General features: G+C 42.3%; 3 protein-coding genes across 18 annotated transcripts; 1 reads left to right on the top strand and 2 right to left on the bottom strand.

The window, feature by feature from the left end:
- Positions 1–8,642: 8,642 nt before the first annotated feature.
- Positions 8,643–73,494, bottom strand: IQGAP1 (IQ motif containing GTPase activating protein 1). 6 transcript variants are annotated; one of them, XM_062642654.1, is made up of 38 exons: positions 73,467–73,494; positions 68,418–68,517; positions 52,815–52,971; positions 52,366–52,443; positions 49,798–49,874; positions 47,052–47,119; positions 45,997–46,110; positions 45,412–45,590; positions 44,647–44,737; positions 44,018–44,181; positions 43,593–43,677; positions 42,289–42,452; positions 41,765–41,925; positions 41,142–41,266; positions 37,709–37,872; positions 32,812–32,902; positions 30,353–30,520; positions 29,851–29,993; positions 29,260–29,430; positions 28,255–28,338; positions 28,084–28,155; positions 27,920–27,989; positions 27,302–27,510; positions 26,129–26,284; positions 25,806–25,969; positions 24,402–24,626; positions 22,961–23,101; positions 22,779–22,863; positions 20,263–20,495; positions 19,383–19,515; positions 18,932–19,034; positions 17,343–17,478; positions 15,483–15,570; positions 14,849–15,061; positions 13,631–13,797; positions 12,697–12,819; positions 11,641–11,749; positions 8,643–9,717 (listed from the first exon to the last, which is right to left on the bottom strand). In XM_062642654.1, the coding sequence occupies exons 2-38, from the start codon at positions 68,480–68,482 to the stop codon at positions 9,604–9,606; spliced, it is 4,890 nt and encodes a 1,629-aa protein (XP_062498638.1). In that variant the 5' UTR covers positions 68,483–68,517; positions 73,467–73,494; the 3' UTR covers positions 8,643–9,603. The 6 variants fall into 6 exon arrangements, with proteins under 6 accessions (XP_062498638.1, XP_062498634.1, XP_062498633.1 ...); XM_062642650.1 differs by lacking the exon at positions 73,467–73,494 and adding an exon at positions 73,328–73,450; XM_062642649.1 differs by lacking the exon at positions 73,467–73,494 and adding an exon at positions 70,063–70,231.
- A 2,020-nt stretch (positions 73,495–75,514) lies between these two features.
- On the top strand, positions 75,515–88,742 carry TUBGCP4 (tubulin gamma complex component 4). Of its 2 annotated transcripts, XM_062642647.1 has the most exons (18): positions 75,515–75,608; positions 75,678–75,803; positions 76,371–76,493; positions 77,062–77,115; positions 77,566–77,622; positions 78,187–78,266; positions 78,957–79,158; positions 79,924–80,089; positions 81,362–81,486; positions 82,147–82,197; positions 82,404–82,509; positions 82,807–82,914; positions 83,151–83,289; positions 83,754–83,931; positions 85,639–85,773; positions 86,934–87,050; positions 87,475–87,614; positions 87,933–88,742. In XM_062642647.1, exons 1-18 carry the CDS (start codon positions 75,531–75,533, stop codon positions 87,943–87,945), a joined length of 1,998 nt encoding a protein of 665 aa, XP_062498631.1. In that variant the 5' UTR covers positions 75,515–75,530; the 3' UTR covers positions 87,946–88,742. The 2 variants fall into 2 exon arrangements, with proteins under 2 accessions (XP_062498631.1, XP_062498630.1); XM_062642646.1 differs by lacking the exons at positions 75,515–75,608; positions 75,678–75,803; positions 76,371–76,493; positions 77,062–77,115 and adding an exon at positions 77,124–77,451.
- A 1,517-nt stretch (positions 88,743–90,259) lies between these two features.
- TP53BP1 (tumor protein p53 binding protein 1) lies at positions 90,260–119,447 on the bottom strand. Of its 10 annotated transcripts, none has more exons than XM_062642642.1 (27): positions 119,177–119,442; positions 119,018–119,087; positions 118,861–118,948; positions 118,547–118,614; positions 117,794–117,940; positions 117,272–117,353; positions 116,282–116,454; positions 114,932–115,052; positions 113,961–114,052; positions 112,694–112,896; positions 110,358–111,600; positions 104,100–104,219; positions 103,253–103,480; positions 102,669–102,726; positions 101,415–101,507; positions 99,827–100,328; positions 98,677–98,829; positions 97,118–97,410; positions 96,610–96,786; positions 95,951–96,372; positions 95,628–95,819; positions 94,938–95,141; positions 94,165–94,377; positions 93,417–93,511; positions 92,213–92,412; positions 91,248–91,393; positions 90,260–90,624 (listed from the first exon to the last, which is right to left on the bottom strand). In XM_062642642.1, exons 1-27 carry the CDS (start codon positions 119,339–119,341, stop codon positions 90,413–90,415), a joined length of 5,760 nt encoding a protein of 1,919 aa, XP_062498626.1. In that variant the 5' UTR covers positions 119,342–119,442; the 3' UTR covers positions 90,260–90,412. The 10 variants fall into 10 exon arrangements, 8 of the variants coding, with proteins under 8 accessions (XP_062498626.1, XP_062498627.1, XP_062498629.1 ...); XM_062642643.1 differs by having other exon boundaries at positions 116,282–116,427; XM_062642645.1 differs by having other exon boundaries at positions 90,260–90,600; positions 116,282–116,427; positions 119,177–119,441.
- Between the last annotated feature and the right edge of the window lie 6,958 nt (positions 119,448–126,405).

Below are 126,405 nucleotides of genomic sequence, written 5' to 3'. Positions count from 1 at the left end.
GCACAGTCCCCCCCCCCGCACGCACACCTCCCCACTCGCACTCCACACAAACACCAACCCCGACTCACCCCACCCACGTGAACACCCCCACATACAAACATGCTCACACATGTCCCGCACACGCACGCCTCCCACAGACACCCCCATTCATCACCATGCACATACACACGCACACACACAACCTGCACAAACACCCCCCCACTCACACACACCCCCCCAGCGCATGCTTGCCACTCACACACACACTCCACATGCAAACGCACCACACACCCAAACATCCCCACGCCCCATACACTTGTACACACACCCCACAAGCACACACCCCCACTCAAATAAACACAAAAGTGCCAGACACACCCCCCTACACACATGCCCCCTACACACACCCACACCCCTGCCACACACACCTCACCCACGCACCTTTCCCTCACATCCCTCCACGCACAAACACGCACACACACCCCCCTACAACCACCCCCAAATGCACAACCCCGACTAACATGCACCCACCCACAGAGATGCCCCCACACACTGCCCCACTCTTGCAACACCCACAAACACCCCGCCAACACCCCCCCGAAACAGATGTCTTCCCACTCACACAGCCCTCAGACACACAACCCCTACAAACACGCCCCCCCACCCCACATACAAACATACACACACACTCCCCACACGCACGCCCCCTGAACACACAGCCTCCACTGACACATGCTCCACAGACATGCACTCACGCATGCACCCGCACACAAACACACCCCCCCACACCACACACACTTCCATGCACACAAACGCACACATCTCCCACGCACACCCTGTAAAGAGACACACCCCCTACTCACACCCCTACACCCCTGCCACGCACACCCCCCAGGCAGAAACATGCACACTCCAGTCAGACCACCCCCCAGACACAGTTCCACAAACTCCCCAGAGATATCCCCCACACGCACACCCCTCCACACAAACACCACCCCCCACTCACACACCCCCCCTTCACCACAATACACATGCCCCCCACTCACACAACCCCCACAAACACCCCCCCCACATCTCTCCACACACGCACACCCCCCATACACAAATGCCACAGACCCCCCACACGCAGACACCCCATACACACACACAAACGCACCCCCATTCACACACAAACACGCACACACCCTGCCCACACACACACCCCAATCACACACACAATCCCCCAAAACAGCCCCCTAACTCACACACCCCAAGAAACACCCCCACACACCATACGCACACAAACTCCGCACACCCACACCCCTGCCACACATCTCACCCACGCACACCATTCTCTCACACCCCTCCACACACAAACGCACACACACCCCCTACAAACAACCCCCAAATGCACAAACCCCACTCTCACAACACCCACAAACACCCCCCAACTCACGACCCCACCCCCTACACAAACACACCGCCAAGAAACACCCCGCACACACACCCCCCGAAACAGAGGCGCCCCCCCACTCACACAGCCCTCAGACACACAACCCCTAGAAACACCCCCCCACCCCACATACACGCAAACATGCACACACACACCACCCCCCAAACACGCACACCCCCTTAACACACAGCCCCCACTCACACGTGCCCCATACACATATGCACACACGCACCCCCCCACTTCCGTGCATACAAGTGCACGCACCTCCCACCCACGCACACCCCAGACAGAAACATGCACAACCCACTCAGACACCCCCCTTGCACAGCCCCCCACACAACCCCCCTAGAGACATCCCCCACTCACACAAATGGACACATTCCCCCCCCACCTCAACACACAACCACACCCCCCTCCCCACACACACCCCCTTCACAAAGATGCCCCCAGTCACACACACACCCCCAAACACACACTAACATAGGCACATCCCCCCCACACGAACGCCACCTGCCACTCACCACAAACACCCCCCCCCGCACAGCTGCACATACACACAAACATGCTCACACACCCCCCACACGCACCTCCACTCACAATCCCCACAAACACCCCCCGCACTCACACACCTCGTCACTCACACCCCTACACGCACACCACCCCCAGCACATGCAAACACATCCCCAGACCATACATGCACACCGCCCACTCACGCAAATACACGCACACACTGCCCCACACACATCCCTCCGCACACAAACACTCCCCCAAACATAGTCCCGTCCCCCCCCACACCATACACACAAACTCCACATGCAGACCCCTGCCACACACACACCACCCATGCACACTCCCACATACACATCCTCACATGCCATACACGTGCACACCCACTCACATACACACAAATATGCATACAGACCCCACACACAAACACACTCCCTACTCACACACAAACATGCACACAGCCCCCTACACACAGAACCTGCATACACACCCCCCCATCACACACACAATCCGCACAAACAACCCCCCACTCACACACAGCACACAAACTGCAGACGCACACAGCCCTGTCACATACACCTCACCCATGCGCACACACACCCCCTATAAACAACTCCTACCCGCCCACCCCCCCACTCACTAACACCCCGCACCCACACAGCCCGTCTTACACACTCCTCCCACCTGCCCCACACACACACCCCCACCCCTGAAACACACAGACGCCCCCACACGCATTCTCCATACACAAAACCACGCACACAACCCCCACTCACACATGCCCCATGCATGCGCACACGCACTTCCACACACCCCCCACATGCATCCCGACACACTCTTCCAGCCCCCCCAACACCCCCCCACCCCTAGACACACCCCATAGACACAAACATGCACAGCCCACTCCCCCCCTCCGCTCAAACCCCCCGACACAGCCTCACACACAACCCCCACTCACACCCCTCCATGCATGCACACCCCCAGACACTCCCCCCAGACACAACCCCCGGGGGCATCCCCCGAACACACACACGGCCCCCACACACGCATTCACACAAACACACACCCCACTCTGACATGCCCCCCCAAACACACCCCCCCATAGACAGAAACATGAACACACCACTCAGACACAATCTCCTGCACAACACCCCCAGACACAGCCCCCCACACACAGCCCTCCACACACAAACACGCACACCACCCCCCAGACACACACCCCCACCCCTCACCCCCCTACACACATCCCCCAGTCTGACACACACCTCATACTCACCCCCAAGCAGACGCACCCCCTACAAATGAACACACCCCCCATAGACACAAACATGCACACCACCCAGACACAACCTCCTGCACAACCCCCCCACAGACACAGCCCCAAGCACAGACCCCTCCACACCACACATGCAAAGAAACCCCCACACACATCCCCCGTCAGACACACCACCTGACACACACCCCACACACACCCCCCCATACACACAAACGCCCTCTACATACACCCCCCCCGTCACACACACCTCCCCACTCATACATCCCCCCCACTCAGTCACCCCCCCCACAAACACATGCGTGCACGTCCCATACAAACACACACCCACACAAACATCCCCCCCACACACTTGCACCCCGACACACGCATACCCTGCTCACACACACCCCAAACACACCCCACTCACACGCCCCTCACTCACACACACAAACATGCACACACACACACTCACAGAACCCCCTATACACACACATGCACACCCCCACTCAAACACACACACCGACACCCCCCCTCCCATTCACCCTACTCTCTCCCTACCCACACCCCGTGGACACGTCACCAGCACAGCCCCCACCCGCTTTTTATGCAATTCATTAATTTTGCTGAAAGAATAAATTTTCTCAGTGAAAAAAACATTTCCTGCTCCTGTGTGTGTGGACGTTGGGAAAAAACGAAAACTTTTAAAGTCGGAAAACGCTTTTTAGGTGAGGGGCATCATCATTTTGCTGCATTCATTACTGAGGGTCAGTGACTACTGAGTGTTTTGTTCTCTTCAGTGATTATTTTAACTGGATTGTTTATGCAATCAGTGATTTGGGGGGAGGAGTTTGGGCTGCGTGGGCAGGGCCGGGCAGAGGGGGCTGGGGGAGGGGCTTGGGCTGGGGGCGTGACCAAGAAACAAAAGAATGTAGGTGAAAACAAAAGATTTTGGCTAATTAGCATAATCAGTAGCTCATTCATTGGCTTAATTAGGTGAACTGATAATGAGCTTTACTAATCGAGCTATTCATTTAATTTGTTTGCTTAATCAATTAAATAACAGAATTATTTTGAGCTAATAAGATTTTTCTCAAGAAAAAAAAAAAATTTCCTGGTCCTGCGGGCACACCAGCAAAAAATGGGAAAAAAAAAGAAATTAAAACTATTTTTTTACAATTACAATTATTTTGCTTAATATATTAATTAGGTTCATTGCCATTGTACTATTTTGTTTCCTTAGTTGATTATTTTAAATAGATTTTTATTCTAATTAACCTTTTGGGGGGAGGGGGGTGAGCAGAAAAACAAACAAAAAAAGCTAATTAGCATAATGAATAGGTCATTTAATGGATAGATGAGGTGAATTAATGAGCTTAATCAATTTATCAGTTTGCTTAACTGAGTAACAGAATTTTTGAGCTAATTAGTTTTTTTTAGGAAAAAAAATTATCCTGGTCTTGCAGACATGCCAGGAAATACCTAAAAAGTATTTTTTTTTTAATAAAAAAATTTTAGGCAATTAGCATTATTTTGCTTAATTAATTAGGGTCATTGACTGCTCATCTGAAGTCATTATTTTGTTTACTTAGATCATTATTTTAAATATTTTTTTAATCTTTTTTTTCTGGAGGAGGCTTTTATTAATCCCTCACTTCCCACAGCTCCCCCACAGCACAGACAACACCCCCAGGTCTTTATTAACCCCACACCTCCCACAGCCCCCCCCCAGCACAGACAACACCCCCAGGCGTTTATTAACCCCACACCTCCCACAGCCCCCCCCAGCACAGACAACACTCCCAGGCCTTTATTAACCCCACACCTTTCACAGCTCCCCCACAGCACAGACAACACCCCGAGGCCTTTATTAACCCCACACCTCCCACAGCACAGACAACACCTCCAGGACTTGCATTCTCCCCACCCTGGCCCCATATCCAGCCCAGACCAGTCATGTCACTAAAAACAGAATAAAAAGGCACGCAACCTGAATACAACTTGCATAAAAGTCAGCAAAAAGTGACTAAAAACTAAATACAAAGTGAATTAAACTGAAGAAATTCAAAGAAAAGTGAGTAAAAGTGATTACACCTTATGAAAAGGGGGAAAAAAAAAACAAAAGAGAATAAAAAACTTTATGGATCGTGACTTGTGGGTCTATAGGACATCACGGGGAAGTGGAGGGTGCCCATGGGGTGCTACAGGCAGCCATGGGGCAGTGGGGGGGGTCACTCTGGGGTCTCTTTGTGTCGCTGGGGGTTGTTTCAGGCATCCCTGGGTCAGAAGACCATATGGGTCTCTGGGAAGGGTCCATGGATTGCTGTTGGGTGTCTATTGGTTGCCATACATGCCCATGGGATGCCTATAGGGTGTATGGGGCTCTATGCAGTGTCCATGGGTTTCTCTGTGTCGCTATGGGGCATCCAAAAAAAAAAAACACCCAAAACCCAACACCGAGTTACTAAAAAGGACTACAAAGTAAATAAATCTGGAGAACAAAAATGAACACACAGCAAATAAAGCTGACTAAAACTGCGTAAAGTCAGTAAAAAGCAAAGTGAATAAAGTGATTATAAAAAGTAAATACAAAGGAAGAGAAGTGAATAAGCCTGAATGAATGTCAAATAAAAGTGAATGAAATTTCGTAAAAATGAATGAAAGCACATGAAAACCCTGGGGTACATATGGGGGGCACGTGGGGAGCGGGGGCCCTGTGGGGTGCCATGGGGGTTGATGATGATGTCATCCCAGTCCTGGTGACATCACGACACCGTACGTCACAACGGCAGTCATGGGGCCGTATACGGGTGGCTATGGGCTCTGTAAGGGTTGCTCTGGGTGTCTACAGGTCACTATGTGGTGCCTGGGGCTCACTGTAGGTCACTGTGACATGTCCACGGTGTGCTAAGAGTTGCTGTGGCGTGTCTATGGGTCGCTCTGGGACGATGTCTGCAGGGAGTCTCTGAGGTCGCTATAGGGGATCTACTGGGGTCTACGGGATGTCCACGGGTTGCTCTAGGTTAACTGGAAAAAAAAGTTACTGAAAGTGACTAAATCAGAAGAAAACTGAATCAAAACTGAAAGAAAACTGAAGAAAAAAACTCAATAAAATGTCAATAAAGCAATTAAAAAGTAAAAAAAAAAAAAGAACAAAAGTGAATAAACCTGAATAAACCTGAATGAAATGCAAATCAAATGGAATAAAAATGAAAGCGCATCAAAGAGTCAACTGGTGTTGGGGTACTTATGGGCTGTGGGGGCCCTAGGGGGTACTTCGGGGTCCCTACGTGGCTCACTGTGTTGGGTGGGCCGCCTGTCCCCTGGGGAGTATGGGCTGCTGGGCATGGAGGGCCAGGAATACTGGGAATGTTGCTGGGATCAGCACCGGGAGCCGCTGCCTCAGGTGCTGCTGCAGCCCCTGGACCTCACTGGCACTGTGGGGCGGCTGCTGCTGGGCTGCACCTCAGGGTGCTACCAGCCATCACCCACTGAGAGATTTCCTGTGCTTCCGGGATGGATCCGGGATGATGGCAATGACGACAGGAACGCTGGAGGTTCGCTGCTGAGCGCCACACACCTTGGGGCTGCCGCTGCAGCGCAGAGAGCTGGTGCCCGCCTTCGATGCACAGAGGTTTCGGCAGGCTGAAGGTTAATCTATCTTCATCCTGATCCACGGGCTCTTCCTCATCATCCTCCTCATCATCTCCATCCCCACAGAGGTGCAGTAGCACCGGGTGATGCCGGCGCTGAGGCAGGAGCTGGGGCTCCACGATGGAGCCCACAACAGCAGCCTGGTCCTGCAAGTACAAGTGTCAAACATCACCACCTGGTGTCCACCACCCGATATTCCGTATTAGAGGGACGGAGTCTGGGACGTGGCGACGGAGAACATGTCCTCACCCACCGTGTGCTGCACCACCCCATCCGCCATCTTGTCCCCCTATGCGCCGTCTGCTTTTCCCCACCGTCGCCATTTTGTTTCACCCACCACCACCATTCCCCTCCCTTCTTCTATCCCGTATCCCACTACCCACCCCTTTCTCATCATCTATCCCATTTAACTGCCATTATCCCCCCCCCCCCTTCACACCATCTCTCCCCCCTAACAGCCATTCTCCCCCCTTCTCCATCATCTCTCCCATTTAAACCACTTCTCCCTCATCACCCCCATCTTCCCGCCCACCAAAGCCGGAACAAACCTTCGCCCAGCAACTCCTGGACGTTCCCCCCGCCGACCTAAACCCCGCTAATCTTCATAACCGCGCATATACAGAAAATAAAGCCGCGATTCAGCCCTCGCTGCCTTCTTCTCCTCCTTCCTTCGCGGCTCCCGCCATCGCTCCCTCACACGAAAGGACACCGCTGATTGGCCGCCGGTCTCTAGGCGGGAAAGCGGCCCCTCAGCAGCGGGCTGTAGCTAACGGAGAGGCGGACAGGAATTGGCCGACGCTGACCCTCCTTTGATCTTCGAGCTTGGCCACAAATCCATGACCTTTTAGCCTTGACCATTAAGTGTTGACCATTAAGTGTTGCCCTTTGACCCACTGCCTTTGACCCTTGCCCATTGAGTCTTGATCTTTGACCACCTAGACATTGCCCTGGTGGCCTTTTTGCACCAGACCTTTGGACCCTGAACTCAATCTTTGATCTGGCCCTTGACCATTAAACGTTTATCTTTGCCCTCATGAACCCTGACCTGCGGTTTTTCTTTTACTCCTGGCCTTTTGACCCCTGATCTTTGACCTATGGGGGTGGCTTGGGTAGGGGCACGGTCAGGGCTCTGGGTGGGGTTAGCAAAGGGCCGGGGGTGTATCCAGGCTGGGGTCAGGCACCCAGGACGGCAGGGCCATCTCCTTGGCAAGGAATGGGGCCGTGAACAGGGTGGGACTGGGGGCGTGGCCAGGGTGGGATGCGGTCTGCATTGGGGGTGGGTCCAGGTGAGGTGTGGGCGGAGCCTCACTGGAGCTGAGGCAGGCGTCACTGCAGGGGGCGGGGACTCAGCAGAGTGCCTTAGATGGGGCTGGGGGGTTTCGACCCCTGCAGGTTGAAGAAAGTATTTGCTTCTGAGAGAACTACAGAAAAGTTATCCTGAAGCATGTCATCATTTCAAATACTGCAAGTATCTTTAATGAGGAAAAAAAAAAGCTAAGCTGAAATAGCACAGAGTACAGCAGAGATAAAGCGGTTCAATTAAACTCAGTAATCTGAAGAACCAACACTAGCGACCTGCGAGTAACTTCAAATTTGCAATTAAGAGATACGTCCCTTCTATTTTTAAAAAAACACCTCTTAATAAATTGGTGGAGAGCTGGAGCAGCCGCTGAAGTTTTTCTTGGAGAAACCACCAAAGCAAGTGTCCATTTTTACTAGATGCAGCTGAACAGGCAGCACCACCCCCATGGTGGGGAAGGAAACCCAACAAAAACCCCTAACAAAACCAAAGGAGTAAAAAATATGGGAACTTGAGCATAGCTAGAAATGTTTAACTTTATAAAAGCTAACCTATTTTAAATAGTCTTCTTCCTTAGACAAGCCTGCAGGTAGAGCCTAACATACTGCATCAGATACAGATACACAGAACATTGCTCTAAACTGGAAAGAAGTTATTTTTACATTTCAAATACTTCACAAGCAACATTAAATGTTAACATGTCTCAAAAAAAATTAAAATTTTCAGATTTCCTTCCCCAAAAGGCTTCTTTTCATCTGTAAGTACTAGTAAATACATCCCACGGTCCCTCTATTTAAGGGGCCATATGTAAATTTGAGTGTGATAAAACAGAAACAAATCAAGAAAAAAAGACATGCTAAAGTTATTCTATGTGGCTATAGTAAATAGTCACAAATAGTTCAGTGACCATTTATGACCATTAATGATATCCCAGACCACAGTGGTTCCATCTGGTGAACTGGCCACCACCACCACTGCAAGCTACAAAACCAATGGGTAAAATGGGCCTTGACCGTTTCTTAATCTGGTCATCACTGTTGAGAATAATGTCCAAATACAATCCACAACCCTTTTTTGCTTTCAGGAAGAGGCAAACCAACAGCTGTACAGTTCTGGCTTTCTCTTCACACAGGCAACAAAAATTCAAGCCTCACAAAGCACATTATTAGGCAAATAAAGCATCCATATGCCCTAAGTATACTCTTATATTAGTTTAATCCCCAGCACCACATAAAAATACATTCTAAATTAACTACTCTTCAGGGGACCTTTAAAGATTATAAATAAACAAGAAACCAACTCTTTGCAGACTCAATGAGAGTTGTTAATTTGCAAGAGGTTCTCAGTCCTCCTTCGTGATACATCTGATATATTTGAGCATGGCATCTGCATATACTGATACATAGCTACATCACACTATAACTGTGCATGCAGATTTCTATTCATCTCCCCTTTCACAGACTTGCTGGCAGAGGACAGTTACTTCCCATAGAATTTCTTATTCAGAAGAAAGATCAGAAGGTTGACATTCACTTTTGCTCTGTCAAACAACTTCATGACTGCAACGCCTTCGTACTGCAGCTGCAAAAGATCCTGCCAAAGAGAATACCTTTGTGAGCAAGGAATCCTCAAGAGCTTATAGAGAATACCATACTCTCTGGTAACAGTAGCTTTTTGAGGAACATGTATCACAAAGTATATGGCGTAAGATCAAAAAACAAGAGATTTGTTAAAGATCCACTCATACTGCATGAAAAATAAAGTAGTTCTAAGACATCCAAGATCTAAATTTTTAATCTGTTTTATATTAAAGAAAGAAACAAACAAGAAAAAAAAAAGGGCAGAAATAGAAGACCATTCTTAAAAAGGCCAATTTCAGATCTAGCCATCTCCATGCTTTCATTTCCACAATACCCATAAAGTCGTAACATTTAGAAAGGTTCTCCTATATGTCTAACTATATTATCTACCCATGAAACATTGCAACACTCCAGTGTCGCTTTCTAAAAAGCTTAGTTGTGTCTGGTCTCAGCAAGGTGGTTTGGAGCACTGCAACCTGGGGCAGAGAAAATCACACCATCTGTTAGCACTACGTACACAATGCCAATTCAGTCTCTTGGGTGTTTCGGTAGGGAGTATTTTTAGTTACTTTGTTCTTGTCAGCAATGCACTTGACAGAGCAATAGGACTCCCTGCACTGATTTATCTCAGCAATGAATTTCTTTCAGCAAGTCCCCTACTGAACAATGTACACTGAAGGCGGCGTTCAGGTTGTGCAGAGAAACTTTATATGCAATCCAAAATCCAAATCTATCTCCTGCAATTGTCCAGCCTGGGTGACACCAGAGTAAACAATCATAAAGCCATTTCTGCTGCTTTCTGTAAAAATTCTGGTAAGGGCAATACAAGTTTTTTGATGCCACCATTAATGCTGTACTTGGATGACCAATGGCAGTTTCCTCGTTGCTGGCCTCTCAATCATAAAATCAACTGGGTTGAAAAAACATTTAAGTTCAAGTCCAACCATCACCCCAGCACTGTCAAGGCCATCACTAAATCATGTCACTGAGGGCCTCATCTACATGTTGGGTTTTTTTAACATTTCCAGGAATAGTGATTCCACCAGTGCCCTGGGCAGCCTGTTCCAATGTCTTAGCACCCCCCCACTGAAGAAATTGTTCCTAATATCCAGTGTAAGTCTGGCTTCTTTTTCTGAAAAACAGCACTAAAAAGGCATAGTGGTATAGCAACACCTGTGCCCAAAGAGCAAGTGACCATGGGTACCCCATGAACCAAGAAATTCATGACCAGGTAGGGACCAGAATGAACTAGGGGAGTCCAGAGAGCACACAAATGGCATGTGTGAGACAACTGTCCCTCACAGCAGCCAGTTAGGTCACACAGACTTAACAACAATTCAAGGTGCTCCTACACACAACCTGTTACAAGACCTCTGCGGCATCCACAATTAACAAACCCAACAATGCCTAAGCTGGAAAGGGGATATGCAAGGCAAAAGTAGATTAAGAAAACAGAGACACCAGGCGTAACAGTGCTGGCATGGGAGAGGATCAGGGAACCATCTGGGAGAAGGTCAGTCAGTGCCTGTTTTGGTAGCCTGGCCTAAGTAAAGGCTGAGGACTCCCAAGAACTGCACAGCTGAAGAAACTGTTCAGTGTAGTGTGGCAGGAAGAATACCAACACATGATGTGGCTGAAGCCACCGCACCCAGGCCCAGCTGATCTCTCTGCTGTAGCAGAAACTTGTTGAAAATGCATGTGTTAGTTTTGTGTGCAAATGTAACTAGGAGCACAGACTGACATGAGGCTTTCATTAGTAAAGAAACAAGAGTAGTCTGAATCCCACACATCTGTGTTGCATCTGTTTGTTTCACCTGCAACAGATCAGTTGGTTTTGAGAGCATTTTTCAGACTGTTCAGGCAGAAAACGTGATTTTTATTTTGATGAAGAGCCTGGCAAGTGAAGCTTACATGCCACTAATAGGACAGTTCTTACCTGATAATGTAACATAAAGGTTTCCATCTGTACCCCCATGAATTTTGCCTTTATCTCGAAATCTCCTACTTCTTCTGTTGGACTGATTTCAAATATCACATTTTTAAACCTATGAGATTTGAGAAATCAAAACCCACAGTTCATTACTGAACATGTATTTCCTAATGAAATAGGGAGAGAATATACAAGATGAAATGTGAAAATAGATTTCTAAGAATTATATTCTTATGTTCTATACTCCCATTGGGAATGAGAGTCTAAAAGCTGACCAGACTCAATATAACAACGAACAGAAGCCTTCCAGATTCTGTGTCCAGTGGATCACACCTTCACGCACGCACAGTTGGAAATTTAGCCCATGCGGTCTAAACAGCCTACTTCAGTACTGCACATCCATGCCTTATTTAGTGCACGTACAAAAATATGATCCTACGATGAAAAAAATTCTAGTAAACAGGCAACTTTCTTATATTCCACAGAAGATACACTTAGTTCTCAAGGTCAGCAAGCTACAGCTGGACAAACTAAAGCTACCATCAAGTTGATTTTTCAGCAGTGAGTGCTATTAACTATAGTAGCAATTCAACCAAGGAGGTGCCCTTTCATGACTGGGGGGGTGGCAGGAAAGCGGCAGGTAGGAAGATGTCACATTTAAATCCCATACTTCTCAACCAAAGCCCCACTTTGCTTCCACCACCAAAGGGGAAAAAACAAAACAAAACAAAACCAAACCAAACAAACAAGGGGGGGGGGGTGTGAGGAGAACTGGGAAGCGATAAAGCGATCACTGAGCAAAGCGTCTTTGGCCTGAGGGGTGCCAGCCTAGACTGCAGAAAACAATTAAAACAATTTCTTCAGCTTTAATAACTAAGTCTACAACAATGCTAAATTCCAGGAACAAAACCACAAGACAACCTGTCACAATTTCAAACATATCTCAGAGCTTCTGTTCTCAATGGCCAGCACCTAAACCAGTTCAAAGAGACAAGAATTCGATGTACTCATTTTCCTCTGAGAGGCTTACTCAGCTTTAAAGCGTTTTAAAAAGATACTCACTGGTTACTTTGCAGGTCCTCAATCTCCAAAAGCACTCCCTTCTCATGAAGTCGAGCTGCTGTGTATTTTAGAGAAATCTTTTTACTGTTTTTGCCTTTCATTTCCCGAGGCTTCTTAGAAACTCTGGAAAAACCAAACCAGACAAAAAAAAAAAAAAAAAAAATCAAAACCAAAAGAAACCAAAAACCCCAAGACTATCAGTCAAATGAGTGAAGAGATTTTAGACAGCAAACATTTAATCTATTTGGATGAGAGGATAGAACCAGTATAGCTGATCAATGGTGACTAACACAGCTGATAAAAACACCAACACCTTTCCTCGCCCCCCAAATATAACCACATGGTACTTCACAAAAAGCAGTACCACCTATCATTAGGTAAAAGGGGATTTGGTGACAACTGAAATGCAGAAGTCTGAGATTACTCTACAGCTTTCCTGCCTTAGTTTCCACTGGCAGCTGCTCTTCCCAGATCCCCCTGGGGAGGAGGATGCTTCTTCGCTTCTGCACCTGTACTTCCCCCTCACCTCCTCCCCCCACCTTTTTGGGACAAAAAGAACAATTAGCAACCAATGATTTCCTTGTAGGTAACTGTCATTTTTATTCTCTTCCTACATGACGACAGGACAGACTGACTGAGCAGCACATGCATTATCTGAACCATCTGCTTCATTCCCTCTGGACACTCTACACTCCCCTCTCCCAGAGGGATCAAAATGCTTGCAAGTATGTCTTTCTGACCCCATTCAGGCACTGCCCTCCACCCGTATTTGTCCAGCACTGCCGAGACCCTTTCCCTATAACTATCACTGCAGCAAAGAGCTTGGCAAAGATCCTTTGAGCAGATGGCATTATAATTCTTCCTAGCAACAACCTACATGTGTTTCCTGCAGAAAGCACTTCTATAACCACAGCATGGTTTCCGAGACACTTACTTGCCCTTGCTGGCCAGGTTATCCAAGCAGGTTTTGATGTAGCTTTTGTAATAATCCACTTGTTCCCCATAAAAAGTAGCTTTGGAGTTCAAGGCACTGTATGTCTGCTGCAGTTTCACCAGCTCTGCCTTTCTTCTCTGACGGTATCTACGCTGATTTCGGATATCCTACACCACAGAGAAAGACAAGCAGAGACTTAACAGTCATTTGAACTCTCCAGTTGCTCAAGCCCACAACCAAGACTATCTGAAACACACCGCCTGATTTTGCTTAGTCTTGCTTCATGCTACAAGATGGAGCTCTCAGTTGCATTTGCCCCAGTTGAACTGTCACCACTTCTCTGCGTTGACTATTTTTGGAACTAACCAAGTATACAAGCAGTTTATTTGAACTTTTTGTTGCTTTCTCAAACTCCAATGCTGTCCTAGTTACAATGACTAGAGTGGGCACCAACAGTACGTGATTTAAAGGAAGGAAGCAATTTTTGCCACCTCTGGGTAGGAAAAGTATCTTATAAATCACAGAAGTGCACAGACTTTCTTATCTTTCTTTCTTAGTCAGGCACCTGTAGATGTACATTACCTTAACACAGGAACAAATATATCATGTGCTGAAGTCAGTATGTATCCAAAATCCGAAAATAGTGAGTTAATGACAGTACAATTAATTGTAATTGGATCTGTAGAGGTGATGTTTATTCACTTCACACATACAACATTTCCCAAATAGCTTTTTGGTAAACATGCGATATAAAATACACTGTTATTTTTATTTAAATACCTAAAAGATAAAAGAGGGATCTGATAGAAAATCACAAAAGTGATCTAATACTGTTGTATGCTGCTATGGTGACAGTTACAGCATCTTTTTAGGCAAAACTTCCTTGTGTGAGGAAGTATGCAGAGACCCTGTTTAAATTACTTGAACGGAACAACAAAAAAGAAAAGTCACACCAGGACTTCCTCTCCAAGCTAGGAAGCTTTTTCTTAAGGTGCCTGAGATTCTGGCAACACAATCAGTTTAGAAAACTCAAACATCCTATAAATATAAAGGACTTCCAAATGCCAAGAAGTGGGAACACTGTGGCAAAAGGTAGAGGCTTCACGCCTCTAAATTACTACTACAGAACTTCTCCTGAAAACTCAATGCCAGTTTCACAACACTGCAAACTGTGGGAAAACTTCACTGTGACCACTAGGAAACCACAAATGGGAATACCTTTGCAATGTCATTGATTAGTTCCTGGTATTTATTTTTAGCATTCACGGTCCCCAGTTCTGTCAATTTCTTCAGGCCTGTCTTAATTTTATCTTTCTTTCCTTGAAGATTTAAGTTGCCATCTTCCTTCACAGACAGAGTTTTTTTCATCTTATCAGGAGTTTTAGCATCACGAATGGCCCGTTTCTGCATCGCCCTCTGATGCTCCGCTTCCTAGAAAAAGAGAGCAAAGAAACTACAAGTTCATAAGCAGATCAATTTTAACGTGACAAAGAACTAGAAACAGATTTTTCTGACCTCCAGCACAATATATAATAGGAATTTTGCTTGGTCATTTCCATAATGACTTCATTGAATCCATGTTCGAAGAGCACATTCCATGTACAGGAAGAGCAGAAGCCTACCTGCCATTTAAAACAGCTGTCTAGATAAAGTTTCTAGAAACTACCAGAGAGGTAAGGTTCAGACATACAATTTATGTCCATTGTATTCCCTCATTATTGCTACACTTCGCTTCAACATCAGTGGAGTCAGCTTCACTGTAATACATAAATGCAGATTCCTAACACCCACATGTATCTGGACAGATGACTATCTCCTAATCTAAAGAGAATGCAGGTAAACAACTTCATACTTGCTCTGAGGTAGCTGGAGTTCCCAAGATTTCAGTCAGCGTCTCCCCTGGTTGGAAGCGGATTACATCAACGATTAAACGTTTTGTGCTGCAAAGAAATCAAGGAGAATAGGAGAAAAAGCTTTAAACTAAAAGACTAAATACTGTTCTGTTCTTCAAATAATACCAACATTACCAGTTTACCTAAAGTCAGATTATCACTGGATGCACACTTAGGTGTCATAGGCTAGACCAAACCAGATCCCCGAGAAGCACTTTACTTTGACAGTTTCTGAGAAACAGGTCCCCTAAAAGGTTCATCTACATAATACACAGGATTTGCTCCCCAGTGCCCTGTCAAACAACAAGTATGTCACCCCATATATTCCAAGGCAGCCCCAGTACTGCCATGTGGACCACAGAAGCAGCAATTCCAAGGTGAAAGGTAAAGCAGGTCCATCCATCAAATCCATGCCTTTCCTGTTTAGAGACAGGGATGCCATGCGAGACAGTGTCAAATGCCTTGCACAAGCCCAAGTAGATGACACAATCAACTCTTCCCTTATCCATCATTACAATGCTGTGGCCCCACTGTAGAAGGCCGCCAAATTCATCAGGCACAATTTGCCCTTCGTGAAGCCATGCTGGCTGTTGCAAATCACCTTCTTATTGTCCATGTGCCTTAGCATAGTTTCCAGGGGGATCTGCTCCATGATCTTGCCAGGCACTGAGGTGAGACTGACTGGCCTGTAGTTCCCTGGGTCTTCCTTGTTTCTCTCAAAAAGAGCAGGTTATATTTCCCCTTTTCCAGTCAGCAGGAACTTCAGACAGCCACAGCTTCTCAAATATGGTGGATAATGGCTTGGCAACTTCATCCTCCACCTCCCTCAGGATCTGCAGACACACCTCGTCAGGTCCCAGGGACCTGAGCACCTTCAGGTTGCTCAGATGGTCTCACACCTGATCCTCTTCTACTGCAGGCAGTTCCTCACTCTCCCAGTCCCTGCCATGCCTTCTGTGACTAGGCAGCGGCCGGCACTTTTGCTGGTGAAGACCAATGCAAAAGAAGTCACCAAGTGCATTGGCCTTCTCCATGTCCCAAGTAAGCAGGTCTCCTGTGTCCTTATGGAATTGTGTGCTCACAATTCCCTCATCTTTCTTTTATCCCCAGCGTATCTACAGAAGTTTTCCTGTTGCCCTTAATGTCCCTGCTTAGACTGAGTTCTGTCAGGGCTAATAGGTATTAGTCTAATAACACATCTATTTTCAAAAACATTATTTTCATCTATTAAGAGGTTTGAAGGACAGCAAGTGCAGAGCGAAGGAGACCACATCATAAACCAAGAGCAGCAACAGCATAAAGAAATTAATGCTGCAGGAGCTAGCAAACTTAGCAGCAGAGTGTTATTCACATATATGAGACATTTACTTACCCTTAACTTTCCCATATATTGCATGTATTCTATTGAAAACATTGCACAGGACATTATATAAGCAACACAAAGACTAAATCATCTAAGTTTTACATTAATAGACCTGAGAGTTAAAACTCCATTGTGAGGATCAATATGGATTATTTAAGATGGTATTTACAAATTATTCACAAGCAGGCAAATCCAACTGCTGCTGTCACTCTCTCGCATCTAGGAAATTTCCCCCTTCAGAACCATCCAAAACAGACTTTTGAAGAATGACAAATTTAACAGTGATGAAGAACTAACAGGAACAAATTTGACAGCTGCAGCACTGAAAGCTCAGTGTACTTGGAGGAAAAGTCCCACATTTGTTTAAATTACACTTGCTTATTTTCACATGCAAATTAACTGTGAAAATTCAGGTTCCTCGTTCTCTTGAGAGACCAGACAGTTACTCCTTACTTACTTCAACAGAATAGTCCTCGCATCCATCTCTGCATTCTCATCACCAGGAACATCAAATTTATTGGTGAGCGTAAGAGAAACCTCAGTCTTTGCTAGCATTTCCCTGCTGGGGTCATTAACGTTGCCAGACCCTTCTCCTGCCAAGCAGAAAGAGTTTATAGATTAAATCGTATTTTTTACATCATTGACTACAAGAGATTTGTAATTTTTCCCATCATAACAGATCACAGGAAAACTACAATTTCCTACTTTCAAAAGGATGCTTTAAAAGCCAACACCAAATTTGAAAATCATCATCTTGAGTATGTTGCAAACTTTTTCTTCACAAACCTGAAAGAATACAGTGGCCAGAAAGGCACAACAAAATCACTAGCTTGTATGCCTTAAAGACATCCATGCATTCCACACTGTATTTCAGCATTTCACTCTGTACTGAAAAAAGTAGCTGACCTGTCAAAAATACTTTATAAATAAAAACATGACCATGCCTCTATGACCATGTCCTCATTAGAATGAATTTTCCAAGCTAAGAGTGAAGCCCTTGTTGGCAACTAAGCTTGTCACCTTCTATTAAACAAAGTAAGCTATCTAGTCAAAAGGAAATTTTCTTCCCCTAATTGTTCTGAACTTTCATCAGAACAGTTGTTAGGATGCTTCCCCTCCTGCCTCTTTTTTAAAGGGCTGCAGGAAGATTAAACTCTGATGTATTAACCACATCAACACAATACACACAGAAGAAACGAAATGGGGAACGAGGGCAAGTACTAGTTAAACTCAAGGTCCAGTAGATTCAATCAGATAACACTTCTCATGTTCTGTTCTTTCCAAGTACTTTGAAGAAAGCATGCTAGCAATCACTCCCTTAAAAGCTTTCAATCTTTCTCAGACAATTTCAAGATATGTATTTTGCTGCCAAAGCATCCTCTCAAAAAACTCTTACCACCACCCTCCCCCACCCCAGATTCTGCAGTTTATAAATAGCTGCTACATAGAAACCAAGAAATGATAAAGGCTTGTGCAATTTTCCAGTGTTTGCTGGCTCAGTGAACAATGGCTCAGGTGTTTAGAAAACTTCCAGAGATTAGTGAAGTCAGTTCCTTCCTCCCCCAGCTACACGAGGATAAAGTTCTTACTGTATAGAAAAACAAACTTTGAAGGAGGGGGGAAAAAAGGTATTTGTCCATATACCAACAATCCCTATAGGGACACACACCATTTAATACACTTATTACCACTCCAAAAGATCTCCACAACAGAGGACAGACCTTTTCAAACAAGCTGGGACACACACACAAGCAGAAAAGGCTCCAGCATACCGGAATGAAGAAAACATGTCAAAATATCCATCCATCTTCAAGAAAATTCTGGAGCGGGGTGAGGTGAGGGGCATGGGGAGAAGAGAAAGAATCCCCACCTTTTTCAGGGTAACAAATTCCACAGTCAGAGGGCATACACTACAACAAATCTAATGCTGCTTTTCAGAGCACATCCTCCCAATGACCTGTGATGATCCCTTACATAGTTTCTTTACTGCACTTCAAATCATTTAAGGTAAGATTACATATGCTGAAGTACAATAAACTAGACCACCTATTAAGGACTCAATTGTAGGAACCTCTCCGAGATCGTCCAGCAGCTCATGAATTGGATCATTGTGCTCAGGAGCAATCGCATCTTGATGGTCTAAGAGCAACTAAATGAACATAAAAGAACACTTACATTGTTAACTGTACATCCTTTTCTACACAGTAAAATAACATTACTTTGAGCTGGTATCTTTTAGAAAAGATCTTATTTCACTGAACTTCAAAGCAGCAATATCAACATTCAAAGCTATGCCAATATCACATACTCAAATGCTTTAAAATGAAACTTAGAGAAGCCACAAGCAAATTACTTAATTCTATAAACCAACAAGCTTTTGCACACTATGCTCGAAAGATAACTTTTTGCCTTGTATTTGGTAACTTAGCATTTCAGCCAGAAGCAGCATTTTCAGAGCAACTGTGACCACTTATATAAGGACCAACTGTATACTTACAGTGTGCGTATTGATGATTTCACCAATAGAAATATAAATAACTGGTTTAGTGAGAGTCACCAAGTCAGAATATTCATCAATATTAAATTTATCCTGCAATTCAGGAACCTCACAGGCAGACTGAAAAAAACGCCTTCAGAAAAGAGGAGGAGAAAAGAAGAATCAGTATGAGCCTGAGTGTCATGTGATGCATCAACAACATTAACTCCCTCTGAAAATCCCAAGTGTAGTCTCTCTTTACGGCACATTACCACATACTATAGTTTGTCAGCTCTAGTCTAACACATCAGAAATAACATAGTAAATTAAATTACTGATACTGGCTGGCTCATTGACACCGGCTCATTTTCAGCATTCACAGAACTGGTCTATGGCTCTGGTGAGCTTGTTCACACATCTTCCTGCCCCCAGTGCAGTAACACCCCTTGCTCCCAGCAATCTCTACTTTTCTTCCAAAACATGAGGCATACGATGACAATTCTTGAACAAAAGCTTACTTCAGCTATATGAACATCTAAATGCCCAACTGCTTCATTCCTCAGCAACACTGGGTTTTCATGAGAAGCCAGGATTCATATGGGACAGAATAGTCTATGTCCAGTCTAGCTGCCCACATTTAAGTATTACAATAAGCACGTGCAAAACCAACCTTTATTCTGGAAACTCCCAAGTCAAAATACTTGACTTCTCAATCTCACTAACATACAACGTATCATTCATAAATCCCAGGCACATTTTATCTGCCTTTGTCACTGATGTTTATGCCACTTTGGAGTAAAATCTCTTAGATTTATAATACTTAAAATGTATAATAATCCCTTTTTACTTGCAATTTTTCCCTCTGCCAAACTTCTCAACTTAATTAGCTAAGGTCTTCTACCTGAATTTTTGATATGACTGCAACAGGTATTCATTAATAATGCTGAGGTGTGCATTATCTCCCATGAACATCTTATTGGACGCAGCATGCTGCAACATCTTTGCAATGGAACCGAGGTTTCTGCGTTGATCGGTAGTCAGCTGACCTCCAGCTGAAAGATCAATGATGTCAAATGCATCTGGTGCGACGATGGCTGGATTCATGTAGCGGTAATAGAGCAAGTTGCCAACAATCTGGGAAAAGTTGAGTAGAGAAGAAACACTTTAAGAAACAACGGTATAGGACCCAACTGAATTTTATTTAAACTACTCTGATAAATTGTTTTCTTGGAAGCCAGAGACCTCTTCCAGGGTAAAGGTTCTGCTGTGTTGCTGTGTATAAGCACACACTGTCCCAAAGAATCTAGTGTCAAAATAAATCAATCTAAAAAAAAAAACAACAAAACAACAAAACCAAAGCATTAAGACTCAAAAGGATGGTCAAACAGTCAACACCAAGAGGGAAGACTGAGCACTACTAGTCGAAGGACAACACAGCAGCAGATACTCCTGTGTATAAATCCTATGCATAAAGATTTAAAACTTCAACTTATTAAAAAAAAAAATGTACGGACACAAGACACTACAAACCTACCAATGGACTGCTCATATGAGCATGAAACTATCAGGGGAATTAAACATAACTGAGTTATTCCAACAGAGAGCTGAACAACCATAGGATAGAAGAACGAGAACAATAGTTGGTTCAAGAACAAGAGCTGATTCTTAGAGAAGCCTGCAGAATTGGCTGCCAACTCTGACAAAGCAAAAACAGTGAGGAAGCATGGCACACCAAGGAGCTGAACTAGGGAAACTACTTTCCATTCCTTCTCCAAAGTCCTTTTCTCTTTCAAAATAATTCTTTGATAAGCCAGGAACATTTTCAGGCACAGACTCCCAGTTAGTAACTCAGAAACCATATAACCCAGAGGTAAGAAAATCAGAAGTACAGAAGACAAACAGAATCTGATGCTTCAAAATCCAATTTACGTAGCCAAATGTGAGCAGCAATAAACTTCAAGGAACCAAAAATAAAGATGTCACATTATCCATATGCTCACAAATATACTTCTGACCTGTACTTGATATTTTGCCAACAGTAATTCCAGCAATGAAAAGGAATTAACCCAACATGCTGATGTAAAGACAGCTCTCACATCACATGCTCTAGTATTTTCTGGTGGTTCACAGAAATTTGCAGAGGACCTGGTCACTGAATCTCTGCTTTGCCTGCTTGCCACGCAACTTAAACGCACAGAAGAGATCAGGGTCTGAACAAATAGCTGAAAAACAGAGCGAAAAAATCTAGCCATTTCTGAGCAGCCCCAGAAGTTATTAACTGCTTTCATTGAGGTCATGTTTTGTTTCATGCAAGCCCCTGCTCTACTCTCACAGATTATGTCATGGCACAACAGTCAAAGCTGTTTACTGCCAGTAATAAGAAAACACATTGTGCAAAAAACCATTCAAAACTTTCAAAGGTTCAGGGGAGAACAGTAAATGGGTACCTTTGGGTACGGGCAGCTTTGATTGCAAGAAAAAAAAAGGAAAGAAAAAAAGATCAAAATCTAAAGTAGTCACTGCATACAACTGCAGCTTTGACTTTCAGGTGGACAGTTACACACTGTTTCCACAAAGATTAGCAAAAAAACGCAGCTTTCCACCTAAATTTACAGATGGAAGAAATTAATTCACCTGCATAGAAAGAATCGGTGTCTCAGAATGGGAAAGCACAGAACTAGAAGAGAGAAGAAAACAGCATTCAGATTGGTAATTATTTTGCAATGAAGCTGAGGCAGAGAAGTTTAAAGAGACAGTGCCAAGTACTCTGAAATCCAAAATTTTATTAACAAACAAAGCATTCATTAATATAAAGGCCTTCACAATTACCAAAAGCCATAAACCCAAAGAAATTTCAATGAAAACCCCAAAGTTATACTCATCTGAGAGTGCCTACTATTAGAATCGTAGAATAGTTAGAGATCCTTTAGGTCTGCAAACCTAATGGAATGCAAAATACAAAACTAACTAGACATCATGGGAAATACCTCTCTACATGTTGCTGTCAAAATATCCTAGAGTATTACAGCCAAGGGAATTTGGAATATCAAGATTTCGCATACAGCCTTTTTAGCTTGACACTGTCTCTTTAAGAAATGAACAGCTGGCTGTGACCATATCAGCAAAACCAAGGTTTACTTTCTAGGAGCAAGAGTACCCCAAGTCTAGAAACCTGAACAACCAAATGCCCAAGATATTAAAAGCAAAGAAACAACAACAGGATACCTCCTCCTAACAATGCATTATGTCTCAGATGACATGTATGAAGCGAAAAATCAAAAGCCCAAAGTGAAACATTTTCTAGCTGCAGATAAACTTCATATAAGTTTACATGCGCGCCTCTCCAAACATACAGCTAATATGCTCACCACAGCCAATCTGGCTGACAATTGCTCACAAAGGTGTTCAGAGCCTCACCTTCAGAAGCTCATCCTCGCCAGCATCAGGAAACTTCTCATGCAGGGAGTCTTTTAGTACCTTGGCAATGAAACGCATTCCATAACTTTGAGAGAAAAGGGCAAAGAAAAGGTCAAATACGACTGCTAAAAGCATGAACCCACCAACAACTTCTCAGAGATAATACTGTGGTAGAGACTCACGGGATTTTGTCCACTGAAATAACAATGGCAGACAGGAACTTGTCTGTCACTGTCCTCATGTTTCTGATTGAGACATCCAGGCGCTTCCTCACCTCTTCATGATTTAGAGCTTGTTCAGGTGTAACATCATATGGCAGTTTGCTATTTGAAAAAGTTAAACATGTGAAGGCAAGCATTCCTCAGTCTAGCATACTTCAAGAATTTCTAGCTCAAGAATTCAAGAATTCTTCAAGAATTCCTAGCTCAACGTGGAAACAAGCTTATATTCACTTGGCTGCCAAGAGCTGTGCATTGCCTCCAGTCAACCTTTTAGTTCACTGGAAGAGCTGAAGGCTTCTTGCTTTTACTTCTACTCTCCCTTGCAAAGGTCACTGAGAGAAGAGGCCCAGCTAACTCGTAACTGTACTTTTTACAGCATGCACACATGCACAAGAGCCAAAGTTGTGCATCAGGCTGCAGCTGTACTTCAGGCTGCAAATAAACTAGTGAAAAAGCAAGCTACATATTTGAACAACAAGATAATAAAGGTTTGGATACAAGCTAGAAGCTAGAACAGTATCCATGAAAACCACTTTAAAATGCTATCGGCAGGAAGTAGTGCCTAATGAGTAGTTACGTATTCTTCATCAGCCAAAATTACTGCATAGTGTCCCAGTGAAGATAGACAAATTAAGCAGATAACTCATAAAAGCATGTCTTAAATCTCATATAAAGGCCTGAACACATATATTTGCCTGCGTTTTTAACATACTCAGAATTCTGAACGAGGTGTAGAGCAAGACACGACTGCAAATTGCCTTGAATAGGGAAACTCATTTTGGCTGGTTGCTTGGTCTGGTTTTGTTTGGGGCTTTTTTTAAGTATGCTTAAAATGACCACCACAACAGAATATAATAGAAAGCTCAAGTTCTTGAAAATCATACGTGCTGGAAGAAACCAGAATGATACAAAACCATCTGGCACAATCCAGTTGTCAGCAGTGGCTGATACTAACTTGAAAGACATTAGAATTAAAAGAACTGCACTGTCGTGCTTCTCCTCCAGCAGAATAAGTTTTGTTGGCTTGCAAACAGTATCTAAGTTTGCAGAGGATATATGTGACACGAACAGAGACTGACAGTTCCCAAATACCTTTTCTTACCATGATTTCTTTTAGGTTAGACGGCATCTGATACATAACAATATCAAGTCAACACAAATAAACACCAGAGAGCATCTTTCCATTCCCTAATGAGCTGCTCTTTCAATACCCTCAGTACCATCTCCAGAACATGATCTTTAGAACTCTAGGATGAAAGCCATTTTGAGAAGATGGAAAAGCCAGTATCAGTTGGGACAGATACAAGCAGTGAAGCCAAGGATGATTTGAAATTATTAACCAAGTAGTGCAAAACAGCCAAGCATTATTTAGAAAAAAACACAGTGGGAACAGTTCTTATACCTGGCCTCGCCAGTTTGAGACTCCATTTGGTTAACCCAAGACTTGTAAATATCCACTGGATCAGTTTTGATATTGAGTGATTTGTCATCGATGATTTCCTTCACAACCGGTGCCAGGATCTGCCTCAGGGCATTCTGACCACGGGCACCACGGTTAAAGCTTACCACCATTTTAATAACAGTAGGATTCCCAGTCACAATTTCATGTATTTGGTCTACTTTTGATCTGAAGAAGAAAAAGTCTGTATGAAGTATGAGTTACACATAATTCTGTCACCTTTAGATACATTCTTAGGCATATATCAAACTGTTAAAGAGCATCACCCTCACAAAACAGATGACGGATCTGTACTAAAAATCTCAATACAGCAATGAATTACAACACTGTATAAGAACAATACTGGAACACTTCCCAAGACAGATAAGGCAAGAAACTTATAACCTCTGTTTGGGAATTCCAGTGTCATCTTCCAGTAGTCATCGCAATGACAGCTGCTGCAAATGGAACTGTACATTCTAATTGAATGCCCTGCTCAAAAATACAAAGGAAACACAGCATGTTTTATATAGAGAAGAGAAAAAAATCCAGTAGGTTTCTTCCAGTACTTAAAAAAAAAAAAAAAAGCAATCAACAACAAAAACCACTCCCAGTATACCACTGCGTGGAATACAGCAGCAATGAACAAAGTGCTTACATTTTCCTGGACCAGTATTCCAAGCATGAAGGGAAAAAAGTATTTTAGGAAAAAAAAAAAATATCATTTAGAAGTTATCTGTTTCAGGGCATATACCATCTTCAGGCTTAAAAAGCATTCCAAAGAATGCTTAAAGACTAGTTCCTCAAAAAATTTATTGCACATTCTTCTTCACAGCAAGTTGTGCAGCTCTGAATCATAAGGAGCACTGAACTTCTAAGGCCCAACCTATCAAATGAAACATGCCCAAGGATAGCCAGAGTACTAACAGTGACAGTAGACTGAACAATGCCATACAATAAAGTTTTTCAGTTTCAGCCTCCTCATCAGCTTTCAGAAATCCAGAAAGCTTAGTGTTAACTTTCTCCCTGTCTTGTAAAGGCTAAGTGTGCAGTTTGCTGGAGGTATGCATAAAAAGACATTGGGGAATTTAGATTAGACTGAATTTTAGGATGATTTTCCATCAAAGTAGCTGCTGTATTGAGCAGTGAAACCTTAACTGCAGTAAAAAGCCCTCATCCTCAATGGACATACTAGATTCTTCTTTTACAGACTATGTTAAGAACAGATATGAAATGGGAACAGGACAATGAAGGGACAAGTTAGCATTATCTGCATATCAGCATGACAGATAATGCGAAAACTGCCTCAATTTGAGAAATTGCCAAAACTGATCCAACAGCAAGAATGTGCTGTATGCTACCACGTACTTGATCTCTTCCTGCAATGCTGTTTGGAAAAGCCGCAACAACAGGTATTCCTCTCTTTGATTGGATGCATAGTTATACAGTGTGAAGATGACAGAATCCATGAACTTTGTGGATTTATTTTGAGGCATCTGAAAAATCAGCTTGGCCAAGTAGGTTGGGTTAGTCTACAACAACAAGAAAAATTGCTTAATGTGCATGTCCACACAGGCCAGTATCACCGAGAACTACAGTGGCTCAAAACTATAGTATGTAAGCAAAGACTGTGCCAAGACATACAAGCCACTATGACAAGAGGTTACCAAGCAGCATTAGAAGCTGCTTACCTGAAGTAAGTAGAACAGATGCTGATAAGCTTCCAGCTTTTCTCGCTTCTCTTTGCTTAAAGCTTTCAAACCTCCCCTTTGTTTATTCAGCATCATCATGTCAGAGAGCTGCTCCTTGTTCTTCTTGGTAAGTTTTTTACTATGAGAAACAACATCCTGGAAAGAAAGAACAGGGACAGATTCCACCCCTAAGTATTTTTTAAACAGACAACACTGGAAAATAGTTGTATCTGAGAACACACTTGTCTTGGATGTGGAGAGGCAGGGCCAAGCAATGGGTGAGGCTATTAAAGTGAAGCATTATTTACTATAGCAGCAATTACTCCAATGACTCTAGGTACATGCTTTGCTTTGTCCCTAACTTCTTGGACTCACCTGAAACCCTTGAAGGGTTGTTACTGCTGCCAAGAGTGACTATCAGAGCTGGCAGCATTCTGAAGATGCTTGAAAATGTTTTCCCTTTTAAACTTGGCTTAAAACCTAAAAATCCCATTTCATACTCAGCTAGCTTGCTACCTCTACATACTCCAACAGCAATAGCACTTTTCACCTATGGCACCAGCCCAAAAGCTGCCTCCTTCCAAGATTAATTTCACTATACAAGTTGAGATTTTATACTGAGAGGAGCCTAGTGCAATGCCACCCAGGATGAAAAATAAAAGCCAACCAGAACTTCAGCTTGAAGAAAAGGCAATGCTTCATCAGCAATAGTTTGGGTTTTTTTTTGTGAAATTCATCACATCAGCCAAGTAATAGAGGAGGCTTCCTTTAAACAATAAACACCAAGCAGCATGATCACATCCCCTGCCTTCAAAATCACCCCCCACTGCAGCCTTGCACCATGTCCCCTAAAGAACTACAAAGAAGCAATGAAACAGTTCTCAAAAGCATGCAGACACAATCTGTTGCATTCATTAGGTCAAGACAGTCTGGTGTGCGTTTGCCTTTTTTAGCTTCAGGTCTTGTTTCTTCTCCTCCTACAGTCTTCCTCCTAGGGATACATACTAAATTAGCAGAATGGAGTGAACATACTGGGACTAAAATCTTCAAGTCTGGGGCAATGTTTTCCACTGGGCCTGAGCAACTACATTCAAGGCTAAGAGCTCTCCATGCTGTATTCATCACTGGGCTCAGTTCAATCTGTAGACAGCCTCCCATCAGCACATATCCTACCTGCAGTGTAATTTTGTTTTTCACTAGCAGCCCAATTTTGATGTCCATGAGGTTGAGGTCATTTTCCTGTTGCTGATTGGATCGGATCAAGGTTACCACTTCCTCACGCAGTTTCATTAGCTCAAGCTCCTCCTGAAAATCTTGGTCACTCTGATCAAGCAAGTGGACAAATTTCCGAACCACAGCCATAGGTGGGTTTTCGGCATTAACTAAAAATAGACAAGAAAACATCAGGAGACAGGAAACAGGAGTAAATACATGTTTAAACAGCACATCAAGGAGCAAACAAGCACCACCATATCTAAATAGATTCTGACATTCTGAATTTTTGAATAAAACACAAGAGAAGCACACGGTAAAGAATGAAGTCAGTTATCAGGCTATTGTCCACACAGCCAAAGTTAACTCCAAAACTATGGTTCTGTTTGTCAGCAGCAAAAGCAGCAGCTGGAATCAGGTTTTCCATCACCATCCAGAACCACCTACACTCCACACTGCCCTATCAACCTCATCCCAATCACTCTTTGAAGCTGTCTTGAAAGTATAGATCACACTAGCAACATCCCTTGCATATAGGGATTTGAGGCTCGTAAGTTTTATCCTCTAGGCAATACTCACTGAGGGTTTTGTAGTCTTCTCGTGCTTTGTTTGCTCGGATAAAGGCTTGAATTTTTATAACATCATTTATCTAGGATTAAAAAGAAAAGAAAAAGCACTCGACTTCATTCTGGAAATCGTACAAGTGTTAAATGAATTTGGTACCTGACAAGAGAGCCTCTTACGTGGTTTCTGAAATACTGCAGACGATCTCTGTAACGTCTTCTGGCTTGATACATCCTGGTCATTGACTGAATCTGTAGAAGGGTAACCAAGATACTCAGATAAAACCCTCTCCTACAAAAGTTCACTTCCCAAAAGTTTTACCAAAAAGGTCAACAGGGAGTTTTCACTACCTTCACTACTTGGTCCGTTTGTGATTGCAAGTAATCCAAACGGATCTGATATGCCCTCCTCTGCTTGTAGCCACGCCACTGGGACTGAAAACAGAACATCAGTGCACTGACTTTACTTTTGTCATTAAAGAGAAGTAATTACAAATCTGAGTTTCTTTTTGCTCCTCAGCTTCTGACTGTTGTACATGGGGCTCATGAGTTTGATGCTGCTGCTGGTGAAAAGAGCGATATATCATTATAAGCCTTGGGAACAGACTCACTGCTACCAATACTTGCAAAAGAAGTTAGGCAAGGGGTTGGACTACACTTAATGAGCCAGGAGTGGTTTTGCGGGTTTGGTTGTGGTTTGGTTTTCCCCCCAATGTATATGCAGAGCAAATGCTACTTAGGCAGAAACAAACACATATACTACTCAAACGATAAAGGGGTAATAGAGTGCAAAGCATGGATTCCACTTGCACGCATTTCATTTACAACACCAGAGAAAGATTTTTTAATTGTTCTCCTGTAAATGCATCCAACCTTGTGCTGAATTTTCCCACCATTTCTTTTAGGTACTCAATCCTCCAAATCCCTGGACAAATTTGAAGAGAAGAATAATCTTACTCAGGAATACAGAAAACCATGTTATTTCTCTTCAATTCATGAGGAATCACAGCAGTAATTTATCACACAGTATTATCACACAAAGACATACAACACACTTCATATTGCCTTATTCCCAAAACACAGAATCTGATAATAAAATGGTAAGTAAATCTTCCTCAAGTATGTTGTTTTTCTCTCTAATTCTGCCTCAGAAGACTGATTAAGTATTACATCGAAAAGTAAATAATATACAAAAACTCCTTGGTAAAAGGAAATGCCTTTAGACAATTTGCAAATTGAGGCAAAGACAAACCGTGTGCTTTAACTGTTTGAATTGATCACAAACTGTCAGTAAGTTTGTGTGTAGAAAACAACTGCAGAGAACAAGCTTCTAACATAACCAAAGGATATCACTACCTGAATGCAAGTGATAGCTGGGACCTGCTTCTTCAAAAAATTCATTCTTGAGTTGAATTCCTGGCGAACAAGGTATCCTCGGCAGCAAGCCTGAAGTTTTGTTATCAGGTTCTCATTGGCCAGCCACAACTGCTCTCGGTTATATGCTGCAGTGACTCCAGATATGGTGCTCTGGATTAATTTATAGAATCATAAAATAGTTAGGGCTGGAAAGGACCTTAAGATCATCTAGTTCCAACTCCCCTGCCATGGGCAGGGACATCTCACACTAAAGCACATCACCCAATGGAGATACAAGAAACAAGATGTTGCATCAGCTTTCTGTCTTATGCTTAAGAGAAACTTCAAGGCTGCCTTTCAATAAGCAGCACCACCATGGTCTTGTACCCTTTTACCAGCAGGAGAAATTTTTCTGAAATGGGACAAGGAGTTTTAACGCACATAATCTGATAATGCTCAGTGAAATAAATGAATCACTAAGTTTGTTAACATGACTATGGTGTTGAAACATTCTCTCTTAGAAGTGCATTAAGGATGGGAATGGTAGGGACATCAACTTTTCAGAAAACGAGCATGTATTATCTACCCTACCTGTATCTCCTCCCGTGAGAGCTGTGTGTCATTTTGCACAAATTCTGCTGGTTCATCCCATCCTCCCTCTTTGGTCCGCAGGTTATGATAATAATGATAGCCTCCTCTCACCCAGTGTTTCACCCATTCACTGCCGTTGCCCCCTAAGAGCAGAAACTGCAGTTTAAGTCTCAAAACCTGACACGTCTTATCTTTCCTGCATACAAACATTATAACTAGGAAATCCACATATAGAGATGCTCCTTCCTCCATGCAAGAGAAGGAAGGTTTCAGAGTCCCTAATGACCTCCCTCATATGAGAGCTACTGAAACAAAATTCTACTAGTGGAGAATGTTCTACTCTTCACCTTTTTTTGCCTTTTAACCTTAGTACACAAAGCATCTACAATTGCCACCTGTAACACAAGACTTCTTCCCAGAGGCGTTTTTTTTTTTACCCCTGGTTCTGATTCCACATGCAATAATCTTGAAATTATTTCACTAACAGCTACTTGTGGTTTACCTGCTACCATTTTTCTTCTCTTGACTTCTGACAGCTCTCGCTGATACGTCTCAGCACATTCTGGAGTGACTCCATATAGCCCAACATCCAGGGAACGCAAGGCACTGAGAGTCTGGCTAACATCACCATGGCCTACTGCTTCATTAATGGCCAGAATTCCTAAGGAGACTTTGATAACACAAGGAAGCAGGTTAACCTGGCATTCAGAGGCTCAGTGATGCATAGCAACACAGAACAACAATACCGAGTAAGGCAACATGAACACATACACACGCATCAACTGTAAGTATATACAGAAATATTTTAAGTGTATATAAATACAAAATATAAATACAATCCACACAATCCGGCAACTTGCAGTAGTACAGAGAAAGGCCTCTTAAGTAAGAAGCGTCCAACCATATGCAGTACTGCAACTGACAGCATGTAACCTGAGTCCCGGTACAGTGCTGATTAACCACCACTTTCTCAGCAACACACAATGCTTTAGCTCTACTCTCACAACCGATTTAGTTAAGGCAGAACAAGTCACAACTCAAAAAGGGCCTTTTCAACAAGTAGTACTATCCAAAAAAAATACGGAGCAGTTTATAAGCAAGTCAAAACCCTGATCAAGAGTAGATGAGGCACAGGAGCAGAAAAATCATAATGCATCACTGTGATGCTACTTCAGAACTACAAGTCAAATACAGATATATTCGCAAGAGCACAGGAACTGCACTGATGCAATGAACACAAAATACAGTCATTTTTAGCACTAGGTAAGGCTGCAAAAAGAAGTCTGTTTATAGATAGGTAGGTAGGTAAGGGTATTTGAAGATCTCATTCAGGCTTACGGGCACATTTTTTTAATCTTGCTTTTCACCAAACACTCCTTGGCATGACATTCAAGCTGCTGCCTTGTCAAACTGCTTGGTGGATGGAAAAATGGTAAAAAATTGCAGTGGTACTGCTGGGCATAGTGAAACAAATAGGTAAAGCTCTGCCTGACACCCCTGCCTTTTTTTTTTTTTCTTAAGGCAGCTGACAGAGGAATTCACTGACCAAATCACATCATTAAAAATAACTGAACTAGGCCACGGAGTTGAACAACCTCACTGTCTTTCCTTATAAAGCTTTTTGTGAGCCTGTTGATTTTTCTTGTTTCTCAAACACTGACAAATAAAGAGTACAAATGGACAATGCACAAGTATAAAAGTAAGCTTATTTCTGCACCAGCAGAGCAAGGACTTTAGGAATCAGCTGTGCCAGAAACTCTACATACTAACAGCTCATGCTGGAGGGCAATCTAGTCCAATCTCATCTTCAAAGCTGGCTAACCTGAGGACCTTGTCCGACCATGTTTGGAAAAAATCTCAAAGATAGATTCCACATTGTCTTTAGACAACCCGCTTCAGAAGGTACCAGAGAGATTCCAGACTCAGCTTAAACTTTTCAGTTTCCAGTACAATTGCCTACTCAAAACAAAAATCAGAAGGGACTGACTGTTCATCTTTAGATAACTTTAAGTATCAGTTTAACATCAAATTAGAAGTTTTGGAAGTGAAAAATAAAACATTTTATCAGCACACCAGGAATGAAAGTAAAAAAAACAGAACCAAAATAACCTAAGGCAATCAGACTACTAACACTGTATTAAAGCAAAACAAGCGGACAGGTGCCAATGTTGAGTATAATGGAAAATTAAGAGATTTAGAGCAAATGTAAAAAGAACAATGCAATATTTAAAAAAAATATTAAAAATGAGCTCTCTGAAAAACGCGACCCAGCAAAATGAACAGCCTATGCAGACAAAAGGCCATTAGAGTATCACAAAACGACTCTAAAAACTCTCATGTTTTGTTAAAGAGAAAGCTTCTGCCAGGAAAACAAAACAGCAAACAAACCCCAACAGCCGCAAGTAAAGCAAAGAGCAGTAACTACTTCACTGATTCTAGAGAAAGAAACGACACCATTACAAAGACTGGGATGTAATGATGGGTGGGCCAGTCCACATGCAAACTGTGCTAGGAAGCAAAGGTAGATATCACTGATGTTTAATATTGTCTGTATTCAAGATGTGAGGTAGTCTAGAAATACTTAATAGAACCAAAATAAAAGGATGCCACACAAACAAAATATAATTCACACCAGAAAACACTATTTAAATGGTGAACTTTCTCATAACTAACTATCCACCCACAGTCACATACAATTATTTGACAGAGATTTGTCTGGTAACACTGTCATATGCAAAGCTAGAAAAATAGCATATCCCTCCCCCCAAAAGATAAGAAATTTAGTATTTGAAGAATGTGACATTCACTCTTCAAACAAAAATTGCTAAACCAGGAGAACCTAAGTGCCTTTGATCTCCTCTGACAGGTTTACATGACATTTCTAGCTCGCAATCTTTCCTTAAGTAACCAGCATTTGGTTGATAATGGGGATTAATTGCAGTATTGTTCAACAATACTTACATCTCTCAGACTCCTCCGTGTCCTTGTTAGCCCTATGAATCCCCTCCTGAATTTCATCTAGCCAAAGTACAGCTGTTTCATCCTGTGTGTCCTGAAAAGAACATGATGAGAAAAATACACATAGCATGAAGAAAAAGTTATAGTTATTTTTACAAAGCAAAATAACCCACACTCAACAATAGCTACTATAGTAGTTCTCCATATCAAAGGAAGCAAGAAACATTTCAATGTTTCTAGTTGACTCCAACACAGGACACATGTTTATTTGTGACTAGCAGAGACTACTATGTTTCCCTTTCAGGAAACAGGACAAAGAACAAATTCTGTCAACAAGAATCACTGTGACAAGCATAGAGAACACAAGGTCAAGACACTGTACCAGTTAGTCCTAAAGCCCTAGATGCTGAGAGGACATGACTTTCCAGGAACACAAGTTAGGCCTTAAGCAGAACATGGCTACAAAGAGTTCTTGGAACAAAAAGCTGCTGTGCACGTCTGTGCACAGAAGCTAAAAAAAACACAGATAACTTATGACACATCAGGCTGTTCTTGTCCCTGTCCACTGAAGTTCACAAGCCCTGTAGAATCTTACAACCAAAAAGCACTGTACGTATGATGCCTGCATTTACACACATAAAAGTCAAAGCCACGTTTTAAGCCTTTGTGTTAAGACTGTTGATCAAGGAGCAGCAATCATGCAGTACGCTGTATTTTGGGTTGGATTTGGAGAAATCAAGGAATGGGTTTGGTTGGAAGGGACCTTAGAGTTCATCCAGTTCCAGCCCCCTTCTGTGTGCAGGTACACCTTCCACTTCACCAGATTGCTCAAAGACTTGTCACCCTGGCCTTGAACCTTGACCACACTACACAGCTTGGTGTCATCAGCAAACTTGCTGAGGGTGCTCAATCCCACCATCCATGTCACTGACAAAGATGTTAAACATCAGCCAGTCCCAATGATGACTCCTAAAGAACACAACTCATCACAGCACTCCACTTGAACTCCAGCCATTGACCACAACTCTGACTACCATTGCTCAGCCGATTCTTTGTCCACTGAAAGGTCCATCCATCAAATCCATGCCTTTCCTGTTTAGAGACAGGGATGCCATGCGAGACAGTGTCAAATGCCTTGCACAAGCCCAAGTAGATGACACAATCAACTCTTCCCTTATCCATCATTACAATGCTGTGGCCCCACTGTAGAAGGCCGCCAAATTCATCAGGCACAATTTGCCCTTCGTGAAGCCATGCTGGCTGTTGCAAATCACCTTCTTATTGTCCATGTGCCTTAGCATAGTTTCCAGGGGGATCTGCTCCATGATCTTGCCAGGCACTGAGGTGAGACTGACTGGCCTGTAGTTCCCTGGGTCTTCCTTGTTTCTCTCAAAAAGAGCAGGTTATATTTCCCCTTTTCCAGTCAGCAGGAACTTCAGACAGCCACAGCTTCTCAAATATGGTGGATAATGGCTTGGCAACTTCATCCTCCACCTCCCTCAGGATCTGCAGACACACCTCGTCAGGTCCCAGGGACCTGAGCACCTTCAGGTTGCTCAGATGGTCTCACACCTGATCCTCTCCTACTGCAGGCAGTTCCTCACTCTCCCAGTCCCTGCCATGCCTTCTGTGACTGGGCAGCGGCCGGCACTTTTGCTGGTGAAGACCAATGCAAAAGAAGTCACCAAGTGCATTGGCCTTCTCCATGTCCCAAGTAAGCAGGTCTCCATTTTCATTACAGAAGAAAGGGATTTTCAGGAACCTCCTGGATTGCTTGTGCTCTGCTGTACTGTCCCTTCAACAGGTATCAGGGTGTTTCAAGTGTCCCATGAAGGCCAGGGCCTGCCAATGTGAGGCTGCTCCATTCGCTCTATAGAGGGCCTCATCTACTCGGTCTTCCTGGTTGGGTGGCCTGTAGCAGACCCCCACTGTAATTTCCCCTCCCTGCACTCCCTTTAATACTGATCCATAAGCTCTCAGTTGGCTCCTCATCCATCCCCAGGCAAAGCTCTGCACACTCCAGGTGGGCACTGACATACAGTGCAACACCCCCTCCTTGTGTCCGCAGCCTGTGTTTCTTGAAGATCCTGTATCTTTCCATTCCAACATTCCAATCACAGGAGGCTTCTCACCACACCTCCATGATGCCAATGATATGACAGCTCCTCAGGTGCGAACACATCTCCAACTCCTCTTGGTTTTACTACATGCACTGGCGTGGAGGCATTTCAGTCAGGCCCCTGATGATGCTGGCTGACTGGCTGGAAGCCCTTTTTGCTGCTCTTCAGACGCAGCTTTGCTGACCCCTTTGCTGTGATCTCCCTCCAGGCATCTCCTGCTGGCACTAGCATTAAACTGGTAGGAGCAGGATAGATTGAGGTTCCCGTACCACAGCAAATATAGTTTAACGCCTGGCAAGCCTGGGCCAAAGACACTCTTCCCTTTCTCTGACAGGCAGACTCCATCCAACCCCCAGGTTTCTCAAAGCAAGTCCCACAGTTTAAGTAGCCGAACCCCTGCCTGTGGCACCAGTCCCGAAACCGTTTGTTAATTCACCAGATGTTACATCCAGAAATTTAAGAAGAGGAAAGAGACAAGTATCTATCAAGTCCCAAAACATACATAAAGAACAATGATTCAGCTGTTGCCAAACATAGCTTCTCCCCACCCACTATTGCTTCCTGTAGTTAACTGCTGAAAGAAACTCTAAGACACAACTGCTACCCCTCTAACAACTCTCATGATACAAACAGAACACAGGAAATATTTACTTCTGGTATAGAAGAACAATCACACTGAAAAAAAGAGCCAATATTTACAGCATTCAAGAGCTTTAGGGCCAGACTGAAAATGAAAATTTCTTACAGGCCCTCCATGTTTTCACCCCTGGTTTGGCAGGTCCAAAACCAACATGTTTAGTGATATTTCAGTCAAGGGACTAACATGTCTTTCACAGGCAGATTTCATCTGAAAGCCCAGACTGCCTCACTAAAGCACCAGCAACAGCTAAATCTCTGTCCAGGTAGTGGAGGAGAATAACCAAAGAAACAACTTCATCTATTACCACCTCTACCAGCAGAAGTCAACCCAAAGACCATGAAAACCATACTGTGCTTTCTCTACAGATTTACTGGTGAAGGCTTCCCAGAAAGTACACACAATGTAACATACTACAGGGTCTATGTTTTCTCTCTCTCCATGATATGAGAAACATACATCAAAGCACTCCCCATTCACATAAGCAACTCAATAAGGTCCATGTGGTGAACTACAATCCCTCTCAGCCCCAAGGTACAGAAATCCCCGGTTTGGCTTCAAATAGCCAACTATTTCCGCCACAGGATTACTTTATAAGATTTTTCCATTTCTGGAATTACCACTATGCTGCTGGGAGAAGCTGTAAACTGAACATATGCCTAAATAAGGTAATTTCACACCAACTGAGAGGTTATCATCAGGCCTGGCACAAGCTTACACGCACCCTGAAAAGAATTCATTATTTGCTTGACTCAGTGGGAGGAAACGCTTCAGCACACAATGGGTTCCTGAAGAACATTAATCCTTTCAGGACCCTTGAGGAAGTTGCTTAATGATTTTAATCAGAAACGTGTATGGTTTTTTCAGGTATTGCCAACACACGGGTTTACCTTTAGTCACAAAACAAGCCCCCAAACAAATCTTTGTTCAACACAATCTAAATCTTAGTCTATACGTGAAATTCTGTATTGGTACAGAGCAATGAGCTCCACAGCAGGGAGGAAAAAGAAAATATCCACCACCCAAGCCCCTGGCAGCAGAGACATCTGCTACTTTCAGTGGCAAACAATGATAGGACAAGGGGTAATGGGTGCAAACTGGAACACAAGAGGTTCCACTTAAACTTGAGAAGAAACTTCTTCTCAGTGAGAGTGACTGAACACTGGAACAGGCTGCCCAGGGAGGTTGTGGAGTCTCCTTCCCTGGAGACATTCAAAACCCGCCTGGACACATTCCTGTGTAACATTATCTAGGTGTTCCTGCTCCAGCAGGGGGATTGGACTAGATGATCTTTCGAGGTCCCTTCCAATCTCTAGCATACTGTGATACTGTGATACTTCTTTGTAAATAAACAGATGGGGGGAGGGGGGGAAATCTGTATCCCACCCACACTACTCAAAAGTCAGTTGCGTACACATGCACTCTCATCCTCCTCCCTAAAAACCCGTAAGATGAAACACTCTCTTCCTCTCCCCATCTTCACCTTCACATTTAGTCAACTAGTGAAAGCAGCAACTACGTAGAAGTAGGTAGAAGCCCTTGGAAAATAAGGCAACTACTACTCAAAAAAATCATTAGCAATAAGAGTGTCACCAGGTGAACAACATATCAGTATTAATTTTGCTAGTAGCATATATTTTGTTCAATTTCTTTTTTCTAATTTTTCACTTACCAGATTTTTCCATTTTCAGAAATTTTCTCTTTGTTAAATGTTGTCATAGTTACATACAGCAAAGAAAAGGGGAAAAAAATACAAAACAACTTAAGCCTGCAGGAAAGTTACATTCTTAAGTTCAGAACTCCTGGAACGAACATGGTCTCCTTGCAAAAACAGATGAGATACACATCAGGTTTGTGAAGAAATACTGTATCTCACTCTGGACCAGAAATTAGCTGTAGCAAGCCACATCATATAGTTAACATCCTTATACCTATCTCTGTTGTTCATGAAGATTCATAGAGTCTGGCTGCAAATCTCCTGCTCTAGTATAGAAAGACCCAAAGTGACTGTGCAAGATCAGTTGATGGCATGCAGAATGCCCAGCTCTCCACTTTCAGTTTTGATTCCCGGCTTTCAGGATCAGTAATAAGCCCATTACACAGATGTAAAGGTTTTTTGAGAGGAGCATTTCATTGAGCTCACCTGTGCTTTCTCTCTCTTGGCTCGAAGTAGTGTATCCTGGTAATGCTGTGCAACCTTTGGGGTTACACCCTCCAATTTTGCTGCAGGAATCTGTAACGCCTGAATAGTCTTTCTGGTGTCCCCTTCATCCAGAGCTTCATTGATAAGACCAATGGCCAAAATCCCTAGGAAAGAAGGCATATGGGAAAAAAATACAAAGTTCTATTTTTGGGCAACAATAATAATAAGCATTGCTTCTGAAGAAAAGTGCAGCTGAGAACTGCAGTATTTTTAGCCGCAAATATTATCTACTAGTAAAGAAAGCAAGACTATTTCTTCATCTTGAATTACTTACAATGTCTGAGCACTACAACTGGAGGGGGAAAAAAAAAAAAAAAGAAAATACCACATGCAGGAATGGAATTGAGCTCTCAGACATCCAGCTGAGAGATGGTAGAAGAGAATTACCCAAGCCCAAATGGACAGAGATCATAGGTTACAGTTTTCCAAGGTTGTGGCTTCCCTAGAAAGAATCTGCATGAAGCTAAAGAGCTCCATGAAATACCATTTAAAAATACAGTAACTCCATATTTTGGAAAACTCTTACTAAACATATGCAGTATTAGCTGTATTATCAGAGATGTGAATACTATTCAAGTCAGTAAAATTTACCATTCAGCTAAATAAATAAATTTTACCTAGCTAAATGCAGTCTACATTATACATGCCCTACCTACATCAACCATCTCCTGCAAATCACAAAATAACTTGGGTTGAGATGGATGCTAGAAGTAATCTGATTCAATTCCCTGCTTAAAAGCAGCATCCATTCAAATCATGGATCAATCAGCATAGAACAAAGATCTTTTAGAGAGAAGAAAGGAAGCAGCTCAGTTAATGTACCCAAAGACTGTGGCTTTTTCTTCTACACAGGAAAGAATCACAGAAGGTTATACAAAAGAAGGAACATCTCAAGGAAGAGATGGTATTTGGATACAGATTAGGGAAAAACATACGTTGAAGACACTGTAAGAACCAGGATCACTGAAGTGATAGGACAGCTTCCGTCAAAGAGGAGATATGATAACTGATACAGGAAGGGGCACAGAATTTAAGTAGTGATTCTCTGACTGGTTAGGTAAATGGGCCTAACAAGTCTACTCCATGGAACAACAGTATCTTACAGCTCCTCACTAGAGAGCATTTTTAAATTTTAAACTAGTAACAAGGACAGGGGAAATGAAAATATATGCTTGTGTGCCTTGAGGACCTTCTCAGGCTAATTTAACTTACAAACAAAAGATAAAATGTGTCCTTGCATAAGGAAGCAGACTAAAGAATTAAGAAATTCCCTGTAAGAACAGATGATCTTATTACAGATTTTAAGCACTTTTTAACAGAATAAGGGTGTTGGGTCTATGTGAACTTTCAGGCTTCTGCTGTGACCTCTTATATAGAAAAGACACTATGAAGCTGGCATCTTGGGGTGTGTGCACACACTGGTGTGGGTCTGTGTTTGTGTGGCTTCAACAAATCTGCTCACGTGACCCAAACAGGAAACCTGGTGTCTGTCCCGAGATCCAGAAACCAGCTTAATCAAGACAGCAGGCTCTTGACAGCATAAGGTTTTCTCAAGGTGAAACACAACTCACCAACTACACCCAACAAACAGCAAAAGACACCTGTCTGTCTCAGCGTAAACATGAACTTTGTCACAAATGTGGAACTGATAATCTCTCCCCTCGAAGGATGCAAGGCTTTGAGCTATATATGACAAAGATGACTTAAAAGTAAACGTCATGCTACACAGATATGAAGGAAGTTTTCAGTACTGTTCAAAACCAAAAATTACGATCCCTTAATGAAACTGAAACAAAATTAACAGAAAATTATATCACCTGATACAGAACCTCACAAGAATCTACCTACGAATAAGTTTGCTTAACTGCTATTTTCAAGGACTCCACTACCTCCACTCTGGATTTTAAGTCAACTGATAGCATCTTAGAGAAAGAAGAATTACTCCAATTTTCCATTTTGCTGAAATCTTCATCATTATGCTCAAGACATAACTTATGTTCTGTGCTGCTTCTAGTTAACATCCATTCACGTTTCTCACCTTGCAAAAGGCTCTGTGAGTATATAAATTTTGGTACTCACACCTGCTGTATTCACTTCTGTGGGGTTTTGCATATTTTCCAATCAGGGATTTTTTTATTTTTTTTTTTTTTGCACTTTAGCCATATTTTGTATTAGAAGGCAAGAGTTATGCAGGCATATTCTTCTACTGGTCAGGAAGTCAATTATCAGTCACTTCAACTTTCATAGATACCAAGTTTAACAACCAGACATCATACACAGTGCTAAAAATGGAAATAAAAGCTTCCAGTTTCCTAATGTAACTAACTCTAAGTAAAGTAATTACCCTCTTAAAAGATCAGACCTATCCATTTCAACTATAATTTCACAGCGGGGTCCCAGTATCTAGAATTTGAATGGCATCAAATTGATAATTACACGTTCTTTGAAAAGAGAAAAATCTGTATCAAATACCTTAAGCAAAAACATTTGAATACATAACTGTTGAACAGACAGCATTTCAAAAGAAACTTTTATGCATCTCTGTTGATTTATCACTGAATCAAAGTAACTGCAAAAGGCTATTTCTTTGATGCAATAATTGCACTACTGATCTTCAAAGAAGCTTTAATTTGAAAGCAGTGTTAACTACCTTAATTCCAGTTACAACCAGGAGTTAAAGGACTCAGAACAAGACCTGGAAATAAACTCATTTCTCTGTGGAAACGCATCTGACACACCATTACATATGAGAGTTGTCAACACAAAGAGTTATTGTGCATCTGCATTACTCACAGATAAGAGTAGAGGTGTATCCTGGACTGAGTCTGTGGAACTCCCACTAAATACTGGAAAGGTAAAAAGGCCAAAGCACATTCAAAAGGATTAAAAGGAGAAAAGGAAAACCTGAACAGGGCAGAGACTGCAGCCAAAGAAAAAACAAGACTTCAAGAAAAGTAACTCCTACTGAAGTAAATTTGGAAGGAGGATGCAGTACTCCAAGACTGGGCTACAGTTATCTCAGGAGATTTTGGTAATACTGCGTTTTGTTAAATTTGAGGGTTTGAAGCAAAATTAGAAAATATGCTAGGCATGGCAGACAACACATTTTGTTATGCAAATAGGGTTGAAATCTGCATTGGAACAATTAATAAACTGTTTGGAGACACTGCACAAATAATCCTGAACTACCTGATCTCTCCATCAATGGTCCAATGCTATCAGGCCTTCTTGCTCACAACTAAGAACTTCCTAGACATCTAATATATGATACAATTATAGGTCAATCAATATCCTTTTGAACTGACACACACCTAATTTTAGCACTCCTTATGAGCCAGAATCAGTCTAGCATGAACTGAGCAGAGAAACTTACTTTCATGTTCTTCATGCACAACTATGTTCACACGGTCAATACATGACTGGATATCATTCCATGTGATAAATTCATTTCCTTCTGCACATGTTTGAGCTTTCAGCTTCATCAAATCATCAATGTATCTGTCGAAGAACAAAACCCAAACCCAACAAACATCACACTGCAACAAGCTGGCCAGGGAACACATAATGGAGCATGAGAATTGTACACAAAGTGGAAGAGGCAACAGGGGGGTTGAAAGCGAAACAAATAGAAAAAGGGGAAAGAGAAAGAAGGCTGTGTGCAGGATGGTCGATCCAAATGTGAAATAGGTCCAAATAGGCAAATTGACAAAAGCACTAGAACACCAAATGCGGATCCTGTGGGGTAAGCTGGTGTAGTGACAACCTAATGGTACCACAATATGGCTTTAGGGTGAAATCCATGAGAAACTGTTTAGAGAGAGGACAGAAATCAGACCAGTAAGAAACAGTAATTGCAAAAACAAGATGCAAGAGACGATGGAGATTAAACCAATACTGTAATAAATAACACAGAAGAAAAAAAAAGGAAAAACCAAAAAACAAGAAGTCACAGAATAAGCAACATCACAGACAGACATGATTCTTTGAAATACTCACCTCTGAAAGTTCTCATCCTCGATGTTTGTAAGTCCTGTGACAGGACTGCTCAGTTGTTTCCACACTGTATTCACATCCCCTGAGTCCAAAGCCCTATTAATCAGGGCCACAGAAGACAGCATCTCTACAGCAACAGATAATTCTGGGTGGGTGAGGTTACCCTGCATACAAAGAGGACAAGAAATGAATTCCACTTGGTTTTTACAAACTATTGCTGCACATGGACACATAATAGTTGTCAGAATAGACAACAAAGCAAAGGGACAACCTTTATGACACAGAAGTAGAAAGATGAGTTTCATGAACAAAGCTAGAACAACAAGGAAGAGATTAAAGCAGAAACTTACAGGGCCAAGTAGCTCAAGACTTAGGATTAAGCTTCATATCAGAACAGACTGAACACCAAAGCAGCTCTGTGAAGACTCAAGACAGGTTTGTTCCAGAGAACACATTTTACAAGACAGACAAGGTAGACACAATGATCCATATCAGCTTCCAGAAGCAAGAGAGAAAGTGGTACTTACCTGAGGGCTCTGTTGCTGCAAGGTGGCCAGCTCCCTTTGGTAAAGATCTGCAGCAAATGTATAAACCTCTGGTAACTGGGCATCTGGATTCATCATTTCTGCCACAGTCTTTTCCGCATCACCCATTCGAATTGCAGAATTTATTCTGGCTACCACTGCCAGCCCTAGAAATTCAAAGACATAACAAAAAGAATGGGGAAGACCAACAGTTGAGTCCCCAGCACTTTTATTCTACTCTATAATCAGATACCTAACAAGAAAAAGAATTAATTCGCTCAGCTGCAGGAAATGAGTGAAGCTTTCCGATCCATACTTCCCCAGTTAGTCTTCCATTACTGCAAACAACTGAAATACATAATGCCTTCTTTAAGATAACACTCACGTTTGAAACCAGCTCATCTTTTTGCCTGGTAATCAAAGGAGTGTTTCACCATTTCAGTCTTCCGATAGCAAGAAGCTTCATAACTGCAAATTATTGGATGGATGGATGGATGGATGAACAGTACCAACTTTTTCTTCCTATCTACATCTATCCTGTGTCTATCCTTCTCAAGGCAGTAACAGGCCCTCTTAGTGGGTACACACTGGCTAACTTTAAAATAGTGCAAGTAGGTAAACAAATGCTGAGTTTCCATGCTGAAAAAGTAAGGAACATCAAAGGTAGCCTCGTAGTTATTAAGCATTCACTATTTTCCTCTTGTATTCTAAGCCCCCTCTCCTCAGATTCCTAGCAGTCTCCTTTCTACCTATTACAAATGGAACTAATTGCTCCTGCACAGCCAGAATGGAACATTCTTCTACAGGGAGGAGCTCTGCATGCTGTCAGAAGCATTCATCAAAAAACATCCAGCCATCATGATCTGCATTTTGTTTGCTACCTGATATTTAGAAATAGTTAAACGTTCTGTAGCTGAAACCAAGGAAGACTTATGTCAGTGGTCAGCTTTCATACCCTGTGGAACATTCCAGATGTTCTTCACAGACACATAGCACAAAAAACTCATACAAGCATTCTAGAAAAAGAGATTATTTAAAGTGAATGCAAAAGCTCCATGTTTCTTGATATTACAAATTATATGCTGTTATCTACATCTGTACTGTAAGAGCTGGATAAAAGACACTACAAATAATCAGGGCAACCATCTCTCCCTAGTGTTCTTAGCAGCTGTTAAGTGCTTAAAGAACATTCATTAACTGTTTGAGACAGACCTCACATACGCCCACACAGACCCACAGCTGTGCTGTCTCATCCTTTTAATCACATTCATGGTCATTTTGCTGCAAGGATTTCTGCTTATCCTTACTTTGCTGATACTGTTGTGCTGCCCTGTTAGCAGCATCCACTCCCAACTGCAACTCTTCCTTCTGCATAAGACCTGTAAGGCCAGCCTGAGAAAAACAAAACAAAACAGAAAGTGGGAGGGTGCAACACTCTCAGCTTATTCACCTCAATTGGCTAAAGAAAAAAAAACCAGTTTATCCTTAAAACACTCTAATACATATAAGCTTCTGGAAACAGTGCCACATCAGGAAGATGGAAACTACTCGCCAGATTCTCAGTTCATATGCTGAAATACCACATGTACAACCTGATCCCCTTTACTGCTTTAGAAGTGCAGTTCCATGAACGCAGTGATTAACAGCAAGACCCAGCATCCAAAATAATAAAATGCTTAGGACAAAAGGAACAATTTCATGGGAAAAGACTCCCTGTACATGATCTGCATACCTCCTGTTTCTGTTGTCTGTCACTCAAAAACTGCTTGAAATACCAGTCACAATTTTCTCGTAGCAATCCTCGGAGCCCAAGGGCTGGTGTTGCCAAAGCTTCATACAGTTCCAATGCATCTCCTCGTTCCAAAGCTAGGTCAATCTTTGATATTGCTGCATGTGCTAGCAACAGTAAAGCAGAGTTTTCAGAGAAATAGCAAATGAGGAAGTCCCATGTTTTATATTACCTACTGCTCAGAAAGAAATACTCTTTAGACCTGATACATAGCAAGTTATGTATGCAATCCAAATAGAAGACTTCCAAAGTCAATTGCAATGTACTTGAAGAAGAGGCTTAAAGTTGGAAATAGCATGCATTACCCAAGATAACAAACAGGGGCCCAGTGTCATGGACAGTCCATTAACTAAAAGGAACGGCAACAGAAGTCAAAATTAATGCACTCTTCAACTACATACTCAGGAAAAAAGAAAGAAAAAGAAAAAAAGACAAAAACCACCACCCAAACCACCACAAAACCAAGGGAGCTGCCTTCCACTTTTGTCAGCATTACAGAAAGCAAGGACAAGCACAAGTATCGGTTTTAAGTACTCTCTTAATTCGTACTATTACTTTAGCATGATACTTACTATTCACTTTATTGATGTTTCCCTGTATCTCAGCTTGAGTCAGGAGTTCTTCATACACATCTCTCTCTCTCTCCGAGTTTTCTGAGGCCATCTGAAAATGAAATACAAACTAATCAGTCTGTCTACAAGTTTCCTTTGATCTCACAGATCTTCTCACTGAAAAGGTCAGGGGGGATAACTGTGTATCTATATAGAGCTGTGATAGGTTATAGATAGACTACCTCTACACATGCAAAAAGAAACTCTAGAAGTAAACAAGTATTAAGGAAGTATACTCATACCCTGATACAGACAGTTCAGAAACATCTTATTTCAATGTACTGGCTCTCTATGAACTCACAGTAGAGCTCCAGAACATAGAAAACAGTACACACAGCTAAATGTTTGATGTACGGTGTTCCAAACCAACACTGACTCCCTCAGAGTGCACCAGGCAGTTTTGCTCGTCATTTCATTGTTAGGAAAACACATCTACATTGTATGAAAATGCACAGATATCATTCCCAACATATAAAGGCTGGCATGAATTCTGTATCTGTATTTATCATATTTCAGAAAACTAAACAGAGTAGCACAGCTAACTGCTACCTGTCTTCTACAACAGAAAGACAAGTTACTGGGGAACATATTAAAATACCACCAGGAGTAAATCCATCTAATAACACTACACATACAGGACTGTAATACATATTGTGTATTACTGTTTACAATGCAATCAAAATTGCAACTGATGCAACTATATGGTTTGAAACAAGAACTGATCACCCTATTTTTAGCATTCGTCATCTTGTCTTGCTTTGCTTTGTAGAGCGCGTTTTGGTAAGTGGATTCCAGTTGATCATCAAGATTTATCAGCATTGCATTAGGGTTCTTCATTGCCATAAGAGTGTCAGCTGGAACCTGATGGTCGATTGCTTCATTAATGGCAATGACAGCAGCATGTACTGAAAAACAAGTCACAGCCTGTCAGTTAGTCCCAAACACAACATATCTGTTAAGAATTGAGAAACTAACTGGGAAAGGTAGAAGAACTATCTGGAAATTAACCAGAAAGCAAAAGCATTATCAGAGTACCTCATTCCATCACAGGTTCCTGACAAAAAATGCCAGCCTACTTCCTAGCGCAATATTCTAGCTACTCAAATCACTGAGTTCCAGAAATAAAAAATAACACCCCACCCCCCCCCCAAAAAAAATACACGAGGGAAAGAAAAAAATCCTCTCCCCAGTCTTCTAAAAGGCCTATCAAAAGGCCTGTACTGTTTCACAACAGGGGGCATTAAAACCAATGCTTAAAAAAAACATGCCTATCTGAATATTCACATAAAACAAAACTCCATTTTTCCTTACATGCTGCTTCATCCACAGAAAGTTCATTTGCAAGAATTCCTCCAATCTTGCTGAAGGCAGGCATCTGAATGCCATACTTTTCCAGTTCAAGCCTCATATTACTGATTTCCTCCTCTGCAACATATATTAAACCAGTGTTAAGCAGGCTCAAACACATTAGGAAACAGCACTTCTATACCAACTGCTGCTACAAAAAGAAACGTAGAATAACTACAATAAATTACAATTACTGTTTAAATAATACTTTGACTATAACTCAGTACGTGAAACAAAATAAATGAAAACTGATAGACATTCTGCACACTTTCCTAAAAGCTACAATTCTCCCAGAAACTCATACAGGAATATTCTGTAGTCTCTCTCACTAGAAAGCAACACATGACTCTCATGAGGAGCTGGAAACAGACTCCATCATTCTGAGGTGCCTCAGCTACAGCTGCCAACAGGCCATGAAAATGCATAGGTAACACTTAGCATTCTCCCCCCCCCCCCCGAGACTATGCTGAGAAAAGCAAATGTTGCTAAATACCTTACAACTAAAAAATAGTTCATAGTTTACACTCCTTTTAACTCAGATGTGTGCCCTCAGGTAGGAGTCTCACAAATGCAAAATACAGAACTCGACACTTTAGCAAAAATAAGGAACTGAAACCTTGAGGAAGCTGGAATCTCCTGCAGCTGATCAGCTGGCAAACTCTTCTTCAGCTAGCAGCTCTACTTTAAACTGTCAAGGGATGTCAGAAGCATTTACCAAGTTCCAGATTAAAACCTTTCCCAAAAGGATGAAGGCAAGGCTTAAGCAATTTACAATAGTGCCAAAAAAGTTAAGGGGCTAGTATTTGCCAAAGTAATGATTAGCAAACTGATGGCTATTTAAAGACTTTGTTTAAAAGTGCCCTAATCAAACCTTTTCCTTAAATTACTAGAATTCCTCACAACCACTAATTTTGAATTTAATTTACATTTAGAATATCAACAGTAATAATCCTTTAACTGATCTATAACACATCTAGTAGAGGAGGAGATAAAGGTGGCACATGTATCAGCACTTTTACCTGTGAAGTCCACCTTCCCATATAAATCCTGAATCTGGGGGGCAAGACCAAGTTTGAATAGGTACAGGCTAGAAAAGAAAATAAACAAATAATTAGAACTAGTAATTTTTCATTGTGGTTCTGACAATGACAGATAATTTCAGTAGATATAGATTCAAGCAGCCACTCGGGTAATCCAGCGTAAAAGCTCATCATCACCAACAGGGTGAGCCGACTCCTCTGTTTCCCCCCTCCATGTGGCACATAACTGGTCCACCAGTCTGAAGTCTTCAGAACTACAGAATGGTCGAGGCTAGAAGAGTGTCTCATTTGTCTTGTTCAAGCTCCCTCCTCAAACAAGATCATGTAGAACCAGCTTCCAAGGCATCACATCCACATGTTTTTTGGAACACCCCCATGCATGAAGACTCCACAACTTCTCTGGGCAACTTGTGCCACTCCTTGTTCACCATCACAGTAATGAAGCATTTCCTGATGTTCAGAGGGACCCTCCTGTGGTTCAGTTTGTGACAGCTGCCTCTTGTTCAGCCATAGGGCACCACTGACAAGAGCTTAGCTTCATCTTCTTTTCAAGCTCCCTTCAGATAGCTGCACACATTGCTCAAATTCCTCCAGAGCCTTCTCTTCTCTAGGCTGAACAGTCCCAACTCTCTCTCTCACCCCTCCTTCACAGGGGAGATGCTCTAGTCCATTAATCATCTTAGTGACCATTCCTTCAACTCTCTCCAGCATGTCTTTGTGTTTCTCATGCTGGGGAGCCCAGAACTGGACACAGTTCTGCAGTGTGGCCTGACCATGTTGAGTAGGAGGAAAAATATTCACTAAGCTGATCTAGCTCACTAAAATGGTGTTAATGCATTTACTTGGAGCCTGACAAGAAACAGAACTACTACAAACGAGGGATGAATCCATACAGCTAAGGACAAATGGCACTGCAGGAAGAGAAGCAATTTCTCTCCTTTTGGCCTGTTGTGCCAGATCAGCAAAGATCACAGAAACATACCCTTTATTAAAATATCTCACTATACAGGAACACTAAAAACAAACAATAATGTCAATATCTGTTTCTCCAGTAAACTGAGTTTTAATGTGATTAGAAAATAGCACATAAGCAATTCCACTTTTTCACATGACCTCAACATGTCAAATCTACATCTCAAATCGTTATAAATCTAAACAGACACACCCCACCCCCCCAAACAAAACCAAAACAGAAACATTTCTGACCTATGAATCATCAACCAAACCACATTCTAGACCTTTTCTTAACTGGAATATACTTTGGCACTAAGCCTGAAAAAAGAACAAATTCTTCTAAAAATATCCTTTTCTATATTTACATCTACATGACAGAATTACCCTTCTTACCTTGATAAGTAAAATTATTTTAAAGATAAAATCTTAGACCTGTCTTTGCAGAGATACCTGCTATGGGGCATTTTGGCCAAAATGGTTAACAACTGAAAAAAATTACATAGTATCAAATCAGCATTAACAGATGAAAGATTGTAAGGTCTACAGACCTAAATACTGGGACTGTTTGCAACTATTAATTTAGCTCCCTGAATTAATTTCCTTTTCCTAATATATGGTCTACAAAGAGTGAAGCAAACTTCATGTTCTTGGGAAGCCAGGTAATTGTCCATAATTAACACTACTCTGGGGGACAAGGACTGGGAACACCCAGGAAATAACAAAGAACACCTAACAAGACTATACGTCCACCAACCCCTGGCACAAAGTAGCCACAGTAACTTTCACAAAGTTGCCAGTGAGGGAGAAACTTTTCTAAAACCTAAACAGAAAGGAGCACTGGTCTTGATAGTGCCAGTGTACCCCACCACAGGTATACTCATCACTGCTCCATAAACTCAAAATTACTTACTCGGCAGAGATAACTCATTTTAGATCTAAAGCTGGGATCCAGCTCACTTCTATAAATAAGTTCTTCTACAGAAATCTGAAATACAACATTCAGATAAACACTATCTATCTCTCTGGATGTCACACTGGCAACAGATCAGAGAGCAGAACAAGCTATTCTTGAGAACTGAAACTGAGCAAGCAACAGATGAAGGCCTAAATGCACACAGCCCAGCATGCAATCACCTAGTAAAGGCTACAAAAGGAATCCGCTTTAAATAAAAATCTCAACACATTCCAAGAGCTGCACCTGCATTCAAACCAGCTAGCCAAGAGGGAAGAGGGCACATTCAACAAATGAATCCTCCCGTTTTTCTCAAGAACTGGATTATCCTACTCGGTCTATGCAAGATTTTAAAATTTAGGAGACCTTTCCACAGCAGCTCCTCCTTGATCACTTACTGTGGTCATCATGACACACCTACTGCAGCATAATGCTGTGACCACACTGGCTTTCATTCAGAGATTTGACTGATCCCTAGATAAACCAGTATTTGCCCTTCTCACAAACACTTTTTAGGGGTTCAGGCTTCCCCCTTAAGCCCCAGAAAGTTTAGCTCTGCCTCAAGTCAGTAGAACTGAAATGAACTGAGAACTGAAATGGGAAGGTAGAAAACAACATACTTGACTGGTTCTTTTTCCTTCAACATCTCATTTGGCCACTGCCCAAAGCAAAATACTGGCTTTGTGAATCTTTGCTCTGACCCAGTAAGATTGTTCTGTTAGAAAATTCTGCCTCATCCAGCCTTCAGTTCAGCTCTCTCCCCTTTTGCCTTTCATAAAGATTACAGAAGCAGTTAGTTTTCTGCCTAGCATGCCTTACCTGAGCGCATGAATACAATAGATACAGCGTGGCATGTTCTTGCGATCATATATATCTGTAGTTTCTGGGTAGAATATCTAAAGATAAAAGAAAGTTAGAAGCCTGAATTATACTCGCTCTATATAGCCAAATCACATAACCGATAAGCCCAATTCTTCTGCAGTATACTAATGAAACAGCTCGCAGAATAAAATTCTTTGAGCTTCTCAGCCCTGGCCCAACATTCCTCCTACCTGAAGCACCAATTCTATCACCCAAAACAAGGTCCCCTTTTCCTGCCCGCATTGTATATACATGGATGAATACACCCTTTCTTTTGGTCCCCATCAAGATACTGGGTCATAAGGTATTAATGAGTTTAGTGAAAACCAAGAGATTACAAAAACACTCGGAAGGGAGAAAAAGATTTTGTGGCAAAGGAAAACTGAGATCAGCGCTGAGATACGCTGTATAAATTTTCAGTTAGCCAGACCAAAAAGCTTCCAGACAGTCTCAAATGCAAGGCTCTTCAAAGTTTAACACGAGAGGCTAATACTCAAAAGCGTCAATGCGGAAGTGCTGACAAGGTGCATTACTTCGTAGTTACTGGAAGGCTCCCTGCTGTTGCCTACGAGCACAAAGTAGCATTGCTCTTTCTGTAAAGGCAAGAACAACTGAAGGATGCTCCCAATTCCACAGCACTGGTTCCCTGGGTCTTCTGCATGGGAAAATACTTAGAGCAGCAATATCCTTTTGTCAGTGCAAAGAACCCAGTTTATTTAATATACCATATTGATTCCTGCCCCACAAACCCAGGTACATCTGAAAACCTTGCTTCATACCTGGCAATTCTCTTTGTCTAGCTGCTCATCCCAAAACCCAGCAAGGTTCAACTAGTAAATCTCAGCAAGTTATTTGAAAAACTTTTCCAAGTGTGCAAGCATGTATGAAAACAAAACATACATCAGATTAAACTACACAATGCTGTCTTTGTGAGACTAAGCATAACATGGTTTACAAAAAAAAATAAAAAAAATAAAAAACCCAAACAACCCACACTAAACAGTTTATCTAGCCATTCCCCGAAGGAATTGACTAAGCTACACCAGGAACATTTATTTCAACTTGATGTGAAAATTTCATAGGGAAACCTGAAGAAATGAGCAGAACTGATGGACGGGGCAGAGAAGCTGACGTCATCTGCCTGGACTTGTGCAAAGCATCCAACACTGTCCCACACGACATCCTTGTCTCTAAATTGGAGATTTGATGGATGGACCACTCAGTGGATAAGGAACTGGCTGGATGGCCTCACATAAAGAGTTGTGGTCAATGGCTCAATGTCCAATTGGAAAACAGTAAAGAGTGGTGTCCCTCAGGGATCAGCGTTGGGACCGGTCTTGTTCAACATCTTTATCGCTGACATGGACAGTGGGAGTGAGTGCACCCTCAGCAACTCTGGTGATGACACCAAGCTGTGTGGCTTGGTTTATACCCTGGAGGGAAGGAATGCCATCCAGAGAAACCTTGACACACTTGTGAGGTGGGCTGATGCCAACCTCATGAAGTTTAAGCATGCCAAGTGCAAGGTCCTACACCTGGGTCAGAGCAATCCCAGGCACAGCTACAGGCTGGGCAGAGAAAAGATTCAGAGCAGCCCTGCAGAGAAGGACTTGAGGGTGTTGGTTGATGAGAAAATGAACATGAGCAGGCAGCGTGCGCTCGCAGCCCAGAAAGCAACCGTATCCTGGGCTGCATTAAAAGGAGCGTGACCAGCAGGTAGAAGGAGGTGATCCTGCCCCTCTACTCTGCTCTCGTGAGATCCCACTTGGAGCATTGTGTGCAGTTCTGGTGTCCTCAACATAAAAAGGACATGGAACTGTTGGAACAAGTCCAGAGGAGGCCACGAGGATGATCAGGGGACTGGAGCACCTCCCATATGAAGACGGGCTGAGAAAGTTGGGGCTGCTCAGCCTGGAGAAGAGAAGGCTGCGTGGAGACCTCAGAGCAGCCTTCCAGTATCTGAAGGATGCTGGAGAGGGACTCTTCATTAGGGACTGTAGTGGCAGGACAAGGGGTAATGGGTTCAAACTTAAACAGGGGAAGTTTAGGTTAGATACAAAAAAATAGGTTCTTTACTGTAAGGGTGGTGAGGCACTGGAATGTGTTGCCCAGGGAAGTTGTGAATGCTCCATCCCTGGCGGTGTTCAAGGCAAGGCTGGACAGAGCCTTGGGCAACACAGTTTAGTGCAACGTGAAGGGAGGTTGGAACTAGATGATTTTAAGGTCCTTTCCAACCCTAACTATTCAATGATTCTATTCTGATTCTACAAATGTTATGCAAGAATAGTGATAGTAAGGATATAGTAGAGAAGGTCAATTATTTTGCTCCTAATCATTCTCACGCACATTACAGAATGAAATCTTTCAACAACTTTTAGGAGAGAATGTCAATAGGGTTGTAAATCCAGAAAATGAAGAATTAACTAGACGAAGCCTGCTGATTTCTGTATCGCAGCAAATGCTTCCACAGAATGTAAAGCTTTTCTGAGATTATTTATTTATCTGCATGCAAAACACAGAAATTACCTTGGGGAGACCAATCTCAGCCATGGCATTCAGCCACTGGATTACATTATCTGTGTGCCGGAAGTGGAGACCAGTTGCCTGAAATAAGAACAGACGGGAACAAGAGGGCAGTCAGAAACAAGGCATCACAGCTGCCGGGAAGAGCAGGGAAGTTTATTAGGATGGATAGTTAAAACAGTACTCTGACAGAAACAGGAAGTCGTCTGTATATGATTATATTGATTGTTTATGACAAATTCTTTCACATGAACAGAAATCCAGATATACAGCTGAGTCTATTCAGACACACACACACACCCCCCTTAACATATGCTCTAGAGTGAAAATGAAGTTTCTCAGGCAACAATAACAAACTAACTTTCTGTTTATTTGCTCACAGTACCTCCATGTGCACATTTTCCTGTTTCAGATGTCTGCCTAAAGCAGCACGTATGGCTTATAGCTCTCACCTTATATCGAGTCTGTTCCCTATCATAGATTTTCTTCACAGAAACCACTTTAGGGGAGAAAAAGTTTCCAAGTTTGGCCAGGTAGACTCCATTTCTCAGCCCTTCTTCCAGCTCTGTTGTGGGAGGCAGCTCCTCATTCAGACAGGCCTCCATCCATCTGGAAGTGCAAGAACAACGAAGTTGGTCACTTGTGCATATTTCCAATTTGTGAACACAACCCCATGGTAAACAAGTTTTATGCTGCTACTGCTGTCATACTCTAGCATACTATTTACTTAGCATTAGGGACTGCAAGTTGGCATAGCACTACCAGACAACCTGTGTCACTAAAATGCTAGTCAGCAACACTTCAGACAAAATATTAACAAGTATGAAGTCCAACAGCCAGACTTGCACAAGTCATTAAGATACCACCTCACTACCACATTTCTCCTTCAGCCCATGATTTAGCTGGTACTGTTCTAGTGGCCAACCTGTCCTTTTAACCAACTTAAATCCTCCTTGAGTACAGGCTTCTCTCACAAGCATTTCTTTACTCTCATTAAGTATTCACTAGTTATTTCATGACTTTGTACCCCTTAGTCAAGCTCTTTTAGCTTATCTCATAGAGAGGCCCTACAATGCTGTCACTAAGTGTGCCTTCCCAAACTATAGATTTTCTCCCACACTACTATACATTTCAAAAACAGGGACAGGGGGAGGTGGGAATGGAATAGGCATTCCTCTCCTCATGATTCTCCCTTATTTCCTCCCATCTCATTTAACAGTGTCACAGATCCTCGTAACAAAAAACAAAGACTACAAATAATTTGAGAAGTCACTGTTCTCACAATGGAGATGCACACTGATATTTGTTCCATACAGGACTCCCAGAGGCTATATACTGCAAGCTCAACTTACAGTTTCTTTCAAAGATGACATGCTCCCTGGCTGTTCTGTGCTCTGCACAGCCATGGGCCACGTTCTAAAGCACTTTCTTTAGACCATGCCTCAATTGTAGCTAAACTCTAAAGCTCATACAGGACAGATAAGCCTTGGATCAATAAAGAAAACAGCGACTCAGAATAGTAGTAGCCCATATTATAAAACAGAGCTGACAGTGTAACATAAGCAAGGTTAATAATTTGGGATGATAATTCCACATTACTGGAACTGATCTTAAATGCAGACAAGTGGAGGAACCTGCTTGAACCCAGTGAACAGAATTTTAATATTCTAAATGCTCTTTCAGATGGATACATAACTCTAAACTATTTAGCTCCATATTAATCCAGGCAAAGTAACCAGAAAACACCATACTAGATGCAAGTGATAACAGAGTCAATTAATAACTGTAGTAAATTAAAACAATTTCACAGAAATCAGTTCTGTAAAACCCAATGTGGCTCTGTTGACTACCTAAAGCTGCAGATATTTCACATCTGCGAGATGCGAGGCTTCATGCATCATAATATTCTGATTAAAATCATGCATACAAAGAATAGCTCATATATACCAAGAGCAGACATCTCCAACCAGTGTTTTCAGGGGGATTCATGGAATGATTCCGTTTCCAATGTATTTTGGCACAGATGCATGCTATGCCCCCTCCTTTAGTTTTCCAGGTAAACATGAAAATTGAGGCTGACAAAATTAGAGAATTGAATTATAAAAGCAGTACTAGCATCACTGTAACCTGTAACACAGGTGGTCACAGCCTGAGTAAGAACAGGACTGTTCAAATATCCAAAGCTTTAGATAAGGTTAAATATTAGGTCATTGATCTGGCTGATCTACAGACTCGGGATTGTATCCTTAAAGACAACTGCAACACTGAAAAATGTGTGATGAGTACAGCAGACACAACGAATTCAAAGTTGAAAACTGTAAGACCTAATGTTATTGTGGGATGCATACAAAGGGGAACAGTACAGCCAGGCACTACGACTATTCTTATATTAGGACACTGATGAGACTAACCTTGTCACTGTCTTCTGCATTTTTTCAAACTGGAGAGCAGCAACAGGATAGGAAAGAAGTTTTTGATTAGCTAAGATAATACTTCACAATGAAAAGCATGAGCAATGCAGCACATTCAGTTTGTCGAAATAAGAGTCTGAGAGGTAGCTTGGTGCTCTGACAGTCCTTTGGCAGCAGACTGCAATCAGATGACTGAAACTGCTGCCACCAGCACCAGCCTGCTTCACCTTTTCTGACAAACAGTATCAAATCTAAGGCAGGAGCACAAGAACTACATATTGATCAGCTTCTGAACCAACAATTTTCAGCCCAGCATGTGAGTCTTAATGGAAAGTGACAGAGACCCTACCACATCCCTGGGAAGGCTGTTACAGTGGTTGATTGCTATTATATCAAGATGAAGCTTCTCCCAGTGCAACTTGCTCTTGTTGCCCCTTGTCCTATCCATGGGGACCCTTGTGGAGAGAGCGCCTCTGTCCTCTTTGTAACCACCCTTTAAGCACTGGAAAACTGATGACATCCCCATGCACCTTCTCTTCTCCAATGAGAAAAAACCCAGCTCCCTCAGTGTTTCCTCACAGGGCAGGTTCTCCAGCAGTTCGATCATCTTCATGGCCCTCCTTTGGACCCTCTGTTCACATATGAGTAAGTCACAGTTAGCCACCAAACACCAGATGATGCACAACCATGTTTTCTCCTATCTTGTCTTTGAGCTCCTTGCCATCTAACTTGGGAAAATAGGAGTACTGTTTATGAAAAGACTGTAAGGTACAGAAAGGAAATAAAACCAGAAGGACACGTTAAGGGAGTAAGGAACTGAGTCAAAGTACAGAAAACAAACCAGTTCAAGTTTTGACAGGAGTTTGGTATAAACAACTTACAAATTTTATGCCATGAAGGGATGGGAGTGTGAAGGGCATCAACTCAGGACACACAAGTCACAGATGGCAGGGGCAACATGGCAAAAGAGTTCCCAAGATACAAATCAAAACACCCCATACTAAAGAAGCTTCTACAAGGCAAAGGTTGCTCAAGCCCTCCTACTCCACATGAAAACTTCAGAAAGTCTCATGGACCTCATATTTAGTACTTCAGATCTAGTGCACTTCAGATCTAGTGTAAGTAATGCTTTTGAAGTGGTAAAATTATACAAAGGAAGTTGCTAATTTTTGCCTAGTTTAGCCTGGAAAGCACCAGCTTTTCAATAGACTCCAATATTAAGAGACTTTGTACCACACTTTCCTGTCTAACATGACATACATACAGTGCTTTGTGACTTAAGACTGACATATTTCCTCAAGTTATTTTTCACAAATAGGAATGCAAACACTCTCCTAAAGGGATTTAAAAATCAAGCTGGTTACCACTGCTTCTTGAACTGAATACTCCCAAACAAGCCTCACCTTCAAATGACAAACTGTAGGTCACAGTTAAACTGGGAGAGCACTTTAAATCCCAGATGAGATACCATTACACCATGGAGTGCAACCTGAGTCCAAGAAAAGGGGGCCCTGCAATCCAAAGCAGGATAGGGAGCTTGGAAAAGCAACAAGGAGTACTGTTTACCAGGAAGAAAAGGCTTCTGGAAACAACTGGCCAACTTCTGTACACAAACTGCAAAATCCCAATTCCTGCACAAACTACTATTTTTCTGGGATTTCTGCTTTCCCCTAAAAAAAAGTAATAAAATAAAAATCAAGAACTTTAAGTTCTAGAAAAATGCAGAAAGCAACTGAATGAGTGATAGGAAATGTAAGCTTAAAAATTCTAGACCATTATCCAAAAGAGATCTTAAAACAAGTCAAACACCATCACTCAGATCACATTCTTTCCCTACCCACATAGCTGCATTTCCTGTGCTGCTTCAACCCAACCTTCACAGAACCTCTAAGGCTTATCACAAGGGACTTCTTGAGATCTAGCTCTTCCCCTACCTCCATGATCAACCCTTTTCCCTATTCCAAGTGGGGCAAGAGCCCTCTGTAATGTCACTTGCATGCCTTAGATCATTACAAGCAAAGACCCCTGAGGGGACACAGAGCTACTCAAACCATGAAGAGTCCAAATGCAGCAACAGGGTTCAGAATATCCTCCCAAGAACCTTACTGGCCCAATAAAAAAACCCACCCACTTTGTTGAACCTCAGAAGACCTAAAATGAAAGTAGAAGGGACATGTAAACACATAATTTCCTGCCTTACAGAAGGACATAGAGGCACTGGGTTTTGTTTAAGCATCTCCATAAAATAAGATGCATATCTCATAGCTAGAACATAAGCTGCCTCAATGTACTCATACCTGTTTCAACAGGCTCCCAAGTGGGTGCTAATATAACTTCAAAGCTAGGGCAATTTACATACAATAACACTCCCTCTTAGTGAGGTATTGCCTAACCATTTGCTAGGCCAGAGGAGAAAGCAATGCTTCCAGAAAGCACCATACAGTACCTTTTACATTTAAAAACCTCACATACTCCTACTAAAGATAACACCTGTCATCCTTGAAAGGCAGAAATAAATGCAGAATTTCCAGATGAACAAGAGAAAAGTGTTTCTCAAGTATCCTGGGGGACGGAGGTGAAGAGACACAACCTGGTTGATGGGCAGCAGCCTCTACTCCCTTTAGAAGTAAGTATGAGAACAATATCCCATCAATAAGCCTTCAAGAGTAATCTTCAATTATTTTTTGCTACTTTGGCAATTTCTACCATGCTCCCTCCCTCCCACCAGAACAGGTAATTTTTAACCCAGATTTAATTCTTCAATCAAATTTCATCACAATTGCATAGGTAATGTTGGACTCGCCAATTTCACTTAATCTAGCTCAAATTAAAGTACTAACAGCACCTTTCTAATCAATCAGTCCTACTGCTACAACATGCAGACAACCCTCCCCTCCTAGAAAACAATCCTTGAGCATCTTCCTACAGCTACTACCATCAGCTACAATTCAGAGCCAACAGGAGAAATGTTCGGGTATTGTCAGGCAGCCAGTCTCTCAAGTAATGCTGCCTTCAAACTTCTAAAGGAAGCACTACTTTATTACCAAGGGTTAGAAAAAAATAACATCAGTCAACTACCAACTTGTTTACCCCCCAGTACAGCACTGTCAAGGATTGTGACACAAAGATGTTATTTTTCAGTAGTATCACAAGCCAAATTTAAACAGAACTGGAGTCTGGGCATAGCAGAAACTTGACACTGATCACATGGCACACATTTTGCTCTTACACTTGTGAAAACATCAAAAATCTCACTAACCAAGATGGACCTACCATCAGCCAGAGCTGAGGCCCTCAGTGAAGGTGACAGCATCATAACACCGTTATTTAAGAAGGGGGAAAGCCTGCTGCACAACAGCAGCTGGGAGATAGGAATGAGAGTATGTGAGAGAAACAGCTCTGCAGACAGCAGGATCAGTGAGGAAGGAGGAGAGAAGGCGCTGCAGGTGGCAGAGCAGAGTTTTCCCCGCAGCCCATGAAGGTCCATGGTGGAGCAGATCTCTACCTGCAGCCCAGGCAGGATCCCATGCGAGAGGAGGAGGGAAGTGCCCGAAGGAGGCTGTGACCCCATGGGAAGCCTGCGCTGGAGCAGCCTCCTGGCAGAACCGGTGGCCCTGTGGAGACAGCAGCTGATGCTGGAGAAGGTTTGCTACAGGACTTGTGACTGTGGGGGGCACCCACACTGCAGCCGTCTGCTTGTGAAGGACTGCACCTTGTGGAAAAGGCCCATGCTGGAGCAGTTCATGAAGAACTGCAGCCTGTGGGAAGGACCCCTACTGGAGAAGTTTGTGAAGAACTATCTCCTGTGGGAGGAATACCACACTGGAGCAGAATAGGAGCGTGAGAAGGCACGAATGGGAGAGACAACGTGTAAGGAACTCACCACAACCCCCTTTCCCCTTTCCACTGCATTGCTCAGGGGGAGGAAACAAAGAAATGGGGTGTGAAGTTGAGCCCAGAAAAGAGGGAAGGTGATTTAAGTTTTCTTATTTCTCATTATCCTACTCTGATTCGACTGGGAATAAGTTAAATCAATTTTCCTAAGTCTATTTTGCCCGTAACAGTAACTGCTGTGTGATCTCTCTCTCTCTCTCTCCTTGTCTTGACACACAGGCCTTTCACCTTATTTTCTCTCCCCCCTGTCCACCTGAGGAAGGGGAATGAGAGTGAAGCTTGGTGGTTGTGGCAGCCAGCCAAGGTCAGCCCACCACAACAGAAAAAGAATTCTCTCTGAAACTCCTCCCTTCCACTACATATACAAAGTGGTCTTCCAGAGCAGCCAGACAAGGAAATTATTATTTACTGTGGTACACAGAAACCCCAGTTATACACAAGCCATTCACTGCGCTTCTGCACACTGTTGTCCAAGCCATCACTTGCCCCAGACAGCACACACAATGCCATAAAACGAGCAACACAACAGAAAACAAAGGTGAACACTGGACCAAGAAAGCATACTCTAAAAACAAACAAACAAACAAAAAAAAAAACTACAACCACCACAAATAAACAAAAACAAACGCCCCCACCCAACACAACCAAACCTACCTTGGTACTTTCAAGTTCAGTGAGGGATGGTAGACACTGCTGCAGAAGAACTAAGTAGAGGAAAGGCAGAAGCAGCTTTACACCAGCTGGAGTAAAAGAAATCATCTTCAGGAGGGACTTTGAGGAGGATACAGAACAGGAAGTCAAAGCTAGTGTCCTCAGCCAAGTGAAGGTAATGATTAACAAATGAAAAAAGTTATTACTAATAACAAAGCCAAATAACATGCACCAAAAACAAAAACAAGCTTGAATTTGAGGTACTGGAAGAAGGTGCCTAGAGAGGGGAAAACAAAGACAGTCACATGAGCAGAGTAAAAAACTAGCAGGAAGCAAGAACAAGGCCAACTGTCCACACACTGGTGCTAAATCCAAAAATGCAGAGAAAAACGTGGCAATATCAGGGCACACCCACAGGATAAACCTCTTTCTCTGACTGAAGCAGCAGACTCCAACTGCCTCCCTTGCATCCTGGGGGCACATGCGTCTAAGCAGAATGTCCCCAGCCTCCATCCCAAGGACACCAACACATGATTTTTACCAGGTCTGCAAACTGGCTATTAGAGAATATTTAATCACTCTTAGACAGTACCAACATAAATACAGACTATTTGCAAGAGCAGGAGTCTCAACTAGACAAAGAGAATAAGAACCAACAGCTAGAAGCTGAAGTAGGAAAAACTCTGACGGGGAAATGCACATTACATCTAGATGTATTGCTGGGACAATACATCTAGATATTGGCTGTCCTCTCACTACCTGGAGCCTCAAAGAAAACAAACCCTCAACATCAGATATCTTTATGGTGTAACTCCATCAGATGTCATAACGCTGATTCAAAAGTCACAAAGAACAGTTGTCTAGTCCGGGTTTAAGACAATTGAAAAGAAGGAAAAATAAAAAAAGCTGTCACTGCATGTGCTGCTGATGTAGACTTTTTTTAATACTTGTGTCTGGGGAGACTAAAAAAGTTTCTCTCTTCTTTCAGTAGTTTGGAAGACAACTGAAAGAGAAAATAACAGTCCTGTCCTCAAGAAAATAAATAGAAAATTTGCACCTGACCTACTATAGCAAAAAAAAAAAAAAAAAAACAACACACACAAAAACCTGCACCAGTAATGACACAAAAATGTTCCCATGTTTCAGATTCTGGCAGTTAATCAGCTAACTTCACAATTCCTGGATGTCTACAAGGACATCGTGTACCTGTCTCTGTGTTGAAAAGGGCTTTTATTTTAGCAGAGAGTAGCTTGTTTCAAAGGATTTCTGACATGCAATAAACAACATCATCTTCCTCAAGCAGTAGAGGCTGTAATAACATCATATTTGTGCAGCTGCTGCAACAGGAACACGTGATGAGTATCTGGGAGACAATAGAAAAACTGTAAGGAGAAGGCAGAAACTCCGTCAAGCTGAGTTTCAGCGATCACAGTGTAAGCACCGGTCAGAAGCTGGCAATGGGACAGGGAACACTGCTGACACTCAACCCGTAACTGGTCATTTTTGTAGCACATCATGCAAAGACTTTCAGAATGCCAAGCACTCAGAACAAGACAACCTCAAGAAAGAAAAAAGTCTCCCTTTCCCTAACTCCCCACCAGATTTGCTCATGCTCAGGGTCACTAAATAGCTGTATAACATACCACTGGCTTTCCCTCATCTTGTCTAGTGCCTTGTACTGACACCAAGAATTTCAAACATTACTGTCTTTGCCTGACAACTCATCCTCCAGAAACAAGACTCATAAAAGTAGACAAAGAAACACTAGTAGGTGTCCAAACTAAACAACAGTGCTCTTCAAAGAAGATATTTGGTAATTTCAAAATTACCAAAAAGTAAAGGATTAGTGGGTAACACAGGCCAAATTTTTCCCAATGACTGATGTACCCTCCCTGGCAAGATGCAGCTGAACCAAAGACCATATTAATATTTTGGTACTGAAGTGTGGAACTTAATTATCACATATGCAGAAATCTTTTTCAAGGCACAGCGTACCATTCTGTTGCCCAAGCTAATTGCCATCATCACTTACCATTAGTAACTAAATAAGCTAAAACACCTGGAAGGTATAGCATCACTGAAGTTATCATACCTCAAAACTAAATTGATTTCTTGCAAATAAGGGTTATAAGAAACACTCCACGGTACCAGATAGCCAAGAACTGCTACGTGACAAACTACCTGCTTTGGTTATTTTGGGCTGCTCTCTTTTTGCATTACATACAATATTCCTTCAGAAATCACCAACCACACAGCAAAAACCTGGTCTCTGAATCATACTCTGTGCAAACAGCTGCATCTCTCCTCATAGCCTGTCTTTCATTACTATTTCCAGTGACTCATAGAAAAAGCATTCAGAGCAAGGCAGAGATGGTGGTGCCCCCCACCATCCTCCCTCCTCTGTCAACCCACTTCTCAGAAAAATAGGGTTCTGAATGTGCATTCCAAGCAACTTCCAGCCCAGACAGCCGCTCCCTGCCAGCCGCATGAGGTCATCAATGGAACAACAGAGGCACTCTGAAGAAGCACCTCCTCAAGTCTAAACAGGAGCTGACAGGAAGTCCCGTATGAAGTGGGGAGAGTTAAACAGCATCTACTGCAACTTACAGCTGTTGATAATAAAGCAATTGATAAGAAAAAAATAAAACATCTGTGAACATTCATTGATTACAATCTAACATGGGACTTGAATTGTATTTGACAGAAGCAGAAACCAAACAACCTCCAAACACATACACAAACAAAACAAAAAAAAACATCACAGAAATAAGAAAAAAGGCTTGAATAGCCTGGAATAAAAAGAAGAACCCTGTTTATGCCACATACGAATAAGCTCTGCTATGTCAATTAGTGACCTTCTGACCCACTCACCTGATCTGGAATGGTCACTTTGGGTAGAAGCTGACAAGAAGCATCAGAAATTAAGTTAGAAAATAAAAACAGAGTATTTCCAAAAAGGAGTCATATATTTAAAATAAAACATGGGCAAACCAGACAGACATCATTCAGAAGTCTCAAACTGCCTCCCATCTAAGCCTGAAGATGTCATCAAGAAGAGGAACATAGGTTCCGAATTACAGGCTACTGACTAAATTACCACAGGTGTTTTCTAAACACAACCAATTCTATCTTTACATCTTTTCCAGCATGGAATACTGTCCAGCAATTATTAAAGAAGGGGCCACTTATGATCTGAAGCATTGAATATAGACTATAGATTAAATATATGCAGGCTGACCTGCATAAAGCAAAATAGCTTTCACATATCATAACTTCAGAATGTGTTTCCTACCTAATCTGCAAGTAGTTCAAGATCTACCATCTTTTCTTGTCCTGTTGTTTGCACAGTTGCAACAATTTCCTGTGCTTCTGAGGTAATACAATTAATTGCTCATAATTACTGAAAGATACTACCTTGTAGCTCTGGCACATGCACTCCAGACATTAGAATGGGAATGCAAATAGAACATCTTTAAAAGCTAAAAGGAACCCTACCCCACAAAGTCAAGTTTGCCTTAACCTAAGGAGGGGAAGGAAGGGAAAAAAAGAATGAGCTCAGAGACAAATGCAAAACAATCCTCACTTTTTCTCTGAGGGACTCCAGAGTTACATTGCTGTTCTTGCTAGCCTGAGATTTACTGTAAAAAAAAAAAAAAAAAAGAAAACAAAATTCTTCAACAGCAGCTCTGGTTCACACCACCAGAACTATTGCACTCTGAGCTCCATCACAGACTGCCTCATCTGCAGAACCCTGCAAGAGGCAGCATACTAACTCTACAGTTTCCAAACGCATACGAAACTTGCCTGTATCTAACTTGTAGATGAATCTAAGCAGGACCTAAATAAGATATTCTGCACTTTACTTGCTTATCTGTGGCACACTGAAAACTGTACGAAAAAAAGTGAGAAAGCCTAATGCTGCTTTCTCGAACCACGTTACTGTTACCTACCTCTAACCACAGCCCTGCTCTTGAACAGAGGCTTGTAAGACATTTTAACTAAACTATCTCACTTTTCTGAAGTTGAGGCTAGTAAGAGAATGGAACCAATGCTATTTATCACCTTTCTGAAAAATCTCTGAATTGAGAGTAAGTCCGCATAGAAGAGCAACCGTTACGTTTCCTTCACAAACAGATTTAAGCTGTAGTGTACTAGTTAAAATACTTCATCTTCAAATTACAGCTCTTTCAGCAACTGATACCTATACCTTTACAAAAACAACAGGGAACCAGCATTACAAAGTTACTCACATAATAAGCTTTATAGAGCTTCCCATCTAGCTCTTAACTTTAGATGTGCTCATCTGTCCAGAAAGGGGTGTCCTTTATAATTCTTCCTCTTCATTCTTCTGGGTACCCTACACTTCTGAAGATAAAGAAACCTGTTTAAGCAGATCCTCAGTGACTAGGCCAGATTCCAAGAGACAATGATATCCAAACACTTTCAAACTAACAATGGGAAACCCAAAAAGATGAAGACCAGGTTTTTTTCTTTAAACATTAGGTTACTTCAAGTAAACAAAGTTTAACTGAGACACACACAAATCATCCCAGTCAAAAAAGAATTGTTCCTCACTTAAAAGAGAGAAAGCATGCATCGAGGGAGAGGGGAATATAATTCTTACAGAAAAGCAATGAATGAGAAAGACCCTTCAGGCTTTACCACAGAGGCAAAAAGTATTAATTTCACTCAATGGTATCAGTTTACACTAAGCCACCTTCCAATCTGCCAGAAAGAAGGGGATTACCATAAAACCATAGGCAGTACACTTCAATCCCAAACATATTAAAACAGCAATAAAGAGCAAGCATCATCCTTTTCTTGCTCAACAGGTTAACATCTTCTACAAGAAACCCCAAAAAGGAGAAAAAAAAACAAGACTGTCACATTCCATCCTGATGCATGCAAGAAATGACACATTGCTCAGGCACAATGGAAGTTAGTTATTGGAAGCCACATAATCTGGGCACTAAAATGCTTAAACCATGCTCAGGAATAACCCAGAATGAAAATATTTTCTACTATCACAGGGGAAAAGGATGGTATCATCACCCAGCAAGACAGATAAGGCAACAAGAGAGCAAATAATATTTTAGTTTCCAAAATGGAGGAACCTAAAATACTCCACAGTGAAAAACAAAGCTTTAAAAAAGCCTTTGCCAAACTGGTAAGTGCTAATTTTGTCACAAAAATGCCACAATACTGCAACAAGGGGTATTTCCCACATAGGAAAAAAGCTATCACAAAACACAGATGAATATTATTGTGCACCAGCCCGAGCTCTAGACAACAGCAAAGTACTTCTTACAGTTTTATCTGAACTGCCGTATCTTTTCTTTATAGACTATTGTGATTTGGAGACAGAAAAAAAAAAAAAAAAAAAACAAACAAAACCCACCAAAACCAAACAACCAAACACAAAACACCAAACTTGAAGTATTAAAAAACACCAACTCAGAAAGCCATTTTTATTCAAGAAAGAGGCATCTCGTTCAAGCATAGTACAGGAATCCCTCTTATTACCAATCTTCAATTTAGCTCAAATATTCAGGTCAATGTCATTCATAATCTTGAGCAACTTGGTTGCACTCTGCCTCCGTTTCTCCAACTAAGCAAGAAAAGGCCTGTTTCGCAAGACTGTTGCACATTGGTTGCTGAAGTCAAATACTGCTAAATAACAACAGTACAGCAGTGACAGCTCAAGGAGAAAAAAAAAAAAAAAGGAGAGACGACAAGTTGGAATGCCATTAAATAAGTTACTGTTATCCCTCTGATGTATGCTCCTTAGCAGACACATACTCCAAACAACTTCATGAAACACCCATGTGCTGTTCCAGTTCAGAAATCCAGACTCTTCTGGATTTTTCATTTCAGTACAAAATCAAGTGGTAGCCAACGCTCGTCTTGCTGCCTTCTATTAACATTTAAAAACCAACAAAAAAAAAAAAAACTAAATTTTGCTTCTAGATCCTTTATCTGTTGCTTGATTGAAGCAACAGCACGCCTCTGACAATGCTGATGCAATGCAAGTCAGCATTTTATTATTCACATTATTATATTCTATGATTCTGTTAGGTCTTCTCCTTACAAATACATTTTCCAATCTGAAAATCTCTCACTGTGAAGAAAGATTATAAACTCTCTTTATCCATACCCATAGCTCTGAGGCACTGTAATTAATAGCACAAGCAAAATGCTGCCTTAACTAATTCACACTCTATGGCTCACACTGCTGGCAGGGAAATCAAGCACAGAAAATGTCAGACCAAGGACATAAATTGCAAACATAATGATCTCTTGCAGTTCCGGCTTAGTTGTTTTTGTTAAATAAGCTCCTTTGCAACAATGCAGCTGTGCCCTCTTTGAGAATCATTAGGAGAAATAATCATAATGGGGAGTGGGGAGGAATCAAAGGACATTTTACAAAAAGACTGCTCAGTGGAAAAAAAGAAAAATTACTGGGAGTAGACCATGAACTCGAGAGCATGAACCCAAGTCTTTCTGCTCTCACTTGTGTTTCTTAATTGCTAAACTACAGATTCTGCTCCCCTTCTTCTGGTCATTTAATCTTTAACTCTTACGCAAAGTGCCTTGGCTTCAGCTACAGAGTCAGGAATTCCCAATCACATAGGTATAAGCATCCTATAGGCCCCTAAGCAACCCTCACCATGCGTTGAAGGTTGAAAAATGGGTACTTGAAGCTCTCCAAAGCTTAACAACTTCTCTTGACTACCAAGGTGGATAGGAGGAAGGCTGTAACACCACTGCTTGCATTTTGAGCGACACAGCTGTTACTTCATTCTTTACAAAATACACTGGCAACCACTAGGCATTATTCGAAGCATCTGAAGGCTTGTCCTCAGACAAAACACTAAAAACATCTTGTTTCTGACAAGGTGCAGCAAAATCAAATGCACAGCTGCTCAGCCTCAATAATACCAAGGCAATACTCAGAAGCAGAGATAAGACGGCTAAGAAACTTTAGAGTCAAAGATGATTTTATCTAAAGACTAAGTCCTCATGATTTAGCAAGAGCTTAATGAAAGTATTAAAAATGTCACTGCGTTAAGGGGCTTTTGCCTGATTTTTTTCCAAATCTGGACATGGAATCGAACATATAACAAGCACCTTGGAAAATATTTTCTGCGAGGCCAATGATGCAAAGAGTCCACATTTGATGGATCTGGGGTTTCTTCAAGCATTGTCAGTGACTACAGCAAAACTCATCTCTCCCTGTCATGCAGCATTTACTCCTGAAGATCTTTGATTCAAAGGGAAGGAGTTATTTTGACATATAGTCAAACCTCTCTCACTACATCAATCCTCATCTAAATGCTCACGGACAGAAAATTATTAACTGCTAGTAACTACACAGCCTCTGTGAATCTAAGGTAGTGACAATTGTTATGAAGCACCTAAAAAGACTACAGCATAAACCAAGTGCTCCCTGCCCCTTCAAAAATATAATAAACATTTTTGGTAAGGCAGCATAAACTATTCAAACCTTGGAATTAAGTCCTTCGTTATACTCTGCCAGCAGTAAACTTGCAGAAACTCAGAATTTCCTCCCCAACAAAATCACTACAGTGTAACACATCCATCTTGCTGGGGAAGACTTATACAGATTTATGCAAAGTTCATCACCCAGCCAGTGGAAGGGGAAGTTTTCTGGTTCTTCATATCATTTGAAGGACAGAAGCAGACTGAAGTTCAGTGAGCCATGACAAAACATGCTGTCAACTGTTTAGAACATGGTTTTATGCATGCTCTACTTTCCAGCTGCTCCAGAACTTACTTTCTGTGGCATACACACTGGCTGGTTTGCCAACACCAGCCTTACTTTCAAAAATGGAGGGGAGAGGGGCAGTCACCAGTACAAACATTACCTCATCTCCTTCTCTTTAATCTCATTCTTGAAAACCTGACTTTGGTCTCAATCGCGGCTTAAAAAAAAAAAAAAATTAAGTTTCATTAAACTTAAATTGAAAAATATACAAAGGCATGAAAAGACTCAACTGTCATGAAGAAAAGCAGCAAACTGGTCTGTCTCATGCTTATTATCCAGGTACAGCATAAAGGATTGAATGTTTGCAAAAAGATTTAAAAAAATATCAAGAGTAAGATTTCATGCATTCATTTTTAATATTGGCTCTTTTTCCTTTAATAGCTGTGTTCTAATCATACTTTCCTTAACTGTCTGAACAAAGAAATACAGCATGCTTACACTCTTATTAAACATGGAGATGACAAAAAAGTTACACACATGCTGGAGGACAGGAATAAGATGAAAATTATTTCAACATATAAAGCAAAGATCAAGAAAAACAAAATTTCACTGGATCACATGAAAGATAAAACACTGAGAAAAATATGATAGATGGTATAAACACAAGATGAGGAACACATATCAAGTAAGGCACCTTCACGTAAAAGGGTAACAGGTAACAAAGCAGCAAAACTCTACTACATCATACCGTTATGAAAATGCAGATACCATGCCATAATGTACAAAAGTAGCATATCTATCAGGGTACAAATACTTGTATTCTTATAAGTATGCATATTAATGTCCTTCATGGAAAACTCTTCTCCATTTCAGCAGTGCGCTTCCAGAAAGACACAGAGTGAGTGAAGTCAGAACAATCCAGGGAAAAGTACTACAGACCCACTGAATAGGACCCACAGAAAAATATGCAAGAATTGGGTTTTCACTCTGAAAGATAAGTGTAAGGCAAATACACTGTTACAATTTCAATTTGTAAAAAATTGCAGTTAAGAGGAAGAGCATAATCTTTTCTCCATGTCCACTGATAAGTAGTGGGGTAATACTGCACCAAGACATACAGAAGTTAGACACAGGGAGAACCCATCCAGTGCTAGGAACACTGGAGCACTAAAGCTATGGAGTCCTTGTCACAAAGCACATGTTAGATAAGTACATTGGGGGTCAGTTGTTTTGGAGTTTGCTCGTTTGTTAAAATGAACCTATACAGCCACTAAGAAACATAGACAAGAGGTAAACTGGATCCAAATCATTCCCCTTACCAAATATCACAACTTCTTTTAAAGCATCAGCAGTTCCAAACCACTTATTCTTACCTCTTTGCTTCCTCCAGGTGACAAAGGTACTCATAGGCTACATTCTGGCGTCTCCTTTCATCCATTTCCTCTGCTGTCAATCTCTCATTATCCAAGACAGCTGCAAATAGCCAAAAGACACGCTCAGGCGGTTGAAGACTGAATGTAACTGAACAGGCACAGCAAAAATCAGATACAACCTTTCCCACAGAAACTCAACGCAAGTTTTATTTTTTTCAGGGAAATTAAGGACCAAATATATCTGTTCTTTAGTAGCAACAGAAAAGGCCCAGTTTCCTTATCCTTCCTTCCTTGTCACATAAACTTGCCATCTTCCCTCTTTCCGATTTCTCAATTTGACTGTGATGCAACATCTTCCAACTCCATAGAAACAGTCCTTCATTTTCTTATTTTCTTCTAGCTTTGCCTTTCTCTTCCCCAAAAGCACATCAGTGACCTCATGTTCTTCCATTTATCCTCCAGTTTTAACAGTCAAAGATTAAGGAAGGTTGACAACATATTTTCACATCATATAATCCCTTCTATACCTTTATAGTCTATCTCTAAAAAATGTGTAAATGCTACTCACAACCCTCATCTAGGACAGCCTCATTCAGATCCACAACCTGTCTACCAGCTTCAGATCATGCTAAGGATTTACTTAGGTGTATATGCCTAAACCTGCCAGATTCTGTGTTTAAAGCCTCAATGATAAAGTCTGCTCTTCCCACTCTTACAGCTAAATACCTCATGCATTTTCTCATAGGGAAAAAAAAAGCCAAACCAACTTTTTATGTTTTATGGACCAACTTGCCAAATAGGAGGTGCCCCGTGACATTATTAATCAAAGGTTAGCTTAAAATACCTTCAACAAACACATGCAAGCGACGAGGCATCAACTACAGCATTTGGGACCAAACAAGATCTTGCTTCAAACTGTAACGGGTCTCCTACAGACCAGGCTGAAGTACCGCAAAGCATTTTTCCGATTATTCCAGCCCGCACCCAAAGCAAGAAGAGCTGAAAACGGACTCAAACCGCAGGGTAACGCCTACCAGGAAGGAAAAAATTCCTCCCAACTCAAGCCTCCGTCCTAACGTTAAGCCCGGCTCTCACCCGCAGCGCCACGGTTTCCCCGCCTTCGTTCATTTCTGACGTGGTGTCGCAGCACAAGCGAGCATCCATCTCGGACACCTCGCCCTGCAGCATCCCCCTCCACAGCGAGCACACAGCAAGGAAGCGGAAGGGTCCGATCAGAACGGGCGCTCTGACCACCGAGCCAGGTGCCGCGCCCGCACAGGGACCGCCGCGGCCCCGCGAGGCCTCCGCCCGCGGCGGACATCTTGGGCGCGGCTCGGGGCCCGCCCGCGGGAAGCGACGGCGGGAGCGCGGGAGGACGCCCCCGTACTGCCCTCCTCTCCCCCCCAACCCCGCCTTCTTCTATCGATCCTCTCCAACACGCGGGAGGGACGCCGAGCCTGAACCAGCTCCCGCACCCCGGGGCGCCCACCCCGCGGGAGGCACGACGGGCCGCACCCGAGAGCCGAGGCCCCGCGGCTTCCCCCCGCGCCCCAGGCTCAGTTCCCAGCACCGGCTCCTGGAAAGGACTGACAGCGCAGGCCAGGCAAGTCGCTGCTAGGCAGACCCCGCGCGCCCCAGTACTCACAGCCATAATGAGGCCGGGCCAGGGCCAGGCCATCCACCTCCTCCGCCGCCGCAGCCGCCATGGTGCTTCGCTGAGCCCGGGATGGCCGGGAACTGGGCGCGGCCGTTCCTCTTCCTGCTGCACCGGGTGTGGCGGGGGCGGAGTCGCCGCTCATGCTTTCTTCCACTCCCCGCTCCAGCCGCCTGTGTCCGCTGCCGGTGCGGGCCGGTCTCAGCGCCCGGCCTAGCTCGGCTCCGTCCCACAGGCCTTAGCCCCGCCGCGCCTCCGCCTGCCCGCCGTGCCTCACACAACGTCCCCATGTACCTTCTCGGGCCCCACGGCCCTGTCCCACCCCTAGCTCCGACATTTCCTGTCGGACCCATTCATAACACCTAGCTAAGCTCTGACCTGTAGCCCTGCTACATAGGATACAGCACAGGTCAACCCCGTCATGACCCTACATCCACCCTCTCAACCCTTCCAGCCTCCTGACGCACACAGCCCCAGCAGCCCAGCCATCATGTGCACAACACAGCCAAGTCAACTCGGCCTCAGCAGCCTGTCCCCCACCCACAGCCTGCTGGGCCGGGCCTGGGGTGCCCCCTTCTCTTGCCAGGCTTCCAGCTACATCAGCCCTCCCCAGTAGCAAAACCTGGCCTTGCTGGACACAGCTGCGCCCTTCCACCTAAACAGCTCTGCCGACCACACCATAGTAACTCACCTGAAATGTTAGCCACTGTTTGAAGCAGGGTGCCTCAAAACACCAACATGGAACAACAGCAACATTCAGCAGCACTGCCACAGGAAATAATCCTGCCGTAAAAGTTCCCTTTCCCTCAGTTCTTAAAGTGTTACTGTTGCTTTATCTAACTCTTGTTCAAGAGTCAGAGTACTGAAGGTGTCACCAGGCATCCCATGAATTTCACTGCCATGGCTTAAGTTTACTATTTAAGCACAAATGTAAGCAATTACGTAGACCAATAGCCTCTATTAGGAAAACATCACCAACAGGGAGGGGAGATGATCCTGCCTATCTCCCCAGTGCTGGTGAAACCATCTAGAGTACTGGGTTCAGTTCCCTAGTACAAGGAAGACATTGAGATAATGGAACAAGTTCAGTGAAGCACTGAGCAACTGTTTAAGGGCTTGGAGCATCCAACATATGAGGAGAGGCTCAGAGAGGACAGGACAAGAAGCACAGGGCAGCAGACTGAAATTAAGGGAAGCCCACTTAAACATAAGAAGAAACATTTTTAGTCTGAAGGTGGTCTAACACTGGAACAGGTTGCACAGAGAAGTTGTGGAATCTCCATCCTTGGAGGTACTTCAAACCTAATTAGACATAGTCCTGGACAGCCCATTCTTGTTGACCCTGCATTAAGGAATTGAGGCTAGACTAGATGCTTCCAGAGGTTCCTTCCAACCTCAGTGATTATATGAGTCCCTGGAAAAGTACATTTACAGATTTTTTTTAAAGGGTCTGTATGAAAGGGAGAGTGACAGAAAATACAGAGGTGAATGCCAGACATAAATTACAAAACAAAAGGCTTTCTAACAATCATTTATAGTTCTAATTATTAACATTTGCATTACTTCATATGTGGCCACTTTGCAGTTACATAAACAGAAGACATTTAAAGTAATGTTTAGATGTCGACTATGGAGTGCAAAACTTTGTTCCCCCCAAAAATCCCATAAGATTTTTTGCCCAATCCCCCCTAAAAAAAAACCAACCAAAAAAAAAAAAACAAAACAAAAAAAAAACAACAACAAAACTCTCATAAACTTCTTCCTACATGCTAATTCTGATAAGAAATGTAAAACACAATTACCACACATCAAGGAACCTGTTTGAACCTCTTCAAGGTTATATTTCAGTGGTTCCTGTAACAGCTCCCCTAATTTAAGGTGTCTGATCTCTGTTACTGTCTCTGCTAACTGTTGTTTGTGTATCTGTGTGTTTAATTTACTGCTTGTTTCTTGTCTTTGTTCTTTTTACTGTTGAAAAGGCACTAGTCAGCCTTACAAAGAGCACTACAGAGGTACCTATTTTTCTCTAATTTCAAAATCTGAGCAATTAATTATATAAAAAAAAAATTCTGAGTACCTGGCCTTAATCACTTCATCACTAGGCTTCCAAGGGGAAACAAGAGATCCAAAATTCAGCCTTTTATTTAAACTACTTTTATCTATTCTTTTGCAGGCCACTTCCTTTATGAGAAAGATCATTTCTGTCAATACTGCTGAAAAAAATACATGTTTAGAACACCTGAAGACTCTGAGATTCTATGGTAACTTGCAGATAACCTAGCTGCAGGCTACCACTGAAACGTAACCTCTACAAATCCCCCTCTAAACAGGGTAATATATGCAGCTTCACATGTGCCTTTCCAGAGTATTAGTCTTGCAGTTCAAAAAAGATTGGGAAATAAAAGCATATCCAAATAACCTTCCACTGAATAATTGTTCATATGCGTCCTCATTTCTGGAAAACAAAGCCTGAAGATGGAGTAGGATCTACTCTATGTCCCCTTTAACACCAAAAATTCCAAGCTGTCACTTATTCTTTCTGTAGCACAAATGAAACTCTTGGAGAGCTGAATAACATCTCTATTGCAACTCTGCATCTTAGCATCTTTCATTCTGATGATCTACCTCATTCTTATTAATAATTTTTTCCTAACACTATTTTTTGAAACTAAATCATGTACAGTCAATCATGACCTTTCCCTTTAGACCCCATTTATCCCAGGTAAGTTTAACTCTTATCCTCTATGTCTGTAATAAGTTTCAGACCCCTATTAATTTTCAATCTTCTCTAATCCTCCAATTACCTGGTTTAATTACATGTTCTGTGCCTACAGGGTCAGAACGTCCTGTAGCAATCCAGATTGAAAAATATATGAAATATATTGAAAATATATGTGTGTGTATATATAAAAAATAGTCTAATCCTTCATATACTAGATTATACCATTTTGTGTATTGGTTGCATGTTAGGCAATGGACTGCCAATAGCAAAAGTTGCCTTTTGGCTCCAAGCATTAGATCAAAATCATAGTGGTCAAATGAGACAAGTTACTGACATGATCTTACAAGAAACAGAGACATGCACACAAACACCGTCACAAGTGCCTCGGTGCGAGCACATGACTGTACTCTCAGAGCTAGCTCAGAGTACTCCCACAGCCCTGATCCCAATCCTTACCCAGTTCTGCTGATAGTCATGACATGATCCTAAGCGACAGCAACAGGCCACTGGAACAGCCTGTTTGAACTAACTTACTCTCTGAAGGTGACTTAGCATCTCCACATGCTGTGTGACCATGATAAAATCCTCTCCTTCCTGCCTCATGACATAGGCAAGCTCTGTACTGTCCAAAAGGCTTCTTGAACTAGAAAACTCTGCACTTTTCACCACACACCAGGTACAGTTTCTCCTGAAGGATCTGTAAGGTCCAACGAAGCCCCACAGCCACCTAGAAAAACAGAACAAAACAAAAAAAATGGGCAATTGAAGATTCATTCTGTCTCTGACACTTACTCCCTGTTTTTTTATCCACTTTGTAATGCTGGTTTGTTTTCTCCATTTGTTCCCTTGTAGGCTACCTAAAGAGACACTTGCAGAACCAATAAAGTAATTTAAGTCCTGAGCAGACTACAGTATTTAGCTGGAAGCAAGCAAGTGGGGATGAGCCAGATTTACAGACTGTACAGCAAAGACACATCTGACCAATTTTGCAATAGCAGCCACATACCAAATACTCTACATCAAACCCATAACTTTCACCACTAAAGCAGGGCTTCAATGATGAAAAAGCTATTGTGTCTTTATTTAAATTGCTTTCATGGTTAATTGTAATCTTATCCCTAGTGTGATTCACTTCCCACAATTCACTGCCTTCCAAAAAAATTAGCTCCCCCATAACCCCCACCTTTGATAAAGGGAAGTTCCTTCTGCTCTAATAAATTTTACACACTGCTTACTCTTGCCCTGTTGTCAGGGAAGGCTCTTGGGATTTTCCACTTTTCGTGAAGGAATGCTGCTGTAAGCTCAGTTTCTAGCTGTAGAAGACAACTGTGTTTAGATTCAAGATTTCTCTAACAGATTAAGTATGTAGTATGTATTTATTCTAATAAAAGCATTACATTAACAGTACTGTACAAAGACACCATTAAATTATGCATATAGTGTTTAGAGAGTAAACATTTTTTGGTTAATTATTGAGCCATTACTACATATTTAACTACCTATAAGATACCTGTAGCATGCTTAGCTTCATCTGAAAAGGGTATTTAAATTCAGCATTAATCAAAGCCCACCTGTTTGGCCAGCAGCGTGGGACTGAACCAAAGCCTTTTACAAACAAGGTAAGGACTGCCATGAACTTTAGTACTGCAAGACTGAAGCCAACAGTGCTAAACCTCAAGTGCAGCTGCCTAGAAGCAGAACCGGCATATAGCCTTCCTGGCCCAATTGTGTATTGTGATATTCATGTCAATGATGAACAACAAATACTAGACAAATTCCTCAATCTTTACCCAGGCAACAGATGCTTCATCAATAGAAAATGAACAGTTTTATTATACTGATATATGATAGAATGATACTGTTGGGGCTCTGAAGTTACACATAAACATAGTTGTAGAAATCAAATGCAAATATGTTGGAGACTGTACTAAAACATCTTTAAAAAATGGGGCAACATACTAGGAACATATTCATCCCTGTAAGAATGCAACAGAAGTTGCTCTTCCTGCATTTCAGACCTCATTGTTACAAGCTGATCATGAACCAAATACACATTTAAAACGGAGAGTTGACACATTACAACACTTAACACTAATTTCTTCTAAATGAAGAAGAGTAAATATGCACATGAAGAAAAACACTGCCAAAATTAGGAAAATTAACATGAGATTGCTAAAAGCTGGTTTATTAGATAACTTTTTTTTTCTTAAGTTGGTTTATTAGATAACAACTTTGAAAGCAGACAGCTTTGACTAAGAGAATACCGAGAAACAAAGTGAAGGAAAGCAACATATAATAAATGGCAAAAGGCAAGACTGGCACTGATAAATCACAGAATAGTTTTTGTCGGAAGGGACTTTACCCCTACAGCACTGACAAATAATATGAGAAACTGATAAAGAAACCCTCTCAGGAATACCAAGCTAAAAACGCCCCCGAGCAAGTTACGGATTTGCTGCTTTGGGAAGAGCCCTTCCAGTCCGGCACCTACCATCACGACCACACACGTTACCAACCGTCGCCCCACAGCAAGCAAACACCAACACACCCCAAGAGCGACGAAGGTGACGGCTCCAGTACTCGGGGAGGGACGGGGCGGACCGGGGCGGAGCGGAGCGGCCCCTCGCAACGCGGCCGCCCCGCGGAGGGTCAGGCCCTGCCTTTGCCTTTCCCGACGGCCCTTGCGCATCTCCCAGTAGCCCGCGCGGCGCTGCGCTGCGCTGCGCTGCGCTGCAGGATGATCCACGAGCTGCTGCTGGCGCTGAGCGGGTACCCGGGGGCGGCCTTCACGTGGAGCAAGCGCGGTGGCCTGCAGGTACGGGCAGAGGCGGACCCGGAACCCGCCGCTCCATTCCGCTGCCCTCATCGATGTTTCCCTGCGCAGGTGTCCCAGGAGCTGCCGTTCCTGCACCCCAGCGAGACCAGCGTCCTGAACCGGCTCTGCCGCCTCGGCACCGACTACATCCGCTTCGCCGAGTTCGTGGAGCAGTACACGGGGCACGTACAGCAGGTGGGACCGCCGCAGCGCTCCGCTGTGTTTCCCCGGCTGCAGCCGGTCCGGCCGGGCTGTCCCCGGCACTCGAGTGTCCCGCAGCGAGCTCCGTGCGGTGTGACTAAGGGGGGCCGCAGAGCGGCGGAGGGCGGCCCAGATGCAAGCTCTCCTCCCTGGGGAGGCAAAACGTAACGGTTTCTGGTCAGTGCAGGAATCTGCAGTGACCAGTGCCTAAATTCTAGTCACAGGCGTTTGTGAACTGTACAGAATGCTCACCCCTGTGTTGTAGTGAGTCTTCCTCATGGTTTGTGCGGAGGTTTGAGATCCAAGAAGCGTGCTTGGGTACAAAGAAGTTACGAGTGGATCCCAGCACTTGCATCTGCCCATAGAAGAACCCAAAATAATTCTGCTCAAGCTGTCTTTGTGGCAAACTTCTGTTTTGTTTTTCTGGGCTCTTTCTGGTGGGCTGAGGTGCAATCCAGCGTGCTTAGAACTACTGGCTGCTGCTGAAACATTGCACAGCAACACCATTACTCTTTAAACCTGCACTGGGGAGCTGATGTAGATGTTATTGTTTGGTTTCAGGACCATCATCCATCTCAGCAAAACCAGAGTGGGTTACATGGCATTTATTTGCGAGCCTTCTGCACAGGTCTTGATTCAGTGCTGCAGCCTTATCGACAGGCACTACTTGACCTAGAACAAGAGGTAAAGGAGAGAGACTGGGAAAAAGATGCTGCCCTGCTGCTGACAGGTTGTGGGAAGTTGTCATTTCTGCAATTAATATGCCAACTAGTAGCAGCTAAAGAGACAGTGTTTTCCTTTCCTAATCAGGAATGTCTTGCAAATTATTCCTGTGAGATGCTATTATAAATGACTCTTCATTCTAATAAATGTTAAGCTCCCTCTAGCTTCAATTCAGTAAGTGCCCCATCTGCCTCAGAGCCCACTGCTGCCTCAGACTACTGTGACTTCTGTTGTCTGTTGTAAAGGTTTAGATTAATTTTCACTAGATTAGTAGCTGTAGTATCTGTTGTAAAGGTTTAGATTAATTTTCACTAGATTAGTAGCTGTAGTATCTTGGGTACTGTTACCATGCGGTGGTTGTTATACCCTAAAATAGGACATAGCCCAAAATTGGGGGGGGGGGGGGGGGGCAGGGAAGGAAGAGGGGGAAGCTGTGGGAATGGAAGATTTGGAATAAGAGGCAAACGTGCTTTTTTTACTTATCCATACCTGATTTTGATTTTCATTAATTGCGTTGTTGTTCTTGCAGTTTCTGGCTGACCCTCATCTTTCCGTCTCACATGTTAATTACTCCTTGGACCAGGTATGTCATATTAATAAACAGGTAGTGCTCTCCAGTTACTCTTATCACTCCTGGAGTCTAACAAGTGGGTAGAATAAATAAAGGTTAGTCTGTCATGTTGTGCTATTTATTTTTAACACCTCTACATTTGTAGTCCCTTAATCGTGCTCAGAGGATCACCTGCACTTTGATACAAAGCTTAGGCCTTCCACCTTGTCCCTCACATATTTCTCACCGCTTGTGTTTAGCCTGAACCTCAGCTGAAATGTGGTAACTTCATGAATCTCAGTCCAGTGGAGGGAGAACATACTTCCTAAAGATTCTCATGTCATGTTTCTAATTTGTGGAGAAAGACAGATAATAGTTTCATTAAATTATTGTAATTAGCTGCTGTCCACACTTACTCAAGTGTAGTTTTTCTCTCTCCCTTGCATAGCAACCTAATTCAATATTTTGTTCCTTGTTCTGCAGTTTCAGTTACTCTTCCCCTCCGTGATGGTCATGGTGGAACAGATCAAGACTCAGAAGGTACAGTGAAACTGTAGCTAATTTCTCTTGACAAGTTTCCTCTTTAGCTGATAAAGTTCTTGCTGCCCCCACTACAGACCTTTAATGCTAGGAAAGAATGTGGTTTCAGTAATGGATGCTGTATTCCCAGTACTGTTGTATAAGTACTGAATAACTATTTTGCAAATCCATTTGCCCTGGATCTGACTTTATTATCAGTGTGGTCTTTGATGACTTGAATCACAGTACACTTCACAGCACGAGATGCTGCTGGATGCAACTTATTCTCTGAGTGTTTTCTCCCACTGTCATTGGGGGGGAGAGGGGAAGCAGAGCTGATGTTTCCAATCCACAGATAATCAGTTTTTTGTTAAAGGAAATTCTTCAGAGAAGCTTGGATGTAGAACCACACATAGCAGGCCTCATTCTTCACTACATGGAGTGTGTTACATCTTTCTTTCTGTAAGACTTGTGCAGCTTGTTATGGCATTTTCCTGTTAGCAGAAAGCACAGTGTTTAAATGTCTGAAAAGGTCAGTACAAATTGAAATAACAGACCTAGTCTAACCATGTTTTCTTTCCGCAGATTCATGGATGTCAGATATTGGAGACAGTCCACAAACACAGCTGTGGGGGGCTGCCTCCTGTTCGCAGTGCTCTTGAAAAGTATGTAGATACAATAAAGTTGTTACTTCATTCTTCTGTAGTAACTGGAGTTAGTGTAAAAGTGTTTTATCTTGTAAAAACAGTAAAATAATTTAAGATACAGTAAGATACATGCAGAACAGGCTTGCATGATATAAAAGTAGGAGTAGCATGCAGTGAAAACTGTCATAGTCCCTATTTTATATCTAAAGCAGACTTCTGACAGGAATTAAGGCTTTCTCCATACTTTGGACTTAAGGCTGAGGAAGGTTAGTATCCTATGTTTTTTTCTTCTTTGGAGGTCTACATGAACTGGTTTGCATATGGTAGACTTATTACTGTGTTTTGATGCTTAAAAAAACAGTTTTGCTAGGTTTGTATGTCCTTGGGGAGAAAGCTGGACTAGTTAAAAGGTAATTTGTGTTCATGCTGAAATGGTAATTGAGTAGAAACTGCAGGACTGGAAAGCCACTGCAAGCTTACTTAGACATCTGTTGTGCTAGCAGACCTCTGTGGAAAAGCCGCATATTCAGAGCATATGTTAGTTTAGTTTTGCAAGTGATTGGTCCACCTTCCTCCAAGAAAAGAAAAAAAAATTCCACATTAGCCACTTAGCATTGCCATAATGCCTGACTGGACCTTCCAGAATGATGTATAATGGTTTCTTGATTTCTGTGTGGAAAAGCCTCACTGTGCTGCTTTTGACTTCAGGATCCTGGCTGTGTGTCATGGAGTCATGTATAAGCAGCTCTCTGCCTGGATGCTGCATGGATTGCTACTAGATCAACATGAAGAGTTTTTTATCAAACAGGGCCCCTCTTCTGGGAATGTCCCTAGCCAACCTGAAGAAGATGATGATGACCTAGGAATTGGGGGCCTTACAGGAAAACAGCTACGAGAACTGCAGGACTTGGTAAGACTGCAAGTCATAGCTTGGCATCCTTTGATTCCTAGGGCACAAAAGAAGAAAAATACATTGTCTTTTGCTTCAGTGTGAGCTATGCTGGACTGGACATATATTGAGAGCTGGTAGGATGGGAAATCAAAAGAATGTTGTAACAGGTCACATTTAGGCATAAAGGACAGAGACATACCATTTGGCACCATTGCATAATCTTAGAAAGGAAGCCCTATGGGTGGAATCTGTGATACTGTTATCTGTTAATTGGAACTGCTGTATTCACCCTGCTCTTGACTGGCTCTTTTCTGATTCCTTACAGCAAACACTCTGATCTGCTCAAAACAGGCACAGGTGGTAGTATGAGCAATTGCAAGGGGAAGGTTGTGGAGAGCTTGGGTGTTGACTTGTTTTGCACCCTACTGGCAGCTGGGTCAGGTACCTTTCTTGCACAAGCGTTTGTTGTGCATATGTCACCTAACATGGTCATGACATTACTGGAGAAAAATGTGCTTTGTGAGAGTCAACAGGCTGCTAAGAATATGTCCAGAGTGTGAATTTAGGGAGCGACCTGCCACTGTAGTGGGGAAATGCAGTAGATCCTCACATAAATGGCATATCATTAAAATGTCCTTGTGCAAAGCAGCTTAATTGAGTAATCTTACACATTTTTGGTTTTTGTTTTGTGGTGGTTTTTTTGTTGCTTTGGTTGGGTTTTGTTTGGTTGGTTTTTTCATTTGTTTTTGTTTGTTGTTTTTTTTTCCATGGGGTCTCTGACAGCGCTTGATTGAGGAGGAGAACATGTTAGCTCCATCTCTAAAACAGTTTTCTCTGCGAGTAGAAATGCTGCCCTCATACATTCCTGTGCGGGTTGCTGAGAAAATCCTTTTTGTGGGAGAATCTGTACAGATGTTTGAGAATCAAAATGTTAACCTGACCAGAAAAGGTAAGGAACATCTTTTTTGTGTCCTTTGCTCAGTTATGAGTGACTGACAAGTACATTCCACAATGCTATATTAGCAAATTCCTCAACAGTCACTGACTATTGGCTGATACTCTTCAGAACATACAGATGGTTGTGCCTGGACAGGCAGTGGTCCCAGTGTTCTGACTGATTCCAAGGGAGCAGTATAAGAACAGGATGAGTAACTAATAATACTTTCCAAACACAGTCGCAAAGTTCACAGCAGCGAGTCACCGTGTGATTTGCTTTGGATGAATAAAGTCATGTTTTCTTTTCAGCTTGCAATCCTCATCCCTGACAGGTGCAGACAGACACAAGGGCACATCTTGCTCTGAGTGTGTAAGTTGCAAAATGGTGTCATAGGATTAAAATGCATCCACAAACATGAGATTCATAGCAACCTTTGGAACCACCTTGCAGTGGAAAACAAATGAGTAAGATTCTTCTTTAAGACAGAAAGAGAGAGGCAGTTCCAGCTGATGCCTGAGAAGTTTACACTGGAGATGGTCTTCAAATATATTCCTATACCATTTGGGGAGTACTACTGTGGTGAGTTGAGTGACATTGCAGAGAACAATGGACCAATTAAATTGGACTATTTTCTTGCCTTTTGTAAGGCAAGAAAAGGCCTTTCTTTGCCTGTATCTATATCTTATATGGTCATATAAGTCTTATTATAACCTTAGTGCTTATGCCAATCACTGTTTTCCTGGTAATGTCTGCAAAAGGTTGGGGGTGGGAGGGAAAGATGCAGCATCACGTGTAAGTCCTCCATAGAAAACCCTACAAAAGGTTTTCTTGCAAAGAAGTGAGTTGAAAAGAATCTTCTAGATTAGCTGGTTTAAAAAAAGTTAATAAATCCCCAAGTTCAAGCAGTAGATAGATTTGAAAGGGGTGGGGGTAGGTGCAGAACCAAACTAACTGCTTAATATGGCAAAAAAGTTGTGGTTCAAAGAACTAGATCAGTTCTAGAAAAAAAGGGCTGCAAGTGGAAATCATTTACATAGAAAATACTTGGGTTTTTTGCTGATACCACAGCACTGCCATGGCAAATGTCTATACTGTAACTGTACTTGCAGTAGTAATCTTGTAGCTTGATACTTGTACTTTGAGGCCTCCTCAACTTCACATTTCCCACCAGACCTGAGATGATGCTGCCTGAAGTCTTTCTGCCCACGGTGCTGGAAGTGGTCTGCACTTCTCCAAATGGTATTCCTTTTCATTGTCCAAAACACTTTTCTCATTGCTGCCCAGGCTCCATCCTAAAAAACCAGGAGGACACTTTTGCAGCAGAGCTACATCGACTCAAGCAGCAACCGCTCTTTAGTTTGGTGGACTTTGAATCGGTGGTTGACTGGATACGGAGCACTGTTGCTGAGGTGAGGTTCCCGCTACTACAGCAGTAGGAAGATAACTACTACACAAGCTGAGAAGTGGTTCAGATTTGTGAATGGCTGGGATGGGGGGGGGGCTCTTTAGAAAGGGTGACTGAACAACTGTGGAAAGCTGCAGGTAAATTTCATGTTCTTACTGGGCTTAGAGCTTCGTGTTTCCCCAAATCCTAACGACTAAAGGACATTAACAAACACTGTGTACTTTCATGGGGGAAAGAAGTCAAATGACTTCAGAACTTTTCATCATGCTTTCAGCATGATAGATGCTATCTCACTGGTCAAATTCTTTGCTTTGGCAATTTTTAGCATTTCTCTCATTTGGGATAGGAACCTGAGAAGGTGGGGAGGCAAGAGAAGTGGGGAACAAAGCTGGGGTGAAACTGATTTCATCAGAATTTGGTTATTTTTTTTGTCACGGGCCTTCATATTTCTTAGGCAGGGTTTTTTGCTGGAATACATCAAGAGTATTCTAACTGCTAGCATGGACTGCTCATGCACAGGATTCTTAGTGTGTTCTCTTGTGCATTACATAGGTGCTGTTTTGTATGCATCTCAAGTATTTTAAGACAGCTACTGCTCTCACTGAATGGGTTCAGATAAATCTGAGGTGAGGTTTCTTCTGTTTTTTTTTTGTTTCTTCACTAGCATCTTTGGAAACTGATGGTGGAAGAATCAGATTTACTAGGACAACTAAAGGTAATGTAACTGCTAGCTTGTTTTTGCTAAAGCAGCTTATCCTTTCTTTCTTTTTGGGTACTGGATGAAATTCAGAGCTCTCCAGCTATGTTTTGAAATGGCAGAAGTTGTCCAGGCAATAGTGAAACAGATGCTATCAGCTAGGGTGCTTAATATTTCCGTTCAGGTTTTTATATGCTTATATAAAAAAAAAATTATCTCCACAGATTATAAAAGATTTTTACCTTTTGGGAAGAGGCGAACTATTTCAGGCCTTCATTGACACTGCACAGCACATGTTAAAAACACCACCTACAGCTGTAACTGAACATGGTGAGTGTTACTTACTTGTTTACTGAGCTGTCTTTGCTGTGGTATAACAGGAAAATGGTTAGTCATTAGTACAGAAAAGCTCTAAAGCTCTATCTTATCCTCTAGATGTTGTCATTAGTTTTGAAAAAAGAGAGCACTTGTAAACATCTCAGACTTTCAGATGGCAGGTTTCTCTCCATATTTGAAACTAGTGAAAATAGCATGTCAGTGTTGCCTTTTATGGTTGAGCATAAATAATTAATGCAACATTAGCACTAGCTGCATCATCTTGTGTGGTATCTGCTCTTTCTTTGTTAGATGTCAACGTTGCATTTCAGCAGTCTGCTCATAAAGTGCTGTTAGATGATGACAACCTTCTTCCTCTGCTTCACTTAACCATTGAATATCATGGAAAGGAACATAAAGGTATCTGCTTGCTTTTTTAGTAGTGAGTTACGAGAGGAGATGATGACCTTGTTTTCAACTCCTATTACTTATCTTTCTCTGAAGTTAAAGAAATGTTTTGTTCCTTTTGCAGTTACATGTGATGGCCTAGCTTGCTTTGTCTCTTAAGAAGAAATTCTGTTCTTTCTCCTTTTCTTCCTTGCCATGGTTGTCTTGACTAAGAAGATGACTTAATTCAGCACCTCATTTGTTTTCAGATACTTCTCAGACTCGTGAAGGGCCTTCCCGGGAGTTATCTCCACGTGAAGCCCCTCCATCTGGATGGGCAGCTCTGGGCCTTTCTTACAAAGTTCAATGGCCACTGCACATTCTCTTTACTCCTGCTGTTCTGGAGAAGTAAGTACTAGGTATGGTCTTTATATCTTCAGCTACAGGTTTCCTGATCTCAGGCACTTACTAATGTGTTGTGGGTCTTCTTCTTCTCTATGGAGAGAAAGGTAGAGCTACAGTACTTTTGTCTTGCTCTTTGAAACTTTAAGATGATTCTTTCTACTTACACATATTGAGAGTACTTGTAATGACAGTGAGACCTCCAAGATGCTAACAGAGTTTGTGAACAGTGCTACTTTGACAAAACAGTGTCAGCTCTTCCCTCCTTATGGTGAAATTAACTTTGTGGTTTTGGGGTCAGTAATCAACAGAAACAGAAATCTGTTACTCTGAGATGGGCCATGACCTGATCTGTCCTGTTGGCTGGCAGCCACCTTGTTTCTTTTTCTAGTCCTGCATTGTTACCTGCTCCAGTATCTGCACCCAAGGAAGATTTTAATCTTGAACAACTTTGTGTTTTTTGGCTGTAGGTACAATGTTGTATTCAAATACCTGCTGAGTGTGCGACGAGTCCAGGCTGAGCTACAGCACTGCTGGGCTCTCCAGATGCAGCGCAAACACCTGAAATCTAACAGAACTGATGCCATCAAATGGCGTCTGAGGGATCACATGGCTTTTCTTGTGGACAATCTTCAGTATTACCTGCAGGTCAGGATTATAGAGAAAGGAAAACTGTATCAGTTAATCAGGAACAGTCAGAAATGCCTGGAGTGAGCACGGAAGCCCTGTCTTTCAAATTTCAGATTCTTTGTAGCTTAAGGAAATTGGGATTTCCCTTTGAACAACTCTAGAACTTTCTCTGAGTTCCCAGATTTAGTGCTACAATTATAGTCTTTGGATTTGTGAATCACTGAGTTTTTCTGGAAGTGCGGGAGTTTGGGCCCTCTACTGCTGCTGCTAAACATTTGTGAGAAGCCACAGTCATCTCTGAAGTAACATTGTTAAGATACCATCCTGGCTTCTTTCCTTGCCCCCTTCAGTGAACTCCAGTTTGAGTTAAATAACAAATGCTGTGTGGGTTTTTTGGTTGTTCGGTTTTAAGAATTAAAAAGCCCCATTCTGACCATTTGAAGTTTAAAAAAAAAAAAAATATTTTCAAATGTAAACAGCTGTTAATACTAGCGTGATTTTCTGAGAATTAGGTATCATTTTGTTAACAGCCATAACAGCTGAATTGAGGGGCCCAGCTTCCTATATTATTCAGAGTAATCCCACTGAGCTATTGCACTGCAGCCTTTGTCAGGAGATTCCAGATGGTATCTCTCAGTGTAAAATTCAGAGATTACTACCATCAAGTACCTTTATTTACATGCTAGCTATACATTTTTTCAATACTTTATCTTAAAGAATGTGACCTCTTTCTATTTAGATAATACGTAGGCGTCAAAATTGTTTGGGCCCCCCCTTTAATGTGCTACTGTTGTATATAATACTCCATTCAGGACACAGAGAGGTGATCCTCAGCCTCTAGCATAAGAACAGCAATAAGGAAATTTCATAGAATCATAGAATCATTACGGTTGGAAAGGACCTTAAGATCATCCAGTTCCAACCCCCCTGCTGTGGGCAGGGACACCTTACACTAAATCATATCACCCAAGGCCTCGTCCAGCCTGGTCTTGAACACTGCCAGGGATGGAGCATTCACAACCTCCCTGGGCAACCCATTCCAGTGCCTCACCACCCTTACAGTAAAGAACTTCTTCCTTATATCCAATCTAAACTTCCCCTGTTTCAGTTTTAACCCGTTACCCCTTGTCCTGTCACTACAGCCCCTAATGAACAGCCCAGCCCCAGCATCCCTATAGGCCCCCTTCAGATACTGGAAGCTGCTCTGAGGTCTCCATGCAGCCTTCTCTTCTCCAGGCTGAACAGCCCCAACTTCCTCAGCCTGTCTTCATACAGGAGGTGCTCCAGTCCCTGATCATCCTCGTGGCCTCCTCTGGACTTGTTCCAACAGTTCCATGTCCTTTTTATGTTGAGGACACCAGAACTGCACACAATACTCCAAGTGAGGTCTCACAAGAGCAGAATAGAGGGGCAGGATCACCTCCTTCGACCTGCTGGTCACACTCCTTTTGATGCAGCCCAGGATACGGTTGCTTTCTGGGCTGCAAGCGCACACTGAAGCTGGCTCATGTTCATTTTCTCATCAACCAACACCCCCAAGTCCTTCTCTGCAGGGCTGCTCTGAATCTCTTCTCTGCCCAACCTGCAGCTGTGCCTGGGATTGCTCCGACCCAGGTGTAGGACCAAATTTCCAATAAGGAAAGCCAAGTTTCTTACACAAAACTACTGTCTGATCTGAAGTACTCCCATTCCTCAAGATACTAATGAGATTTTTTTACATACCAGGTGGATGTACTGGAATCTCAGTTCTCACAGCTGCTGCAGCAGATAAATGCCACACGAGATTTTGAGAGTATACGATTGGCTCATGATCATTTCTTAAGTAATCTGTTGGCTCAGTCTTTCATCCTCCTAAAACCTGTAAGTAGGTCTTGATTCCACCTTTTTCTACAAATTCTCCAACTGCCCTAAGAAACATGCCTTTTGAACAGGAATAACAAACCATCTTTTTTTAAACAGATTGTTGATAGCCTCCTGCAGAGAAATACAGCATTTAGAAATAAAGCAGGTATAAACTAGAACAGATAATTGAATTGCAATATTTTAATTTACAGTTGCTGAAGGTGGATGCCTTCCTAGGCATTTTAAATCAAGATGTCCCATTATTCAGTTAACCTTAGTAACTGGACCTTTTGTTGCTCTATTTTTCTGACAAGTAATTTTATTAAAGAAGTTCCAAGCATAAAGCTGAGAACTGCATTCCCAAGGGGCTCATTCTGAAATGCATTAGATTAGGAAAAATTCCCTCTCTCTCACACTAGAATAAAAATAGTTGAGATGTTCCTGAGATGACTTTAAGGGTATTTTTTAATTGTTATTTTAGTAAAAATATGTTACAGTGGTGCTAGTACTTTTATTAAACGTGTAGTCTCACAAACACATTCCCAAATAAGGTTGTTATCAGTGAAACACAACAGTACCTGAGATCTTGTGTGGTTCATTTTGCTCTCAGGCTGTGGCATGAAGGTGGCAGAATACTCATTAATGAGTCTGGAACTTTGAAGCGTTCCAGTAGTTAGATCTGTGAGCCATTTGGGCTTTCTTACTCTCTTGAATGTAAGTTACCTTGATCAACTGATAAAAAGTTTTGTGAAAGTGAAACCAAAGCCTTGACCCACAGCTCTGGCTGTGCTTTGTTCTTGCTTCTCAATCCTGAAGCTGCAGTGAAGGCCTGTGGGCTGGATAGGGAAGCCAGTGTTCAATTCCTGTGTCTATATCTTATATAGACATATAAATCTTATTATAATCTTAGTGCTTATGCCATTGTTATCCTGGTAATGTCTGCAAAAGGTTGGGGTGGGAGGGGAAGATGCAGCATCATAAATAATCCTTCTCCATATAAAACCTTCCAAAAATGTTACAGGTGCTCTAACGTCTTCCTTACCGATTGGAAAATACGGTATCAGCAATAACTTAATTATGAATGCTGCGACTTTTCAGATACTAAGAACAGCTTTTTCTGGGTTTGACCTCTATTTAAACTTACATTACAACTTCTGTTGTACTTTTATCCCTTGCAGGTTTTCCACTGCTTAAATGAAATTCTGGATCTTTGTCATAGTTTTTGTTCTCTGGTCAGTCAGAATCTGGGCCCACTGGATGAACGGGGAGCTGCACAACTCAGTATTTTGGTGAAGGTGAATCTGTGGTTATCTGGACCTGTTCCTTCTGCCATGCAGACATTTGCCTAAGTAGTCATATTGGCTTTAACAGCTGTAGAACAGGACTGAGTTTAAGCTGAAACCTTTTATATGAGTACTTGCAATGATTTTAATTAATCAATGCTTAATTATACACAGAAAAAAATACACAGAAATTAACCTACTGGAATAGAAAAGGAGGTGGTTATCAGTTGGTGATTCTGCTCCTCCTTTTGGATACCTATCCGCTAATAATTATGGCGGCTGACAGCTTACCTTATACTGGAACACAGGCATCAATTCTCTTAGAGTGATACCTTTCTTCAGGATGTTAAAGGGTTGTTTAAGCAGGAACAGAAAGGAAAAGCTTGTTTCCTTTCTTGAGAGTGCCTGCCCAGAACTGACTTCTTCTCATTTGTAGGGATTCAGTCGTCAGTCATCACTTCTCTTCAAGATTCTCTCTAGTGTTCGGAACCATCAGATAAATTCTGACTTAGCTCAACTGCTGCTACGCTTGGATTATAACAAATACTACACCCAGGCTGGAGGAACATTGGGCAGGTACAGATATCTTCATGGTTGTCTGTGGCATTATCCTGAGGTACTCGAAGTACAAAGTGATCTAAATGATCATAAGTAATTTTTATTAATTGTGGAAGCTGAAATAATTAAGAGCAAAGTGTTGATAAACACTATGACAGAAAAGTAACAAACCAGCATGAGTTAACTTTTGGGTTTTTTATGCTTTCTCCCCATCAAGTTTGTTTTAGCATGAAGTTGAACTAGTTGCTAGTTCACACAGGTTGAAAAATGCTGATGTGGGTTGATAAAGAGAGTGCCTTGAATAATGTATTTTTAATATCTACCCTTCTCTTGCAGTTTTGGGGTTTAAGCACCAAGACCTTTTCTTCAGGCCGTGACCAATGCCATGTTAAGCAGTGGAAACTGACCTTGGAGAGCTTGCACTGAACTGAGTGTTAATCTGTGGCTGGCTCTTGCTGGTGAAGCCCTGTTTCAGAAGGAATTGGCAGGAAGTGCCACTTACTGTGAGGCTGCCCTGTGACTGCAGAAAGCTACTCCATGTTTTTCAAGGTACTAAAAACATGCTTTTTACAGCCCTGCATGTATGTATAAATGTTTCTAGGGAGGCAGTCTGTACCTCTTCAGAAAGTAAAAAAGCAACAAGAATTACTGTGTCTTGACTCTTCAGCTGGACTATGATCTTTTGCAAGCTGGAGTATGGAGGAAGTGGTCTGTTGTTCTTGACTTCTGAATAGAGCCATAGCTTCATTCATAGTTCCACTGCTTTACAGTACACAGTGTTTGCTAATAAAATACAGACTTGCAGGTAAATGAAACAACTGCACTAAAAGCCTGAGCGAAAGGGGGAGGAAAGCAGGGTTTTTAGGAATCTCTTCTCATACAGTGCATTGTTCTAGCCTATCTGTATAGGTAAAGGAGCCACTAGTGGTGTCACATGCTTTCTCTATAAAACATAATACATTTTGTGTGCTAACGTTATGCCCATCAAGACCAAAGTAGGAGCTTTGCCTTGTTTAAAACACAAGCCTCCCTCTGCTGGCATAAAAGAGCTCGAACTAAAACTGGGGAGAAACATTCAGGATGCCACCTCTAAATGCTACTAGCTACTGTCCTGCTGAACCAAAATAAAACCATCTTGTCATGCAATTATGAAGAATATTGTCAGTGTCTGCACCCAGGTGCAAAGGGCTTAGAGTGGCACAGCATTCTGTTCCATGAAAAGCAGCGTTTGGCAGGAACTTCTTGCATGTTACCAAGATTTCTTAGTCTTGCTAAAACAGACTATCTTGCAGTAAAAGTCCAGTTGGATGAATGGCAGAAGAGAGCCCTCCAGTCTGTCACTGGGGTGTTGTAGCAGCTTTCCCAGTTTGAACACAGAGGCTATCAGGAGACCACCCTTGCCCTCAAGGTGTTGGTTATTTTCACACTATATCTAAAGCTGCAGCTCTTGAGAAAGTTATGTGTGCCTGGGGAGAAAAAGGATGCTTTATGTACTCTCAGATACAGTAACAACAGCCAGCCAAATAGAATGCCTGTCATCTTCAGTACACTACAGCTGCCTGTGGCTGGACTGTGCCTGATGCAGAGTTTAAAATCCTGTGACTGTGGGAAAAAAGTTAGAAAACTAAGAAAGGGTTAAGTTTGGATGTGGGATTTACAGATCAACACAGTCAGAAGGTGACTGAGCTAGGAAATGATAAAGTAAAAAACACCTTAAGAAAAACTTACATTTTTGAAGCAGGGGACTGAAGACTCTGAAGGAAGCTGGATGGAGGCCTGGGTAAACATAAAAGGTTGTAAAGAGTGAAGAACTGTTGAACTCTTGCTTTTATCTTTATGCAGGTTGATCAAGATAAGTGCCTGGCTGTGAATGCAGCAGCTTAGAAGTAGACTTACTCCATTACCATATAAACAAAGCTACCCAGCACTTACTCTTTACACCTCAGCCTCCCAGCAGTTCAGTTGTCCTAGGTCCCTGTGTCTGCATCTCTTCTTAGGTAGTGCCAGTAGGCAGGTCAATACCTATATAGTCACAACAGTGAAAAAAAAAAAAAGGTAGCCAAAACAAAATACCCCTTTATCCTACAAGTTCTCACCAGGCACTCACAATTGGAGAATAATTAGGGTTAGAAAGACCTTAAGATCATCTAGTTCCAACCCCCTGCCTGTGCAGGGATGCCTCACACTAGACCATCTCTCCCAAGACTGGACAGTGCCAGGGATGGAGCAAGTCGCAACTTCAGCAACATATTGCTGAAATTAAAAATACCAGCAGCCAAGTGGAGGAGTACACATCGTGCTGTTCTTCCAAGAAACAAGTGCTGCTGCCCTGAGCTTGGTCATAAGGTATTCACTTCCTTAAATACAGGCTGCCAATTAAGAACACCCCTGTCCCTTCCTTTACAATTGATTTTGTATTAGCCTTTACTGGAAGCAGAGTATTAGAGCTATTCAGCCCAGAGAAATGTAAGCATTTCTTTGCCCGCCTTTAGAGGCACAGTCATAGAATCATAGAATAGTTAGGGTTGGAAAGGACCGCAAGATCATCAAGTTCCAATCCCCCTGCCATGGGCAGGGACACCTCCCACTAAACCATATCACCCAAGGCCTTGTCCAATAGTAAGTCCTGGAATAAGTTTATATAAATGAGGAGTCCCAGCAGCTACCACAAGAGATTGAACATTTATTTAATCATAAAAGTCCAGCAGATAAAACTATATACAGTAATCCATGCACACTGTCCAATTACACAAATATCTAAAACCCGATTAAAACACAGTCTGCACAACAGTGGGACAGCAAAGCAAAGCTTTTGTTTAGTGGGGGGCATAGTCATGTTTGTATTTTGGATGTTTGTTGTAGCCTACTCTCTCCCCAGCAATAAGGCTCTGGATCACCCACTCTTGGGAGACAACAGGCAGTCGTAAAGCTTCAGCACACTTCAAGACACCAGCTGGGCAGGAAAAATCAGTCACCACCACATCATAAACACCCAAAGGAATATCTGCACAGGAAGAAAGACAAGGATCTGTGAGGGAAAAAAAGGATCTTTGCTGCAGGAGATCAGTTTGTTTCACCACTGTGAAGCTCTTCCATGTCCTCTCATTCCTAGCCAGGGAATTCTCTTTTGTAAAAGTTAAGACATGCTCTACTTGTACATTCTATACTGCACCTTTCAAGTAAAAGATTCCCTCTAGTCCAGATAGAAATTTAACAGAAAACCAGTAGCCAACATGACAGGCAGGACTAGATACCACAAGTCCTGACCTCAGGCTGTGAGTACGATGGCCTACCTCCCATATGGAGATGGAGAGACAGCTGAAGTCAGAAGGATGAGGAAGCACAATTCTAGTGACCTACAGGAGGTCCAGGAGCAACCCTTGCCTCTTTTCCCCTTTCAACATAGGTTTGGAAGCTAAGGCTTGTGTCCTGAATTGTTGCACCATCTCCTTCTCTGGAAGGCATGTCTTCTAGATGTCACCTCCTAAATTATATTCAAGCAGAGAGGTAACATCTGCACTTTGCCTTCCTTTATGCTTAAAGGCCTTGTAAACCATCCCAAACGGTTTTAGACTATATTGGAGACATGGGATGGGATTCCATGGCATGGGATTCCTGACTTCTAGACCTAAGACACTGGCCAATGAGTACCTTTGTTGTGAGCATTTGAGTAATGCTGTTTAACAGATGCTGCTCCCCCTGTCATGAGAATTTCAGACCACAAATCCAGGAAGTTCTGCTGCTGGTCTGACACCAGGAGAACCTTCAGGTTATGGAATGGGTTTTCTCTTGGATGCCTGCAGAGTAAAGAAGAGATTTGCAGATTGCTAATAATATCCAGTAGCCTGAGACTTTATTTGAGGACCACAGTCTAATTCTTTTAGTTACCTGACTGGCTCCCACATGAATGGAAATTCTCTGAATATGGGAATTCTTCGGGTATCTTGCATACAATAAGCTGCTTTCTTACCACCCCCCTCCTGAAATACTTGGAACAATTATCCTCTGTTTATGGATAGTAAAACAGTGGACAATACTGGTGGGGTGTGTGTACAGCAGCCTAAATTCAAAATTAGGCTAAACTCCTCCTTATTCCTGAACCACTTTTATATGTATACCCAAAATGCCTCTGCTTTGACAGGGCTGAGTAGGCTGGCTTCGGTCTTCTGCCCAAAATCTCACAGAGATTTACAGATTGCTTTTGTCCACCCTTCACCTTGCCTAAAGAGTCTGACCTGACAACTGTTCTCAGAACAGACCTACTAGATTAGACTACAGAAAATGCAGAAGCTGGCTTCAAAATGGAAATTGCAGTAGTAGTGCTCCCTTTTACCTGTTTCTGAGCGATTGGTCAGCCAAGTGTGTGGAAAGCCTGGCCTGAATTCTGCCTTCCTCATGAGGGGACTGACATTTTTTCTTACTTCCCAGGAGACTTTTTTTGTGATAATGGCACACAAATGTACCTTGGCATTAGAGGTCACTGTAAATCCAAGGAAAGAGATGGAAGTGCTGTTCTTACATGAACAGAAGGCATGGGGAGCAGTACTAGGACCATCTTCAGTACTCTGATTAAATCCTCAGTCTGTGCACTCAGATCATGGTTATTTGGCACTTACCATTCCAGCAATTTTTGCTCCTGGAGGCTATAACCAGCTGGCAAAAGGTAATTTCGGTAATTCTGAAGCTGGTTAGCGTGACAGCTGTCATGGACCCAGATATGAGACACACAAGGGATCCCTCTGGCAAGGCACAACAAGTATTTCCGAGTTCGACAATGCTGATCCGCAATTAAAAGACACTGATACGCTGCGTTGCACTTCAGGGGAGATAGATAGAAAGACACGTCAGCAGGAGACAAGGCTTGCAAAAAAACCCAGAAGTCATCCTGCTGCTAAACACTTCAAAAGAGAACAATTAAACCCAATTTTCAGAGCCATATTATACGGAAGGTGAATTAGATAAACAGATTCTGAAATCAGGAGTACCTCTAATAGTCACCTACTCCAAGCTGTGCAGTTCACAGGCAAAAACTCTGCCTAGTAGTTTTGCTATCATAATTATGTCTTCCAGGTCAGAAGATTCACTGTTTAGTCTGACTCAGTAAGTCACTCGAGAAGACTTTGCATCCTCAGGCAAGATGCTCCAAAACCAATTTACCCTCTCTGTTAAAAATCTAAATTTAAAGTAAATGTGACAGTAAATGACATTAGTTGTCCAAGTAGGTCTGGTAAGTGAAGAATGAAGAGCCCTACCTCTAAGTATTCTGAGGCACAGACCTGTAGTACTGCATCCACTCCTATGTTCCACACAGTACAACAGAAACAAGACATACAGGAGCAGGCCCAGCTGGGAGCCGTTAAGGTATCTAGGCACTGGAGTATCTGACATACAAGAAGCAGCTGAAAGAGGTGAGCTATTTAAGCTCAAGAAAGGAAGGCTTAGGTGGTCTTATCAATGCATATTCATGACTCATAGGAGGATGTACAAAAGATGAAGCCAGACTGTTCTTGGTGTTACCCACTAAAAGGCAACAGGTACAAATTTAAATGCAGGAGATTCCTTCTGGTTTTTGGTGGTGGTTTTTTTTTGTTTGATTTGGTTTTTTAATTTGGGATAGTCAAACACGGGATGAATCTGCCCAGAGAGGCTGTGGAGTTTCCATCCCTGAGGACACTCAAAACCCACTGGACAAGGACCTAAGTAATCTGCTCTACCTGATTTTGCTTTCAACAGGGGGGGTGGACAAGATGAGCTGTCAGAATTTCATCCAATCTCAACTATTCTGTGACTACTGTTCTAGATCAGTAAGTGAACCCTTACCTGGGTTTCATTGAAGTCTTCCAGAATATAACCAGCTCCTGCTCGCAGCTGCTGTGCTATGTAATGTTTGTCATATGGAGTTATCTCTAAAAACTCTACAGCGGAAACAGAAAGTTAATTTTTTGGCTGTCATCTATCTGCTTATGTCCTTATACTCCTCAGTCCATTGAGCCTCATCCACTCCAGTGAAGGAGCCCAGCCTTCCTCCCAGGAATAATTAAAGAAAACCCTTTGAACAGTAAAATAAAAAAAAAAACCCTGCCACCCTCCAAAAGAAAACAAACAAGAAAAAACCCAACAACAACAAACCAGGGGGCAAAAAAAGCCAGTTGCCAGATAAGCCCTGCACCAGCAGCAAGCACCCAGGCTGCTGCCTTCATACTGCAGTTCATTGCATGAAACATGACCCCAGCAAAGGCAAAATGGAGCAAACCATCCTGTGTTTCTCAGCACTATCCGGTATCTCTCAAAACCTTCCTTCTCATGTTATACTGACACTGCCAATCTCACTAGTTTTCACATCTGTCTTAACTCGCTGAACAGCCCTAGGATCATCACCAAGGTCTGCCACATTTCAGGCTGTAAATTCTCTAAAACAAAGACTGAATCTTAGGTTCTTTCTGCAAAGGATTAAAGAACAAAAGGGTAAAACAAGCAATCACACAAATGCCTGATCAGAGAACATCCAGTGTTTTTCCTAAAGCCACAGCATTCCGCTTGGAAATGCAACGGATAAGATTAGCCTCACCTTCTTCCTCCTCGCTGCTCCCTGCAGGACCATCTGATGGCTTCTGGTGATTGACCAATTTGTCACTGGGTGTTGCCATGGTGAGCAGAAAGGCATAGCCCAAAAAGAGAGTCTTATTATGGGGCAAGGGTCCATGATGGTCCTCCAGTACTGGGGGATCTACAGCATCTACACCTTCACAGGTGCTTACAGATTCTCCAGTTCGCACAGCCCCTGCAGCGAGACAGAAGCACCATGAGTCTCAAAAGTCAGGTTCAGCACAAAGACCCTGGGTAAGATTTGGAATATGTTCAAGTTCAGTTATTTTACTGGATGAGACAGAGGGAGACAGGATTGGTAGGGCAGGTAGACATCTTTTACCCTTCTGGTTGCAAAGAATCTTCAAATCACAACCTGAATGAGTAAATTGACAATGTTTTCCAGTCTTTTGATACCCTGAAAAAACACCTATTGCTAGGAAGGGTTCCTTTAACAGCAAGGCATTTCAGGACTGACTAGACAGGTAACAAAAGAGAACAGAGAGGAGAAAGGCAAATCACAGCATTCAAGTCAGAACATTTCTAAAAGGCAGAACCGAAAATATGGCAGGAAAATACTCCGACTGTGCTGAAAATAATCTCTGCTAAACACATCCAGGGAGAATCAGTCTCAAATCCTGCACAGCAAACAGGCAATCTTTTTGTTTATGGAAACTGGAAAGATCAGTTACAGAAAAAACAGGGAGGGAAAAAATAGCTGAATGCAAATTTAAAAGCAGAAAATAAGATTCTCACCAAGCTTTATCACTGCTGACTTGCGGCCACGTTTAGCTGGGGATCTCTCATCTTCAGAAGCAATAAGTTTCCTTTTCCCAGACAGTGTGCCCGGTTGGATGCGTGGACTCTCCTGCACTTTACGAGTGGGAGTTGTGCTGCTGCTGGAAGTGCTGGGAGAACCAAGGTTACTACGTCGCTTCCGCTTCCCCTCCACGAGATTATCTGTGATACAGAACACAGAGATTGGTCACTGCCTGTCACGTAACTCCATGAGCTTTCACCTACCTATCTGTACAGAGAGGTGGCTAAACTCCACAGTACCTAGAAAGTACACACTACCACTCTCTGGCAGGGAAGAGCGAGACAAAAGGTACCTCACTTGCGTATCTCTCTTGTCAAGCCCAGTACCTTGCCTGTCTGTCTCTTTTCCTCTCAGTACTGCTGGAGAGTTTGTATTGTAGCAGCTATCCATCAAGTGTAAATGAGTACAGCATCACTGTCCTAGATGCAGGCCACTCTCCACAAGCCAGTTAATACCAGTAAGTCTCTCAGATAGATGCAAAACAATAAAAGTATCTCAGAGATGCCATTAAGAAGTACCCAGGGAGATTTAAACATTGGTAATTCAGGGTAGGAACTAGAAGCATCTCAAAGGCACAAGACGCAGAATAACAGCTCAGCCATCAGCTGAATAGCACCTCCCCTTACCGAGACTGATGTCAGCTGCTTTGTTCAGGGGGGTGACGGGTTCATAAGGTCCTAGTCCAAACTGCTCCCGTAGCTTATTTCCTTGTTCCAGAGACAGGATAACAGCCATTCGTTTGTACCACTTTCTCTGGCCTTCCTTTTCAATGCAATAGTATAGCTCTCCAGACTCCTTCCGATGTCCCTTTACCACACCTGGCAAGACAGCAAATAAGACCAGTTAACCAACTATCCCCAGGCTTTGCATCCTCCTGGACAAGCATCCGTTTCCCATTGCATCCAGCAACTCAGAAAAACCAAGGATGGAGGTCAAGCATTGCTCTTACCTGCACTAAAGTACTCATCCTCTGACAATGCAGTCACCTCAGTCTCCAGTGGGATAGGATCACAGAGTAAAATATCTTTTCCTAACACATCACATTCATATCCATCATCAAAGAGCAGCTTGTACTTTCCTGCCCCAACATCTTGGGTAATCATCCCGGAATAGAAGTACCCATTCGAGGACCACTTTGCTACCACCCTGAGTCCCACAAAGCTGCTCCCAGGAGATGAGTCTGTGCACTCCAAAGGACCAGTCACCACTTGTAACGGGATTTCTGGGGAATTACTTCGACGTAAGGCACAGAAGCCAGAAGTGTTGGGTTTCTCCCCTCCATCTGGCACGCGAACTGAACGAGTAAATGATTTGTCCTCAGGTGATGCTGTAGTTGAGAGATCCTCCATAGCTGGCAGTCCAGCTAAATCTCTGTAGAAAAGAGAAAAGCGGTCCCATAAGGAAAGAAGAGAATAGCACTCCCAGAAAGATCAGGAAAAACAGTTACTAAATAAAAAATACTTGGGCAAGATGCTTGCATCTGCTACATGCTGTCACAAAAACTAGCTCTTGAAACATTCAGCACTCCTTCTGTCACATTAAGTCACCCGCTCCGCATTCTCTTCCTTGGCAATAAATTAAAGTTGTTATGGCCTTTTTCCAGGGTACCTTGTTCCTGCTGTTCGAGATGGTGGGCGGCCTCTTCTTCCTCGCCCACGAGGTGTCACAGGTGCTTTGCCACCCTGACGAGTACCAGGCATAGATTCCTCCTCTTCCTCACAAGGTAGTGCTCCTGTCTGGCTAACTCTGAGTGAAGATGCTGGCTGACCAGCTCCTTTCCTAGGGCTAGAGAATTTATAAGTTAACTGATCTGCAGAAAGAAGCCAGCTCATTAGGATCCTCCCATTTTCTCTGATCTTACAACTGGTCAAGAAGCTTGCCTCATTATTGCTAAATTGACTAGAGTTTAGGCAAAGCTATGTTTCACAGGGAAACAAACTGCTCCTTCAGGAAGAACACATGTGAAAGTGAAGACTATTTCCTTGCTTCCATTCATCAAGGCAGATCCTCCCCAGAAAAGTCCTGGTTTAGGGTCTATCCTGTTTCACATTCCCCCCAAGCCAGCTGTTCACTTCTGTAAAATATCTGTTCTTCCTTCCCAAAGCTCTGCACATACCTTAATTTTCCTAAGACACCCCTGCCAACGGGTAAAGCAAACTCTCCAGTTCCTGTCCCACACGCTTTCCCTTTGGCAGCTCCAGTTCCTCGCCCTGAGCTGCTACTGCTGCTGTGTGTGGCAGAGTGACCACTGCTTGCTCCGCTGGATGTACGGTGGAGGCTTGAGGCCTTAGATGAGAAGGAGCTGACATCCCCAAGGTCTCCTGAGGTCAGTGATGAGCCCACTGCAGTTCTAGAGGAGGATGCATCAGTCTCACACTCCTGGCACTCCACTACAGGATCTTCAGTTTCCTTAAGAGAAAAAAACCCAAGGAGGTTCATCAGAAGTGACACACTTGCTATACAGAATCTCTACAATCACGAGGCAAAAGCAGACAAATGTAGACCATGTTCATGAAACTGAAGCTAGCCATGCACATTTGAGTCTGAACTGATCAATGGTAGACTGTGTGTCTCACTAAAGACCTGTAGCTGCTGTATGTAAAGAAGTAGGAAAACAGTCAACATGACAGAGCTTGGTTGATATCTAACTAGTCCAGCTTTGAATAATTCCCACCCTGCAAGAGTGTGAGAGTGCAATGTACATAAGACAGTAGCAGCCTTTCATAACTAATAATCAAAGATCAGTTTCAGACAGCTGGTCACTTGGAGCCTTTGAAGTTTTATGGAAATACAAACATGTATCTACAAAAGAGTGATACCAAATGTTGGCAGATAAGTTGGAAATGGTTACATGATTGTGATTACACAACCTATGTAAGCAAATTTCAGGAAACTTAATTCTCTATTTTAATGTTACAATAAGTAACTTAATGTGTAGTATCAGGTGTGAAAGTATAATCTTTTTACTAAACTGATTTACCCTCTTCTGTCATTACTTATTGTAACAACACAAGACTCATGTTATCCATCTTTATAGCAGCACAGCAGTAACATTTTCTTTTTAGCAGGCTAGTGTGATTACTGTGCACATCACATCAGCATTTGTCAGCTATCTTTAGAGATTCCATAAAGATTTGCCAGTTAATGAATGGACACACACCAACACCAGAAGTGCACTAACAAGAGGCTTGTGTATCTTTTGGATTTAAGTTGGTTTTTATAGACCTCTTACACAATCTAATCCACAGGACTTAAAAGTGCAGTTAGAAAGGACACTGAGCTGCAAAACAAGCTAAACTACCCTATGTAGTTCAATTTTACAGGCAGAAGTGATTTTGCTTACTAACAGAATTTCTGCTCATTCTGCTCTCTATCCTGACAAAACCCCAAGAATTTTAGAACAGCTGGATGCACATAGTAAAGTCTTCTGTTCAGTTCTTTGAGAAGAAAGAAAACTCAGTGTATCTTTAGAAAACAGTAATGGGCATGAAATACACGAGCAACAAACACGCAGCTTTGGCCATGCGCTAAATGTTCTTCATGAGCAAATGTGGACAAGTTTGTCATCACAGCGCTGACTTGTTCGCTCATTTTCTGCGGCCACAACACATTCTCATTTTAATTATTTTTTCAGTCAACAAAACATTACACTTAGCCCTGAAAACAGGAACTTACCTCAACTACCTTTCGTTCCACCTCTGCACCATTTATGTAGTAAACATCAGTTATAACCCGCGTTACGACAGTGCGTACTTCTCGAATAGTTCGCATGTGGCGATGCTGCACTCGGCCTTTGGGCGGATGAAGAAGATTAAACTCCTCCTCTCCCTGTAATAAACATAACAAATTAAAAAACAAACCAAAACCAGACCACAATGAAAAGCCCGTAATTTCTGGGTAGAACTATCTCTGCAGTATAGTTTCTTCATACCATATTCAAGTACCAAGATACAGAACCTTTCGGCATCTTGTTACAAATTAGATGCAATAACACAAGAAACCCCAAACAAGGGAGAACTGAGCACATTATCCTGACTTGCTGATGGACAGAGGAAGGGAATCAAAACAACCCAAGGAGGAAGCAGAAAACCTGCTTAGCATGGCTTCTGATACTCTTCCATTCAGTGGTCTCTCAGACATATCACATTGATGTTGCACTGTGTACTTACGGCCCTGTTGATCTCCTGTTTCCCAGAGGATGCACTATTCTTAACTCAAGTTTAGATATTTTTCTTTTATATAGTCTTTGTGTTCACAAGAAAATATACTCTGCAGTTCTAACTGCAAAGCAGGGTGCTTTTGGGAATGCAATACTTTCTGAAGTACTAATTCAAAGTTATTTATCTCGTTGGCACCTTTCTTTGGAGGAGCTCTCCCCTTGTGTATTTATCCACTGACACTGGATGGAGCGGGAGAGCAAGCTGTCCGAAGTTGGCTGGTGCAAAACAGAAAGCATCAAACCCTTCATTCAAAATTTCCTGCAACTCCCACCTCCATCCAACAAAAAGTGACCATTTTTTTTACAGTGTTAACTACATCTGGACACAACACCCATCTCCCCAAAAAAACAACCAACCAACCAAAACTTGTCATATTTTTCCAGAAAATAAATATGGAGGCATTTACTTCCCAAACTTCCGCTGCTCACTGAATATTGCCAGCTTAACAGTTGAGTACAGCTGATGCAAGACAGCCTGCAACATTAACATTTTAAAGTGGTCTTTTGGATTTTTTCAAGAGAACCTACTCTCAGTGAATTTACTGGCTGAAGGGATACTTAACTGTTCTAAGCAGTAAGTTTAAATACAGGCAGCCTTCATCCCACCTGACTGTGCAGAGAGTCTGTATCCTCTCCAGAGGCATTCAGAATCTTTTCCCCACTCTCCTCAGTTTGGACATTTGCATCTTGCTGTCCAGGTCTTTGCCCAGACATACTGGTTCCCACTTCCACCTGCCTATAGATTTCTTCTGATGTCTGGGTTGCTGCTGTAACAGTTGTTGGGGTAACAAGACAGTCCGCTGTAGTCTGAATCCCTTTATTCCTGGTATTTGCCCATCTCTCTTGGCTTTCATCAATTTTAACAGCTTTACTTGGTTTCTTCTGCATCCTCCTCTCTTCTTTTGTCTCAGTGCTTACAATACCAGTCTCCACAGATTCTCCACCCTCTGCATCAGAAGGGTGTTGATAGCAGTCCTGCTGCATCCTCTGAGAAATTTTTATCTGTCGAGCACTATCACCTCCTTTGTTTTGCTGGTACGGCCAACCACTTGAATTGTTTTGTAATTCAGCATCTTCTTGAGTGCCAGGAAAACTGAACAGATTCCCCCTGCAAACCATTCACACACAGACCAAAATTATGATTAAGAAAAGACAACCAATATGATGTCACTCTAAAAACATTAAAAAATACTCCAAACACCACCAAAGCCCGCAGTGCCCTGGCAGTCACTCAACTGCTTCTTAAGGTTGCACAGAACTCAGGGAGTCTCAAATTATAAAATAACCTTTCAGTACCTCTCAAGTGATTCGCATAGCAGCAAAAAGAATGGCTGACACCTGTAGAGAATTAGGTGCTTTCCCAAACACTAATAAAGCAATCTACACTCCACACTTCAGGCACCAACTATACAGCATGCTTCTGGGAGTCATGCCATCTTGAAGTTGCTACAGTCTGCTTCAGCACATCATTGGCTTGAAACTGGTAATTACACCTAGCAGGAAGAGGCAGGAGCATAAACAAAAATGCCATCTAATGTTTTCATTAGAATTTGTGTGCCCTATGTAGTGTTCTCAAGTACTATATGGAATGGTCTTCAGTATAACTGTTCAATGCTCTAGAAATAAAGGTTACTCCTTCCCTGTTGACCAAGATCTTAAAACAAAAAAAAAAAAAAAAAGGAATAGCTGGAATGGAAAAAAAAGATAGAATTCTATCAAAAGATAGAATGGAAAACACTGAAGAAGCAGATTTCTACACCTGGTCCTCCAGCCAGCACCCTTATCACTGTAAGATATGCAGCAATAAAGTGCTTTTCAAAGCAACTGGAAACAGCAAAACTTGGTGGACTTTTAAGTGAGACAATAGCAGGAACAGTAACAAACACCACAGGTCAGGATATCTTGGAACAAGAGAAAGAAAAGGCTTTTAGACAGCTCTAAATACGATTTCAGTTCTCTCAAGCCCCTGACTTTCCTGAAGCATATTAGCCAGCTGTAATCACAACACTGCTGAGTCAAAAGGGCCTGACTGCTATTTGAGATACAAACACAGTACTTATTATACTCACCCTGGTGTTCCCAACTTTCTAAATCACCCAAAGACAATGACTTAGTGCAATTTCTTTAATGTAGAAAATGCACTTGTGCATACAAATCCAGCCAGGACTGGCAGGCAAAGACTCTGAAGAGTTACCTAAATGGAGAAGTGGAAAAACCATGACTTCTGGCCTCATCCTCTCGACGAACTTCACAGACACGACTAAACACAGATGATGTTTTCTGGGAGCTAGCAGTGCAGATTTAAAACAGACAGAAAAAAACAAACAAAAAAAAAAAAATCAGGGAGTGAGAAAATCCCTTATGCAGCAAAATGAGAGTTCTCTAACCCCTAGGGAAAACAACCACTGGTAGCGAGCTTGTTGCCTTATAGAACCACAGAATGCACAAGATGGTAAGTCTCAAAAGGTCAAGTATAAGCACTTCTGTCACTTCTGCAGACACCTTAACAGCCAAGACCACTGTTACCAATTCCAGAAAATGCAGTGTGTAAAACTGCAACGCCATCAGGAGTTTCACCATCTACTATCTTTGGTACCCACCAGGGGACATAGACCATTTATGACTTACTCTCAGGATTTTCACAACACTGCAGAAATATTGAGAATGACAGTCATAAAGCAGATGGAGAGATCAAGTTCAACCTATACCTAATAAAGACAACCCATCCACAAACAGCAAGGAATGACAGCCACATCCTCAGCACTGAGGCATGACCAACGTCCAGCATGCAACCTTGTGAGAAGAGATACTGAGTTTATTTCAAAGTTTTCTCACTGCTTCAAACCAATGTACAGGTCACTGTCTTCTGACTCAGATTCTAATTAGCACTTACACCCCAAAAGCTAAAATCAAGCAATGCTAGGCATTAAATGTGAGATAAGATAGATATGTACAAATCAAAAGACCAAGGGAGTAACTTCTGTTTTGGGCAACATGTTAAACTGTGATTTTAGTTTATCAGTTATGTTTCTATCAGCTTCATAGCAAAGAGAATTCTTTTTCAGAACTCTTCAGAGATCCTTTGCAGAAAATTGCAGGAAATAAAGCAGAAAACCACATATTTGAAATTTAAGAGGTGCATAGGGCACACTTGCATTCCAGACTGCCCAAGACCTGAATTTCTGCTTTACCTACAATCAGGAGGCAAAATGCTGACATTAGTAGGAAGCACAAAGACTGTAGCGAAAGAGCAGGTGAAGCACTCACTTTGCCTATGTACTTCAAACCTACTGCAAGAGCTGAAGGGTTAACGGCACAGCTACTGCTCAAAGTATCCCTGCTTCTGTGCCTCTTGTTAATTTTTTTTCTCCCTGCTGCTGGCCACGAGTGGAAAAAAGGACCTACCCAGACCTTCGTATTAACTCTGCACAGCAACAAGCACAGTTACCTGGTAGCAGCCCCAGCAGCAGCAGAGGCTCCATTTTTCCCGTCACTGACTGCAGGCTCTGAAACAAGAAGGAAGGGAACGATGATTTTGGTGTCAGCTGAACAGACTCTCCTGCCCCTTTTCAGCCCTTCACACTCAGGCAAAGAGAGAGGTTGAGTAACACTGGACAAAGAGTGCCCAGGCCTCCCTGCCCAACTTCTCATCACCCGAGTTTCTACAAGTTTTAGACTATTAGACTGAATGTCACTGGCCTGATCAAAATGCTAACTTTGTTTGTCCAGATTGTACTTTTAGAATTTACTCCCTCCCAATATAATTGAACTCCAGTTCCTGTCCTGTGACATTGCCACTATACAATTTTTAGTCTGCTGAAAATACCTTTCCTCACAACAGAGGCCTCTCCTCTCACTCCATCCTTGCTTAGAGCATTGCAGAAACAGAGAAACAAATTTAAGTGACACTGCCCAAAAAGAAAAATGAAAAAAATTATAGACACTCAGACTGTTTGGGGGAATACCAAAAAGCAGTTTTGTGTTAAGGCTGAGATTAGTAGGACAGTATGTTTCAAGGTGTCATCATCTTACTTTCCAAGCTGAATGGCAGGGACTCCTCACTCCCATCATTCACAGGCGTAACAAGGTTCATTCGCAGTGAGAGTTTTGCATCAGCCTCAGGAACCACACAAGAATCTCCTTTGTCGCACATTTCTGACACATCTGTTGATACCACTGCACTTTCCACAGTGACATTGTTGGTCACCTCTGCTGTAACATCACTAGTTGCCATAGTGCTGTCTGGGCAACTATCATCCACTGCAAACAGGAAAACCAAAAAAAAGTAAACCAAAAAGCAGCTACTGTCATTTACATTGATGCTATTCAGTTCCCAGTTCTATTCTGAAGATACTTCATTGCATGTATCAGCAGTGGTGCAGTAGTGGGAATTTCCACCTAGAGTTCATAAGCGTGAAAGTTCTATAACACAGGTGTCATCCTTAGCATCCTTACCCAAGCATAAATACACATTTCCTTTCATCCAGCAAATGCAGTGTGTTGTTTCATGCAGGGTGTTGTTTCATGAACCTAGCAGAGAAAGTCCTGCTGAAAGATGATGAATACTAGGAACAATACTTCAGCCTAAGCTTCCTCACTATTTAGAGGGGTCTTCTGCATTCTTTATTGGAGCTGTATGCGAACATGAAATGAGTGCAAGAAATACATGTCCTATACCACCCCATACTCAGGGAGCAAACACCTTTGCTAGAGGCCAAGAATATAACAAGGAAAGTGTGAAGAAGGGATGAGCCCTCCCCAGAAAAAGTATGTTTTTTGCCAAGATAGGTTTGAGTTATCCCATCAGATCCTGCATCAAGAATTAAAAGCTTCCAAACAGGCTTTGCCTGGAGAACAGAGCAGGACAGGTCAAACTCACCAATTGGTGTGCTATGTCTTCTGGGTCCCATTTTAAGCTGGCCAATAAGCGGTGGCGTTATGCTGGTCAAGGGCTGAATGACATCACCCTCCTTTGGCAAAGTAAAATGAAACGGACTTCCTAAAAGACAGGGCATGCCAGGATTAGTAATTGCAGGGGCCTATTTTGGTTCAAATACCAAAAGCACAGGTTCGCCGTGCTGTGGAAATGGGGAAAAGCATAAGCTGGTGCTGCCCTGTACAAAGCTGCCCTCAACAGTTACTGGTTTTAGGACAGCTGCTCTAACTGATCTTCATGTTTTGTGTGGAAAATATCTCTCGGTGAAAACGTGGGCTGTAGTCAAGTTGGTGCAACTGTCCCCAGGTGCTAGATGAACATGCTCATGTATATCCTGACATAAACAGACTTTTGCAGAATGCAGCTTTGCTTCAAAAACGTTCAGGATGTTCCACAGAAAAGGGAGGTGAGGCCAGAAACGGAAATTATGGTTAGGACAGGACTGTATTGGCAGAGCTATGTATTGCCTGAATTAGTAATCTGAAACTTATAAAGAATGATGCTTTATTATCAAAAAGCCTTGGATAAAAAGTCAGCTTGCCACCTATGGGCCTAAATGTAGCAGTCAATAAAGGGTTAGAGGATGACAGCAGCAACTTGCCTAGAAAGTAACCTTTAAGAGAAGTAACAGATACTGCAGCTCCATAACGAGCTGCCAGCTGCCACCAGAAGCGCTGGCCCCATCCTCCTGTCCTCTCCAGTACTTCTGCTCTTGTGCAGTCTCCAACATAAAGGGTCTGCAGAGTCTATTGGGTGAAGTAGCCTATCCCATCAAGGAAACTATGCCTTTCCATCAAGGAAAAATGCTCCCTCCTTCTGCTCACCATATGCCACTTATTTGCAAACCTTCAACATCATATATTGGTAATTTGCATGCTGCATTCCTTTCAAATTGCACGTAAGTACTTAACAAAACTAACAGAATAACCCTTCCCTCCCACACTGAGGTCAAAACAGGTCTTCATCAGCTTTCTCACTATCCTTCCTTTTCCCTAAAACTGTGCTTGTTCTTTGAATTTCATTCAAGATATTTTTCAAATAATTCAAGTCACAATCTGCAGAACTCCTGAATTTTAAGAAGTGTGTATTAAAAACAAACAAAAAACACCCCCCCTCAAAAAAAAAAAAAAAAAACTACCCACAAAAAAAAAAAAAACAAAGCCACAAAGCAAACCCCAAACTAAACAGTATTGGAAAATTGTTACTTAAGGACATGAGAACACAAATTCAAGTCCTTAAATTTAAGAGCTAACACTAGACATTCAGATAACAACTTTCAGTTATAGCCAGATGCAGTGCAACATTCTTCAGTTACACAAGACACTGACGTGATTTACACAACTACCTTGTGGCACATGAAGCCAGAAATACATGACAAAGACATATTCCCCTCACAAGAATAAAACAAACCACTGAAAAGCTCTCTATTGTCCATCTGAAAACTTTGAAAGCCATCAGCTGCCACAGGTTTTAAAAATGCGATTCAGCAATTGCAACATCCTTGAGATTGACCTAAGGACTTCAGTGTACTTTTGCAGTGGGCGAGTATTTCATAGTGTAATGGTACTCACGCTCTGTGGGTACACCACATACCTAAAGGCCGACTACCATTCTCACAAACATCTTATGAATGCCTATCACATCATGACCTACAGCAGATCTCTACTTACCTTAAAAGTGCTTTATTTTAAAACTGCAGCCTTCAGAAACTCCACTAAATTTGGCTGATTCAGCTACCACAATCCCTTCTAGCCTACACATCCCATTTGGCAGGCTAATAACAAATGATCAAAAGAATTTATTAAATGATCAGCCTGCATTTTAAGAAGAGATAATCTAGTTGGGAAACCAACAGCTACTACTGGAGAAAGCAAACAAGCTTCACACTCAAAGAACCTGAAAAAATGTGTATGCCTTAAAGTTTAACTGCTTTCACATAGCTGCATCAACTGTTTTAACAATGAAAAAAGTGGATTCTCTCTACAAACTTATGTCCTTAAGACCATCATCCCTTGTGATGATGTCTTTTATCTTCCAGCGTCAAAAGACGCTGTCTTTTCAGCCCACTTTGTTTTCCTCAAGTTTGCTAATTCTAAGATATAAAAGATTTAATTTGCTTGGGCAAAAATTTCACAGGGAGAGTTGGAATTTTCTAGTACAGTGCAGATGGCAACTATAAAAATATTAAAACTTTTTATTTAACCTTGTATGCTTAAACTCTATCAGAACTATGTTAACAGAACTGCTTATCTGTTTCTTCTTTACTTTATATTACCAGTAAAGTTAACTTTTTGAATAAGGTTTTATACATACAAAATTGTACACTCTACAAGAAAGATTTCACAGACAACCACAACTTCTATATGCTCCCGAGTCCTAGAAAAAGACTTCAGTAAGTTTGTTTTCCATATCCCCATGTTCTATCATGTTCTAGCCTTTTAGCATTTTTAATAGAGTAACTAAACAGTTAACCTCTTATTCAAGGTAACTTTAAAAACAAAAAGAACCTCTCCAGCCTGTGCAGGTCCCTCTGGATCCCATCCCTTCCCTCCAGCGTGTCACTGCACCACACAGCTTGGTGTCATCAGCAAACTTGCTGAGTGTGCTCGATCCCACCATCCATGTTGCTGACAAAGACGTTAAAAGTGTGCAGTCCCCATGCCAACCCCTGAAGACCACTTGTCACTGCCCTCTGCTCAGACGTTGAGCAGTTGATCCCTACTCTGACTATAACCATTCAGCCAATTCCTTATCCACTGAATGGTCAATTTATCAAATTCATGCCTCTCCAGTTTAGAGACAGGGATGCCATGCAGGGAGGTGTTAAACGCTTTGCACAAGTCCAGGTAGATGACGCAGTCACTATTCCCCTATCCACCCATGCTGTGACTCCACTATAGAAGGCCACCAAATTTGCCAGGCACTATTTGCCCTTCATGAAGCCATGCTGGCTGTTCCCAATCACCCCCATATTGTCCATGTGCCTTAGCAAACAAAAACAACAACAAACCAGTGACATCACTTCAGCATGTTCGGAAACCGTAATTTTCTTGATGATGAAAGACAGACTTCTTCAGAAGTATCTGAACACTGCATTTTTGCCCTTATATCTCATCCATTTGCCATTGGGGGAACTTGAATACCAAGCTAGACTGATGCAGTATAACTGTTCTTCTGCCTGTTGTATTATCTCAGTTCAGAGAGACCGTGATTTTCAGTTATCATGAAGACACAATGACCTATTGCAAACCACTGAACAGGGAAGACTGAAGAAAACCCATCCTGACAACAAAAAAAAACCCCATGGAAAATGGCAACAGACTAATCTAACATTAATAAAGAAGCTCGTCTTCTTGGTCCACAGAGTACATCAAAGCCTGGTGATTCAGATTTTGTGTACCATCTCCAAAATCTGTCACTGAATCTTCCCTACTCCCCCCAGTTTGAAAAATATAGCATGATTCGATTGTACAACTTACAAACAGTATTCAAGGCTTTCCCCAAGTATCGTTATTTCCCTAATGATCAGACACATCTAAATACCACAAGAACTTAAATCTGAAATTGATGATGCAACTGTCTTGATTTACAAAACAAACTACCAAATTGCCTCCAGCGTGTTACTTGCTTAGCACAGACTACTGTTAGAGAACGCACTAAATTTAAATCATTGCATTTCTGGCCAGCTGAAACATTCTGCTTTCACACTCAACAACAAAGCAGTTTGTTATAACATTCTGAAAGAGATGGTCACTAGTTACGGTATGTCAAAGAACGCAAAACTAAAACAGCTCCCAAACATCTGACTGGTCCTATCACATTCCAAAGAATGGGTGCAAAAGTTACACCAATTAAATTGCTGTGATAGCTGGTATTAATATACTCAACAATACTGACTAATTCACATGACTACTATTGAGAAAATGGAGATTTTAAATCTAAACAAAGTATCAAAACTTTTACATGAATAACCATATACTTGACTCAAAATAAAGGAACTACAGCAGAAGTTGTTCTCAGATGTTAATGATATTAAATAGCTCTGGCCACAAGGATCCATACTCCATGTAAATAATCTGAGCTTTATTTTGTTTTGAAGTATGTCAACAGATACTTATAGCAAAATCTGCCTTGAAATCTGCTTTTGCTGGAAGCTCTCCAAAACCGATGACCTGCATAAGCATTCAAATCTCTTTTCCACATTTTGCTGTAATCTAACTCTTATAGCTATCAATATTTACCTGTCATTGTTATCTTACAATGTAATACCTCCATCCTATTTTTAGTGTCTAGACTTTCTTCAAAGCAGCCAGTTCCATGCTATTAAATGGCTATCTTTCTCAAAGAAAGATTTGTCTCCAAATTTGGTATTAGAAACACATTTAAGTATTACACTCAATCCCTTTTCATCCAAGTCTCCATCTAGCACTTCAAAGACATCTCACCTACTGCTGTTCAGACATAAAGAAGAAAGCTCTTCATCTTGCTCCTTTTTGAAATCTGCCATTCTGACCTTTCCAAACAGGATCACATGTTCCAGAAGTCAGCACGGTTCAAGGTCACAAGAACTGAAGAAAAGGGGAGGGAACCATATAAGAATGAGCTCAAAAGGTTTTCAGGAAGAAACAGCCAAAGCTGCTGTGAGTGGCAGAAAGGATCAGTTCATAACTGGAAAAATTAAACACGTAGTTCAGAAAACTGTAATAAAAAATACTGGACTCATGAGACTGATGAGAGAAGTTTTGAAGAAGTTTTGAAGACATGTACAGCTCTCAAAAAAACTCCAAACATAAATTGGCAGAGAAAATAAGAGAGGTGTCCCTCACTGATAAAGAACAGAAAATTATTCAGACCAATTATCAGCTGAGTACATAAAGAGAAAAAGACGACTATTAGGAAGTGTTTTTTTAAGCAGTACACCTTACACTGAAGTCTCAAAAGGAAAAAATAGAAAACATTACCATTTGAACAAAGCTCTGCAGAACACGCTATAGAGCTATGAACAATACCATGACCTTTGAGTGGTAAGAGAAATTCTATTTAGCCCACAGCTTTACCAGTCCCACAAATTAGAATCACAAAGTGGTCAATCTGAATCTATCAGATGGTTCACAAACATATTCCCTGCTAGATGTCTCATTTCACTCAAATATCACTATGCAATTCTACTGATCTTCCACTATGCTCTAACTGAAGGACTCAGATAATTCACAGAGCATAAACTACCTAGCGAATCAGTGGAAAGAGTTAAATAAACCTCTAATAACATACCAGTCTGTTCAGAGATGTAAAGACAACCATCACCTATTGATAACTAATGTTTTCAGACCCTTGACATTCATAATCACCGTCATCGTAAGAGGGGAAAAAACGCTTTCACTCTCTGAATCCTGCCATTTAACAAAAGATTACTTGCATATCAAAAGTGCATACAACTCAAGACAAAGCTCTAGTAAAACTCTGTTTTCTATTACTTTCTCATTTGAGCAGTACAGAACACTATGTTTTAAAATAAAGCCAACTAAGAGGTAAAAGCTCCAGAAAACTCAGATACAGCATCCCTTGTTTCTTGTAAAACGACACAACAGCATGTTAAAGGGATTTCAACACACCATGACAATACCTGCTGAGCCACAGGTATTTCACTCACAGCTTACGTGTGAGTGAAAGCCATTCTATTTTAGAGTAATATCAAGATAAGTATTAGTTTCTGGCTTGAAGCTGCTCTATACACCCCAAAAAAGAAAATTCACCTCTGAGGAAAAAAAAAAAACCCAACAAAACTAAGGACACCTACAAGAGGGCAAGAACAAAGGACCACATGGCCCTTCCCCTCCAAGGGCTGGAGGACGCTGCTGCTGCTGCTGGGGGGAGGCAATAAAAGTTAGAAAAATCTCAGAGCATTATCAAGGTCACAACATTGTGAGTTTTCAAAGTTGCTCTGCATTTCTCCCACAAACCAGTGAGGCATTGTTAGAACAAGAATTACTGTCCAATTCCTGCCTTCAGGAGTGTGAAAGAGGTGAAAAAGGTAAAGGCATGTAATGCATGTAACACAGTAACTTACAGTGCTGATCTTAAGAGAGGCTGTTGAACATGCATCCAAGATCAGTGCTCCCTGAAAACATGAGGACTGTACACAGCTGTCCTTGATGTTATTCAAAATATAAACCTGTGAACTACTAACCTAAATTCACTTACCACTGGAAGGACTGTGGGATTTAGCAGCTGCCTTCTCTTGTGGCTGCACCTGCTCTTCTTGCTCCAGATTCCTTCTCGTAAGTGTGTCCTCTGCATTCTCTGGCACCTGATTCTCCTGCTGAGTCACTAGCAGGTCATCCCCTCTCTCCTGAAGTAGTGGCTGACTCCCCGTCATTTGTCCTGATTCTGAACCACCTGGATGTTTCTTGGCACACACCACCATTTCTGATGGAACATCGTGCTTTAACTTAGGAAACAAATTGTTGTGCTGTTCCAGTAACTCCCCTACAGAAGGCTTAGATAAAACTTTATTGAACTTTGGCATGTTTTCTGAAGCAGTCTTGAAGGACAATTTATCCATGCTCTTTGCCTCTCCAGTGCCGAAAGTACAACCTTTTGAAGTTTCTTTTTCCCAGCTTTTTGGTCCAATCTTTTCTAATTCTTGGGCCTCAGCAGGCAAATTTTTGTTATTTTTACAGGAACTATCAGCAAATTCCACTTTCATATCTTCATGACACTGTACTTCCCTGTCAAGTATACACCTCTGAGAAAGCAGTATATTAACAAAGGACCCATCTTCATTTATTTGCTTCTCTTTTTCCTGCAGTTCTTCTTCTTGTTCTTCACACTGAGTCTCAGGAACTGCCTCATGTTCAGAAGTCTCCTGCAGTGGATAATCCTCAGACTGGGCTTCTCTACCCTGACTGTATGACAAAATCTTAGGCAGACCAGCCTGATCTGCAGCAGCCTGACTTCCAGAAACACACTCACTCTTCTGATGAGCTGTAGGGGCTAATGACCCATATCCTGCTACATCTGCACTAGCTAACTGCATTACAGGCTTTCTCGAGGTCTGTAAATCCTCCTCTTTCGCCTTTTCACAATTTTCAGAGAGGACTTGATCACCTGCATCCAGCCTCAGTTTTGTATCATCATTCTCCAAAGAAGAGAGTCTCAAGTCTGAGGCCCTGCATTCAGGAATCATCTCTACCTGTGTGGTTTTGCTGTCTTGGCTGGTGTTCAGAGAACCTGAACTGACATCTGTATCTGTGGGCTGGCTACATTCACTTGCAGAAAGCATCAGCTTACAGGACTCAGAAGGCTGAGATGCAGTGCCACTTGCAGACATCTTTGACAAAGCATCTGTGGGTCGAGAGAGATCTTCTGGTAAGCATAAAAGGGTTAAAGCAGCAGCTTTTTCTTCATGCTTCTTCTCTGGGCTCTGAGTTGGAACAAAGATATCCTAAAATGAAAAATGTGGGACATGGAGCACCAGGGCATCCCAAGTAGGAGTGTCTGTTATTCCTAGAACATTATACTGGATTATGGAGCAAAGCAAGCTCAGCACAAAATGACAGCTTCAAACAAACCAACCAACCCCACAACAATAACAACAAAAAACACCACAAAACTCCTCTCTCTCTCTCTCCCCCCCTCTTTATAGGAGACATAATTGCCCCATTCTTACTGAGAAAAATTATCACCACCCATTACTTTTTAGTACCTCTGTAGCAAAGTCAGACACAATCCTTGGTACACCTCTCACTACCAAATCACAAAGTACAGGTTAGGTATGGCAAATTAGTAGCTATATTTAGTCAACCAACCAACCAAGGGCTCTGGAAAGATTTTCTGGACGAATACTAGCAGGAAAGCCACTTTCAACCAAGAAGTCCTGCTTCAACTACAGAGGTCTCTAGTACAACCTTTTTTTTTCTGCCTTAAGTTGATCAAATTTGTAGTATGAAGCTATAAAGCCACCATCTGTTAAATCCATTTGAACACTAATAACTTCCAGAATTAAAAAAACAACACAAAAACCCACAAAGGAAAAAACAGATAATAAGAATAAGCAACTTGAACAACGCAGTACATGAATTATAGCCTTGTAAGAGAATACAAATGCTTTATTACAAAGCTGCTTCACTTTCTCCATGACAAATGATGCTAAGGCCTATCCTAGCAAAAGTCTAATTTAAGATGCAGTTTCAGATGAAGGATGCCCAGTTCAGCATCAGAAAGCTGCAGCCTTTTCAAAGAGAGGAGAAACAAAAAAAAAAAAAAAGCACAGAAAAGGTTTCTAGCATAGACTGAAAGACAATAAATTCTACATTCAGTAACTCATTGTGCCCTCTTAACCTCTTGCCCATTTTCTCTGCAGGATAAACTGACACACATTATGTGATTAACACATAACTGTGACTGGTGAGAACAGGGAAGGTCCTGAGAATCAGCTTAGTAGGGAAGCTCAACACAGAAGCACAGAGGCCAACCCAAACACACATCTGCAACAGCCACATAATAACCTCAGAAAAGATATCTACATGAACCCTTACATGAGAGAACTGTGGTTGCGATGGTATGGGTAAAGATCCTGGAAAAAAGGCTGGGGCACTCTGGGACACTGGAGTTGAAGCCTGTGGCAAGACAGGAGGTCCTGGTGGTATATATGGAATGGCCATCTCCGTTAGATTATCTCCTCTCTTCTTCTGCGTCACCTCCCTTCCTTCTGCAGGGCTAGATATATCCATCTGTTCATCTGATTTGAAAGAGCAGAAAGTACATTACTAACAAATTCCTGCATTATACCTAAAGTTTCTAGCATTCTATTAACAGATTTGTCTTCAGTGGCATATGCCACTTTCTCATATTTTAATGAGTGAATTTAAAATCTTCTCTCCGGGTGAATTCTTTGGGAGTGAGGGGACTTAAAAAAAAATAAAATAAAATAAAAGACAAACAAAACAAAATCAAAAAACACATCCATGTCCTTAAACCTAATGTGGGGAGAAAGTGTTTTCTTAAGAATTCATGTAACTATTTTGCTACTTGTCTAAAACTTCTATGATTAGAAAAAGGTATCTGAATTTTATAAGAAGCATTTCTCTGAGGTTTAGGACTCCCCCCCCACACATCTTTTGCTATTTTAATAAAAACGGTACCAAATTCAGAGCCTGGCTAACAAAACATCTATTCTAAAGGCATTTGACATTCTGTGACAGGAATCTCACAGAAAGGAATGGTGATTTTGTATCATACTAAAAGTCTGTGTTGATGGGTACCTTGTCCCTGATGGCAACCAGGTACTAGAGAAAATGTTTAAGAACCAAGGTATCCTATAGAACACCCCCTCTTCCGGCATGGCATTCTAGAATGCATACATATAACATATGAAAATTTTCAAAAATATTGTGCAGGTCATCCAAGTTAAGGTAAAATAACTTATGATGCAGTCCTCCTCTATCTTCTCTATTGCCCTAACAGTATATACTTAATACAGATATCTGCCTATAGCAAGAATGGCTTGTCCCTAAGAAAGGACAATTGCAAGCAGCAATATGCATCCCATACAAAGTATTTCCCATCTTTCAAGTGAAGGGGAGCTGGCCAACAGTACTAACTTTATTACAATTGCTCTGGAATAAATAGCAACAGCATGTTAGCATCTGAGTCACAAATACAGATCTCCATCACCTCTTTCAGTTTTCTCAAGCCTGCTTTACTCCTTAAACACAATTCTAGCAGGTTTTGAAAAGGCTGCATGTTCAAACTAAACCACAGAGCACAAAACACAGCCACAGACTAGTATGCAGAAAATTTTACCTTTTGTTTGCTCCTCTTCAGTAGGACTGCTGGGGACAAGAGCACTGGATCCAAAGGCAACAGGAGGAGGAATAACTAGACCTGAAAAGCCACTGCAGACCAAGAAAAGGGAACATGGAAGAGACCAGCATACATCACTAGAAAATGCATTAACTTTCCCCCAAATGTAGCTCCAGCTTGCCACAATAGCAGGTCAAAGGAGGTGATCCTGCCCCTCTACTCTGCTCTCGTGACACCTCACTTGCAGTACTGTGTACAGCTCTGGTGTCCTCAACATAAAAAGGACATGCAACTGTTGGAACAAGTCCAGAGGAGGGCCATGAGGATTATCAGGGGACTGGAGCACCTCCCGTATGAAGACAGGCTGAGGAAGTTGGGGCTGTTCAGCCTGGAGAAGACAAGGCTGCGTGGAGACCTCATAGCAGCTTTCCAGTATCTGAAGGGGGTCTATAAAGATGCTGGGGATGGACTGTTCATTAGGGACTGTAGTGACAGGACAAGGGGTAACGGGTGAAACAGGAGAAGTTTAGACTGGATATAAGGAGGAAATTCTTTCCTGTTAGGGTGCTGAGGCACTGGAATGGGTTGCCCAACGACGCTGTAAATGCTCCAACCCTGGCGGTGTTCAAGGTCAGGTTGGACAGAGCCTTGGGTGACATGGTTTAGTGTGAGGTGTCCCTGCCCACGGCAGGGGGGTTGGAACTAGATGATCTTAAGGTCCTTTCCAACCGTAACTGTTCTATGATTCTAAGAATAGCAGTCTTCTCATAAAAGGATGTGTTTACTAGCAGGGGATTTAAGAAATGGCATTGACCACATCATTATTTCATTTCATCACAAAATAAAGCAGACTTCTCTCATTAGTGCAAAATTAAAGCACTAATTGCTTAAAATCAAGAAGAAGTCCTTAAATGGTGGAAATGTACTACTAAAATTAAGCTATTGCAGTAGCTTAGGGATATTCTGCTTACGTGAAATGACCTTCCTGTACAAGGGAACCCTGTCCAGACAGCTGCAGAAGTTGCAGACTGTGGGCAGGAGTGCATGCCAGGGAACTTCCTTCTTCCACCCTGGTTATCGGGCAGCCACTCCCTACAGCAGTTGTGAACAAAAGGAATCAAGGTTAGAAATCTGGTCAATAACCAAGTCGATCAGAAAACTCTCGAGAACGATATTCACACTACTGCAAGGTTACTTCTCAGGTGGGCAAGGACAAGCTGATTTTCACACAGAGCTGGAGAAAGACTGCACATGATAGCTCAGTATGTGAAATGTGAACATAGTACAGTTAAGATGAAAAAGTTTGTACTCATAGAATAGATTTTTATCAGATGGGACAGTACAAGTCTTCCTACTTGAGAATTTTAAAATAAAACTCCCCAGTGGTTCCAATATCAGCACATTTGATCCAGCAGTAGAATACAAATACAGGCAAGGTTCCTACAAGAAAAGACACCTTGCACTGACCACTGACTCAGTGTGAGCAGGAGGTTACTGGGCCTTCTGGACACAGGTTTCATGCACAAGATCATACTGGTAGACACAGTTGGGACAAATTAAAAGCAAACAAAAAGCATGAAGTGAGACTTCATTTAGCTCATGCTTTATAAACTGTGACAAAGCTGCCCTTCAAAACTTCATTTTCTAGGCCTTTCACTATTGTTAAGAACCTTCATTAACTTTCAGATACTGAGACACAGACATTCTCCTAGCAAGACACAGAGTGACGACAGATCCTCTTACGCTATTCCATGTAATCTTTTCTCTTACAGGAACATTAAGAGAAGGAACAGTAACCTAGATGACAAATAAGGCTGACTAAAATTACAGTACAAAGATTCTGATTGCAGGATCCTGTCCTGTCCCAAAGAGGAAAGCCAGTTCAGGGAAGTACAGTGGAATGCTTTGCCAAAGTTATCCAGCATAAGAAAGTCTACAGCTTTTTCCTGAACTACTTACTACACTTAACATGGTGTCACTACAAAGGGCGAGCATTATTATTGCCAGTTTCAGAATAGGGTAAAATGGGTATTTTTTTTTTTTTGTTCTTCAGGGGGCACAGAAAGAAAGAAAATTAATGTATTAAACAAGCCAGTGTAACTGTTCTAACAAAAAATGACATTTAGACATTGCCCCATAGCACAGTGAAAGAGACTGTGGCATTTCATTTCCAAAGCAGTCTCAATTTTAGCAGAAATTATGTGAAAAATACTCACAGCACTCTGCACCCTAAAACATTGCATGCCTAAAAAGATCAAGTAGGGATGACGATTATAATGATCTCTGGGATGGACGTTTTGGCTCTGCTTGTCTATTGTTACCTGTTGCATTATTCTCAGGAAACATCTCTTCCTGACTTGACAAGATATTCAACTCCTGGTGACCAGAATCGAGGGATTTCTCAGTTTTAGTGGGGTCACAGACAGGCAGTTGTTTCCTGGTACGTTGTTCTGCTTCCTGCAGAGCTCTGGAAATGCAAGACACAGTCACTGACCTGAGAAATTCAACGTATGAATTAATACTGCAACACTGTAAGGAACATCTATCTGCACAGATAAAAGGTATTCACTCGTGTATGCTACAGAATCAAAAAACCAAACCCAAAAAAGATAAACAGGAAAACCGATCTCTTTCTCCTGACAAAATAACGTTAGATTTTCAGAATTGTTGTTTTTTGTTTTCTACCAACCTAAGTGATACTTAAATGGAACACAAGATTGTTCTGCTGACTTGCATTCAGTGTGCATTCTAGGAATTTTGTTTCACCTCCTTTTTAATATTTTGTGATGGAATATGATAATACAAGATGAGCTAAATACTACTCTATCTAGCATAAAAGATCTATAGAGAGTATTCAACAAACTAAAATGTCACATTTAAAAATAATTAAAACTATAAAGCTTACAATAGTAAATACTCAAAAGCATACAGGTATAGCCACCACTTAGCTTCTAAATTTCCCCTGTGAGGCCAAAGCCCATGCTGCAGTGATTAAGTTACCACTTAATGGCCCGGAAGAAATAACTTCTGTGACTTAAACTGAATTTTTATTTTTTATATAGTCCACTCATTTAACTTTAAGAAAATTATTAGTATATTTTATTATCCACTGCACTCTCCCTTAAAAATAAACCTATTGGTATCTTTGTGTGTCTCATCAGTACTTCATCTTTCCCTTCACTTTTCTCTTTTGCCTTGGAGCCTGAACCCTCTATATCTACAAACCTAGAGAGGAAAAGGAAAAAAAAAAGAACACAAATCAATTTCCAGAATGTCAGCAAGAGACCTACAAAGAACATGTACTGTTCTACCTTTCAGACTTCTCTGGCTGGCCTTCCAAAGCAGTACATACTTCTGTGCTGGAGAGAATTTCCGTGCTGTCCCTAGGCAGTTCTAGCAACAGCAATTAAAAACAAATTGTTACTTGGGTCACCTGGTTAATATACAAAGGGAAGTAAGTGCAGTTCTGTAAATTATACAAATATCAAGTCAAGCTTTACCGGGAAAAAAAAAATAATCTTTGAACTATCAATGACAGCAACAAAAACGACAGGATGAGGTTTTTAGCAGGGAGGGAATTCAGTATCAGATTATTTGAACATTCTGGAAACAAATTAGGAAAGAAAAGTGCAAAAATCAATGACAACACCTGGACAGCTAAATGAAAACAAATTAACTACTCCAAAGGTAAGAGAAGGCAAAATTCTTTTCTACTGTCAATGAAAACTACCAATACTGTTTTTCCTGTCAAAGAAACATAACATCTATAATGTACAGAAATAAGAAAGAATGGACAGAGCAACAAAAAGACATCTAAGATCATCTTCACATACCATCCGTAGCATCATTCTTTGCAAGTCCATCAGCTCCAAGGTGAAACTGATGCCTAGCATCTCCTTCACTGGGCATGAAGTCACTCTCAAAGTCCTGGCTCTGCGAGAGCTCTAAAGCTCCAAACTGCAGCTGTGAGATGCCTGTGTCTAACACCAAACATTCATAACTAACATATACACAAAACCAAAAAATAGAGCCATCTATCACTTTAAAAAGGCAAAAGATACTTTTCTTGTTAGAAAGTGTATTTAGGCTATTGCTGAAACTATGAATAAAGACTGATCTCAGCTGTACTAATTAAAAATACAGTAACAGAACAGGGACAGTGACCATTAACACAGAAACCACAGTTACTCAGCACAGTCTTACATAATGCTGCGAGGTACTGCAGCACATTTGGATTTCCTGATGGGAAAACAATCCTGGTAATACACAGCCTGTGCCTCAAAGCCCTTTGATGACAGCAACCATTATGCCGGTTCTTTAGTCTGCCATGAAAAAGACCGCATCTCCTAACAGCCACAATGCACCCATGCCTCTTCTAAGCCATTCCCAGTACCCAAGATCCTTCTTAAGAATGATATGAAATCACTGGGTTTGGTTGTTCGGTTTTTTTTTAAACATCAGCTTCCAGAAAACACGCCAATTTTCTGACCTATTGTTACAAGTGTAACTGTCCCCAGTCAGACTGGTGAAGCAGCTGAACTTAAAAACACAGGCGGCTGATGAGATTCACAGCCCCAAGAAGTTACCTTCTATACACGACGAAGTAGTACAATCCTCACCATCACCTCCACCGCCTCCAGCCTTTCCATCGGCACTGCAACAGACACACTCATTCGCATCGCTCCGGTGGGGGCCGCAGGCCGCCTTCCTACAGCCGCCCTCTGTCCCGCGGGGTCACTCCGCAGCTCCGCACCGGGCGCTCCCCAGCGCAGCCGTAGCCAGCGCCTAGCCCATGTTTAAGTCCGCCCACGGCGACCGGCAGCAGTTTTACAGGGAGAGAGACCCCGGAGGCGGCGGCCTCGCCCCGGGATGGCGGCCCCCGAACTCGCGCCCCCCACACCTGCGCTCCCCGCCGGGCGGCGGCACCTCCTCAGCGACGCGGCCTCGCGGTCCGGCGGCGCTCGGGCGCGCAGCGCTCTCCATGGGCTCTGCAAGCAGAGCGCCGTTAGCACGACTGCAGCCCCGAGGCGAGCCGCAGCCCCGAGCACAGCTCTTACCTGTGGGCCGCTCCCGGTCCGCCCCTCCAGCCGCAGGTGCCCGGCTGCCGGCACGACTGCGGACGATCTCCTGCAAAGCAGGCGCACGGATCACGTCTGAGCCACGCCAGGCCGGGCCGGGCCAGGCCGCGCCGCCCCGTCCCCCATCAAAACGCTCACCAGCACGGGGCTCGGGCTCCGCCGGGCCGGCAGCCGCCGAGCAAGCACACCGAGACAGGCCTGCTCCGCGTCCTTGGCGCCCTCAGGCTGCGAATCCTCCACGATCAGGCGGGGCGTGTCCTGCTGCGAGAAGCCGGGGTCCAGCTGGCTGCCGCCACCCTCCATACAAAGCGCCGCGAAATGCGGAACGCCCGCCAGAGCCCAGCCGCTGCCCTACGCCGCCCGCCCGCCTCCCTGCCCGGCCGTGCCGCCACACCGCGCCACGCTTCCCGCGGACGCCATCTTGGATGGCGCCGATTGGCGGTGCGCGATCCCCCCGCCCGCGCCGCCAGCGCCGTTACCAAGGAGACGCCGTCCCGGGCACCGCCAGGCGGGTCTGGCGCCGAAGGAGGCCGAGGCCTGGCTCCGCAAACGGCTTTTGCAAGTTCTCGCGTGTTTGGGTTTTTGTTGTCGGGGTTTTTTCACTTCTGCACCTCTCTGTATTTTATACGTGAGAATTCTGCAGATTTTATTTAAAAACCTGCTGGAGAGCCAAAACCACTGAAAACTGAAAAAAAAACCAAACCCTGATATCTGGCCTGGAAGAAACTGTTACTATGCAAAGTTACAGACACAAGGCTGTATGTTCTGAAACAGTAAACAGGACCTGCTACGTGAAAGACCCGTTTTGCACATGTATGTTAAGAACATGGAACAGTCTCTAAGTAGTTCCAATTCGCACACAGGAAGGATGCTTTAGTGGTTGGTCATTCAGCTCCCAGAGGATGCTCCTTTAGGACACGCTAAGCTGTTGCTGGAAAGTTCTCCTGGTACGCTAGTTTAAAAAATGCATGCAACTTCAGTTACTGCCTGAAATTTGCCCCAATGCCAAATAACACCACAAGGCATGTGATTACTAATCCTGCTCTTGGAAGATCAAGTTGCTCATAGGCTTTTGCTAGCCCTTAGGAGAAGACAGATTTCATGTTCACAAAATATTTTATTTCAGGGAACTGAAAGGAGATGGGATCATGATGGCACATTTGGCAGTCTACAATCCTCAAGTGTCACAGAAGCTTTAGGACAGGCTTCTGCACTTTGTTCAATTCCCTTCAAGCAGAATTCTGCTTCCATCAGAATGAAAGCATTTCAAATGGTCTTCCTTTATGTTCTCTCTCGAAATGAAATAAAATGTAATTGTTTGTTTTGGCAAAATAGAAAGTAAAGCTGTCTTGTAAGTACAAGTATAGCATGACCCCTCATTTTTTTTTAAGCAAGTTTACAGTACTCCACTACTGATCCTTGCTGGACTTACTAGCAGGTTTCCAAGCCTGCTACTGTCTTCCCCTTCAATGTCTAAGAATAAGTGCCTTATTGAAAGAACATGAAAACTATATGCTTCCTCACATCATCTTTTACACTCCTATCCTGCCGGCACCTTGTCTTCATTAGCTTCTAGCAAACACATGTTCTTCAATAGTGCATTAGAAAGGCCTGCATAAGCCAAGTCCTCCTTCAAACTCCAGATTTTTGTATGAAGGTGTTTCTATAATAGATTCAGTTAACTACTGACCAGGGGAAAAAAGACAAAATTATTGTGTTTACAACAACATGAGAAGTACATGCAAGTGGGCAGACATTTGCCATACATTAGGTATCTTTGGGGAGAAAATAAGAGAGCAGAAAAAACAAAGAATGGATTTTGAGGAGAAGATGTCAATAAACAGATAACTGTCAAATAGGATCTTGCAGGACAAAAGTTATGAAGAGAGCAGTTTCTTTTCTAAAGGCACAAGTGCAAGCTATCTTAACGCAAAGAAAATATAAGAAATTTTAACAGGAGAAGATGATTTGACTCTAGTATAACAAGAAAACAGAGGAAAGGAAACAAGAAATCCGAACTGTATCAGCTTTCTCAAAGGATCAGTATAAAAGAATGGTAGGACATACAAGGACAAAAATTAAAAAGGCCAGAGATATAAAGAGCAACGAGAAAATGATTTACAGGCATACTAGTAGGAAAGCAACAACTCTTAAGAATTGTTGGTCTGCTGACCTGAAGGAACATTACGGCATGGGTAATATCAAGAAGGAAAAAGCCTTTACTGTTTTTCTCTGAAAAGTTTAACAGAAAATGGGAACTAGCTCAGCTAAACAAAGGGCAAGATTTCAGTCTTGAAAAAGGGCTGAAACAAGTTAAGGAGTGCTCACCTAAGCCAGATGTTTTAAAAACTGTCGAGTCTAGACTTCTTCCAAACAAATGTTCCTGGAAGTGTGAACAGTTACCTTTCAAAACTCATGGAGGATAATTAGGTATCTGAAGACTAGAATTGGCAAATGTGCTAGCCACTCTTTCACAAAATTCCCATCAAATCCTCAAAAACTTTGACAACAAATAATCAAACAAATTACCAGTTTGTGTCTAGAAGGTAATGGAGAGGCAATAGCACCAAACACAGATCTCTAAAGACAAGGCGCATAGCATTGATCCGATTTCTTCTCCTGTCACAGCAACAGGCTTTATGGACAGAAGTGGCAGAATAGCAATTTCATTATAGTAAGACTTTTACTAGTATCTGTTTGAGGTTCTCATAAGCAAACAAGGGAAGCACAGCTATGATGAAATTTTGGTAAGATAAGTAGTAAAACTGTTGAATATCCATTCCCAGAAAGCAATAATCAGTTCTATATCTAAACAAGCATAGAACTGTTTGAGTGAGGGTCCAAACATCAATGGGCTATTCCTATTCTGTTCACCTTTTTTTCTCATCACCTTGGTCACAAAACAAGGAGTAAACCCACCAGCAATCTGAAACTGGTAGGACTGTAAGTAGTAGAAGAAAAATTAAATATCTTTGTCCGAAAAATTAACAAACTGCATTGAAGGCAAGAACAACATTCTCCAAAAGGAAGGAACTGACCACACAAGTTCAGGATGGGGCTGCTATGCTATGTGGCACTACTGTAAAATAAAGCAGCTTGGGGGAGTCATAGTGCCTGACAAACTAATCATGAGTTGGTGTCATACTACTGCTGCCATAGAAGAAGGTGCAAACAGCAAGCATTATACTTATGGACAGTATGCAGATGTTAGATGTGTACTCTACACTGACAGGGCCTAAGTTAAGTACTACATCTAGTGAAAAGATGGCAGAGAACTGGCTGTGCTAACAGTCATCAAATAGAAAAAAGACCATGGGAAATAATTTGGTTTTCACAGTCACAGTTTAGGGAACAAGTACTACAAATTCGTTTACATGAACTGCAAATAGGTTTAAAGTAACACAAAACAGAAATAAGCAAAATTAATTGAAAAGTAAAGCTAACGAAAAGCTGCCTCTGACATTCAAGACTTTTGAGTATTTTAAGTATTCACAAACAGGTATAGTTGATCTTGGTATGAAACAGGAAGTTGGACTAAATCATCTCCAGGATTGCCTTCCAGTCGCATTTTTCTACAATTCAATTTTGTTTCATGGACCTGCATAGGATGCAATTGAGAACTCAGTCCAGGCAGTCAAATTAGCAAAAGCCAAATGCTCATGTGAGCTTTAAAGCTGACTGCACTTTTTGTTAAATTCGTAATCTCATTTCACCCCATCTATTTTTACACTAGGAAGAAGCAGCCTGCCTTCTTTATAATATACAAATCCTTGATGTCAATATCTCCCCTCAGTCTGAATGCTGCCTTTTTCTGCCACTCTTACTGTAAATTACTAATAGGCTGTGGCCACCTTTATCTAAGAAAGAGGATAGAAGAGCAAAATCAATCTTTGCTTCCTTTCCCTTCAAGCAAAACCTGTGCAGCACCAGCATTTCAATAAAGAAAGGTGTGAAGGCTGATTTTTCATATTTGGAGTATTTTTCAGAATTTCTTGGATCTTACAGAATTTGCCATGGACAGTTGGAGCTGTATTTTGTTCTGAATACTCCTTGCCATTGTAGTCTACTAATTAGGATGGCAAAACCAAAACATGAGTCCTAGTACTCATTCTCATTTCTTCCACCATGAATCATTTTTTCTGTTTCTCACTGCAGTTCCAGGCCCCATCCTCAGATGGTGTTCATACGAAAAGCACCAAATTCCACATCCTAATTTCAAGTGAGAATTACATACGTAAACCAAGATACCTATCAAGATAGCTAAACTTAATAAAGGAGTAAGGATGCTACTTGTCTCTGAAAATCTAAGTTTTAGCACTGTTTAGTGAAGCTGCTAGCAACCTATACAGTTCAGACTGCAAAAAAATCTTAGTAATATTCCATTTGTGTTCATTTTTTTATGCTTGTGATTTGCCTGACTGTTCCATGTACTCATTCAGCTGGGCTTAGTTAGGAGGAAAGATGAAACAGGTAAGAATTCTGGCCACTTAGCATTTAGTATTCAATCGATTAAAAATCACCTTGGCTTCAAAGAAGGATTGCTGCATCAGCACGAATTAATACCTTTCCAGGTCTGATAAACATCTATTTTAATTTCTAAGCTCTGGTTCACTGGAAATGACACAATGAATATACATGTAATTTCGTAGGCACTTAGATCCTAGTCTTGATCAGAGCTGCAGTTGTTCCAAATTGCACAGGAGACACTTGGTATCTTGCAACACCTACGTGGAAGGAACAGGAGTACTCCTCTGATAAATCTCCCATGGGGTTAAAAAGAAGAAAAAGTGCATGTGGTTTGGTCAAACTGCAGGGCTTAGCCCTCTGTTTCTCTTTCTGTATCTCAGAACACATCCTGGAAATGACAGTATAAATGGCCACAGGGTTCCATCTCTACGTGGAAGCACCTTCAACACTCAATTCATCTGCTCCAAGCAAGGATAGCTATGTTCACCACAGGAGAGATCAAGGCCTGAACAAAGCACAAAGTCCATTTAGGCAGTCACCTATTTTCCCCTGCTTCTTAGAAGTGTAAAAGCCAAAATAACCTTATATTTTACCACTGTTAAACACATTATCCTCATTCAGATTCTGCCATAGATCTCTGGTTCTCAGAAGTATTTTTATTCATATAGGCATTTTTAGTTGGGGAAAGAAGGAAGTCATCATTCCAGGCTAAAAGGACTAGAAAACTGAAATTCTGTGGATTGTTCTTCCCATGATATTATGAAGACCCTTTTTATGATATTTTGAGCCTACTTTCTAAATCCATTTTTATAATGATTGTTTACCTGTGATGCATCATCCTTCACTGCTCAAAGGTAATCCTGTTTACTTTTGCCATCTCTCACTCTGTGATGTTTGTCAGAACCTCTAATTTCTGTAATCAGCCCAGTCAGGTTCTGGTATTTCATGGGGGTGCCAGTTAGTGCTGCAGTGCAGGAAAGCAGAAACTTACACCATAACTGGCTTGCAGATATATTCCATGGATCCAGATTGTGAATTTATAGGGAAAAGGAGTAACTTTGTAGGCTGGAAATCCCCCCTTTCACTGCCTTGTGCAATGCACAGACACCAGGACTCAAGGCACCCACATTCTACCATGACCACAGACAACCATGGTTCACATCAGAACAGAAATATTATTCTATCATTTGATGGTACACACAAACGAATCACATGATAAAACCCCATCTCTTAATTGTAAACAGTCTTACCTAGAAATTCTAGTCTCTATGGTGCAGACCATGCTCGTATATGGATTTTAAGCTCTCACACAGTTCATATGTCTCCTGTTTGTCTTCTCCTTGGCAGAAAGCCAGCTGGAGGAGCATCTGCACTGCAGAGAAACGCTGCAGCTCTGGACAGCCACCACGTCAAAAACCAGCAGCAAGCACTGGGACTGAATCAACAGAAGGCACTTCTACCAGCTGGCATGAAAATACCTAAAAATCTTTCATCATGTCACCAGTTTTTTTTTTTCCCCTCCATGATCTACAATTGTACTTTTGTGAGAGAACTTACTGTACACTGGTGTTTATTTGCAGGTTTATTGCTTTGTTCATATATTTAGCTGCTTTAGTGCAATCCCTTGAGACTAACTAAATTAATGCTTCTGTGCAGGTTACAACACACAGAAATAAATTAAACCTTTTTTTGTGAAACAGTTTTCTCTGATTACAAGATTTATTTCATATAGATCACAGCCAGTGGTGTCACCACAATTTAATGGGAAAAAAGACCTATTGCATCATCTCCCAATTTATCTGCTGAGAACTAGAGCACATTTTGATTAAAGATCTCAGTTTGAGAAAACTCTGTAAGCCAGCAGTACCAGTGGAGCCTGTGCAGATAATTATTCTGGACTTCCGTCCCCCCCACCTTCTGTGATTGGCATTTTTCCTGATTACCTTCTGTCAGAGCCTTATGATGGTACAGATCTACACATGCTTGCCAAAACAGTGACTGTCCAAACCTTCAGGAGGCTTCAACTGTGTCCTCAACGCAGGCTTGATGGGTGCTAAGGAGCAAAATGAGACATGACACTGGTTTCTGTACCCATCAAGCTTCCTAAACTGCAGCTCATCTTGGTGGGAATCCTGCAGACTGCAAGGGACAGAATCCAGCACCATTCAGGGAACCTGCAGGTCGTTGCTGACTTGACTCTTGTGGTATAGTAGCTGTATTGCTTTTTCACCCAGCTGAGTCAGCAGAGGATTATCTCCCTTTCTTTGACAGAAAAGGCATGGATTTTTCTGTCTGAAACTACTCTCTGGTGCTCTCCGTTGCTGAGCACGCAGAATTCTCATATGCTGTGCTGTTTCCTCAGCAGTACTGCGTTGAAGTGCCTCGAAGATGTGGCTCATGGGAACTGACTGTTTGTGACAGGGACTTGTGCCCTGAATCAAGGCCTCTCTGGTCATCCCAGATGTTAACTCCTGTCCACACAACTGTCTATCACAGCAGCTGACAGCTCACAAGTTTCATGCTGGTGACTAGCAAAGTTCAGAGAATTTTCTCTTATGTTTCTGTAATCCTTATGGTCGAAGACAATTACACTTGTCTCTAATAGAGTGGGAAGAACCACCAGGAAGAGGAGAAGATCTGTCTTTTCTGCTTGCTATCAGGTGATGGAGGAGGAAGAAGGGATGCAAACGCTAACGGATGCCTGGGCATCTTTCAGCGCTGCGGGCTTCCGGGATTTTGCTGCGGGTTGCACGGCTTTGCACGCGTTGGAACGCTTCGTGGCGTGCTGCGTTCAGCCACTCTCACACTCGCAACCCCCCTTGAACTGCTCCGTCAAAGGTGGCGGGCCCGGCTCGGCAGCAGCGCGGTTCTTCAGAGACACAGCCGACCGCCCCAGAGCT

This window comes from Pezoporus occidentalis, unplaced genomic scaffold, assembly GCF_034315485.1.
Source record: "Pezoporus occidentalis ecotype Australia unplaced genomic scaffold, CSIRO_AGI_Poc_V1 ctg72, whole genome shotgun sequence".
In the NCBI taxonomy this organism is placed as follows: domain Eukaryota; kingdom Metazoa; phylum Chordata; class Aves; order Psittaciformes; family Psittacidae; genus Pezoporus; species Pezoporus occidentalis.
Note: the sequence above shows the minus strand (reverse complement) of the source record. Positions and strands in the feature narration are given on the sequence as shown.

Coding starts and splice junctions, on each gene's coding strand:
- TP53BP1 (XM_062642636.1), bottom strand. CDS start 119,341: ATGGAGGGTGGCGGCAGCCAGCTGGACCCCGGCTTCTCGCAGCAGGAC. Junction 96,787..97,117: donor GGTGTCTTAGGAAAATTAAG/GTATGTGCAGAG, acceptor TAAATTCTCTAG/CCCTAGGAAAGGAGCTGGTC. Junction 93,512..94,164: donor GAGCAGCGAGGAGGAAGAAG/GTGAGGCTAATC, acceptor TTTCCGCTGTAG/AGTTTTTAGAGATAACTCCA.
- IQGAP1 (XM_062642649.1), bottom strand. CDS start 70,216: ATGAGCGGCGACTCCGCCCCCGCCACACCCGGTGCAGCAGGAAGAGGA. Junction 17,479..18,931: donor TACAATTGAGTCCTTAATAG/GTGGTCTAGTTT, acceptor TCTGCTTGGCAG/GAGAAGGGTCTGGCAACGTT. Junction 13,798..14,848: donor TAATCAATGACATTGCAAAG/GTATTCCCATTT, acceptor TCTGTGGTGTAG/GATATCCGAAATCAGCGTAG.
- TUBGCP4 (XM_062642647.1), top strand. CDS start 75,531: ATGATCCACGAGCTGCTGCTGGCGCTGAGCGGGTACCCGGGGGCGGCC. Junction 83,932..85,638: donor ATCTTCAGTATTACCTGCAG/GTCAGGATTATA, acceptor TTTACATACCAG/GTGGATGTACTGGAATCTCA. Junction 87,051..87,474: donor AACTCAGTATTTTGGTGAAG/GTGAATCTGTGG, acceptor TCTCATTTGTAG/GGATTCAGTCGTCAGTCATC.